Raw genomic sequence first — 136,478 nt, forward strand, 5'->3', positions numbered from 1 at the left:
GTCTGACAACCAGTTCTCATCCATGTCAGCACACTACCCCCAATCCCATGTGCTTTAACTTTGCACATTAATCTTTTGTGTGGGACCTTGTCGAAAGCCTCCTGAAAGTCCAAATATACCACATCAACTGGTACTCCTTTGTCCACTTTATTGGAAACATCCTCAAAAAATTCCAGAAGATTTGTCAAGCATGATCTCCCTTTCACAAATACATGCTGACTTGGACCTATCATGTCACCATTTTCCAAATGCGCTGCTATGACATCCTTAATAATTGATTCCATCATTTTACCCACTACTGAGGTCAGGCTGACCGGTCTATAATTCCCTGCTTTCTCTCTCCCTCCTTTTTTAAAAAGTGGGGTTACATTGGCTACCCTCCACTCCATAGGAACTGATCCAGAGTCAATGGAATGTTGGAAAATGACTGTCAATGCATCCGCTATTTCCAAGGCCACCTCCTTAAGTACTCTGGGATGCAGTCCATCAGGCTCTGGGGATTTATCGGCCTTCAATCCCATCAATTTCCCCAACACAATTTCCCGACTAATAAAGATTTCCCTCAGTTCCTCCTCCTTACTAGACCCTCTGACCACTTTTATATCCGGAAGGTTGTTTGTGTCCTCCTTAGTGAATACTGAACCAAAGTACTTGTTCAATTGGTCTGCCATTTCTTTGTTCCCCGTTATGACTTCCCCTGATTCTGACTGCAGGGGACCTACGTTTGTCTTTACTAACCTTTTTCTCTTTACATACCTATAGAAACTTTTGCAATCCGCCTTAATGTTCCCTGCAAGCTTCTTCTCGTACTCCATTTTCCCTGCCCTAATCAAACCCTTTGTCCTCCTCTGCTGAGTTCTAAATTTCTCCCAGTCCCCAGGTTCGCTGCTATTTCTGGCCAATTTGTATGCCATTTCCTTGGCTTTAATACTATCCCTGATTTCCCTAGATAGCCACGGTTGAGCCACCTTCCCTTTTTTATTTTTACGCCAGACAGGAATGTACAATTGTTGTAATTCATCCATGCGGTCTCTAAATGTCTGCCATTGCCCATCCACAGTCAACCCCTTCAGTATCATTAGCCAATCTATCTTAGCCAATTCATGCCTCATACCTTCAAAGTTACCCTTCTTTAAGTTCTGGACCATGGTCTCTGAATTAACTGTTTCATTCTCCATCCCAATGCAGAATTCCACCATATTATGGTCACTCTTCCCCAAGGGGCCTTGCACAATGAGATTGCTAATTAATCCTCTCTCATTACACAACACCCAGTCTAAGATGGCCTCCCCCCTAGTTGGTTCCTCGACATATTGGTCTAGAAAACTATCCCTTATGCACTCCAGGAAATCCTCCTCCACCGTATTGCTTCCAGTTTGGCTAGCCCAATCTATGTGCATATTAAAGTCACCCATCATCCTACGAAAACTTTTGACTGTAGAGACACCGACCCTTAGCAAGGCCATTGCGATAGCACAGGCGTTTATGTCCACCAGCGATAACACCAAACAAATCTCTCAGCACACAAGTGCTAGCAATGTTCATAAATTAACTGAATTAATTTCTGTTTGCGAGCAGAAATGTACAGGGCAGAAACCACGAGTCTGCAACTGCCAGCAGGCCTCAGGTGACCTAGATAGAAACATAGAAACATAGAAAATAGGTGCAGGAGCAGGCCATTCAGCCCTTCTAGCCTGCACCGCCATTCAATGAGTTCATGGCTGAACATGAAACTTCAGTACCCCCTTCCTGCTTTCTCGCCATAACCCTTGATCCCCCGAGTAGTAAGGACTTCATCTAACTCCCTTTTGAATATATTTAGTGAATTGGCCTCAACTACTTTCTGTGGTAGAGAATTCCACAGGTTCACCACTCTCTGGGTGAAGAAGTTTCTCCTCATCTCGGTCCTAAATGGCTTACCCCTTATCCTCAGACTGTGACCCCTGGTTCTGGACTTCCCCAACATTGGGAACATTCTTTCTGCATCTAACCTGTCTAAACCCGTCAGAATTTTAAACGTTTCTATGAGGTCCCCTCTCATTCTTCTGAACTCCAGTGAATACAAGCCCAATTGATCCAATCTTTCTTGATAGGTCAGTCCCGCCATCCCGGGAATCAGTCTGGTGAACCTTCGCTGCACTCCCTCAATAGCAAGAATGTCCTTCCTCAAGTTAGGAGACCAAAACTGTACACAATACTCCAGGTGTGGCCTCACCAAGGCCCTGTACAACTGTAGCAACACCTCCCTGCCCCTGTATTCAAATCCCCTCGCTATGAAGGCCAACATGCCATTTGCTTTCTTAACCGCCTGCTGTACCTGCATGCCAACCTTCAATGACTGATGTACCATGACACCCAGGTCTCGTTGCACCTTCACTTTTCCTAATCTGTCACCATTCAGATAATAGTCTGTCTCTCTGTTTTTACCACCAAAGTGGATAACCTCACATTTATCCACATTATACTTCATCTGCCATGCATTTGCCCACTCACCTAACCTATCCAAGTCACTCTGCAGCCTAATAGCATCCTCCTCGCAGCTCACACTGCCACCCAACTTAGTATCATCCGCAAATTTGGAGATACTGCATTTAATCCCCTCGTCTAAATCATTAATGTACAATGTAAACAGCTGGGGCCCCAGCACAGAACCTTGCGGCACTCCACTAGTCACTGCCTGCCATTCTGAAAAGTACCCGTTTACTCCTACTCTTTGCTTCCTGTCTGACAACCAGTTCTCAATCCACGTCAGCACACTACCCCCAATCCCATGTGCTTTAACTTTGCACATTAATCTCTTGTGTGGGACCTTGTCGAAAGCCTTCTGAAAGTCCAAATATACCACATCAACTGGTTCTCCTTTGTCCACTTTACTGGAAACATCCTCAAAAAATTCCAGAAGATTTGTCAAGCATGATTTCCCTTTCACAAATCCATGCTGACTTGGACCTATCATGTCACCATTTTCCAGATGCACTGCTATGACATCCTTAATAATTGATTCCATCATTTTACCCACTACTGAGGTCAGGCTGACCGGTCTATAATTCCCTGTTTTCTCTCTCCCTCCTTTTTTAAAAAGTGGGGTTACATTGGCTACCCTCCACTCCATAGGAACTGATCCAGAGTCAATGGAATGTTGGAAAATGACTGTCAATGCATCCGCTATTTCCAAGGCCACCTCCTTAAGTACTCTAGGATGCAGGCCATCAGGCCCTGGGGATTTATCTGCCTTCAATCCCATCAATTTCCCCAACACAATTTCCCGACTAATAAAGATTTCCCTCAGTTCCTCTTCCTTACTAGACCCTCTGACCCCTTTTATATCCGGAAGGTTGTTTGTATCCTCCTTAGTGAATACCGAACCAAAGTACTTGTTCAATTGATCCGCCATTTCTTTGTTCCCCGTTATGACTTCCCCTGATTCTGACTGCAGGGGACCTACGTTTGTCTTCACCAACCTTTTTCTCTTTACATACCTATAGAAACTTTTGCAATCCGCCTTAATGTTCCCTGCAAGCTTCTTCTCGTACTCCATTTTCCCTGTCCTAATCAAACCCTTTGTCCTCCTCTGCTGAGTTCTAAATTTCTCCCAGTCCCCAGGTTCGCTGCTATTTCTGGCCAATTTGTATGCCACTTCCTTGGCTTTAATACTATCCCTTATTTCCCTAGATAGCCACGGTTGAGCCACCTTCCCCTTTTTATTTTTACGCCAGACAGGAATGTACAATTGTTGTACTTCATCCATGCGGTCTCTAAATGTCTGCCATTGCCCATCCACAGTCAACCCCCTAAGTATCATTCGCCAATCTATCCTAGCCAATTCTCGCCTCATACCTTCAAAGTTACCCTTCTTTAAGTTCTGGACCATGGTCTCTGAATTTACTGTTTCATTCTCCATCCTAATGCAGAATTCCACCATATTATGGTCACTCTTCCCCAAGGGGCCTCGCACAATGAGATTGCTAATTAATCCTCTCTCATTACACAACACCCAGTCTAAGATGGCCTCCCCCCTAGTTGGTTCCTCAACATATTGGTCTAGAAAACCATCCCTTATGCACTCCAGGAAATCCTCCTCCACCGTATTGCTTCCAGTTTGGCTAGCCCAATCTATGTGCATATTAAAGTCACCCATTATAACTGCTACACCTTTATTGCATGCACCCCTAATTTCCTGTTTGATGCCCTCCCCAACATCCCTATTACTGTTTGGAGGTCTGTACACAACTCCTACTAACGTTTTTTGCCCTTTGGTGTTCTGCAGCTCTACCCATATAGATTCCACATCATCCAAGCTAATGTCTTTCCTAACTATTGCATTAATCTCCTCTTTAACCAGCAATGCTACCCCACCTCCTTTTCCTTTTATTCTATCCTTCCTGAATGTTGAATACCCCTGAATGTTGAGTTCCCAGCCCTGATCATCCTGGAGCCACGTCTCCGTAATCCCAATCACATCATATTTGTTAACATCTATTTGCACAATTAATTCATCCACCTTATTGCGGATACTCCTTGCATTAAGACACAAAGCCTTCAGGTTTGTTTTATTAACACCCTTTGTCCTTTTAGAATTTTGCTGTACAGTGGCCCTTTTTGTTCTTTGCCTTGGGTTTCTCTGCCCTACACTTTTCCTCATCTCCTTTCTGTCTTTTGCTTTTGCCTCCTTTTTGTTTCCCTCTGTCTCCCTGCATTGGTTCCCATCCCCCTGCCATATTAGTTTAAATCCTCCCCAACAGCACTAGCAAACACTCCCCCGAGGACATTGGTTCCAGTCCTGCCCAGGTGCAGACCGTCCGGTTTGTACTGGTCCCACCTCCCCCAGAACCGGTCCCAATGCCCCAGGAATTTGAATCCCTCCCTGCTGCACCACTGCTCAAGCCACGTATTCATCTGCGCTATCCTGCGATTCCTACTCTGACTATCACGTGGCACTGGTAGCAATCCCGAGATTACTACTTTTGAGGTCCTACTTTTTAATTTAGCTCCTAGCTCCTTAAATTCGTTTCGTAGGACCTCATCCCTTTTTTTGCCTATGTCGTTGGTACCAATGTGCACCACGACAACTGGCTGTTCTCCCTCCCATTTCAGAATGACTCAGAGTCCGCAACAAAGGATGAATGCAAGGCAGTTCACACCTTATTGGCATTGTGGAGGCTTCCATTCAGCCTATTCATGCTGCTTCAAAGGGTATGTTTGCAAGAGCTGTGGAACGATGGGGCACCTCCAACGAGCTTGCAGACGAGCTGCAAGCTCTGCAAAACCTGCTAACCACGACCTGGTAGAGGAAGATCCGTCCATGGTGGATCAAAGCAATTTCAAGCCTCAGAGAGAGGAGGCAGCTGGTGAAGTACACGGGTTGCACACATTTTCGACGAAATGTCCACCTATAATGCTAAACGTAAAATTGAATGGCTTACCCGTAGCCATGGAACTGGACACTGGCGCTAGCCAATCCATCATGAGTAAAAAGATGTTTGAGAGACTGTGGTGCAACAAGGCATTCAGACCAGCCCCGAGCCCCATCCACACGAAACTGAGAACATACACCAAAGAGCTTATCACTGTCCTGGGCAGCGCCATGGTCAAGGTCACCTACGAGGGCACGGTTCACTCTGGATTGTCCCGGGCGATGGCCCCACACTGCTTGGAAGGAGCTGGCTGGGCAAAATCCGCTAGAACTGGGATGACATCCGAGTGCTATCACATGTCGATGAGGCCTCATGTACCCAGGTTCTTAACAAATTTCCTTTCCTTTTTGAGCCAGGCATTGGAAACTTTTCCGGGGCGAAGGTGCAGATCCACTTGGTCCCAGAGGCACGACCCATTCATCACAAGGCGTGAGCGATACCTCACATGATGAGGGGGAGAGTGGAAATCGAGCTGGACAGGCTGCAACACGAGGGCATCATCTCCTCAGTGGAATTCAGCGAGTGAGCCAGCCCGATTGTTCCAGTACTCAAAAGTGATGGCATGGTCAGGATTTGCGGCGATTATAAAGTAACTATTAATCGTTTCTCGCTACAGGACCAATACCTGCTACCTAAGGCAGATGACCTATTTGCGACGCTGGCAGGAGGCAAGACATTCACCAAGCTCGACCTGACTTCTGTCTACATGACGCAGGAGCTGGAGGAGTCTGCGAAGGGCCTCACCTGCATCAACACGCACAAGGGACTGTTCATCTACAACAGATGCCCATTTGGAATTCGGTCGGCTGCAGCGATCTTCCAGAGAAACATGGAGAGCCTACTCAAGTCAGTACCGCCCACGGTGGCTTTTCAGGACGACATATTGGTCATGGGTCGGGACACCGTTGAGCACCTACAAAACCTGGAGGACGTCCTCCAGCGACTGGATCGTGTAGGGCTGCGGCTGAAGAGGTCGAAATGCGTCTTCATGGCGACAGAAGTATGGTTTTTGGGGAGAAAGATTGCGGCAGATGGCATTCGGCCCACAGACGCCAAGACAGAGGCTATCAGAAACGCGCCCAGGCCACAGAACGTCACGGAGCTGCCGTCGTTCCTGGGACTCCTCAACTATTTTGGTAACATCCTACCAGGGTTAAGCACCCTCTTAGAGCCCCTACATGTGTTATTGCGTAAAGGTGAGAACTGGGTTGGGAGAAAAAAACGAGTCATTGCTTTTGAGAAAGCTAGAAACATTTTATGCTGCAACAAGCTGTTTATAGTGTATAACCCATGTAAAAGACTCGTGCTAGCATGTGATGCGTTGTCGTACAGAGTCGGGTGTGTATTACAGCAAGCTAACGTTGCAGGGAAGTTGCAACCTGTCGTCTATGCTTCCAGGAGCTTGTCTAAGGCTGAGAGGGCCTACAGCATGATTGAGAAAGATGCATTAGCGTGTGTGTTCGGGGTAAAGAAAATGCATCAGTACCTGTTTGACCTCAAATTTGAGCTGGAAACCGATCACAAGACCCTCATATCCCTGTTCGCTGGAAAACAAGAGGATAAATACTAATGCCTCAGCCCGCGTACAAAGGTGGGCACTCGCGCTTTCAGCATATAACTATACCATCCGCCACAGGACAGGCACCGAGAACTGTGCGGATGCTCTCAGTCGGCTACCATTGCCCACCACGGGGGTGGAAATGGCGCAGCCTGCAAACTTGTTGATGGTGGCGCAGCCTGAAGACTTGTTGATGGTCATGGAAGTGTTTGAAAGTGATGAATTACCTGTCACGCCCCGCCAGATTAGGACTTGGACCAGCCAAGATCCTCTGCTGTCCCTAGTTAAAAAAAAACTGTGTACTGCATGGGAGCTGAGCAAATCAAGCCGTTCCAGCAGCGAAAGGATGAGCTGTCCATTCAGGCAGATTGCCTGTTGTGGGGTAACCATGTAGTGGTACCCAAAAAGGGCAGGGAGACGTTCATCTCGGATCTCCACAGCACACACCCGGGTATAGTAATGATGAAAGCGATAGCTAGATCCCACGTGTGGTGGCCCTGTATCGACTCTGACTTAGAGTCCTGTGTACGGCAATGCAGCGTGTGTGTCCAGTTGAGCAACTTGCCCAGAGAGGCACCACTAAGTTTGTGGTCCTGGCCCTCCAGACCATGGTCGAGGATCCATGTCGACTACGCAGGCCCGTTTCTCGGTAAAATGTTTCTGGTGGTGGTGGATGCTTTTTCAAAATGGATTGAATGTGAAATAATGTCGAGAAGCACCGCTACTGCCACCATTGAAAGTCTGAGGGCCATGTTTGTCACCCACGGCCTGCCTGACATACTGGTCAGTGACAACGGGCCATGTTTCACCAGTGCCGAATTTAAAGAATTCGTGACCCGCAATGGGATCAAAGATGTTACCTCGGCCCCGTTTAAACCAGCCTCCAATGGGCAGGCAGAGCGGGCAGTACAAACCATCAAACAGAGCCTCAAACGAGTCACAGAAGGCTCACTCCAAACCCGCCTGTCCCGAGTACTGCTCAGCTAGCGCACGAGACCCCACTCACTCACAGGGGTGCCCTCAGCTGAGCTACTCATGAAAAGGACACTTAAAACCAGACTCTCGCTGGTTCACCCCAACCTGCATGATCAGGTAGAGAGCAGGCGGCAGCAACAAAATGTAAACAATGGTCGCGCCACTGTGTCACGGGAAATTGATCTGAATGACCCTGTGTATGTACTAAACTATGGACATGGTCCCAAGTGGATCGCAGGCACGGTGATAGCTAAATAAGGGAATAGGGTGTTTGTAGTCAAACTAGACAATGGACAAATTTGCAGAAAGCACCTGAACCAAACGAGGCTGCGGTTCACAGACTGCTCTGAACAACCCACAGCAGACACCACCTTTTTCGAACCCACAACACACACCCAAAGGATCAACGACACCACGCCGGACCAGGAAATCGAACCCATCACGCCCAACAGCCCAGCAAGGCCAGGCTCACCCAGCAGCCCTGCAGAGCCAACAACACGCCAGCCCAGCGAGGGCACAGCTAACACACCAGAACAGACATCTGTACTGAGGCGGTCCACCAGGGAAAGAAAAGCTCCCGACTGCCTCACCTTGTAAATAGTTTTCACTTTGACTTTGCAGGGGGAGTGATGTTGTGTATCTGTAAAGCATGCATTCCCATGTTCCGCCACTAGGGAGCGCATCCCCTGAAGTCCCAAGGGATCCCAGCATCCCTTGGGAGCATTGTATATAAGCCAGCCCTTAAGGCCTGTTCCTCACTCTGGAGTGTCTTAATAAAGACTGAGGTCACTGTTACTTCAACCTCCCTGTGTGCAGCCTCATCTGTGTTAGGAACACAACAGTTTCCATCTGTGTTGGGGAGCTAGGCTGGGACTGGGAGGGTGGAGGAGGGTTGCGGAAAATCCCTGCTGCAGGACTCTGGCGTTCATAGCAGCTAAATGGGGCTGTACTCCTCCACACCAGCTAAAAAATGTCTGGCCTTTGCTTGACCTTGTGAAAAATGCCAGTAAAGCAATGTGAATTGATCACTCTGTGATACATAGTAACAATTCCAGGGTGGGGACGACCTTCAGTGCAACTAGCCCAACTATCTACAGAATTCCTTGATGAATTTCTAATAACTCTAAATCTACTTTCTTGAAACCCATAGGTTACCATCAATGAGGAGGGCATTGTTTTTATATTATGCATTAATAAATAAAGTTGACTCAGTGTGTAACTGAACCAAACAGGCCAGAAAGTCCAAAGTTTGATTCACAGTCCATACTGAGTTAACTGCAGGGAACATCACTAACTAACCCTTGTACATGGCCTTCTTCGACCTCACAAAAGCATTCAACACTGTCAACCGTGAGGGATTATGAAGCATCCTCCTCAGATTCAGCTGCCCCCAAAAGTTTGTCACCATTCTCCGCGTGCTCCGTGATGACATGCAAGCCATGATCCTGATCAACGGATCCACCACAGACCCATTCCACATTCGGACCCGGATCAAGCAAGGTTGTGTCATCACAGCAACGCTCTTCTCGATATTCCTTGCTGCAGTGCTCCATCTCGCCCTCAGCAAGCTCCCTGCTGGAGTAGAGCTAAATTACAGGACAAACAGGAATCTGTTCAACCTCCGCCGCCTGCAGGCCAGATCCAAGGTCGTCCCATCCTCCGTCATCGAAATACAGTACGCAGACGACGCCTGTGTTTGCGCACAATCAGAGGCAGAACTTGTGATGTATGTATGCCTGGGTTTACCTGCCACCAGGGGGAGTGACTGTCAGAGGTCATTGGGCCATAGACACACATGTGCAGCCCTTGTATATAAAGAAAGCCTCGATGTTTAATTCTCACTATAAGAGATGATTGAGTTCACGGTACTAAGCCTTTTGAGTTATTGCATATGCAACATTTAACCGTGTTGGAAGACATGCTGCGCGACGTCTTTGTAATAGGCATAAACCACAAGGTGATCCTGCGGAAGCTACTGGCTGCGGAGACACTGGATCCGAGCAGGGCCATCACGATCGCCCAGGCTTGCCTGGCCACAGTCGATATTACAAAGCAGATATCCTTGCAAAGTCGTAATCCATGGCAAGTACTGTGCATCAGATTGTGTCGTCGGTTGGCAGAGCTGCACCTGGCAGGGCCTACCCGACTGTGTTTGTGAAACCTGGAGCTGCTCAAAGTCTGCCATTGGGCACAAATCCTATTTTACCCTGTTGGCGTTGTGGGGGCAATCATCGGCCTCATCAGTGCCGTTCCAGACAGTATATTTGTAGAGGCTGTGTGAAAATGGGGTACCTTCAGCGGATGTGTCCGCAGCTCAGCAAGTGTGCTGCGACACACCACGTGGATGATGATGACCGATCAGAAGCAGATCCAGCAATGCAACCCGAGATACCTGAGGAGTAAGTGTATAATGTACATTCGTTCCTGACAAAGTGCCAACTGATAATGATTGAAGTAAAATTGAACGGCGTGCCAGTATCTATGGAATTAGACACAGGTGCGAGTCAGTCAATTATGAGCCAGAGGACTTTAGAAAAGCTGTGGGACACCAAGGCCGTGAAACCCAAGCTGAGTCCAGGAAATGCAAAATTGCGTACCTACACCAAAGAGCTCATACCAGTGATTGGCAGTGCAACAGTCAAGGTGTCGTACGATGTGGCGGTTCATGATCTATCGCTGTGGATCGTTCCAGGCAATGGTCCAATGCTGTTTGGCAGAAGTTGGCTCGAAAAAATAAAGTGGAACTGGAACGATATTAAAGCTTTGTCATCGGTGGATGACACTTCGTGTGCTCAAGTGCTGACCAAATTTCCCTCACTGTTTGAACGAGGCATCGACAACTTCCGGGGAGCCAAGGTGCAGATCCACCTGGACTCGAATGCATGACCCGTCCATCACAAAGCTCGGGCGGTCCCGGAAATGATGAGGGAGAAGATCAAAATTGAACTGGACAGACTCCAACGTGAAAGGGTCATTTCACCAATCGAATTTAGCGAATGGGCATGTCCCATTGTTCCTGTGCAGAAGAGTGATGGCACTGTCAGGATTTGTGGAGACTACAAGGTTACGATCAACCGAGTTTCGAAACAGGATCAGTACCCGTTACCAAAGGCTGATGACTTGTTTGCAACGCTAGCCGGGGGAAAGTCGTTCACCAAATTGGATTTGATGTCAGCCCATATGACACATACTACTCTTACTATCCACTATGTCCAGGCCCCTCAATATTTTGTACACCTCAATGAGGTCTCCTCTCAACCTCCTCTGAACAAACTCAGGAGCTTGTCGAATCGTTGAAGAAACTTATGCATCAATACGCAGAAAGGGCTGTTCATTTACAACAGGTGTCCTTTTGGAATTTTTTTATTTTTTTATTTATTCGTTGCCAATCTTTCCAATTCTTTGTCAGATCATCTTGTCAGATTACAAATGCCAGAGGTCACCTTGGGCCCATTCAAGGATCACTCTGCGCCAATGCTCTTAGCCAAAAGGCCTAGAGCCACTGCACCGTTCCTGGAAGTACTGCAATACCAGGTTCGTGCCATGGAGGTGGATGTGTGCCCCCCACCCACCTCCTATTTCCAAAAAGCATAGGAGAACCACCTTCCTGATCCAGTGGGAACCACTTTCTGGTCATGGTTACTCCCCTGTCAGGTCAGTCACGCATGATCTTAGCCAAAAGGCCGATTAGCTCGGCTGCAGCCATATTTCAGAGAAACATGGAGAGTTTACTGAAGTCCGTCCCTAGAACCATGGTGTTCCAAGACGACATTCTGGTCACAAGTTGTGACACTGCCGAACATCTGCACAACCTGTAAGAGGTTTTACGTCGTCTGGACAAAGTGGGGCTCAGGCTGAAACGTTCAAAGTGTGTATTTATGGCACTGGAAGTCGAATTCCTGGGAAAGAAAATTGCTGCTGACGGCATCAGGCCTACGGACTCAAACAGAGGCTATCAACAATGCACCCAGACCCCAGAATGTGACGGAGCTGCGTTTGTTCCTTGGTCGTAGAACCTCTTACAGGATGGAGAAGGAAACAGTTCATTCCGAGACCATGGTCCAAAACTTAAAGAAGGGTAACTTTGAAGGTATGAGGTGTGAATTGGCTAGGATAGATTGGCGAATGATACTTAAGGGGTTGACTGTGGATGGGCAATGGCAGACATTTAGAGACCGCATGGATGAACTACAACAATTGTACATTCCTGTCTGGCGTAAAAATAAAAAAGGGAAGGTGGCTCAACCGTGGCTATCAAGGGAAATCAGGGATAGTATTAAAGCCAAGGAAGTGGCATACAAATTGGCCAGAAATAGCAGTGAACCCGGGGACTGGGAGAAATTTAGAAGTCAGCAGAGGAGGACAAAGGGTTTGATTAGGGCAGGGAAAATGGAGTACGAGAGGAAGCTTGCAGGGAACATTTAAAATGGATTGCAAAAGCTTCTATAGATATGTAAAGAGAAAAAGGTTAGTAAAGACAAAAATAGGTCCCCTGCAGTCAGAATCAGGGGAAGTCATAACGGGGAACAAAGAAATGGCAGACCAATTGAACAAGTACTTTGGTTCAGTATTCACTAAGGAGGACACAAACAACCTTCCGGATATAAAAGGGGTCAGAGGGTCTAGTAAGAAGGAGGAACTTATTAGTCCTTATTAGTCGGGAAATTGTGTTGGGGAAATTGATGGGACTGAAGGCCGATAAATCCCCAGGGCCTGATGGTTTGCATCCCAGAGTACTTAAGGAGGTGGCCTTGGAAATAGCGGATGCATTGACAGTCATTTTCCAACATTCCATAGACTGTGGATCAGTTCCTATGGAGTGGAGGGTAGCCAATGTAACCCCACTTTTTAAAAAAGGAGGGAGAGAAAACAGGGAATTATAGATCGGTCAGCCTGACATCGGTAGTGGGCAAAATGTTGGAATCAATTATTAAGGGTGTCATAGCAGCGCATTTGGAAAGAGGTGATATGATAGGTCCAAGTCAGCATGGATTTGTGAAAGGGAAATCATGCTTGACAAATCTTCTAGAATTTTTTGAGGATGTTTCCAGTAGAGTGGACAAGGGAGAACTAGTTGATGTGGTACATTTGGACTTTCAGAAGGCTTTTGACAAGGTCCCACACAAGAGATTAATGTGCAAAGTTAAAGCACATGGGATTGGGGGTAGTGTGCTGACATGGATTGAGAACTGGTTGTCAGACAGGAAGCAAAGAGTAGGAGTAAATGGGTACTTTTCAGAATGGCAGGCAGTGACTAGTGGGGTACCGCAAGGTTCTGGGCTGGGGCCCCAGCTGTTTACATTGTACATTAATGATTTAGACAAGGGGATTAAATGTAGTATCTCCAAATTTGCGGATGACACTAAGTTGGGTGGCAGTGTGAGCTGCGAGAAGGATGCTATGAGGCTGCAGAGTGACTTGGATAGGTTAGGTGAGTGGGCAAATGCATGGCAGATGAAGCATAATGTGGATAAATGTGAGGTAAAAACAGAGAGACAGACTATTATCTGAATGGTGACAGATTAGGAAAAGGGGAGGTGCAACGCGACCTGGGTGTCATGGTACATCAGTCATTGAAGGTTGGCATGCAGGTACAGCAGGCGGTTAAGAAGGCAAATGGCATGTTGGCCTTTATAGCGAGGGGATTTGAGTACAGGGGCAGGGATGTGTTACTACAGTTGTACAGGGCCTTGGTGAGGCCACACCTGGAGTATTGTGTACAGTTTTGGTCTCCTAACTTGAGGAAGGACATTCTTGCTATTGCGGGAGTGCAGCGAAGGTTCACCAGACTGATTCCCGGGATGGCGGGACTGAAATATCAAGAAAGACTGGATCAACTGGGCTTGTATTCACTGGAGTTCAGAAGAATGAGAGGGGATCTCATAGAAACGTTTAAAATTCTGATGGGTTTAGACAGGTTAGATGCAGGAAGAATGTTCCCAATGTTGGGAAAGTCCAGAACCAGGGGTCACACTCTAAGGATAAGGGGTAAGCCATTTAGGACCGAGATGAGGAGAAACCTCTTCACCCAGAGAATGGTGAACCTGTGGAATTCTCTACCACAGAAAGTTGTTGAGGCCAATTCACTAAATATATTCAAAAAGGAGTTAGATATAGTCCTTACTACTAGGGGGATCAAGGGGTATGGCGAGAAAGCAGGAACAGGGTACTGAAATTGCATGTTCAGCCATGAACTCATTGAATGGCGGTGCAGGCTCGAAGGGCCGAATGGCCTACTCCTGCATCTATTTTCTATGTTTCTATGTTTCTATGTCTTCTCAACTACTTTGTTAATTTCTTCCCTAAATTGAGCACATTATTAGAGCCACTGCACATGCTGCTCAGAAAAGGCGACAACTGGGTTTGGGGTGTATCTCAAGACAGGGCCTTCGAGAAGGCTAGAAATCTGCTTTGTTCCAACAAATTGCTGGTACATTATGACCTGTGTAAGCGTTTGGTATTGGCTTGTGACGCTTCATCACATGGGGTTGGTTGCGTGCCCCAACAATCCAATGAATCGGGCAAACTACAATCCGTTGCGTTCGCGTCGACAAGCATGTCTAAAGCGGAAAGAGCATACAGCATGGTAGAGAAAGAAGCTTTAGCCTATGAATATGGGGTTAAAAGATGCACCAGTATCTGTTTAGGATTCGTTTCGAGCTCGAAACCGATCACAAGCCACTCAAATCTTTGTTTTCAGAGCATAGAGGTATCAATACCAACGTGTCCCGCATCCAGAGGTGGGCGCTGACATTATCTGCCTATAATTATGTCTCCACTATAAACCTGGCACCAAGAATTGTGCCGATGCATTGAGCCGTTTATCGTTGCCCACAGAAACACCACAGCCCGCAGACCTACTGTTGGTCATGGGTGCCTCTGAGAGTGAAGGGTCGCCTGTCACTGCTCAACAAGTTCGGACCTGGACCAGCCAGGATCATAGAAACATAGAAAATAGGTGCAGGAGTAGGCCATTCGGCCCTTCGAGACTGCACCACCATTCAACAAGATCATGGCTGATCATTCACCTCAGTACCCCTTTCCTGTTTTCTCTCCATACCCCTTGATCCCTTTAACCGTAAGGGCCATATCTAACTCCCTCTTGGATATATCGAACGAACTAGCATCAACAACTCTCTGCTGTAGAGAATTCCACAGGTTAACAACTCTCTGAGTGAAGAAGTCTCTCCTCATCTCAGTCCTAATGGTCTCACGTTTGTTGGCCCGGCATTAACTCTGATTTGGAGTCATGTGTGCATCAGTGCAACACTTGCATGCAGTTAAGCAATGCACCCAGTAGAATCTCCGCTGTGGTCGTGGCCATCCAAACCATGGTCTAGGATCCACATCGACTAAGTGGGTCCTTTCCTGGGCAAAATGTTTTTGGTGGTGGATGCGTATTCCAAATGGATAGAATGTGTAATCATGTCATCCAGCACATCCACAGCCACCATTGAGAGCCTTCGTGCCATGTTCGCCATCGTTGTGAGCGATAATGGATTGTACTTCACGAGTTTGGAGTTTCAAGAGTTTATGAGACTCAATGGTATCAAGCACATAAGGTCAGCACCATTCAAACCCGCGTCCAATGGTGAAGCGGAGCGGGCCGTCCAAATCATCAAGCAGAACCTGAAAAGCGTAACTCACGGTTCTTTGCAGACTCGCTTGTCACGCATACTGCTTAGTTACAGGACGAGACTCCAAACGATCCCCCCTGCTGAACTGTTGAAGAGCGGTCTCAAGACCAGGCTCCCGCTTGTTCACCCTGATCATAACGATCATGTCGAAAACAGACATCAACATCAGCAGTGGTATCATGATCGCACTGCCGTGTCATGTGACATCTCTATTAATGATCCAGTGTATGTGCTAAATTATGGTCAAGGCCCCAAGTGGGTCACTGGCACTGTTACAGCCAAGGAGATTAACAGGGTGCTTATTGTCAGGCTCACTAATGGGCAAATATGCAGAAGGCACATTGATCCGACGAAATTGCGGCACACAGACGAACCGGAACAGTTTGAAGAAGACACCATCAATGACCAACTGATTCATATTCAGCCATCAGAGGACCTTGCTGTTGTCAATGAATCTGGACCTTCAATCCCCGACATGGACATTGCCACTCGCATTAGATCGGCTACCTAGCCTCAAGTCATGAATGACTCGGAGAGCTCAACCAGATCTGGAATTGAACTGAGACGATCAACTAGGGAGTGGAAAGCCCCAGACCGTCTCAATTTGTAAATAAGACTGATACCAAGACCTTGGGGGGTGGGAGGGGGGGGAAATGATGTAATGTATGTATACCTGGCTTTACTTGCCACCAGGGGGAGTGACCGTCGGAGGTCATTGGGCCACAGACACACACGTGCAGCCTTTGTATATAAAGAAAGCCTCCATGTTTAATCCTCATTTTGAGAGCTAATAAAGTAGTCAGGTCACACCTGATTGAGTTCATGGTACTAAGCCTTTTGAGTTATTGCATACGCAACAGAACTCCAAGCCATTGTCAACACCTTCACCGAGGCGTACGAGAGCATGAGCCTTACACTAAACATCCGTAAGACAAAGGTCGTCTACAAACCTGGCCCCGCCACACAGCACTGGCCCTTGATTATCAAAATCCACAACAAGGCCTTGGACAACGTGGACCATTTTCCACACCTTGGGAGCCTACTGTCAACAAGGGCAGGCATCGATGACCAGGTCCAACACTGCCTTCAGTGTGCCAGTACAGCCTTCGGTCACCTGAGGAAGAGAATGTTTGAAGACCAGGTCCTCAAGCACCAAGCTCATGGTCTACAGAGCAGTGGTGATATCCGCCCTCCTATATGCCTCAGAGACATGGACTATGTACAGCAAGCAACTCAAAACGTTGGAGAAGTACCACCAATGCTGCCTCCGCAAGATCCTGCAAATCCATTGGCAGGATAGGTGCACCAGCGTCAGTGTCCTCGCTCAGGCCAATATCCCTAGCATCGAAGCACTGACCACGCTCGATCAGCTCCTGCTGGACCGGCCACATCATCCGCATGCCTGACACGAGACTCCAAAAACAAGTGCTCTACTCGGAGCTCTGATATGGCAAGCAAGCCCCAGGTGCACAGAGGAAACACTTCAAGGACAGCCTCAAAACCTCCTTGAAAAAATGTAACATCCCCACCGACACCTGGGAATCCCTAACCCAAGACCGCCTAAAGTGAAGGAGAAGCATCCGGGAAGGTGCTGAACACCTCAAGTCTCTTCGCCGAGAGCAAGCTGAAGCCAAGCGCGACAGCGGAAGGAGCGCATGGCAACCCAGGTACCTCACCTACCTGTTTCTTGAACCACCGTTTGCCCCACCTGTGACAGAGACTGCAGGTCCCGCATTGGACCTAACGACTTATTTCTAGTGTGGAAGCAAGTCACCCTCGACTCCGAGGGACTACCTATGATGATGACTGTTATGTATTTAACCCCTTGTAACCTGTATTACACTACCGCCAGAGGACTTACCTGTTGGAGTCCCAAGGGATCCCAGCATCCCTTGGGAGCACGGTATATAAGCAGGCCACCCACGAGGTACCTGCACTGGAGTCTCATTAAAGGAGCTAAGGTCACACTTGCTCATTGTACACAGTACTCAGTTTCATCCTTTATTATGCGCATAGCAATTGGCGACGAGGTAACGAACAACCGCGCGAAAATGCAAAGAACAGTTGGTATCCTGGATAAGCTCTCTGAAGGGGACGATTGGGAGGCCTTTGTGGAGAGATTCGACCAATACTTCGTGGCCAATGAGCTGGACGGGGACGAGAACGTTACCAAACGAAGGGCGGTCCTCCTAACTGTCTGTGGGGCAACAACCTATGGCCTCATGAAGCACCTCCTAGCTTCGGCAAAAACAACAGAGAAATCCTATGAAGAATTGTGTACGCTGGTCCGGGAGCACCTAAATCCCAAGGAAAGCATTTTGATGGCGAGATATCGGTTCTACACGTGTCAACGATCGGAGGGCCAGGAAGTGGCGAGGTATGTCGCCGAACTAAGGCACCTCGCAGGATATTGTGAGTTTGAGAGATTCCTAGAACAAATGCTTGGAGACTTTTTTGTACTGGGCATTGGCCATGAGACAATCCTTCGCAAACTTGACTGTAGAAATTCCGAACCTAAGTAAAGCCATAACGATAGCCCAGGCATTTATGTCCACCAGCGACAACACCAAACAGATTTCGCAGAGTAAAGAAGTTTCGGCTAGTACTGTGCATAAAGTAACGTCGGTTTCGAGCAGAAATATACATGGCAGAACGTACACGCCGGCTGCTGCTGCCCGACCTCAGATGACCCAGAGTCCGCTGTCAATCGTTAATGCGAGGCAGTAACACCTTGTTGGCGTTGTGGAGGTAATCATCGGCCCCATCAATGCCGCTTCAAGCACTATGCATCCAACGGTTGCAGAACAATTGGACACCTCCAGCGAATGTGCAGGCGAGCTGCAAACCCTGCAAACCACCACCTTGCAGAGGAAGATCGATCCACTGTGGATCAGGCTCAATTGGAGACTCGTACCGAGGAGGCAGAAATGTACGGGATACACACATTCACTACGAAATGTCCACCAATAATGTTGAAAGTTGAACTGAACGGTATTCCAGTATCGATGGGACTGGACGCAGGTGCAAGTCAGTCCATAATGAGTAAAAAGGCCTTCGACAGGCTGTGAGGCAAAAAGGCACACAGGCCCAGGCTCAGCCCCATTCACACCAAACTAAGGACTTACACCAAGGAACCAGTCCCTGTAATTGGCAGTGCAGAAGACAGAGTCTCCTATGATGGAGCAGTACACGAACTCCCGCTGTGGATTGTGCCAGGGGATGGCCCCACGTTGTTTGGCAGAAGCTAGCTGGGAAAAATCCACTGGAACTGGGATGATATCCGAGCGCTTTCGTCCGTCGACGACGCCTCATGCGCCCAGGTTCTGAGCAAGTTCCCATCGTTGTTCCAGCCAGGTATTGGAAGCTTCTCTGGGGCGAAAGTGTAGATCCATTTGGTTCCCGGTACGCGACCCATCCACCACAAGGCTCGAGCAGTAACGTACATGATGCATGAGAAAGTGAAAATTGAGCTGGACAGGCTGCAGCGAGAAGGCATCATCGCGCTGGTGGAATTCAACAAATGGGCTTGTCCGATTGTCCTGGTACTTAAAGAGGACGGCACGGTTAGAATTTGTGGGGACTATAAAGTAATGATTAACCATTTTTCGCTACAGGACCAGTACCCGCTTCCCAAGGCAGCCGACCTGTTTGCGACCCTGGTTGGAGGGAAGACGTTCAACAAGCTGGACCTGACCTCGGCCCACATGACGCAGGAGCTGGAGGAGTCTTCGAAAGGCCTCACCTGCATCAACACGCACAAAGGTCTGTTCATCTATAACCGGTACCCGTTCGGGATTCGGTCGGCAATCTTCCAACGGAACATGGAGAGCCTGCTAAAGTCAGTTCGTCGCACTGTGGTTTTCCAGGACGACATACTGGTTACAGGACACCATTGAGCACTTGAAGAATCTGGAAGAGGTTCTTAGTTGGTTGGATCGCATGGGACTCAGGTTGAAACGCTCGAAGTGTGTTTTCCTGGTGCAGGACGTCGAGTTCTTGGGAAGAAGAATCGTGGCAGACGGCATCAGACCCACCAATGCCAAGGCGGAGGCCATCAAGAATGCGCCAAGACCACAGAACATGACGGAACTGCGGTTGTTCCTGGGACTCCTTAACTATTTTGGTAATTTCCTACCCGGGTTAAGCACCCTGCTCGAACCCCTACATGCGCTACTGCACAAGGGGGACGACTGGGTATGGGGGAATTCACAAGAGGCTGCCTTTAAGAAAGCCAGAAATCTGTTGTGTTAAACAAACTGCTTGTCCTGTATAACCCTTGTAAAAGATCAATGCGAGCTTGCGATGCGTCGTCATATTGGGTCGGGTGTGTGTTACAACAGGCTAACGAATCGGGGATTTTGCGTCCAGGAGTTTGTCCAAGGCCAAAAGGGCCTACAGCATGATTGAAAAAGAGGCTCTGGCGTGCGTTTACAGGGTAAAAAAAATGCACCAGTACTTATTTGGCCTCAAGTTTGAGCTTGAAACTGACCAAAAGCCACTCATATCGCTCTTCTCTGAGAGCAAAGAGATTAACACTAATGCCTCTGCCCGCATCCAAAGATGGGCACTCACGCTGTCGGCATACAACTATGTAATTCGCCACAGACCGGCCACAGAGAACTGCGCAGATGCTCTCAGTTGACTGCCATTGCTCACCACCGGGGTGGAAATGGCACAGCCAGCAACCAGCGGACTTGTTCGCGGTCATGGAGGCATTCGAGAACGAAAAGTTCCCCGTTACAGCCCGCCAGATCAGGACCTGGACCAGCCAGGATCCTTTACTGTCCTTGGTAAAAAACTGTGTCCTCCATGGGAGCTGGTCCAGTGTCCCAGCGGAGATGCAGGAGGTGATTAAGCTGTTCCACAGGCGCAAAGATGAAATGTCCCTGCAGGCGGACTGTCTGTTGTTGGGCAATCGCGTGGTCTTGTGCAAGAAAGGCAGAGATGTGTTCATACGTGAACTGTACAGCATCCACCCAGGCATTGTAATTGTGAAAGCCATAGCCAGATCCCATGTGTGGTGGCCTGGCATCGACTCAGATTTAGAGTCATGCGTGCGCCAGTGCACCACTTGCTCTCAGCACCGCTAAGTTTGTGGTCGTGGTCCTCCAAACCGTGGTCGAGGATCCACGTGGACTATGTGGGCCCATTTCTAGGTTGTCGTGGACGCTTACTTAAAATGATTGAATGTGCGATAATGTCTGTAAGCACGTCCACGGCCACTATTGAAAGCCTACGAGCCATGTTTGCCACGCACGGCTTGCCTAATGTCCTAGTCAGCGACAATGGGCCGTGCTTCACCAGTGCTGAATTCAAGGAATTCATGACCCGCAATGGGATCAAACATGTCACATCTGCCCCGTTCAAGCCCGCATCCAATGGCCAGGCAGAATGGGCAGTTCAGACCATCAAGCAAAGCTTGAAACATGTGTCGGAAGGCTCCCTGCAGACCCGGTTGTCCCGCATGCTGCTCAGCTACCGCACCAGACCCCACTCACTGACCAGGATTCCCCCAGCTGAGCTGCTCATGAAAAGGGCGCTAAAAACAAGGCTCTCTCTGGTCCACCCTGATCTCCATGATCACGTGGAGGGCAAGCGGTATCAACAAAGTGTGTACCATGATCGCGCAAATTTGTCACGCGATATTGAGATCAATGATCCTGTGTTTGTGCTCAATTATGGACATGGTCCCAAATGGCTCGCTGGCACAGTCATAGCGAAAGAGGGGAGTAGGGTGTTTCAGGTCAAATTGGCCAATGGACAAATGCACAGAAAACATTTGGACCAAATCAAATTGCGGTTCACCAACAGCTACGAACAACCCGAAGAAGACATCACTAACTTTGACCCTCCAACATACACACAAATGGCAACTGACATTATGGTTGACCACGAAGCCAAACTCGTCATCCTCAGCAGCCCAACAGCCCAGTGAAGAACTAATCAACTCATCCACACCCGCATTTGTACCGAGACGATCGACAAGTGAGCGAAAAGCCCCAGATCATCTCATCTTGTAAATAAGTGTACTGTTGATTTCACGGGGGAGTGATGTTATGTATTTAACCCCTTGTAACCTGTACCACCAGAGGGCCTGCCTGTTGGAGTCTCAAGGGATCCCAGCATCCCTTGGGAGCACGGTATATAAGCAGGCCACCCACGAGTTACCTGCACTCTGGAGTCTTATTAAAGTAGCTAAGGTCACACTTGCTTATTGTACACAGTACTCAGTTTCATCCTTTATTATGAGCATAGCAATGACTGAGTTAACTGATTTCAGGCAGGATGTTGATAGGGACTCAGCATACATGGGTTCAGAAAGTAAAATTCTGCCTGGGGTCCTGCTCCTAGTTATTATCCAGTGGCCTCTATGAGAATTGAATTGATTTCACAGGAAAGGAAAGGCTCTGTTTTGATGGTCCCCATATTGGCCAGGCTGCCAACTCTTATATTGTCTAGGTCCACACAGGGTAATGGATGAGGTACCAGAGGGTGACTGTGAAACTGCACTCAGCAGAACTCGGACCCTTCAGGAGAGATGGGAAGAAAATTGTAAGGTTTAAAAAAAACGTTGAATTTTCCCCCTAAAAAAGGTAAGTTTGGAGCATGGGAGCAGTTGAATTGTTAAAAATGGGATTCCCGACCTAATCTTGCCTCCAACCTGCCCACTTCCGGTTTTAACAGAGGCGGGATGAGGTGCGGGCGACCAACCCGCTCCCAGGTGGTACGTCAATTTAAATATTATATATAAATGTTGTTGATAAAATCTTTATCAACCTCGATTTTGAATTTAATTGCAAGTGGACGAGTTTCACACAATTTGTGAACCCCGGCAGTTAAATCGAGGGTAACTGCTGAATTCAAGGTAAGTGGCTTTATACCTACCACCTGGATGCAGGCTTCCTGCCTAACCTACACTCCGCGATCAGAGACCTCACCATGAGGCCTCCGCTAGCATCCCCAGGCCTCCGATCCCCACCATGAGGAGTCGTCCCTACTCCCCCCCACCCCACCGATAATGCTGAGGCCGGCCACAATACTCCAGTGGCCGGCCCCAATCCTCTCCCCCCACCCGCCTGTCGATCCACACCCCACCCCCCCCCCCTCCCCGACCCCCTCCCTGTCGACCCCTCTCCCGCGATCCCTGATATCTGATGCCAAACCCCCCCCCCCCCCCGCATTCTCCATTGCCGAATGCCGAAACCCATCCCCCGCCCCGCGATCCCTCCCCCGGACCGAACCCTCGCATCTGCAGGCCTACCTGCCTGCAGACAGACAGCCTCTCAATCTGGCTGGCTGCAGACAGGAATCCGAGGCCTCACATGCAAATCAGGCCCTGTCGTTAAAGCTGGCCTCCCGGGTTTCCTACCTGCCTCCGAGGCCTCCCGCCTCCCTTGAGAAAATTCCGACTATAATGTTCATACTACCCCAATAACAATAATGCAATTTAACACCATGACAGCAGGGATAAAATCCTTCCCCTAAAAAAAGAGTTAAGTAACATTTAATTTCAGAAAAGTTCTTGCATAAGTACTTTTCATAAATTTGCAACAGTTGTGCCCCAATTAGTTATCTTCAAGTAGCCATAATCCCATCATTTAGTGTCTTCATGAAACAAATGAAAAGCCATTGATTGATCAGAATAGCAGTTTATATTACAAAAATAGTAATCTTGGCGCAATTTCAAGTCAATAATCTAATCTCAGATTCAGATAACAATTATAAATCATTTGAGCTTTGCACTTGCAGTTTATTAGCTAGCTGAATTGTCAGACTGCTTGTCCGACAGTCAGTACTTGGATGAGCAGAAGTTTCCTCCAGCTAAATATTGGGAGGAGTGAAACCATTGTCTTCGGTCCCCGGCACAAACTCCGTTCCCTCGGCACTGACTCCATCCTTCTCCCTAATATCTGTCTGCGGCTGAACCAGACTGTTTGCAACCTTGGCGTCATATTTGACCTCGAAATTAGCTTCCAACCACATATCCGTGCCATTACTAAGATTGCCTCCGTAACATCACTCAACTCCACCCCTGCCTCAGCTCTTTTGCTGCTGAAACCTTCATCCATGCCTTTGTTATGTCTAGATTTGACTATTACAATCTAAATTAATGATTTGGATGAAGGGACCGAGTGTAATGTAGCCAAGTTTGGTACAAAGATGGGTGGAAAACAAGTTGTGAGGAGGACACAAAAAATCTGCAAAGGGATATAGACAGGCTAAGGGAGTGGTCAAAAATTTGGCAGATGGACTATAATGTGGGAAAGTGTGAGGTTATCCACTTTGGCAGAAAAAATTAAAAAGCGAATTATTTTTTAAATGGAGAAAAATTACAAACTGCTGCAGTACAGAGGGTATGTAGTATGCAGGTAAAACAAGTAATCAGGAAGGCAAATGTCGGCCTTTATTGCAAGGGGGTGGAGTATAAAAGCAGAGAAGTCCTGCTACAACTTTACAGGGTATTGGTGAGGCCACACCTAGAGTACTGTGTACAGTTTTGGTCTCCTTATTTAAGGAGGGATATACTTGCATTGGAGGCAGTTCAGACTTGGTTGATTCCTGAGATGAAGGGTTTGATTTATGAAGAAAGGTTGAGTAAGTTGAGTCTATACTCATTGGAGTTTAGATGAATGAGAGGTGATCTTATTGAAACATATAAGATAATGAGGGGGCTCGACAAGGTAGATGCAGAGAGGATGTTTCCACTCATGGGGGAAATCTAGAACTTGGGGGCATCATCTCAGAATAAGAGGCAGCTCATTTAAAACTGAGATGAGGAGAAATTTCTTCTCTCAGAAGGTTGTAAATCTGTGGATTTTCTGCCCCAGAGAGCTGTGGAGGCTGAGTAATTGAATATAGGACGGTAGAACACAAGAGGCCAGCCAGGAGTGCATTGGAATAAGTACATAAGAATATAAGAAATAGGAACAGGAGTAGGTCATTTGGCCCCTCGAGCCTGCTCCGCCAATCAATAAGATCATGGCTAAACTGATCATTGGCTCAGCTCCAATTCCCTGCCCGTTCCCCATAACTCTTTACTCCCTTATCGCTCAAAAATCTATCTCTGCCTTAAATATATTCAATGACCCAGCCTCCACAGCTCTCTGGGGCAGAGAATCCACAGATTTACAACCCTCTGAGAGAAGAAATTCCTCCTCATCTCAGTAAACTTGAGGTCAAATAAAACTCTCCTGCCCGTGTGCTAACTCGCACCAAGTCCCCTTCACCCATCACCGCTGTTCTCACTGACCTACATTGACTCCCTCTTAAGCAACGCCTCGATTTAAAAATTCTCATCCTAGTTTTCAAATCCCTCTATGGCCTCACCTCTCCCTATCTCTGTAATCTCCTCCAGCCGCACAACTCTCTGAGATAGCTGTGTTCCTCTAATTCTGGCTTCTTGAGCATCCCTGATTTTAATCGCTCAACCATTGGTGGCCATGCCTTCAGCTGCCCTAAGCTCTGGAATTCCCTCCCTAAACCTCTCCGCTTTCTACCTCTCTTTTCTCCTTTAAGACGCTCCTTAAAGCCTACCTCTTTGACCAAGCTTTTGGTCATCTGCCCTATTATCTCCTTATGTGGTTCAGTGTCCAATTTTGTTTAATAATAGTCCTGTGAAGCACCTTGGGATGTTTTATTAAATTGAAGGCGCTATATAAATATAAGTTGTTGTTTTTGAATCCCTTGATTGGATTACTGTACTATCTTGTAATCCTTCCCAAGTATTCATTATTTAATAGATGGAACACTCATCAAATACCTAGTACCTGACACTTTCATTTTTTATTAACTAATTTAATTTAATCAGTAACCAAGTAAAATGTTCAAAGACAATTATTTAAAAAAAATAATAGAAACCCAGTATCATTGCTTGGGGAATGTAGTCTCTCAACAGCCTGACACACAATGGAACTACTTTTCTGATAGGGAGGAAGAAAATCACGTAAGAGTATAACAACAAGTCATTTGCTTCAACTACTCCCATCCCCACTCAGATCATTTACAATCTATTTTATCATGGACTCCTGCTGCTCACCTCACATTTAAATTTGTAAGAGAATATTCTGCTTAAATATTTATGACTCTCAAAGGTAACCAAAACTGTAGAATATTCATGCATCCCAACATCAATACTTGCCTGCTGTCTCCCACAGATAAAAATGTCTAAGTATATAAACCTGCAAATTCTGCAGGAATTCTCCTGATCTTAATAAAAATCATGGAACCGAAAATGGTGAAGGCCTCCGTCCGCCCAAGTGCCGCACAAAGGACCGCCGATGGCCGCCGAGGCACCTGACGGGTTTTCATCTGAAAGGTCTTTCAAAGGTCGGCGGGCGGAAAAAGAGGGACTTACGCTGCCAATCTGGGCGCCAGCTGATGGGAGCTCCCAATCTCAGCGGCAAAGGCACTTGCTATCCAAGTGCCGCCGAGGATGGAGTCGAGCCCACGGAGGGTCGAAGACTTGAAAAGGAAAAGCATTAAAAAAAAACATCGGAAGACCTTCAGGGGACCCCATCCAGGTAAGTCCCTGTAAATAAAAAAATTATAAAATGTTTACTCCCCTTTTTTTCAGATCTTCATACTCACCGTCGGGGACAGACCAGCCTCCAGTCAGCGGTCCACCCCTGTTATGGCGCTGACTCCCGCCCGCATCAATACGGCATCTCGGTGGACGGGAGTCCACTTACGCCACTTGACGTCCGCTGATGTCAGCAGGCAGTTCCCAGCAGTTCTCCTCTCCCACCTGCTCCAACCCAAATCGAAAGTGGCACTGGGCGCAACTCGAGGAGGAATGTTGGCGACAGTGGGCGATAAGGCCATCAATTTCTGGCCCCATATCTTCTACTTAAAAAAAAATATTTTATTACCCTCAGCACTAAGTTAGTGATTAATACTGCTGACAACCCTAAAGGAGACAGATAAACAAATGCTAAAACAGATGCAATTCAGAGTCGACCACATCTTACTCCAGCACCGATCAAACACATTGGCCCAAAATTTGCTCTCAAAATAAAAGCAAGGCTAGTTATTTATTCGCAAATGCCACAGCAACTTCAGTCAAGGGCAGATGCGCGATTAAACACAGCAATCCAAATGTTGCTGTCTTAGATGCTTTGCTCCCCATTTAGCTTCGTGAAAATGGCATCTCGCTGTCTGGCTCTTCATTCAAATGCATTGAGTGGTGTGAAGTTCCTGTACTTACATGGTAGATACGAAATAAACTCGCCACAGAAAAGTCAAGTCATTTCATGTATAAGTATCCTTTTCCCGATGTGATAAATGTTAATTACTGCCAGTTCAGTATCTCTGATACTGAAAATTAACTAGTACTAGTGTGGCGTCTCATTCCTTCAGGTTTTAATTGTTGGAGAATTTTTTTAAGTTAAAATAATGTTTTTTTTACTTTTCCTTTCGTTTTTTTCTCTCTCTTAATCCAATCCTTACTTCCCTTTCTTCTTCTTTCTCTACCTGATTTGACATTGAATTCACCAATTCTGATTTATTTTCCTTGTCAGTCCTTGTTCTGTTAATTTTGCAATACTTCAATCTGATTGATTAAGGACATACACAGTTGCTTGTCCTGTTCACTCAGGTCTCAGATGCCCTTTCGAGGGCACTGCGCTGTTTCCATCTCACACTTTCAGCAACTTGCAAGGCAAAATATCTTTGACATTAAATGGGCATGGACAAGTCTAATTAATAACGGGTGCTGTTCGTTGCCCTGCCACAGCAAATTTTGGGTCATTATTAAACTTATGCACTGGGTGAAGTGTATGAAATATTCCATCCAGCATTTTTAACTGACCATCTTTTATTTTATTGCAGTTGGAGACTTTGTTTCCCAATCCTCCTCATCTAAAGCCCACTGAACTTCCCCTATCCTATTTATTGTAAGTACCGTCCCCACCACTTACACCGTCCATGCTCCACACTTATCACGGACAGCCGCCTATATCTGGCAAATGGCGCTAACCATTTTTCATCACCACAGCAGTCAATTACAAACGCGCCATTTAAATTGTGTTAAGCATGCCGGCTATTTCCTGCAATTCAGTACTCACCAATTTAACAGCTTTGCTGATTTCAGGCAAAGTTAGGTCTTCAAGCAGTTTCAATCAGTTTATCACACTGTTGACAACTACAGGAGGCAGTCAGAAACTAAAACTTGATGCAGCTTCAATCGATGATTGCAAGTACCTGTATTTTCAATCCACATGCCAAAAACTGTATAATAAAGTTTTGAAATCAATTTGTGCTTATCTGTTTGCTTCTGTAGGAGTTTCAATTCATCACAAAATAGGTTCTTGGGCTGAATACCATTATTATCGAGAAAGCATTTTATTAAAAAATTGTTAACATTCAACTCTTAGTCAACCTCCTTCCTTCTCTGGTTTACAACAACACGACTCGAGTAAGCACAAGACATTTGATGGCGGAGTATGCGGAACAGACTTTATTGATATCTAGTTAAATGTTCAGCCTAACTAAATGCAGAGGCCGGCTTTCGGTTTCTAGTTCTATCTTTCGAGGCCTCTTAAGAAGTGTTGAAAATCATGCTCTTTTATACATCATATTTTGCCTACATTAAAGGTACATGTCACAGATAAGACCTTGTGACATATCCGTTCCTGAATCTCTTGAAAACAGTCTATTTATGTAAACTGTTATAGTTGTTTAGTCCAAAGCTACTTCTCTCAACCAAGACTTCCTGACCAACTGTTCTCAACATTTTGAAGAATAGGCTTTATTAACCGTTATCCTTCTATACTATAGTTAATGGATCCCTCTACCGATGTTTATTACGCTCGCCACTAAAGTTGCACCTTAATCACTCATGGCTGACAGTCCCTTACAGCCCCTTATTTCCTTGCACATGCTCTTGTATGTAACACTTAGACACTAAAAGTAGAAGATAAGCCATGCTTTCCTCTCATGACACTTCAAATCCATCCTGTTTATCTTGGAAAGTCTGTTGCTTCAGGATACAAAGAAGTTCGACTGTTAACACTTAACTCTCCAAGATGTCCAATATACAATTCTCCAGAACATAAGGACATTCCACAAAAGTGATTAAAACGCTCTCTAGAATTATTCATGTAAGAACTTCCAATAAAATGACTCTCGTAGGAAATGAATGAATCAGAGGAGATATAGTTCAGGTCATAAAGTAAAATTTAAATTAGTTGATGTTGAAGATCAAAATATAGTTTTGAATTAAGTCATTAGATAAATAAGTGTTCTGAAGGTTCCCTTCACAGACCAGGCACTGAGAACTGTGCTGATGCCCTCAGTCGGCTACCATTGCCTACCACCGGGGTGGAAATGGCGCAACCCGCAGACTTGCTTCTGGTAATGGATGCTTTTGAGAGCGAAGGGTCACCCATCATGGCTCACCAGATCAGGACCTGGACTAGCCAGGACCATGTGCTATCTCTAGTAAAAAGCTGCATCCTCAATGGGAACTGGTTGGCGGTTCCCGGGGAAATGCAAGACGAAATTAAGCTGTTCCACCGACGCAAGGATGAAATGTCCATCCATTCGGATTGTCTCCTATGGGGGAATCGTGTAGTTTTGCAAAAAAATGGCAGGGGAACGTTTATACGCGATCTTCACAGTACCAAGCATAGTCATGATGAAGGCTATTGCCAGGTCGCACATTTGGTGGCCCGGTATTGACTCGGAATTGGAGTCATGCGTACAACAATGTAACACTTGCTCACGGTTGAGCAATGCACCAAGGGAGGCACCACTGAGTCTGTGGTCATGCTCCTCCAAACCGTGGTCCAGGGTTCACGTAGATTTCGCTGGCCCCTTTCTAGGAAAGATGTACCTAGTAGCAGTGGACGCTTACTCTAAATGGATTGAATGTATAATAATGTCATCATGTACATCCACTGCCACCATTGAAAGCTTCCAGGCCATATTCATCACCCATGGTTTACCCGACACCTTTGTTAGTGACAATGGACCATGTTTCACCAGCTCGGAATTCAACGAGTTCATGACCCGCAATGGCATCAAGCATGTCAGGTCTGCCCCGTTTAAGCCTGCATCCAATGGTCAAGTGGAATGGGCAGTCCAAACTATCAAGCAGAGCTTGAAACGCGTGCCGGATAGTTCCCTGAAGACCCAGTTATCTCGGATTTTGCTCAGCTACTGTACATGACCCCACTCGCTTACTGGGGTTCCTCCTACAGAATTGCTAATGAAGAGAGCACTCAACCAGACACTCCTTAGTCCACCCGGATCTCAATGATCATGTAGAAACCCGGCGTCACCGGCATAACGTGTACCACAATCGCGTAGCTGTATCGCGTGACATTGAGGTTAATGACCCTGTGTTTGTTCTCAATTACGGTCATGGTCCCAAATGGGTTGCTGGCACTGTTTAGCCAAGGAGGGGGGTAGAGTGTTGTTAAACTTTTGAATGGACAAACGTGCAGAAAGCACTTGGATCAGACCAAACTGCGATTCACTGACAACCAAGAACAGTTTGAAGAGGACATTACCATCATTGATCCACCCACACACACCCAACCAGCAATCGACCTCGCGGTCAACCACGGGGATGAACCCACCATGCCCGACAGTCCGATCAGACCAGCCGTGCCGCAGTGCAGCAATGATCCAACTGACTCACCCATGCTCGGACTTCAACTCAGGCGATCAACCCGGGAACGCAGAGCCCCGGATCACCTCAACCTGTAAATAACTTGTATCTAAGACTTTGGGGGGGATGTGATGTTATGGATGTAAACTTTACCATGTGTAAGACTTGCCACCAGGGGACACACATGTGGGAGACCAAAGGGTCACCTGCACACCCTGGGCAAGCATGTATAAAAGGCAGTCTACCATGCTGCTTCCTCACTTTGGAGTTACATTAAAGAGACCAAGGTCATAACAGTTTGAACTTACAGCAGTCTTTTGGAGTTATTCTGAATACAACACAGACGATGTGGCCCATCCACAAACAGCAATGTGATAATGACCAGATGATCTGTTGTTTTGTTATGTTGATTGAGGGATAAATATTGGCCAGGACACTGGGGATAACTCCCTTGCTCTTCTTCGAAATTGTGCCATGGGATCTTTTACATCTACTTGAGAGAGCAGATGGGACCTCGGTTTAATGTTTCATCTGAAACACGGCACCTCCAACATTGCAGTGCTCCCTCAGCACTGCACAGGAGTGTCAGCTTAGATTTTAGTCCTTAACAGTTTCAGTTTCACTGGTCTCCTGCTGTAACTCGGACAGCCCCTTACAAGGAAAAAGTCATCGGGTCAGAGGCAGAAATTTTGCAAAGGTTCAGATTAGATGGCTATAGGGTAAACAATGAGACACAGAATGAAAGAGAGGGGGGAAAGAGAGAAGTACAGGGAGAGCAAGAGCAAAAGAATCAGAAAAGGTGACCAAGGGTATTTAAGATTGGAGATGAATTGGGAAGCAAAAGAAAGAGAAGTAGCATAGACTAGAACAATGAGAATGAGAGAAATCGGTATGGAGGGAATGTTGGATAAGTCATTTACCCTTTAAACAGATTAGAAAAGCTAGAGACAGTTCTATGTCTGATAATTCACTTCATTTATTATTGACAAAATATTCACTCTAAATACCCACACAGAGCAGCGCATATTAGCCTTATGTCTAAAACTTTCATACGTGGATTTAATGAGGAACTCTGAAGCTGGCTTCTCCAAGCCTGTCATACCACCAAAGGTAGCAAAGGTCTCTTTCTAACTAAGGTCTTGAAGGCAGCAAAGGTCTCTTTTTAACTAAGTAATCATACTGTATTACTTCTTTATGCCATTTATGGAAGGGGGATGGGAACCTATGCAGGGAGGCAGAGGGAAATAAAAGGGAGACAAAAGATAGAAAGGAGAATAGTAAAAGTGGAGGGCAGAGAAACCCAAGGCAAAAAACAAAAAGGGCCACATTACAGCAAAATCCTAAAGGGGCAAAGTATGTTAAAAAGACAAGTCTGAAGGCTCTGTGCCTCAATGCGAGGAGTATTCGGAATAAGGTGGACGAATTAACTGCGCAGATAGCAGTTAATGGATATGATGTAGTTGGCATCATGGAGACATGGCTCCAGGGTGACCAAGGCTGGGAACTCAACATCCAGGGGTATTCAACATTTAGGAAGGATAGACAGAAAGGAAAAGGAGGCGGGGTGGCATTGCTGGTTAAAGAGGAAATTAATGCAATAATAAGGAAGGACATTGGTTTGGGTGATGTGGAATCGGTATGGGTGGAGCTACGGAATACCAAAGGGCAGAAAACCCTGGTGGGAGTTGTGTACAGGCCACCAAACAGTAGTAGTGAGGTTGGGGACAGCATCAAACAAGAAATAAGGAATGTGTGCAATAAAGGTACAGCAGTTATCATGGGCGACTTTAATTTACATATAGATTGGGCTAACCAAACTGGTAGCAATGCGGTAGAGGAGGATTTCCTGGAGTGTATTAGGGATGGTTTTCTTGACCAATATGTCAAGGAACCAACTAGAGAGCTGGCCATCCTAGACTGGGTGATGTGTAATGAGAAAGGACATATTAGCAATCTTGTTGTGCGAGGCCCTTGGGAAGCGTGACCATAATATGGTAGAATTCTTTATTAAGATGGAGAGTGACACAGTTAAATCAGAAACTTAAGGAAAGCTAACTTTGACGGCATGAGGCGTGAATTGGCTAGAATAGACTGGCGAGTGATACTTAAAGGGTTGATGGTGGATAGACAATGGCAAACATTCATAGATCACATGGATGAACTTCAACAATTGTACATTCCTGTCTGGAGTAAAAATAAAACAAGGAAGGTGGCTCAACCGTGGCTAACAAGGGAAATTAAGGATAATGTTAGATCCAAGGAAGAGGCACATAAGTTGGCCAGAAAAAGCAGCAAACCAGAGGACGAGGAGAAATTTAGAATTCAGCAGAGGAGGACAAAGGGTTTAATTAGGAGGGGTAAAATAGAGTACGAGAAGAAGCTTGCCGGGAACATAAAAACTGACTGCAAAAGCTTCTATAGATACGTGAAGAGAAAAAGAGTAGTGAAGACAAACGTAGGTCCCTTGCAGTCGGACTCGGGTGAATTTATAACGGGGAACAAAGAAATGGCAGACCAATTGAACAAATACTTTGGTTCTGTCTTCATGAAGGAAGACACAAATAACCTTCTGGATGTACTAGGGGACCGAGGGTCAAGTGAGAAGGAGGAATTGAAGGATATCCTAATTAGGCGGGAAATTGTGTTGTGGAAATTGATGGGATTGAAGGCTGATAAATCCCCGGGGCCTGATAGTGTGCATCCCAGAGTACTTAAGGAAGTTGCCCTAGAAATAGTGGATGCATTGGTGATCATTTTTCAACACTCTATCGATTCTGGATCAGTTCCTATGGACTGGAGGGTAGCTAATGTAACACCACTTTTTAAAAAAGGAGCGAGAGAGAAAACGGGTAATTATAGACTGGTTAGCCTGACATCAGTAGTGGGGAAAATCAATGATTAAGGATGAAATAGCAGTGCATTTGGAAAGCTGTGACAGGATCGGTCCAAGTCAGCATGGATTTATGAAAGGGAAATCATGCTTGACAAATCTTCTGGAATATTTTGAGGATGTAACAAGTAGAGTGGACAAGGGAGAACCAGTGGATGTGGTGTATTTGGACTTTCAAAATGCCTTTGACAAGGTCCCACATAAGAGATTGGTGTGCAAAATCAAAGCACATGGTATTGGGGGTAATGTACTGGCGCGGATAGAGAATTGGTTGGCAGACAGGAAGCAGAGAGTCGGGATAAATGGGTCCTTTTCGGAATGGGAGGCAGTGACTAGTGGATTGCCGCAGGGCTCAGTGCTGGGACCCCAGCTCTTTACAATATACATCAATGATTTGGATGAAGGAATTGAGTGTAATATCTGCAAGTTTGCAGATGACACTAAACTGGGTGGCGGTGTGAGCTGTGAGGAGGATGCTAAGAGGCTGCAGGGTGACTTGGACAGGTTAGGTGAGTGGGCAAATGCATGGCAGATGCAGTATAATGTGGATAAATGTGAGGTTATCCACTGTGGTGGCAAAAACACGATGGCAGAATATTATCTGAATGGCGGCAGATTAGGAAAAGGGGAGGTGCAACGTGACCTGGGTGTCATGGTTCATCAGTCATTGAAAGTTGGCATACAGGCACAGCAGGCGGTGAAGAAGGCAAATGGCATGTTGGACTTCATAGCTAGGGGATTTGAGTATAGGAGCAGGGAGGTCTTACTGCAATTGTACAGGGCCTTGGCGAGGCCTCACCTGGAATATTGTGTTCACTTTCGGTCTCCTAATCTGAGGAAGGACATTCTTGCTATTGAGGGAGTGCAGCGAAGGTTCAGCAGACTGATTCCAGGGATGGCTGGACTGACGTATGAGGAGAGATTAGATCATCTGGGCCTTTATACACTGGAGTTTAGAAGGATGAGAGGAGATCTCATAGAAACGTATAAGATTCTGACGGGACGGGACAGGTTAGATGCGGGAAGAATGTTCCCAATGTTGGGGGAGTCCAGAACCAGGGGACACAGTCTTAGGATAAGGGGTAGGCCATTTTGGACTGAGATGAGGAGAAACTTCTTCGCTCAGAGAGTTGTTAACCTGTGGAATTCCCTGCTGCAGAGAGTTGTTGATGCCAGTTCATTGGATGTATTCAAGAGAGAGTTAGATATGGCCCTTGCGGCTAAAGGGATTAAGGGTTATGGAGAGAAAGCGGGAAAGGGGTACTGAGGTGAAGGATCAGCCATGATCTTATTGAATGGTGGTGCAGGCTCGAAGGGCCGAATGGCCTACTCCTGCACCTATTTTCTATGTTTCTATGTTTACTTTTTGGCCTGCTTCCTGTCGGATGCAACACTGTCTGATGTTTTATGACCACCCAGTTGTTCGAACCAATTGCCAAACAGAGATGAGAGGAACCATGCCATTCCACACCATACTGTTAGAAACATAGAAAATAGGTGCAGGAGTAGGCCATTTGGCCCTTCGAGCCTGCACCACAATTCGATAAGGCCATGACTGATCATTCCCTCTTTCTCTCCATACCCCTTAATCCCCTTAGCCGTAAAGGCCATATCTAACTCCCTCTTGAATATATCCAATGAACTGGCATCAACAACTCTCTGCGGCAGGGAATTCCACAGGTTAACAACTCTCTGAGTGAAGAGGTTTCTCCTCATCTCAATCCTAAATGGCCTACCCCTTGACTGTGTCACCTGGTTCTGGACTTCCCCAACATCGGGAACAATCTACCCGCATCTAACCTGTCCCCTCCCGTCAGAATCTTGTATACTTCTATGAGATACCCTCTCATCCTTCTAATCAATGCTTTTGCCAAGCCATAGCTCAGTAGTAAACAACCTTTGATGCATGCTCTCATAGCAGCATATTGTCTTTTATATTGCAGCAATCTCCTTCTCTTACACTATCCTCTGCTGTGATTAAAAAGCCTGTGTTTTAAAAGCGTATGGGCTAGACTTTCCACTTCACATCGCCCATCTAAGGCCCAGCTATCACCCAAAACGGACCACTATCGCCCATTTTGAGCAAAAGGTGGAAACTAGGCCCAAAACATCGCCGGAAAAATAGGCCCCCAAATTTCCACTTTGATCGCCGAGATGATCGCCCACACAAGGCCCATCCCAAGTTTCGGCACCGAGCATGCACTTCGCTGGGCCGATGCATGGCCCAAAAGATTGCTCAAAAATAGTTGCTTTTTCAGGACCTTAGAAAGGGAAATGGGCACTACGGATTCCATTTTTAGCTTCTGAAGAAGGGTGGAGAATTAGTTCTGAGTTATTTAGAGAGTAAAATTGAAGCAAATTTTACTCAGAAATTTGGGACAGGGAATATAAATAGGTATTATCAACTTATTTATGCTAAATAGATCAATATCATCCACCTAGCTTATATATTTATATGTGTTTATCTTTACAGTATAATGTCCTCAGTCCTGAAATTCATCCTACTCCAATGTTATCAACTTAATTGAGGGGCAAAGATAGGCGTTTCGAGAACATGATTTAAAACAATTCTGCTTACATTCTTGCTCCGTCCTTGTTAGAAATAAAAGTAATGTAAAAACATATCGATATTGTTACAGGGAATAAGAGACAAAGATGGAAATGAAGAGACAAAGGAGAGATGAAGCAAAATACTGTGGATGCTGGAATCTGAAATAAAAACAGAAAATGCTGGAAATACTCAACGGGTCAGGCAGCATCTGTGGAGAGAGAAAGAGAGTTAACGTTTCAGGTCAATGATCTTTCATCAGAAGTGGAAAAAGTTAGAGATGTAACAGATTTTTAACCAAGTGTAGGGACAGGGAAAGGGGGGAGGGAAGGAAAGAACAAAAGGGAAGGTCTGTGATGGGATGGAAAGAAGAAGAGATTAAGGGACTGTGGAAGAATGAATCTATAAATCTATGGCTTATGGTAAAGGGAAGGGTTAAATTCTGTTTTTGCTATATTTGAAGAAATAATAGGACTAGAACAACACCCACACTTTTTAGCCTTGAAACTTAGAAATGTAATTAAATGACTATCCGGTATTAAAAGGGAGTCTCCTGATATTCTGCTTATCAGACTGTGAACAGGGAGAAACTATGCAAGGACAGATAGAGTGTGTGCCTCCCGAGATGACCTTTGTACTCACGGAACTAATGAATAAGATTCCTTTTCTATTTCTGTATTCTATTTCTGTGTAAAGATAGGGATAATTTGCTTGTACAGGAGAGTTTTCTGCCTTGGTACGGTCCAAGCAGGCTCTCCGAGATATCTCGCTTTTTAAAATAAAATTCTCTCGAAGCACGACTCTGAAAGCCTCCGCCTGAATTAATTTAACTTAGAAATTTCCTCGACAGATTCTGGCGTAGTCGGCAGGATCTCTAAAAACGAGATCCAAAAGAACTAAAATTAACTTCTAAGAGAAAAAGAGGAATTTTAAGGACCTTCCTAGCTGAAAGGAGGAAGGTGCCCAGGCCGTTCTAACTAATAGAAGGGGGACGAGCCGCCGAGATCCCCTGGAGGGTGAGGCATAATTTAAGGTAGCTACCGCAAAGAAGCTAAAATAACAAAAAGGCAAAAGGAGACCCCGAGCTGAGCGGAAAAGAGAACACCGGTGAGCGCTTTGTAAATTATTGTATATTTTGTAGGATTGTCCTAACTCTCATTTCAGAAAAGATCGCGAGACGTTGCACCTGGAAGAATGGGAAACGGCTCTAGTCGAGCAGGGCGTTCGCGCCCAGCTCCTAGAAAAGGAAAGGAAGAAGACCTCTCAACTGAAAGAATGAAAGTACATCCTAAGACTGAGAAAAGAATCCGTAAGGTAGCAAAGTAACGAGAGAAGGTAGGAGATGCTATTGTGCCGCCCGGCTCGCCGGCGGACACTGTAATTAAAGAAACAGGAGACGACAGATACGCGGTAACGTTTAGTAGCGATTTGTACGGTTGGTCTGATGGGGATTGGCCATATGGAGGAAGTTTTAAATTGTCCTTAATTGAGGAATGGAGACAGACCACCAAAGATGGGGCGGGGGACCCCATTTGGGATAAAGATTATATGGAGAATTGTTTTAAAAAATGGACAGAGGTGGCAAAGAGGCACCAGCCCCCTAAAAATAAAAAGAAAGAGGAGGAGGGTAAGGAGAAGCCCCCTCCCTCTTACAGCCCCCCGAGTGCCCCGGTTATGACCGCTTCCCCTATCGGCTCATATCCCCGTCTTCCAACCACCAAGCCGGATGATTGGCAGGAGATTATAGAAATAGTGGCCGTTCAGCTGGATCAGGCCTCTAGGCGAGTCCATCCACAAAACCCACTAGAAGATGAAAATGGAGACGGGGGGGCGGGGGGAGGAGTCGAGGATGATGGCACAATCCCTGGCCCAGGAATGAATACCAGGGCAACTGTAAGACAGGCTGATTCCATCACTACCCCCACGGTGCAAGCCCCCCGTGTAATGATCGGAACAACGGCTGTCCTAAAGCCCTGGACACTGGGGGAAGCTCGGGATATGATATCAGCCGCCCCTAATCCTGTTAAGAAGCCAGTAGCCTTTCACAACTGGCTTGAGCAAACCTGTATCATTTATAACCCCCTCCCCGGAGATATGAAATTATTACTGCAGGCAGCATGTGGGTCCTCTTGGCAGGGGGTAAAAGATATGTTCCCTATACCCGCCGGCGAAAACGGAGATTGGCTGAAAGATATTGAGGAAGAAGGAAATGAGTCCCGGGAACATTGGTTGCAGCACAGGGGCAAGGATGCCATACTAAAGGGAGCTAAAAAGCATGGAGATATAGGGGAAGTCACGCGCTGTCTGCAGAAAGCAGAAGAATCAATAATAGATTTTGCAGGCAGATGGAAAAATAGTTGGGACGAGCACGCAGGAATACCAATGGATCAAAATGAACCTTTGGCAGTGCAAACCTTGTTAAATTGTATGTTGCCGCAACACGCGAGAACCTATAAAATTAAGGTTTTGGACTGGCAAGGAAAAAGTTGGAAGGAAACAATTACAGTCTTGGCCAACATGGATAGGGAGGGACTATTCACCTATAAGGAAAATAAGGCTAAAACAGCAGGTCAGTACTATCAGCAAAAGGGAAGAGGACAAGCACAGAATACTAGAGGAGGGTTTGGGGGACGAGGACGAGGAAGAAGGAGAGAACAATGGCCCCAACGAGACCGCTCCCAAGATGAGTGTAGAAATTGCGGAAGGAAAGGGCATTGGGCTCGCGATTGCAGATGCCCCCCGAAACAGGGTGGAGGGTTAGAAGGGGATCTCCACCTTCATTGGCCCCTCAGTTTTTGTTCTCTAAACCCAACCCGCACCAATCCGCATAGGGATGCCCCGGAGACTTAGTGGTACAGGCGGCAGCCCTCCGCTTATCAGCAGACATAGAAGAAAACCCTTTGGCAGTAGTAAAAGTAGGAGGCACTTATGTGAAATTCCTGGTGGATACCGGAGCTACTATGTCTTCCGTAACATCCTCTGTGGGATTACCTGTAAGCAACACCACCATCTTAAGTATGGGTGTGGCCGGTATCCCCATGAAAGAATTTTTATCTGAACCTACCAAATTGATAATTGAAGGACAACCAGTTAATGATGAGACTTTGATAGTCTCTAAAACAACACCTCTCCCTTTATTGGGAAGACAGACTTTGTGCAAACTAGGAGCCACAATTTATTGCACAAAGGAAGGAATGTTCATGGAGCTCCCTCCAAATAAAATTCATCAGTTCTTTAATGGGATTAAAGAAGAGAAAAGGGAGGATAACAAAGAAAAGGCTGCCCTCTATTGTTGGCAATTGAATGGCAACTTCTACTCCCCTTTGATACATGAAGTTATACAAAATTTAAAAGTTAAAATCGACCCTAATACTGAAGAATTGATGTATATAATTTTGACAAGCTTTGAGGCAGTTCAGCTTCATTGTACAGCCTGGTACACTCGACAAAAAGCTGAAACTTACCAGTGTCTGGTACAATCCTTTTTAAAAAAAAGAAGAAATAGTAGAAGCTACGCCCCGCATTTATTTTGGACCAGAAGGATTGGGGGTAGCCATCGATTTGACACCCTTACAGCAGCAGCGGTATAGAGAAGCGAACTCGACACCCCATCTGACATTGGCTACAAAACCGCCAGTGAAACCTAAAGATATGGGTCCGATGATTGTAGGAATAGAAAAAGAAAAACAGCAACAAGGCTATCAACCTTGGGCAGTAATAAAACTGCAAAATGTTCAGATAGACTTTATCACCCACAACAGGGGGATTCTCCAGTGGAAAGGTAAAAATCATGCCTCCACTTTTGAAAAACAGCAACCCCCGGAACAACCAAGCCCTAAGCTGCCAATGGCATTGAATCAAGTATCTTCTGAACTTTGGGCAAAGCATAAGAATCATGTTGGGCAAGTACATTCTGCAGTACCCCATTGGGTACAATTGATAAAGAACGCCGTGTTACCAAGCATTAGGCAGTACAGACTGCCTCCAGAGGCAGAAAATGGAACATTTCTGCATTGTTGGAACAAGGAGTTTTAGAAAAGACCCAGAGCCCGTGTAACACTCCGATACTGCCCATACCAAAGGTTAATAGGCCGAATGAATGGAGATTTGTGCAAGATCTGAGAGCTATTAATAAGATAGTAGTCCCTATCACCCCTGTGGTACCGGACACCAACATTATACTATCTGCTATACCACCAACAGCAACTGTCTTTATTGTGATAGACCTGTGTTCAGCTTTTTTCTCCATCCCGTTAAATCAAGAAAGTCAGTATCTGTTTGCTTTCACCCACAAGAAGCAGCAGTACACATGGACCAGATTGCCCCAAGGATACACCAAAAGCCCCGCAGTATATGCAGCAGCAGTAAAAAGAGACCTCGAAGACTGTTCATTATCAGACCAGTCTGTGTTGTTGCAGTATGCGGACGATTTGCTTGTGGCTTCTAGCCACGGATACAGGTGCATGCAAGATTCCCTGAAACTGTTACAGCACCTATGTGAAAGAGGGCACCGAGTGTCGTTACCAAAGTTACAATTTTGTCAGACTCAAGTCCAGTACCTGGGTTTTCACATATCTCAAGGGCAGAGGCAGCTAGGACCAGAAAGAATTCAGACAATTCAAAGTGCCACCATACCAAAGACAAAGAAGGATATCTTGTCATTTTTGGGGATGGTTGGGTACTGTAGACAATGGATCCCTGATTATCGAGAATGGGATACGATCCTAAGATCAGCTGCCCTAAATGATGCCCCACCCAAGGTGGAGTGGACCCCAGAGAGAGAGGAGGCATTTAAACAGTTAAAGAAAGCCATTACTAATGCTCTGGCGTTGGGACTTCCGAATTATGGTAAACCTTTTCAGATGTATGTGAATGAGAAAGAAGGATTTGCAACCGCAGTACTAACCCAAGAACATGGTGGGGGAAATAGACCCGTTGCTTATTATTCGGTTTTGCTGCCTCCAGTAGTAAGGGGAATGCCAGCATGTCTACGTGCTGTAGCTGCTACTGCAGTCATGGTGGAGAAGTCGGTACCTATTGTTTTGGATTATCCATGTGCTGTCATTACAGCCCATGCTGTGTTATTACTTTTGAATTCAGCTGCCACACAACACTTTACAGCGTCTAGAAGAACAGGTTATGAAGTATTACTGCTGTCACACCCTAACTATACCTTTCGACATGCACCGGTAGTGAACCCAGCCACCTTTCTTCCTACTAAAGAAGTAGAGGATCCAGACCAGCATGATTGTCTGTTAATGGTGGAAATAGCCACCTTACCAAGACCAGATTGCTCACAGAGCCCATGGACAATCCTGATCTTATTCTCTATACGGATGGATCATCGTACAAACCGTCGGATGACTTGCTGTTGGCAGGCTATGCTATTGTAAATCCCCACGAAACTGTTGAAGCATTCGCCCTGCCTCCCGGAACCTCGGCTCAGGCTGCTGAATTGTTTGCCCTCACTAGAGCTTGTATAATAGCTAAAGATCAAACTGCTAATATCTATACTGATTCCAGATATGCATTCGGTGTAGTCCATGATTTTGGGCAACTGTGGAAAAACAGAGGCTTTATCACCTCTGGTGGAAAGCATATTAAGCACTCTCAACTGGTGCTTAATCTATTAGATGCCATTCAGTTGCCAAGTAAGGTAGCCGTTATCAAATGTGCAGCTCACACAACCGGTGAGGATGAAATATCAGTAGAAAATAGGAGGGCTGACGAAGCAGCCAAACAGGCCGCTTCGGCACAGGCAGACTGCCTTCAAGCAGTCTCAGTTTCCCCTCCACAGGTACTTGACATCCAACAACTTAAAACAGCCCAACAACAAGTTACTATGCAAGAAAGAAGAACTTGGGAAAACCAGGGTTGTTTTCTCAAAAACGACATCTGGTGTCACCCTGATGGGCGAACTGTTTGCCCTAGATCTCTATTTTTGCCCCTGTCTCGCCTAGCACACGGTCAGGCTCACATGGGCAAAGGAGGGATGATACATGCTATTAATGCACAGTGGAATGCACCAGGAATAACAGTAGTAATTGAGAAAGTTGCTAGAACATGCCAAATTTGTCAACAAAATAACAGAGGTAAAACACCTGCTGAATATGATCATCTACCCCAGCCAAGTATGCCCTTTGAAAATTTGCAAATTGATTTTGTCCACATGCCTCCAGTATCAGGTCTTAAGTACCTATTAGTCATAATAGACATGTTCACAAGGTGGGTAGAAGCGTACGCCACTAGGAGAGACGATGCCCGAATAGTAGTAAAAATTCTATTTAAAGAAATAGTACCAAGATATGGGATACCTATGGGAATCAACAGTGACAGGTGAACACACTTCACCGGAAAAATAGTGCAAAATCTTGCAGAAGCGTTAGGTTTCCAGTGGAAGTTACATATACCCTATCAGCCACAGTCCTCGGGAATGGTAGAAAGAGTAAATGGGATAATAAAATCTACCCTTACCAAGGTATGTCAGGAGACTGGACTAAAGTGGCCAGATGCCTTACCATTGGTATTGTATACAATGAGAAACCAGAAAAACCGAAACACTGGTTTGACACCACATGAAGCCTTATTGGGAAGACCAATGCCTACTGGCGTAAAACCACCACTGGCAGCTGAAAAAATAGCATTAATTTGGAATGATGAAAAATCACTAAAGTATGCTCAGGCCATGTGTGAAATAGCAAGGAGTCTGCATGAACAAATAAAGCAGACACAGGTGCCCCCGTCAGAAGGAAATATGCACCCTTTCAGGCCTGGAGACCAAGTGTTGGTAAAAACATTAAACAAAGAATCCTTTTCTCCTAGGTGGAAAGGACCATATCAGATAATTCTCACAACACGAACCGCGCTGAAGTTGGAAAAGCATCCAAATTGGGTGCATGCAACCCGTTGTAAATATTATTTTCCCGACGAAATACAGCCAAAAGAAAAGGCATTGAACCAGGACGTACTACGATTGCCTGACTAAGAAAAAGGCCATCTTCTCGCTGAAGAACTGTACCTGCTCTTGTATTAAATTAAATATTTGGACTTGAAAGTACGGCCCAAAAGTTCAGGAACGGATGTCAGAGCTCATTTGTGTGCCAGTTTGGGCCTTTATTATTTGGGTCACTGTCACTATCGTGTGGACGTGTTGTTATTGTAACGACTTAATTCAAGAGTGGTATAGAAACAAACAAGAAAGGGAAGATGGGAAGGAACTCTTGGAAAAATTATAAATGGACGTTAGGTATACTGATCATTTTAGCGACAGGGAACTCCCGGCCGGAGGAAGAAGTCCTAAAAGAAGGAAGAGTATGGAAGGGAAATATGGTATGGGAAAGAAGTAATAGTGCAAGGCAGCAAGGCAATTTTATATGCCCAGTAGGCCAAAGTTGTAAAGTAGGGAATTTTACGGCACGATGTGAGGCATGTGGAATGAAGGAAGAAAGAGGGGAATTCCAGTTTATATTGGGGAAAGGGTATCAGTTGTTCATAGAATACCAGGCCGATGTGTGGATGAAGTGTACCCGGAGCACAGGGAAAAACAAGGGATGGGGGTACATAGGAGGGCCGGACGAGAGAAAAGACTTCCTCCGTTATTCATATACAAGTATGGTAGAAGGGCAGCGGATGTTGTGTATGAATAACACCCCGGTGAATGGAGGAGACCCATTCGTGGTAAAATGGTCAGTAAAAGAATCCGGCCACCCAGAAGACCGGGACCCGGGACATCTAAAAAGGATACTGACCACTTGCATCCCAGTGGTAAGATCCCCAGGTGTATTAAATCTAACAATACGAATTAAATATCCCCCAAAGAAAGAAGATGGTTGCCACACAACCAGTGTTAAGGTATCTTTTGAAAAAGAAAGACCCCAAAGAAAGAAACGGGATGTATTAGAGACTGTGTTAGGTGGAGTGGGAGCAGGAATAGGAGCATTGAACTCCATGGATATCGAGACCCTACAAAATAAAATGCAGGCCGTCGGAGGACTGGTAGGGGAAGATATAAAAATCAGAAATGCCTGGGATGAAGGATTACAGCAATTACAAATATCAGGTTACGTCATAAACGAAATGACGTGGGAACAGAATGAAAGGATAGAGAAGGAAATAGAGAACCTAATGAAGGAGCAACAGGGAGTAAACAAGTACACCCATTGCCTGTTTAAAGAAATGATCAGACAGCTATTAAGAGCCGAGTTAGAAAGGAAAATATTATCCTTCCATGCTAACACATGGGAAAGGTTGCTGGAAATTAACAAAAGGGATAAGCTTCTTAATTTAACCATTAACCCTCAAAAAAGATATACCAGTTGTAATTCAAAAGGATGTAACGTTACTGTGGAGATAGTAAGTAAGACACGAAAATAAATTTGGTGTCAGTTCCAAGTAATGCCCCAGCTGTTTGGACAGAACTTCTGGTACCCAGAATTTAAAGGAGATTGGGTCGATGAGAAGAATATGACACATCTCCAGAGGGGATGTGCTAGGTGGCCATTCGGAATGGTATGTCCCTATCAGACCGCCATATACGAACCATGCTCACTGCAGCACTCGATTGGAGTATGTAAATGGGAATTAAAGCCAACAAATGACACTGATATTACGGAAATAGGACAGAATGAGGTCTGTGTGACAGGAAATAAACCTGTCTATCTGAATGGAATTTTGTATAAACCCCCCATTAATAAATGCATGAGAAGAGTCTACACCCTGTATGACCCTGAAGTAAAAAGAACTTATACCTTTGGGCAATGGCAAAATGTAGAAAAATATCTGTCTATGCACAAGATTGAACCCTTACCCCCCGTAATTAATCTGACCAGACTGCACAATTTGATACGGAATGACAAGAAAATTGAGGAAGCTCTGTCAAAGCAAGGCAGAGACATCCACCAATTTAGAGTCGAAATGAGTTACAAGAAGGGGCAACTAGTGAGAATCGCAGACGAAGTCACCTCTTTGACAGTACACCACTGGTGGGATGTGTTTACCGGATGGTCCCCAAAAGCTACAGCAGTACTGAAGCTTGCTATACACCCCATAGTAATCGTAGGTGTGGTTATGCTTGTATTATTAATAATCCTTTGCGGAATGTGGATAAAATTAAAAAATGTAATTAGTCAAGTAATAGGCCTGATCTCCGAAATAGAAAGGAAAAGTGTGTGCATGAAAGGAAGGTTAAGTCGCTTAGAGGAAAAGGTTGATGAAGACGAATATCTCAAAATGCGACCCTATCCTGAAGGGTATGAACCCCCTTTTGCGCAAGAAGAGAATATAGGAAATTGTGTTGATCTGAAAATAAAAAAAAAGATCAACAAGGAGGGAATTGTGGAAGAAAGAATCTATGAATCTATGGCTCATGGTAAAGGGAAGGGTTAAATTCTGTTTTTGCTATATTTGAAGAAATAATAGGACTCGAACAACACCCACACTTTTTAGCCTTGAAACTTAGAAATGTAATTAAATGACTATCCGGTATTAAAAGGGAGTCTCCTGATATTCTGCTTATCAGACTGTGAACATGGAGAAACTATGCAAGGACAGATAGAGTGTGTGCCTCCCGAGACGACCTTTGTACTCACGGAACTAATGAATAAGATTCCTTTTCTATTTCTGTATTCTATTTCTGTATAAAGATAGGGACAATTTGCTTGTACAGGAGAGTTTTCTGCCTTGGTACGGTCCAAGCAGGCTCTCCGAGATATCTCGCTTTTTAAAATAAAATTCTCTCGAAGCACGATTCTGAAAGCCTCCGCCTGAGTTAATTTAACTTAGAAATTTCCTCGACAGGGACAAAAGGGATGATGGTGCAAGGCAAAAGGAGATGGTAATGGGACAAGTTAAGAAACAAATTCTAGATAGGGTGTAAATGGAAATGGCAGAAAGAGAAAAAAACAGAAAAAAAGAAAAAAAATAGGGGCAGAGGTTAGGGTTTGAAATTGTTGAACTCGATGTTGAGTCCAGAAGGCTGTAAAGTGCTTAAACGAAAGATGAGGTGTTGTTCCTCGAGCTTGCGTTGAGCTTCATTGGAACAGTGTAAGAGGCTGAGTACTGCATACAGTTTTGGTCTCCGTATTTAAGAAAGGATATACTTGCATTGGAGGCTGTTCAGAGAAGGTTCACTAGGTTGATTCCGGAGATGAGGGAGTTGACTTATGAGGATAGGTTGAGTAGGTTGGGCCTATACACATTGGAGTTCAGAAAAATGAGAGGTGATCTTATTGAAACAAGATAATGAGGGGGCTCGACAAGGTGGATGCAGAGAGGATATTTCCACTCGTAGGGGAAACTAAATCTAGGGGACATAGTCTTAGAATAAGGGGCCGCCCATTTAAAACTGAGATGAGGAGAAATTTCTTCTCTGAGGTTGTAAATCTATGGAATTCTCTGCCCCAGAGAGCTGTGGAGGCTGCGTCATTGAATCTATTTAAGGCGGAGATAGACAGATTTTTGAGCGATAAGGGAGTAAAGGGTTATAGGGTGGGAAGTGGAGCTGATCCATGATCAGATCAGCCATGATCTTATTGAATGGCGGAGCAGGCTCGAGGGGCCAACTGGCCTACTCCTGCTCCTGTTTCTTATGTTCTTAAAGTGAATTAAATTTTCAAGTTCAGGTCAAGAGCAGGAAACGGCACCGATACAGTCATCAATGTACTGGAAAAAGAGTTGAGGGAGGAGGACCTTAGTAGGATTGGATGTTCCACATATCCTGTGAAAAGGCAGGTATAGCTAGGACCCATGCGGATTCCCATAGCAACACCTTTAATTTGGAGGAAGTGAATGGAGTCAAAGGAGAAGTTGTTCAATGTGAGAACAAGTTCAGGCAGGTGGAGGAGGGTGGTGGTGGATGGGAACTGGTTGTACCTCTGTTCAAAGAAGAAACGGAGCGCCCTCAGACCGTCCTGGTGAGGGATGGAAGTGTAGCGGGATTAGACATGCATAGTGAAAAGGAGATGGTTGGGGCCAGGAAACTGGAAACTGTTAAAGTGGTGGAGGGCATCGGAAGAGTCGTGGATGTAGGTGAGAAGAGACTAGATAAGAGGAGAAAAAATACAGTCGAGATTGGAAGAAATCAGTATCATGGGGCAAGGACAGACTGAAATGATGTGTCTACCAGGGCAGACAAAGGGGAGAGATGGATTTGATCAGTCTTCTGAAGCCTGGAGTCGTCAGTTTTCAGGTCCTGAATGTGTCTGTTTTATCAGTGAGAATGACAAGAATGGAACACTGTGAAGGATCTAGAGGGCAGTAAAGGTGGAGGAGAGAAAGATGTTGAGCAGTGCAATGAAGATGGTCATGTCATGTCAGGTGGTTGAGACTTTGCAGCTTTGAGATCTCATGTGATACATGATTGAGAGGTAGTTGTAGGTAAGGGTAGGAAAGTGTGAAATTGTGTGAGGATGGAACAGCAGAGAAAATGGAGAAGGGAGCAGGAGAATTACGGGTGAAGTTACTGAGGGTGAGCAGTTGGCTTGGTGCCAAGACTAAATATACTATGAATGGGATTTTGGTGTGGAAGTAGCTGGAGGACTATAAAAGAGAAATGGGAGAAGTGATAGATGGTGAGGTACTCAAATGAGGGGAAAGTGTCAAGGAAGTAAGGAGGCAGGATCTGGAATGAGTGCCACGCTACCATCAGGGGTACATGGTGGAATGTGTAGTTGGGCAGGATGTGGTGGCCTCAGTGAATCGGAAGGAGTCATTGTTAGTGAACCAATTTCCATTATGCCCTGGATGTTGCTGTGTACAGGATTGGATGGTGGATAGAGAGAATATTTTTTGTGAGGGAACAAGTATTTTGAAAATGATACAGATTCCATAGGTAGCAGGACAGCTGCAGAAAGGGCCAGAATGGTAGGCAAGAGAAATTTAGAGTAGTTTATGCCCTGAGAAATAAGGAGATTTGCCTGGCTGTGTCTGGTCAGCCACCAGCAGGGTGGAGGATCGAGTAAAGATTTGTGTTAGTCAAGGAGACACAAAATCCTGGGGTGATGCCATGATAGGAGATTGTGGGAAAGTAGAAATGGGTAAGGTAGGAGGAAATTTATCTGCAGGTTGAAGTAGAGGGACGTGGTTCAGAAAGGAGGGCGGAGAAGTATGAACAACAACAACAACTTGCATTTATATAGCGCCTTTAATGAATTAATATATCCAGAGGCTCTTCAAGGAAGCATAATAAGACATAAATTGACACCAAGTTAATGAAGGAGACATTAGGACAGGTGACCAAATGTTTGATAGGTTTTAAGCAGAGTCATAAAGGAGGAGAGGTGGCGAGGCAAAAGAGTTTTAGGGAGGGAATTCCAGTGCCTAAGGCCTTGACGGATGATGGCACAGCTGCCATTGATGGGGCAAAGGAAGTGGGGGAACAGACCAGGAAGGGGGTGACAGGAAATGGGAAGAACTGAAAGGTTGCTGACAAAGCAGGGAGCTTGGATCTGGAACGGCAACCAATAACATATGGGATGAACATTTACAACACCCCAAGGTAACCTAGAATTTACTATCAATGTCCTTTAAATGAAAACATAGGAACATTCTTTCTTGCACAATCTGACTGGCCTCATCTCCTTTGATGGCTTGATTCCACTCACTGAGATAGTGGTATGGCAATGGCACCAGGCAGTCAGATGGGCAGACAGGATTCAGGTGGGATCCACAGCCACAAGCAGGAGTGGCAAGTACGGCGCATCCATTCTCGTGCAGCAGTGGCAATAATGCAATCATGAAGGTAACAATTATGATACCTTTTAAATTATATAATGTTTTTCTCAATAAATTTCATTAACTAGTTATTATTATTCAGCTGAATTTATTCTCAACATCACCACCCTTCCAGGGTATCCCGTGTTGCAATGTTGGCATTGCTGAAATAAGGCTAACTCAATGTGTGTGGTGGTGTCCTCATGCAGAACACATTTTAAGCAGTATTTTCCTGTGCAGAATCGAATTCCCGGGATATCTGATAGCCCTGTACTGTAAGGAAAAAACAGGTCACTAAACTGCTGCAAAATAATTTATTGTCGCATTGTAATGCTGCCAGCAAAACTGGGATAGGACCAGGGTGTCCAGTCTTCTTAACACGAGTATGTAAGAAGAGCTGTAAATGTGTGAGCCTCGTTCATTAGACTTGACAGGGCTGGATTAAGATTGTAGGTTGCATATTTGCCAAGGTCAGACCATTACCAGCATCGACCAGATGGAAAAAAAAGCCGTGAAGCAGAATGCAAATACATTGAAATGAAGAGAGCAGTTGTAACGTGTTTCTGTTTTTATAGCCAGGCGCACAGAAACAAGTGTATCTTTATTTTGTTATAGATAGATATCATTAAAAAAGAACTGTGAGTGGATTTTCTCAAATATCTGCTCTGGTGGGGGAAGGGAATTAGACAGAGCAGAACATCGAATGGGGATCTGACGGCTGCACCAACCTTCCCTCTCTCTCTGTGGACTGGATATAAGGTTTGGATTTTCTTTACAAAATATTTTAATATCTCGGTAATTCTATTTATTTGTGACTTGTTTGGATAACAAAAAGTGCATAAATGCTCTCCTTTTGTTTTCTGTCGGGGCCTTTCCTTATATTTGTGTTTAAAAAAATTAAAATGTAAGTTGTTGTTCTGTAAAATAAAAGACTACAGCCCCCAGAAAGCATTGGTGGAGCGACGCGTGCGCACTGCACCCCCTCCTGACAGCTGACGTATTTCTCCACAGGTTGCACACTTGAAAGGTGAAAGGTCGCAGTTGGTCGCTCAAAGAAACCCCCATGATTCCTATATGCCCAGTTGTTTCTTTCACGTACGGTAAGTGGAATTGGCGATTTAAAATAAAAAAAACATTTTTTGTAAAAAAGAGTAAAAGAAATGGCGGCGCTTTTGGCTTGTGGAGAATGCTAAAGACGTTATTAGAGAGATTTGTTTCTGTGTGCTGAAGCTGAACGATGTGATGTGTGGGCTCTGATGATGTTTTACTGGTCTCTCCCTTCTCCCTCTTGTTTGTTTGGGCGCTTCGCGTGGTGCCCAGTGCCCGGCCGGCTAGGCGAAGATGCCAAAATGGCTACCAGTAACTACTTTGGATTTACCCATGGTGGTGCTGCGCAGTACAGGTACGTTATTACCGCACACATTCCGCGGCCTTCCACACTTTCATTCAAATCGGCAACTCCCCTCCCCCACCACTCCGCAATTCGCTGATCTTGTTCTTTATTTATTTTCTCAATTTAAATGAAGGGGGCAAAAAAAACACATTTTTCCCACACATATATTAATTTTAGAAAAGAAACGTGCGCGCGGCCTTTTTCCCCCCGGTCCTGCTCTTCCACCGCTGTGTATAAATTTAAAATTCCCTTTCGAATTGTAGTCACAAAATGGCGACACGGTGTGCGGTTTGTAATAATGCTGGTGGGTATTTTGTCAACTGGTTTTTATTGTGATTGAAATTAAACTTTTATTAAAAAAAGATTATGTGCTGCTTCCTTCAAGTTCCCTCATTTATTCTGTTTTGACCTCCCGTTTTTAAAAATCGCGGAGGTTTGTGTTTGTAACTGTAACAGTAACGCGCGGTCCTTGCAGAGGATCTTCATGGATCATCAAACAGGTGTTTCTGGGATCTGAGTCTGAGCCCTTGGTGTAACAAAGAGAGCAAAAGCTCAGGACCAGTTAACTCCTTTCTCACACTTATTTACGTAGCCACATTTTTTAACAATGTTGCCATTGGTATTTAAACAAAAGTTAGCACATATTAATAAGCACGTCCGATGTGCGATTAGTAGTAGTGTTTATTGATGTAATGGGTCAAACTAATATTTAATTCCTGTTTGGATCTTCTCCCTGTTCGAGTTTTACAAGTATTTCCATTAAACATGCCTTTATCAGTAAAGGGACAGGTTAAAGTATTCATGCCGAAGGTTGCAATCTGATACGGTGATGTCACCTTATGGTACTAAATTATTAATATGTCAAGTTTCCAGTAGTTTAAATAAATAAAATGAATTGCAATTCACACTTGTAATCTCCCCAGAAAACTCAATGAATGTTCTGGTGCTCTGCATACAAGATTTTTTTTTAAGGTGGAGAGAAATAAATACTGTATATAATGTCTTGTTTTATACCAAGCTCTACTGTCTCAATTCAAAGCCAAATCACCTATCGTGTCAAATTCAATAAAGCGCTCTCATCTGTATCTCAACTGTCCAACCTTTGGCCATCCATTCTCCCATCTGTAGGATTTCTCCATTGGATGTTGTGGCATTGCCTGCTGATGTAAGAATGTGATTTAAATTTGTTGCGTATGCTTGTGTCCTGAAATATATTTGGACAGCAGCTGGGAAGTTGAACATTGAATTGGTCTTGAAATAAACCTATCCATGGAAGTTACATGTCAATGGAATTGGAGCATTATATTTCACATCTCATTCCATCCCTCTCGCCTTTCATTTAAAATTCTTGTTCTCTACCACCGTAAAAATTTTATTACTGAGATATCTTCACTGCTTTCCTCCCTCACCCTTTCTACCGAGTGACTTCACATCCTCGGTGATTTCAACCTCCATCTCTAATCATCATGCTCTCCTCGTGAGTTCACTCGCTTCCTATCCTCCCTCAATCTCGCGCTCCCCAACCCATATTCACCACCATCCCTCGACCATGCCGTCTCTCGTGGCCTCACTACTCCTATCGGGTCAATCACAAATAAGGCCATCTTTGACCACTTCCTCGTAACGCTCTCCACCCACATCACCATTCTCGCCCCTCCCTACAAACAACCCAACTTCGTTCTGTGTCCATCCCCAGAAAAATTCTCTCCCAAGTCTCTTCCAACTGCACTTACAAAATCTCAACAGTCCAGCCTTTGGCCCTCTGGTGTTTAAAAAGGGAGAAAGGTATAGACTGAGTATTTACAGGCTAATCAGCCAAACCTCTGTGATGGGAAAATTATTGAAAAAAAATTCTGAGGGACATGATAAATGTTTGTTTAGAAAGACACGGATTAATCAAGGACAATCGGCATGGATTTGTTAAGGGAAGGTCATGCCTGACTAACTTGGGGGGCAATGCTGAACGGCGAGGACAGGCTGGTGGAGGACCTTTGCCTTACGTACGTTAAGCGTAAGGCCTATGCTTTCATATGCTTCGGTGAATACATCGACTATATCCTGGGGTTCAGCCTCAGAATGTGCGCAGACGCAGGCATCGTCTGCGTACTGCAGCTTAACGACAGAGATTAGGGTGATCTTGGACCTGGCCTGGAGGCGGCATAGGTTAAATAGCTTCCCACTGGTTCTGCAGTTTAGTTCCACTCCAGCAGGGAGCTTGTTGACTGTGAGGTGGAGCATGGCAGCGAGGAAGATTGAGAAGAGAGTTGGAGCGATGACGCAGCCCTGTTTGACCCCGGTCCGGATGTGGATTAGGTCTGTAATGGAACCGCTGGTAAGGATCACGGCCTACATGTCGTTGTGGAGCAGGCAAAGGATGTTGACCAACTTTTGGGGGCATCCAAAACTGAGGAGGACGTTCCAGAAGCTCTCACGGTTGACGGTGTCAAAGGCCTTTTGTAAGATCGAAAAAGGCCATGTATAAGTGCTGGCGCTGCTCCCTGCAGTTTTCCTGCAGCTGTCACACTGCAAAGATCATGTCCGTTGTGCCCCGTAGTGGACGAAATTCGCACTGTGATTCCGGGAGGAGCTCCTTGGCCACAGGGAGAAGACGGTTGAGGAGAACTCTAGCGACAACCTTCCCAGGCTGATTAGCAGGGAGATTCCCCTGTAGTTGCTGCAGTCTGACTTGTCCCCCTTTTTAAAGATGGTCACGATCACTGCATCTCAGATCTCCCGGCATGCCCTCCCTCCAAATAAGAGAGATGACGTCATGTATCTACGCCAACAGCGCCTCTTCGCCATACTTTAGCGCCTCAGCACGAATTCCATCTGCACCCGTAGCCTTGTTTTTGAGCTGTTTTATGGCTTTGCCTAACTCATGCAGCGTTGGGGTTTCACTCGGGTGGTGGCAGGTCGCGTGCTGCGGGATGGTGTTGGGAACACTCGAGTCAAAGGCAGAGTCTCGATTTGAGGAGATCTTCAAAGTGCTCCTTCCATCGGGCCCTGACGGCCTTGGTGTCCTTGATGAGTGTTTCCCCGTTCTTGGCCAGGAGTGGGGTGGGGCCTTCGGAATTTGGACAATGAAGAATCCTCGCATATCATGGCTGTCGGCCAGATGTTGTATCTCCTGTGCCTTCTCCATCCACCATCTGTTCTTTAGGTCCCGGGTTTTTTGTTGGACCTCAGCCTTGAGCCATCTGTAACGTTGCTTTGCAGCTCCCAAGTTGGGTTGTTGCTTGAGGCTCTGAACTGCTCTGCGCTTACGATCTATTATTAGTTCTTGGATCATCTGATCATTTTGATCAAACCAGTCCTGGTGTTTTCTGGTTGAGTAACCAAGTGTCCCTTTACAGGCACTGGTTATGGAAACTTGGAGGGCAGACCAAGTGCTGTGGGCATTCAGCATCTCTGGGTCATCAAGGCACGCCAGATTAGCTGAGGCGCTGGCTGTATGGGGCTCTCTTAGCTGGGTCTTTAAGTGCCCCAGCATTAACTTTTTTGCGGCACTGCTTCTACTGTCCCCTCTGCTTTGGGGCTATGTTTATATTATGATGGATCGGCTTAGGCGATGGTCCGTCCAGCAGTCGTCAGCTCCTGTCATGGCGCAGGTGATGTGTACATCCTTGCGATCCCTGGCGCGGGCGATGACGTAGTCGAGCAGGTGCCAGTGTTTGGACGAGGGTGTTGTCACGCTGCCTTGTATTTGTCCCTCTGGTGGAACAGGGTGTTGATGAGTTTGTGTTCCAGACATTTTGTCAGGAGTAGGGTACCGCTGGAGTTGGCTTTCCCTACCCCCTCTCTGCCAATCACGCCTCCCCAGAGGGCTGTGTCTTTGCCGAACCTGGCATTAAAGTCAATTAGGAGGAACAATTTGTCGCCCGTGGGGACGTGGGACAAGGATGTCTCGAGGTTGGAATAAAAACCCTCTTTAGCCTCATCTGTTGCATCGAGTGTTGGGGCGTATGCACTGATGACTGTGGTGCATTGGTTCCGGGATTGGGTGCATTGGTTCCGGGATTGGTTAAGGCGAAGAGTCATGAGGCATTCGTTAACCCTGCAGGGGGAGTCTTTGAAGCGGTCGACCAGTTAAATTTTGACGACGAAACCGACTCCATGAAGGTGGCGTTCTTCCTCTGGTTTTCCTTTCCAGAAAAAGGTGTAACCTCCACCATGTTCCTTGAACTGGCCTTCCCCTGCCCGCCGGGTCTCGCTTAGGGCGGTGATGTCAATGTCAAAACGTTTAAGTTCCTGGGCAACTATGGTGGTGCGGCGTTCCGCCCTGTTGCTGTTGGAATTGTCCATGAGGGTCCTGACGTTCCAGGTCCCAAACTTCATATTAGCAAAGTGGAAGGTGCCTGTGCGGGAGTTCTTTTAACGTGGGGTGGCCGCTGCACACCGGCAACCACACGGGCTTAGCTGAGCACGGTCTTGGTACAGTGGCAAGGGGGTCCAAGACGACTGGAGATCAGGCACTGCTGTATAAGCCTAATTGCCTATGGCAAGATGTTGGCTGCAAGCTCGGCGCCAAGTAGCGCCATTGATGATAGATGGCCCGAGGCTTGGTTGGGGGCAGGCGTTGGGAAGGTCAGCTGCCCGCTCGGGTTCCGAGGGATGTTTTGGAAAGTTTCTTCCAAGGTTAAAAATTTCCCCAGAGGTTTCCAAGTTGTTTTAAAAGTTTAAGAGTTTAAAAGTATTTCAAAATTATTTTTAAAAAGTTACACAGGTTGATTGAAGGTTTAATAAATAGATTTATTAAACATTTAAAAAATGAGGCAGACAAAAAGCAGGAAACTATAGACCAGTTAGCCTAACATCTGTGGTTGGGAAAATGTTGGAGTCCATTATTAAAGAAGCAGGAGCAGGACATTTGGAAAAACAAAATTTGGTCAGGCAGAGTCAGCATGGATTTATAAAGGGGAAGTCAGGTTTGACAAATTTGCTGGAGTTCTTTGAGGATGTAACAGGGTGGATAAAGGGGAACCAGTGGATATGGTGTATTTGGACTTCCAGAAGGCATTTGACAAGGTGCCACATAAAAGGTTACTGCACAAGATAAAAGTTCACGTCGTTGGGGGTAATGTATTAGCATGGATAGAGGATTGGCTAACTGACAGAAAACAGAGTCGGGATAAATGGTTCATTCTCTGGTTGGCAACCAGTAACTAGTGGGGTGCCGCAGGGATCACTGCTGGGACCCCAACTATTTACAATCTATATAAACTACTTGGAAGAAGGGACCGAGTGTAACGTAGCCAAGTTTGCTGACTATACAAATATGGGAGGAAAAGCATTGTGTGAGGAGGACATAAAGAGGCTGCAGGAGGACATAGACAGGCTAAGTGAGTGGGCAAAAATTTGACACATGGAGTATAATGTTGGAAAGTGTGAGGTCATGCACTTTGGCAGAAAAAAAATCAAAGAGCAAGTTATTATTTAAATGGAGAAAGATTGCAAAGTGCCGCAGTATAGCGGGACCTGGGGGTACTTGTGCATGAAACACAAAAGGATAGTATGCAGATACAGCAAGTGATCAGGAAGCTCAATGGTATCTTGGCCTTTATTGCAAATGGGCTGGAGTATAAAAACTGGGACGTATTGCTACCTAATGAGAGGTGATCTTATCGAAAAGATTAAGATTGAGGGGGCTTGATGAGGTGGATGTAGAGAGGATGTTTCCATTGATGGGGAAGACTAGAACGAGAGGCATGATCTTAGAATAAGGAGACTGCCCATTTAAAACAGCTGAGGAGAAATGTCTTTTCTCAGAAGATTGGGATCTGTGGAATTCGCTGCCTCAGAGATCTGTGGAAGCTGGGACATTGAATAAATTTAAAACAGAAATAAACAGTTTCTTGAGCGATAAGGGGTTATGGGGAGCGGGCGGGGAAGTGGAGCTGAGTCCATGATCAGATCAGCATGATCTTACTAAATGGCAGAGCAGGCTCGAGGGGCTGTATGGCCTACTCCTGTTCTTATTTCTTATGTTCTTCTTATTAAGAGTTGATTAAAAGTTCTCCAAGTTGATTAAAAATTTAAAAGTTTTCCCGAATTGTTTAAGAGGTTTAAAAGTTGATTTAAAAGTTTAAAAATTAAATCAATTTGAGCGCTTCAGCGCCGGCCCCGGAGTCCCTTCGGCTAGTTTGATGCCGGCCCCGGAGCCTCTTCAACCGGTTCAGCGCCGGTCCCGGAGTCCCTTAAAGTAAAGGATTTAAAGGAAGGAGGTTCAGAGAGGATTTGAGGAGAAATTTCTTCACTGAGGGTGGTGGGGATCTGGAACTCTTGGATATGCACGCGAAGTGCCGTAACACACAAGAACTGGAAAGTGGTATTAGCCTAGAAAGCCCTTCGTCAGCTGGCATGGACATGGGTATGATTTGGTGGCCATTACAGAAACGTGGTTGCAGGGTGGCCAAGACTGGGAATTAAACACACGGGTATCTGACGATTCAGAAAGATAGACAAGAAGGGAAAGGAGGTGGGGTAGCTCTGTTAATAAAGGATGATATCAGGGCAGTTGTGAGAGACGATATTGGCTCTAATGAACAAAATGTTGAATCATTGTGGGTGGAGATTAGAGCTAGTAAGGGGAAAAAGTCACTGGTGGGCGTAGTTTATAGGCCCCCAAATAATAACTTCACGGTAGGGCAGGCAATAATCAAGGGAATAATGGAGGCATGTGAAAAAGGAACGGCAGTAATCATGGGGGATTTTAACCTACATATCGATTGGTCAAATCAAATCGCATGGGGTAGCCTGGAGGAGGAATTCATAGAATACATATGGGATTGTTTCTTAGAACGGTATGTTATAGAACCTACAAGGGAGCAAGCTATCTTAGATCTGGTCCTGTGTAATGAGACAGGAATAATAAACGATCTAGGAATGAGTGATCACAGTATGGTTGAATTTGTAATACAGATTGAGAGTGAGGAAGTAGTGTCTCAAACGAGCGTACTATGCTTAAACAAAGGGGACTACAGTGGGATGAGGGCAGAGTTGGCTAAAGTAGACTGGAAACACAGACTAAACGGTGGCACAATTGAGGAACAGTGGAGGACTTTTAAGGAGCTCTTTCATAGTGCTCAACAAAAATATATTCCAATGAAAAAGAAGCGCGGTAAGAGAAGGGATAACCAGCCGTGGATAACCAAGGAAATTAAGGAGAGTATCAAATTAAAAACCAATGCGTATAAGGTGGCCAAGGTTAGTGGGAAACTAGAAGATTGGGAACATTTTAAACGACAGCAAAGAATGACTAAGAAAGCAATAAAGAAAGGAAAGATAGATTACAAAGGTAAACTTGCGCAAAACATAAAAACAGATAGTAAAAGCTTTTACCGATATATAAAACGGAAAAGAGTGACTAAAGTAAATGTTGGTCCCTTAGAAGATGAGAAGGGGGATTTAATAATGGGAAATGTGGAAATGGCTGAGACCTTAAAACAATTATTTTGCTTCGGTCTTCACAGTGGAAGACACACAAAACATGCCAAAAATTGCTGGTCACGGGAATGTGGGAAGAGAGGACCTTGAGATAATCACGATCACTAGTGGGGTAGTGCTGGACAGGCTAATGGGACTCAACGTAGACCAGTCCCCTGGTCCTGATGACATGCATCCCAGGGTATTAAAAGAGATGGCAGAAGTTATAGCAGATGCATTCGTTATAATCTACCAAAATTCTCTGGACTCTGGGGAGGTACCAGCGGATTGGAAAGCAGCTAATGTAACGCCTCTGTTTAAAAAAGGGGGCAGACAAAAGGCAGGTAACTATAGGCCGGTTAGTTTAACATCTGTAGTGGGGAAAATGCTTGAAACTATCATTCAGGAAGAAATAGCGGGACATCTAGATAGGAATAGTGCAATCAAGCAGACGCAGCATGGATTCATGAAGAGGAAATCATGTTTAACTAATTTACTGGAATTCTTTGAGGATATAACGAGCATAGTGGATAGAGGTGTACCAATGGATGTGGTGTATTTAGATTTTCAAAAGGCATTCGATAAGGTGCCACACAAAAGGTTACTGCAGAAGATAAAGGTACGTGGGGTCAGTGGAAATGTATTAGCATGGATAGAGAATTGGCTGGCTAACAGAAAGCGGAAAGTCGGGATAAATGGGTCCTTTTTCAGGTTGGAAATCGGTGGTTAGTGGTGTGCCACAGGGATCGGTGCTGGGACCACAACTGTTTACAATATACATAGATGACCTGGAAGAGGGGACATTGTGTAGTGTAACAAAATTTGCAGATGACACAAAGATTAGTGGGAAAGCGGGTTGTGTAGAGGACACAGAGAGGCTGCAAAGAGATTTGGATAGGTTAAGCGAATGGGCTAAGGTTTGGCAGATGGAATACAATGTCGGAAAGTGTGAGGTCATTCACCTTGGGGGAAAAAAAACAGAAAAAGGGAATACTATTTGAATGGGGAGAAATTACAACATGCTGCGGTGCAGAGGGACCTGGGGGTCCTTGTGCATGAATCCCAAAAAGTTAGTTTGCAGGTGCAGCAGGTAATCCGGAAGGCGAATGGAATGTTGGCCTTCATTGCGAGAGGGATGGAGTACAAAAGCAGGGAGGTCCTTCTGCAACTGTATAGGGTATTGGTGAGGCCGCACCTGGAGTACTGCGTGCAGTTTTGGTCACCTTACTTAAGGAAGGATATACTGGCTTTGGAGGGGGTACAGAGACGATTCATTAGGCTGATTCCGGAGATGATAGATTGAGAAGACTGGGGGGTCTTTGCTCGTTGGAGTTCAGAAGGATGAGGGGTGATCTTTTTGAAACATTTAAAATAATGAAAGGGATAGACAAGATAGAGGCAGAGAGGTTGTTTCCACTGGTCAGGGAGACTAGAACTAGGGGACACAGCCTCAAAATACGGGGGAGCCAATTTAAAACCGAGTTGAGAAGGAATTTCTTCTCCCAGAGGGTTAAGAATCTGAAATTCTCTGCCCAAGGAAGCAGTTGAGGCTAGCTCATTGAATGTATTCAAGTCACAGATAGATAGATTTTTAACCAATAAGGGAATTAAGGGTTATGGGGAGCGGGCGGGTAAGTGGAGCTGAGTCCACGGCCAGATCAGCCATGATCTTGTTGAATGGCGGAGCAGGCTAGATGGCCTACTCCTGTTCCTAATTCTTATGTTGTTATGATGGGCCGAATAGATTCCTTCTGTGCTGTAAATTTCTATGATTCATTCACCATGCCATTTCTGCTCAACCACACCCTCATCATCATTTTAGATGCTCTAGTCCCTATTAAAACAATTGCCCTCACCCTGGCCATTCCCCTTGGTGCGGCTCTCACCTTCACTCTTAAGTCCATAGGACGCAGACTTGAATGGATATGGCAGACAACTGGTTTAGCCATTCACCGCCAGATCTGGCGGGGCCATATAAAGCACTATTGGGACCTGCTCTCGTCTACCAAAATTACTTTATTCCAGAATCATTCTAAAATGCAATGATAAACCCCGACTTCTATTCTCTACTGCTAACCATCTTCTTAAAGTCCTCTCCTCTGTCTTGGCCACCCTCACCTCCGACAACAAGTGTGAGGAGCTCATGGACTTCTTTGTCTCGAAGATTGAGACCATCCGTTTAGCTGCCTCTCTGACACTTTTTTTCCTTCCCCAGCCCACCGGGCCAAACTTCCTCTAAGGTTCTCCCCTGCCCTCGCCTTGAACTCTCTTTCTCCATTCTCTCCTCCATGACCTGACCGTGATTATTTTGTCCATGAGACCCAATTCTTGCTCCCTCGACCCTATTCCTGCCAATCTGCTGACCATCCAACTTCCTTTCCTGTTAGCTGATATTGTTATCGGATCTCTTTCGGGTGCTGTCCCCCTCTCCCTCAAATCTGCCGTCATCACCCCTCTCATTTAAAAAAAGCAATCCTTGACCCGTCCGTCCTTGCCATATCCAGCCTTCCTTTCCTCTCCAAAGTCCTTGAATATGTTGTCGTTTCCCAAATCCGTGCCTATCTTTCCCATAATTTCATGTTTGAATCCCTCCAATCTGGATTCTGTCGCAGCCACAGTACTAAATTGGCTTTCATTAAAGTTACAAATGACATCCTTTGTGACTGTGACAAAGGTAAACTATTTCCCCCCCCCCCCCCCCCCCCCCCACACATTTGCTTCTTGACTTGTCTGCAGCCTTTGCCATGGTTGACCACTCCATCTTCCTCCAATGCCTCTCCAGCGTCGTCCAGCTGGGCGGGACTGCACTTGCCTGGTTCCATTCTTATCTATCTAATTGGGATGTTTTACTACATTAAAGAAAGGCGCTATATAAATCCAAGTTGTTGTAATCGTAGCCAGAAAATCACCTGCAATGGTTTCTCTTTCCACTCCCGTATTGTTACCTTTGGTGTCCGAAGAATCTATCCTTGGCCTCCTCCTATTTCTCATCTACATACTGTCTGTTGGCGACATTATCCGAAAACACAGCATCCCTTTCCACATGTACGCTGACAATTCCCAGCTCTACCTCTCCACCACCTCTCTCGAACCCTCCACGGTCCTTGAAGTTGACATCCATTTCTGGATGAGCAGAAATGTTCTCTCATTAAATATTTGGAAGACCGAAACAATTGTTTTCGGTCCCCGTCACAAACTCCTTTCCCTAGCCACCGACTCCATCCCTCTCCCTAACATCTGTTTGAGGATGAACCACCCTGTTCGCAATCTTGGTGTCATATTTGACCCTGAAATGAACTTCCGATCACACATCCCTGGCATAACTAAGAAGACCTATTTCCACCTCTGTAACATCGCCCATATCCACCCTTGCCTCAGCTCGTATGTTGCTGGACCCCTAATCCATGCCTTTGTTGCCTCCAGACTTGACTACTCCAATGCACTCCTGGGTGGCCTCCCACATTCTACCGTACGTAAACTTGAGGTCATTCAAAACTCGGCTGCCTTTGCTCCAACTCTCCATTTCCCACCCACTCATCACCCCTGTGCTCGCTGATCTATATTGGCTCCCAATTAAGCAATGCCTCGATTTCAAAATTCGCATCCTTGTTTTCAAATTCCTCCATGGCCTCACCCCTCCCTAGCTCTGTAATCTCCTGCAGCCCCACAACCCACCATGATATTTGTGCTCTAATTTTATCCTCTTGAGCATCCCTGATTATAATCGCTCAACCATTGGTCGCTGTACCTTCTGTTGCCTAGGCCCTAAGCTCTGGAATTCCTTCCCTAAACCTCTACCTTTCCTCCTTTTTTTAAGACACTCCTTAACACCTACATCTTTGACCAAGCTTTTGGTCATCATACCCAATTTCTGCTTGTGTGGCTCGGTGTCAAATGTTTTGTTTTGTAATACTCTTGTGAAGCGCCTTGCGACGTTTTACTACGTTAAAGGCGCTATATAAATACAAGATGTTGTAAATTTGATCTTTATTGCCTCCTGTTGGAAGTTTCGCGCATTGCTATTTCAATTCCAGTTTATGCTTTTTAGAAATGGTTGAAGAACTCCAGCCACATGCACATCCACATAATATAATAATGCCTACTATATCTCACAGTACTTAAGGAAGTGGCCATAGAAATAGTGGACGCGTTGGTGATAAATTTCCAACAGTCTATCGACTCTAGCTACCCTCCAGTCCATAGGAACTGATCTAATGTAAAACCACTTTTTAAAAAAGGAGGGAAAGAGAAAACGGGTAATTATAGACCGGTTAGCCTGACATCAGTAGTCGGGGAAAATGTTGGAATCAATTATTAAAAATGAAATCGCAGCGCATTTGGAAAGCAGTGACAGGATCGGTCCAAGTCCGCATGGATTTATGGAAGGGAAATCATGCTTGACAAATCTTCTGGAATTTTTTGAGGATGTAACTAGTAGAGTGGACAAGGGAGAACTCGTGGATGTGGTGTATTTGGACTTTCAAAAGGCTTTTGACAAGGTCCCACACAAGAGATTGGTGTGCAAAATCAAAGCTCATGGTATTGGGGGTAATGTACTGACGTGGATAGAGAACTGGTTGGCAGACAGGAAGCAGAGAGTCGGGATAAACTGGTCCTTTTCAGAATGGCAGGCAGTGACTAGTGGGGTGCCGCAGGGCTCAGTGCTGGGACCCCAGCTCTTGACAATATACATTATGATTTAGATGAAGGAATTGAGTGTAATATCTCCAAGTTTGCAGATGACACTAAACTGGGTGGCGGTGTGAGCTGTGAGGAGGATGCTAAGAGGCTGCAGGGTGACTTGGACAGTTTCGGTGAGTGAGCAAATGCATGGCAGATGCAGGAAATGTGGATAAATGTGAGGTTATCCACTTTGGTGGCAAAAACACGAAGGCAGAATATTATCTGAATGGCGGAAGATTAGGAAAAGGGGAGGTGCAACGAGACCTGGGTGTCATGATTCATCAGTCATTGAACGTTGGCATGCAGGTACAGCAGGTGGTGAAGAAGGCAAATGATATGTTGGCCTTCATAGCTACGGGATTTGAGTATAGGAGCAGGGAAATCTTACTTCAGTTGTAGAGGGCCTTGGTGAGTCCTCACCTGGAATATTGTGTTCAGTTTTGGTCTCCTAATCTGAGGAAGGACGTTCTTGCTATTGAGGGAGTGCAGCGAAGGTTCACCAGACTGATTCCCGGGATGGCTGGATTGACATAAGATGAGAGACTGGATCAACTGGGCCTTTATACACTGGAGTTTAGAAGGATGAGGGAGGATCTCATAGAAACACATAAGATTCTGACAAGACTGGACAGGTTAGATGCAGGAAGAATGTTCCCGATGTTGGGGAAATCCAGAACCAGGGGACACAGTCTAAGGATAAGGGGTAGGCCATTTTGGACTGAGATGAGGAGAAACTTCTTCACTCGAAGAGTTGTTAACCTGTGGAATTCCCTATCGCGGCAAGTTGTTGATGCCAGTTCATTGGATATGTTCAAGAGGGAGTTAGATATGTCCCTTACGGCTAAAGGGATCAAAGGGTGTGGAGAGAAAGCAGGAAAGGGGTACTGAGGGAATGATCAGTCATGATCTTATTGAATGGTGGTGCAGGCTCGAAGGGCTGAATGGCCTACTCCACCTATTTTCTATGCTTCTCTGTCACTCAAATAATCATCCTGGTTTATACAACTCAAAAGCAAAATTGTAGCACTTTTATATAAAGGATTATGGGGAGCGGGCAGGGAAGTGGAGCTCAGTCCGTGATCAGATCAGCAACGATCTTATTAAATGGCGGAGCGGGCTTAAGGGGCCAAATGGTCTACTCCTGCCCCTATTTCTTATGTACCCTGTACCAGTGGTTACTGTAGCCAAGGTAAACAGTACCAAACTAGTCAATTTTTATTTTTTTTTGTTGAAAGTATTGATCCCAAATACCTATATTGTATTTTCCCTCTGGAAAAGTGTTGTAATCTTATTATGCAGATTTAAAAAATGGATGTCCAACAGTTTTGTAAAGTAGCTGATATTTTGTCTGGAGAATGGGGGCAAGGCTTTTGTCCAGTAGGGTAGAGTCAGATTAGAGGAGAGAAGGGTGCAGGCCAGGTCCCAGATTGTGATCTGGTGAGCATGATCTGTCAGTGACTGCTGCCATGTGCGAGATCAAAAATAACTTGCATTGACAGGAACAGTCTTAGCAGGCATCAATGAGAAGATGTTACCAGAGATCATTGGTCCTAGCAATTTCATTTCATTGGTCAATGAGGTTTGACAGTTAAATCCCTCGACAATCACTTGGATGGCTACAAATGGGTGGATTGACATTATTTGTAAATTTGAATGTTTTCTCAAGACCTCTTGATTTGAATGAAGTGACCAAATAGGGTGGTGCAGTATCCTTACTACTGGACTGCTTATGACAGTTGAAGGTTGTGATCACTTTTTTTGTTGCTCCAGCAGTTCATAAGGTAGTCCTGCATTTTAATCCCAACAAAATTCATTGTCTGATATCTTGTTTTCCAAGATATCCATGGTGACTTAACATTACAACAAATTAATTTTAAGGTCATACAGTCCTGTAGTAACTTCTGAGAATGAGGAGAAAGTTTTTTGATTAAAAAAATATGCCATTGCGCATCTCTTCCAGAAAAGAGATTAGCTAAAGGTAGATATTGTAACTGGGCCGCACAAGTACTTTCAGCAGTCTATCTTTCGCTTGGAAGGGCAATACCGATTAAATGATGCCTATTTTTCTTGGGATTGATGAGAATAGCTCCTTGACCGGGCCAGAGAATGGAATGTTGCAAGTGCCATGATAGGTCAGATGGAGCTCCTGACGGTTTATAAAATTAGTGCATCGATAATCAAAAGCCGATCTGATCGCTGTTGAATTGAGTTTGTTGAATAAGACTTATGCATGTAACCTGTTTGTTTTAAAAAAAAAACACATTGAATAGTATTTAATAAATTTAAACATTGTATAATTTGTACACATTCTCTGCCCATGATTTTACACATCCTAAGAATATTATCACACATTACACTCTGAAGCCTAAAATAGACTCAACTATTCCAATGTTGTCATGACCTGCTTCCCACCTTGCACCCTCTGTGAACTTGAGCTCATCCAAAGCTCTGCTGCCCATATCCTAACTCGCACCAAGTCCTGCTCGTTCATCACCTGTGCGCTTGCTGACCGACTTGGCTCCTGGTCTGGCAGTGCCTCGATTTTTAAATTCTCAGTCTTATTTTTTAAATCTCTCCATGGCTTCAACCCTCCCTGTAACCTTCTCTAGCTTTATAACCCTCAAATTTCTGAATTCTTCCAGTTCTGGCCACTTGTGCATCATTGATTTTCATTGCTCCACAATGGTGGCCTGTGGAGAGTGTATGATGGATAAATAGATTAAAATTAAACTTAAAATGTAGGGAGGCATGAAACTTGGGCGAACTAAAGATAATCATGAGTATAGAAAATGTAGTGGAGAGGTGAAATGGAGATTAGAAGGGCCATAAGAATCTGTAAAAAGGCTAGTGGATCATACAGAAGAAAATATCTCTGGCTTTTTAATAAAGAATAATCAGAGAGGTAGGACCGCTCAAAGATGAAGGAGGGACTCGAATTGTGGTGGAGTCCTCCAGGACTCTGGCAGAAGTGGTGCTACTGAGCCACTCTTGGTGATGGACATTGAAGTCCCTCAGCCAGTGTACATTCTGTGCCCTTGCTACCCTCAGTGCTTCTTCCAAGTGGTGTCCAACATGGAGGAATACTGATTCATCAGCTGAGGGAAGGCGGTAGGTGGTAATCAGCAGGTTTCCTTGACCATGCTTGATCTGAAGCCATGAAACTTCATGTGGCCCAGAGTCAATGTCGAGGACTCCCAGGGCCAGTCCCTCCCGACTGTATACCACTGTGCCGCCACCTTGGGTGGGTCTGTCCTGCTGGTTGGACAGGACATTTTTGCTATTTAAAACCTGTTTCATAGTTGAAATCTTTCTTGGTTGACAGTTGAAATGAATAGCATTTCCAACAGTTGTATTAAGGAAACAAAATATTTATAACCGTGCATCAAGTTACATCGCGTGTACAGCACGTAAGCGGGCCATTTGGCGCAACTGGTCTATGCCGGTGTTTGTGCTCCACATGAGCCGCCTCCTCTCTCCCTACTTCATCTAACCCTATTAGCATATCTTCTATTCCTTTCTCCTTCAAAGTTTATCTAGCTTCCCCTTAAATACATCTATGCTTTTTGCCTCAACTGCTCCCTGTTCCACCTTCTTACCACTCTTTGGGTACAGAAGTTTATCCTGAATTGCCTATTGGATTTGTTAGTGACTATCTTATATTTATGTCCACTAGTTTTAAACACTCACACGTGGAAACATTTCTCTATCTACCCTATCAACCTTTCATTATCTTAAGATCTCTGGTCACCCCTCGGCCTTCTCTTCTACAGAAGAGCTCCAGCGTATTCAGCCTTTCCTGATGAATATATCCTCTCGGTTCTGGTGTCAACCATGTGAATCTTTTTTGCACCTTCTCCAATGGCTCTATCTTTTTTTTATAACATGGAGACAGGAACTGTGCACAGTACTCAATGTGGTCGAACCAAAGTTCTATACAAATTTAGCATAACTTCACTGCTTTTTAATTCTTTCCCTCTGGAAATGAACCCCAGTGCTTGGTTTGCTTTTTTATTACCTTATTAACCTGTGTTACTACTTTTAGTGATTTGTGTGTCTGTACCCCTAGATCCCTTTACTCCTCTACCCCATTCAGACTCTTATTATCCAAGCAGTATGTGGCCTCCTTATTCTCCTACCAAAATGCACCACTTCACAATTAACTATATTGAAATTCATTTGCGAATTGCACGACCATTCTGCAAGTTTACTAATGTCTTCCTGTATTTTGTCGCATTCTTCCTTTTTATATTAACTACACCTCACATTGGTGTCATCCACAAGTTTTTAAACTGTACTTGTGATTCCTGAATCCAAATCTTATTCATGTAAATTGTGAACAGTGACCCCTGTGGAACACAACTTCCCACCTTTTGCCAGTCTGAGTAGCAACCCTTAACCCCTACTCCCTGTTTTGTAGCCAGTTTGGAATCCTTGCTGTCCTATGACTCCATAGGCTCTGACCTTAGTCAAGAGTCTACCTTATCGAAGGCCTTTTGAAAATCCAAATATATTCCATCTAATACATGACCATTGCCCTTTTTTCTCTGTTGCATGCGGACTCGAATTTTTAACTATTAATTCTTAAATGAAGGCCTTAATCATTTTAATACATTCGGCCTTTAGGTATTGGTTTTAAGTCAATTCATAAAGCGGTGTAGACAAATTAATTTTTTTTGTCATGAGCTCAAATTATTCGTTTCAGTAATTTTATTCAAGGTAGTTTCTAAGTACAGGTAATTCCTAATTCTAGTGTTTTCTTTTCTCAACTTCTGCCAAGTGTAAAAATGTTTATATTTTCTCTATACAATCCTTTATACAGAACACATGCTGTTACTTGGAAGGTGGTAGTTTTACCTTTCACTAGCTGATTTGTAACCACTATAATATGTAGTAAAACTTGCACTGTATGTACATGAAGGTTTTCTTGTTAACTCAATAGATTTCAAACTTAAAATGCCAACCTCACTTAAAATACTAGATTCCTTATGAAATTAGACATGCCCAGACTGCCCGTTATGCTCTTGCATCTGGATGGAATAAGGTCACTTGCAAGTAATTTTTGTTTTTATAACTAGCGATTTTTGGCTTTTTGAAAAAAAAATCAATTTTATCTCTCGAATCTTTCCATGGCATGCACTGTCTGGTTGAAGGACTGACAGGGACCCTGGCTTCAGGTTTTTGCCAATGTTGGTCTGTAATAAGGTGTTACATGCACAAAAGTGGCTTCCGGTATTCTTTTCCCTGCCTTCCCTCCCCTTCCTCTCCCCATCTCTTTAAATGGAATAATGGATACGAACCTGCATCTTAGCATTTTGCCACCTCATTGGAACACTAAATTCTCTGCATAGCTGTTTTCTGGATTATTTTCAAACTGGCATGGTAAGACCCATTTGTGAGTTTGAATATAAGTGATGCATTAAATTGAGCAGCATTCATCAAACCTTTTGCAAATCAGTGAATTACATATGTGTTTTATGCACTCAAATTGAAAATATAACTTGGTTTCCTCCTTCCACTGTTCAATTTAAAATGTTGCATTATAAGAACTTTATATAAATTCCTGCTTCGGGTTTACGCCAGAAGTTAACTTTAGCCAAATTCAAAATTCATGTTTCAAAAATGCATAGAAGCATTCAACAAAATATACTGTAGCTTTAAGAAACACTTTTTCGTTTACCATTGAATACATGCTTTCTTATTTTTGGACTGCGTAATTTCGTGCAACGTTTTTATAAGCTGATTACTGCTCATGTTGCTTTTAAATAAGGTGTTGAAGGAGTGTTCTTGACCAGCCTGTTTTCCACTCATTGTTAAATCATGTGAAAATCTTGGGCACTCTTTATTCTAACTTGTTTTCTCTGAAAACTTGTCATTTTGGTTCTGTCTCTACAGGGAGATGGGCTGCTGATTTTTCAGGATGCAAGTGTCATGTGGGAAACATGAACACAATTTATATTGACATTTGGGCTGATTCTACTGCGTATCTAGCTGCTGCTACATTTGGACTGGTTCTGCTTTGTATCCTGCTGTTGCTGCACTTGGGCTGGTTCTTTTGTGTATTCAGGTGCTACTAAACTTGAAAAGGGTCTCACTTGACACACTGGCTTGGATATTGACCTTTTATTCCAGGTCACAGCAAAGCAACTCAAGTATGCCACTGTCCTGCGTTGTATACAATCAGAACCAGTTTCCATGTAGAGACACTCCTGCATCAAAAATCCAATAAATCCGTGCATGTATGAGTGGCTGTGTCACTGTTTAATGCAAGTGCAGTGGTCAATGATAGATAGAAACAACTTGACTTTCATGACATCACACGGTGCGCACGTTGACATCACAATGTAACCCCACTTTTTAAAAAAGGAAGGAGAGAGAAAACGGAATTGTAGTCTGACATCGGTAGTGGGCAAAATGATGGAATCAATTATTAAGGATGTCATAACAGCGCATTTGGAAAGTGGTGACATAATAGGTACAAGTCAGCATGGATTTGTGAAAGGGAAAGCATGTTTGACAAATCTTCTGGAATTTTTTGAGGATGTTTCCAATAGACTGGACAAGGGAGAACCAGTTGATGTGGTGTATTTGGACTTTCAGAAAGCTTTCGACAAGGTCCCACACAAGAGATTAATGTGCAAAGTTAAAGCACATGGGATTGGGGGTAGTGTGCTGACGTGGATTGAGAACTGGTTGGCAGAAAGGAAGCAAAGAGTAGAAGTAAATGGGTTCTTTTCAGAATGGCAGGCAGTGACTAGTGGGGTACCGCAAGGTTCTGTGCTGGGGCCCCAACTGTTTACATTGTACATTAATGATTTAGATGAGGAGATTAAGTGTAGTATCTCCAAATTTGCGGATGACACTAAGTTGGGTGGCACTGTGAGCTGCGAGGAGGATGCTATGAGGTTGCAGAGTGACTTGGATAGGTTAGGTGAGTGGGCAAATGCATGGCAGATGAAGTATAATGTGGATAAATGTGAGGTTATCCACTTTGGTGGTAAAAACAGAGAGCCCGACTATTATCTGAATGGTGACAGATTAGGAAAAGGGGAGGTGCAGCGAGACCTGGGTGTCATGGTACATCAGTCATTGAAGGTTGGCATGCAGGTACAGCAGGCGGTTAAGAAAGCAAATGGCATGTTGGCCTTCAGAGCGAGGGAATTTGAGTACAGGGACAGGGAGGTGTTGCTACAGTTGTACAGGGCCTTGGTGAGGCCACACCTGGAGTATTGTGTACAGTTTTGGTCTCCTAACTTGAGGAAGGACATTCTTGCTATTGAGGGAGTGCAGCGAATTCACCAGACTGATTCCCGGGATGGCGGGACTGACCTATCAAGAAAGACTGGATCAACTGGGCTTATATTCACTGGAGTTCAGAAGAATGAGAGGGGATCTCATAGAAACGTTTAAAATTCTGACGGGTTTAGACAGGTTAGATGCAGAAGAATGTTCCCAATGTTGAGGAAGTCCAGACCAGGGGTCACAGTCTAAGGATAAGGGGTAAGCCATTTAGGACCGAGATGAGGAGAAACATCTTCACCCAGAGAGTGGTGAACCTGTGGAATTCTCTACCACAGAAAGTTGTTGAGGTCAATTCACTAAATATATTCAAAAAGGAGTTAGATGTAGTCCTTACTATTATGGGGATCAAGGGGTATGGCGAGAAAGCAGGAATTGGGTACTGAAGTTGAGTGTTCAGCCATGAACTCATTGAATGGCGGTGCAGGCTCGAAGGGCCGAATGGCCTACTCCTGCACCTATTTTCTATGTTTCTATGACTTAAGGGTGTCTCAAAGTGCTTTAAAGCCAATTAAGTACTTTTGAGGTGTAGTCGCTGTTGTAATTTAGGAAGCATGACAGCCAGTTTGCGTACAGCAAGGTCGAGCAAACAGCAAAGTGATATCTGATAACCTGTTTGTGATGTTGGCTGAGGGATAAATATTAGCCAGGACACTGGTGAGAATTCCTGTAATCCGCTTCGAAATAGTGCCATGAGATTTTTACCACCTGAGAGGGCAAACAGCACCTCGGTTTAATGTCTCATCTGAAAGATAGCACTTTCTGACAGTTCAGCACTCCCTCCGTACTGCACTGGAATGTCAGTCTAGATTTTGTGCTTAAGTTTATAGAGTAGGACTTGAACCCATAACCTTCTGACTCCGAGGTGGGAGTGCTACCACGGCTAACATCTGTGTCTCGACATCTGTAATGCTGAATCTGACTTGGCATGTTTAGTGGCCAATTTTGGGAACTCCAAGAACCTGTTGAGAGATGGGTTGATTGAGCAAAATTAGGATGCCAGTGCTGCCATATTTCCAAAGGTCGGCACTTTTATTTTAAACAGTTACACCAGCTGTAAAGAGCCCATATTTTAAGAGTTGGCAACACTAATAATATAAAAGCTTCTTATGGAGTTCCTTAGAGATTTAGCTACTATCTGGATACCTGAAATCGGAGCGATTCCTTGCAGAGGGGCAGCTGAGTTGGTGGAAGATCATGGATAGGGAAATTAGTAATAATGGTACATCAAGAGGTAACAGATTTTTAAATTAACATTACTTGTATTGGGGGATGGAGCGAGGTACTTAATTAACCTCTCCTCCACCACTTCTTTAATTCTCGTTAGAAGCTTGTTAATGGCAGAATTGTAAAAACGTTTCTTTAATCAGGTTTTATAGTGTAACCTACTAGGCAGGTACGTGTCGGCAAACTAGATCACTAGCCCTGCATGATGTTGCTGGAGCGAGGGGAACAAGTTTGCTACATTAAATTGTAACTGTGGTAACAGCAACACTCCAACTAGCCAATTCAATTTATTTTGGCTAGTAGCACTGTATCACATACAAAATAGAAAGTGACGCTGTAATGGATTCTTCCTGTTCATTGTTGAATATTCTAAAGGATATTTCAGTATTTAACAACAATTCCTTTTGATTGCTAATCTTCCTCTACAGCATTTAAAGTATGTTTCGTTTAAATGTTAGCTATAGATTCCTTTTGATTTTTAAATCTTCTATCTGCAAAAATGTTGTTGAATATTAAGTAGCATCATGTGGGCATTGGAACACTCCATTTCAATCAGTGTCTAGCATTATTCATTTTGATTATTGACAATTCACTATGCACTGTAGCAAACATTTTCTGAGCATTATCTTCCTTTACTTTCTTCCTACTCGCACCAGGCTTTTTTTTTTAAACGAACCTGAGATTCACAATCTGTTGTTTGTTCATCTAAACTCCGTTTCTTCATATTTTTAACATGGGTGCTCCTGGATTCCTACCAAGAATTATGTTTGTTCTTGTGGATCCATGCAAATTGAATCTGGGTAGTCCATGTTTTTTGCCAGTGTAGACTTGGGAGTTTTTCATTTCCCCCTCAAATATTTGAGGATCATGAACATTCAGATGAAGAATTTTGCACTCTTGTAGTTTTGGCCATCAGAGACCTGCTTTCTTCTCTCTCTACCCAAAGCAGAGTCTCCATTTCTATTATTGTCTGCATCACATCGTAGATCTCCATTAATGAAAAGTAAAATATAGTCCCATGAATGTAGAAAGTAAGCTGCTGCTGGATAGATTTCTAGGTCCGTAGATAATTGACGTGTTTAAGATGATGAAAGGACTTAATAGGAGAGGAACTCCAGTACAAGGGGGCATGACCTTAAAATTAGAGCTAGGCTGTTCAGGGGTAATGTCAGAAAGCACGACACAAAACCCACACATCCACCCCCACACACATTTTGGTAAAGGCAGTCACGATGTTGGGTTGGAAAGGAATGTTAGAGATGGAACAATATTTGGAGAGGGTGGATGGGTTGAAGGAGAATTTTTTGAGGCAGGTGATTGCAGTTTTAAAGGGGAGGGACATGGTGCTTGAGGAAAGAAACCCATTGGTGATGCCAGATAGCTTGGGGGCAAGAAAGGGCACTTGAGAGGATTGAGGGAACAAGAAATGGCTCTCGTAGGCAAAATGAGCTTTGAGAAGGCAGGGAAGCGATGCATGAGAAACATGGGGTTCCTAGATTTAGAGTGGGTGGCAGACTTGGGTGAGGGGCTAGTTGGCATGAGGGAGGACTGAGGGAGACCCTGATTGTTTTGTGAAGATGTGACCTAATGGAGAAAGAGATCCAATTTGTGGGTTTACATCAGTAATAAAAAAATAATAAAATGTGTTTTGATATGCATCAGTCATGTGTCTTGTCTATTTTTATGCAAATAGCTGCCCTTCAAAACAAATATTGGAAACTAAAGGAAGTTGATCACTGCTGATACCATATTGATTGGAATATCTAGCCTCTGACTAACCTGACTGTCTGTCTTTCTTTTATAAAGACAATCACGTATTGCTGGATGCTTCTGACCTGCAGCATGAAACTTAAAAGCTTTTTCCAATCTCTACAGTTCACTTTCCGAACAACTAAGTGATGAAGGAATTAAGACTTGCCACTAATTAGACTTATCATCTCAAAAGGATCAAAGCAAAGCAAACCATGTCGCAATATTGCACCTTATATTACTTACACACCTGTCATAAACACTATCTAGCCATTAGCAATGCAACAGTACATCAGCTATAAGATAATGGTGAGTTTATCATTCATCGATATTGAATAGAACAGTGGTTTGATTAAGGAATATTCCCGTAGACTTTGCTTTAAGTGACTGTTGATGCCGGTTAGTTTTAAAACTAAATGCAAGTAGGTTTTCTGTAGTGTCATTAAAAAAAAATTATCATGAAATAAGTAGGCCATTTAAGTTAGCCAGTTGGTGATTGAAACCGATATCGTATCTACTGTTTTGGGATATTCATATAGGCTGCTTTTGAATCTTCAGAGATGGATCTAGCCGGGTAGCTCCCTGGAAGTACAAGAAAAGAATATCTAAGGTTTAACTGCAAAATAATACTGTAGCATAGCAATTGCATTAGTTACTTTCAAAGTTGCTAGTTTAGTATCTACTGTAAGTATCTAATTACAGTTACATATTTATCATCTGTTGAAAGAAGTTAAGTCCAAACTAGATCTGATATTGTAATAGATCCCGTGGCTATAACAATTTTCCGCAAGGTTTTCACTTTATCCTAGACTTGCTCTCCACTCTCAAAAAAATATCTAGATATCGGGGCCAGTGAAGACATTAATAATCTAAAATACAGAAGCTGCATTGCATTGAGCAAGTGGGGCCAAAAAAACCCAGCCAAAAATGTAACTTTCTTAAAGTATTCAAGATTCAAAATTGTTCTAGATAATTGAGCAATGATGTTTGACATAATGGCAAAACTCTAGCATCTGAATGAAATTGGGAGCTCACGAACTGTTAGGGACTCCTTTAAACATGGGTCTTTTCTGCTTCAAAAAAATAACTTATAATGATGCAAGGACATTTGTCTAGTTGTTCACATCGGTATGGGGTGGATATTGATGTATTCTGGTTGAATTTCTTTGGCACCGTGCTTTGATCTGTCTTTTCAAAGATGGGAAAATCCCAAAGCTGGCGAAGCTTGTGGTGTGTAGCTCATGTCCAAACAATTCCTCTTCGTGGATCAGGTTACCTAGGTATGCAATAGGTGACCTGATCCACATTTCTGCTTTCTGGTCCACATTTGATATCCAGGACCAAGTTGTGAGGTAGGCATGTGGCAAAAATAGGATATAATTTCAGGGCAGGCTCCAATATACAGAGACTTGTGTATATTGAGGCCTCATCAGTGAGTGCCCTGGAGGGAAGCCAGGCATCAGTAGGCACATCTTTGTCAAAGTCCCTTGTATGAGATCTGAGTTAAGCAGTTAGCAAAGTGCAAGTCTGGTATGTGGCATTAGATTTTAATGTCAAGAACATAGAGGTGGCTGATGTTTGAGTGTTGCCTTGTGCACTAAGCTGAAAGCAGTTTCTTGTGCAGCTGATTAGGAAACTGAGACTTGGGACAACAGCTGCTGGAAGATGTCAACTGGAGGTCTAGTATGAAAACATTGGCTCGTATACATTCAGGGTTCGGTGATTAGGTTGAGGAGAAACAAGCAAATACTGCTGAGGTTCTGCACTAAAATGTTGGATTAGGTCTAGTGCAGGTCCATGTTGTGGTCAGGGGGATGGTGGCAGTGTGTTCTCCCATTTTGTGCTGAATTGTGCTGCTCGTCGTAATGCTGTGAAGAGCTCCTGATGCGTTCTTTATGCCATGTCGGTGTTCAAACTCTTGCTTGTCAATTGTCTGACGAAATAATGTCCATCTTCCTGGGATGGTGAGGGGCATGTATGTGGCAAGGAAGTAAGCAGGGTTACTTTGGCCTAGCAATAGAAGTTTAGAACAGGGTGAACACTCTGGTTGACTTGATAATCTGAAATCTGAGCCATGTAGGTCTGCAGTTTAGGCTCTGCTCATGCTAGACTAGCCAGCTTGGCTTACTAATGTAAGCTGGTGCGTAGATCCACTGAAATTCTTCCCACTCTGCTCCAGGTAATCATACAAGCTAATTTTCTAACACTAGGATGGTCCTAACTGAACAAGCAGTGGATGCTTATCAACGATCTTTGGTGGGTTGCCTGGCTTTAGCTGGCTAAATTCTGCTGGTATTTCTGCTCCTGCAATAGGATCCCTCAACTTTGGCTCTGCCAATCTATGCCACAGCTCTTTGGATTTGAATAAGTGGGATGTGGCCCTAGAAGGAGTGTGTGCAGCCCATATCAGACAAAACAAATTATACGTGCATGGATTTCTCAGCTCGGTTTATAAACTACAATATGATGCTGGATTTTTTGTGCATCAGACACTCATCACCTCGCCCCTCCCAATGTTAAAATGGAAAAACTGAAACAAACATGCAAGTGTAACTATTTACCCATAAAAGTACTTTTTTCTTCTCCCTGCCACTCTTGATGGCAGTGGTTTATGGAGACTACAGTATTGGGAGCATTGGTGTCCCCCAGTACTTTGCACAATCACCCATCCTCCATCTGTTGGCTCCGATAATGATTGTCAGAAGGCTCTTCAACTATGGGGTAGTAACCGATTGATCTGTCTCCCTCCATCATCTTTCTCCATACGTTTTCCCGTACATGGATCATTGAATATTGATCAGGGTATGAACCCCTACAACCCCCTAAAGAAAGCCCAATTTCAATTCTGATCTGGAACAAGTGTTGCAGGTTGTCAAGTTTAAAAGTGCAATGGAGTAAAGAAACTTACAGAATGCAACTACTAGAGCAAAGTACTTCTACTAAATAGAATAAATTTAAAACTAAAGTTTTATGAAACCTATTAAAATAATTTTCTGCACTTAAAACATCACAATCCCTATCAATTCTTGCAATTCTAAAAATAACTATTATGACGTTATGAACTTGTGGCATCACTGCTATTTGAAAGTTTTTGAATTTTCTAAATATTAAAAATTTTTTTGTATTTTTGACTAGCCAACAGCCGGCCACTGGCATTGCATACTCCCATCCAACCACAGCTGGCAGCTACACAGTCCATCAGGCCCCAGTAGCTGCTCATGCTGTGACAGCAGCCTATGCTCCAGCAGCTGCTGCTACAGCAGCCAGACCTGTTCCTGCTGCTGCTGCAGCAGCAGCAGCAGCTGCCGCCACAGCAGCCTATGGAGGGTACCAAACAGCACATACTGCAGCAGACTATGGATACACACAGCGGCAACAAGAAGCCCCTCCACCACCTCCACCAGTCACTTCGCAAAATTATCAGGTACGACTTAAATATCGAATAGTAGTAATTGTTGTTAATGTCATGTTGATCATTGTTCAGAACAGTAATTCTGTTTCTGCCAGAGATACCTTCCTCTTTCTCCTCTTTATTCTACCCCCGCCCAGGAAACAAACACAGCAATACCAAGTTGGAGAAGCAGTGATGAGCGGTAGTCACTACGTGTTTTGTATAATTTTTCATGTAATGAAATACCTTGTGGGTTTGTGTAAATTCAAACTCTTTGTGTTGATGTGTTGCATTTTGAGTCTGCCAAATTATGTACCAAATGTTCCACCACAAGGATACAAAAACATCATCATTATCAAGGGTGGGACAGAGAAGGTTAAGGGGGAATCTAATAGAGGTTTAAAAATTTAAAGATTTTCAAGGGGTAAATAAATTACCATTAGTTGAAGAAATGTTAACAAGAGGATATAAATTTATCAGAAGAATGAATGAGGAGCTGAAAAGAAAATTTTGCACAGAGTATTAGAACAAGAAATGGTTTAGCATAAGTGGCTTTGAGACCAAGACTTTAGCATTTTAAGAGAATTGGCTAAATATTTCAAAAGGGAAAATATAAAAGGATATGAGGAAAGAGCAGCAGAAGTAGATAGTGACAGATGTAGAGCTGGCACTGACATGGTTACTCCATGCAATAATTTTTAATGATTTTAAAGCTCCTAGTATTTTAATTTTTGTTTAATCTCTTCATTCATGGAATTATATTTGCTTTCTGGGTTATAACTGTTTGATGTACCAGGTTCAAAACTACCATCTAGTATCCATTCAGTTCTTATTATGAACAGTAGTGATCAGTATACCATGCAGATGATTTGTCAAGTCATTTTGTAACTAAGATTTGAGCGGAGTTTTAATGAATGTCAGTTGTGTATGCCTTTTGTTAAGCTTGATGTCTTTTTTGAACCGATAAATTGATACTGTGTATTGTGTTCTGTATTGTGTTCAAAATTGACCAGTAATATGGATCTTGATCTAGGGCACATCACCCACATTAAAAGTAATAGACCTAAATTTATTTTAAAGACATTTATAAAAGAAATCCGAACAATGACTTGGCAACCTATCCAGCAGTTTCAATTGAATCTTTTCAATTTAGGACACCTACACATATGTGCGTTCCACAGCGCCAGCTATAGCCTATGACAGCAAACAGTACTATCAACAGCCTGCTGCTGCAGCTCAGCCGCAACCCACTGTCGCAGAAGCCTACTATCAAGCTGGTGAGTCTAACACTGTTAAGAAAATAGTAATCAAAGTAAATTATGGTGTGATCTGTAACCCACAAATATCAATACATTGAGTGTTGGGCCTGTCTATGTATTCTATGTATTGGTATTGCATCTAAATGACTAAGTATGTTCTCAAGAGTGAGAACAGAAATGTTGATTAGACTACTGAACTACTTTTATAAAAGAAAAGCACACAGTTGATGAGCTGTTTGATAAAGCAAATATTTATCTGTCTGGATTAGAATGGTATTCTTGTTACCACGGTACGCCTTTTAAGTGCTCTTTCCTTGTAGTTTTGAACATGCCAATGTGTTTCCCATTCTATGTGGATTGAGTAAGACATTGTAGAAAGGGGAGTTTCATAATTGAATATGATTCCTGTATGGGCCTTTTTTTTTTTCTTTCTCCCACTTACTCCCACCCACCCCTAAAATGAGAGTTGCCATTTAACATAAGGAAGTTGTTGAGTGAACCACACTTGCTGATTCCTAAGGCTCATTTTGCTGTTCTGTTTGGGTGACTCACTCATCTGATACTTTCAGCTAGGAGAGCAGACTTCAGGACTGCCCCAATTGCTAATCCATGATAAGACTAAAGAGGTAAAAATATGAATTAAAGATAGATTATTATTGCAGAATTTTTAAGCCGTGTATCCTCTGAAGTGTATTGAGTGACTGGTTACTGTGGTTGAGATGGAGCAATAGAATTAGGATCTGTGTATTTAAGACATCATACTTACAAGTTTTGAGGGAATAATGACACGTCCCCTCCTGTTAGCATTCTTTTAAATCTATTCTCAAAATTACTAAATGATTTTGTTCCAGCTGCCAAGGCAGGATATAGTCAAGCTGCGACGCAATACACACCAGCTCAACAGACTCGACAAGTGACGGCGATAAAGCCAGCTACACCAAACCCAACGACTACCTTTACTGTTTACCCAGTGTCCACAACTGTGCAACCAGCTGCTGCAGCAGCTGCCACCGTGGTTCCGTCCTATACTCAAAGTGGTACTTACAGCTCAACTGCTGTGACTTATACTGGTAAGGAGTCAAGTATTTCAGATTCTTGTATGGATCTTGGATTCTTAATACAAATCTTCTTGAAAGATTTTTACTCCACTTTTTTCCTGTTGTGGTTACATCTTTTCCCCCATGTTTCTATGTTTGTGCTTTTTATTTGGGCAACATACACACACAAAGTATCTTCTGAAGAGTTTCTTTTCTCTCTGCCACCTGCAGGTGACCTGCTCCCAGGCCTCTGCTGATGGAAATCTGAGCCAGCTGGCAGGGGGCATACAGGAATGGTATGGAGATGAGATTTGGAATTTTTAAATTTACACTAATGCCCCGTACAAAATTGGGATAACTCCTGACCTCCGCACATTGGCTTCTCACAGCACCTTGGCTGAAATTGGGACCACAGTGCTGTGGCAGATTCAACCTGTATCATCTTCCATTGTATCATCTTTATGTTTTTGACTGCTAGGTCTGCATCTCCTAGAAATGTGGGTCCAATTTGCTTTCATTTATCTAAAAGTCAGTATTCCATAGTTTTATGAAGTTTGAGATTGAAATAACAGGCTTCAATTTTGCAGCAATTCAATTAAATATACAGGTTGTGATATGGTTTGAACCTTGTGTTTGATGAATTTGTTCTGAATTCAGGAGACATAGTCTCACTTGTCCACTTAAATGCTTGCTGCTGACTGATGCAAGACTACTTGGCTTGCATGTGTCAGTCTGTAAAGTATAGTTGATCGCAGCTCTAGCCTTTAGGGTTAGGGAAATTTGTAAATTGCATTGCATCTTGTATCTGCCACATAAATAAACAAATGTTATACTTTAAGTTGGAAATCAATGTGGATTAAAATGATTTAAAACTTTTGGGTTTATATATATCTCAATCAATTAAAATGTTGAGAAATTAATTTTGATGCATGCTGATGTGAAAGTAGAATTAGAGTTGAACTGTTTCCCATAGCTTGATCTAAATGTAGTTTCAGACCCACGGATTTGTAAATGGTGACTCTAATACTCCGTGCTTCCAGCCCCAGACTCGAACTAAAGTATCCTCCATTGCAGTTAGGAATATATAACACCAATTAACAGCGTGAAAAATAATCAGTAGGTCTTCAGTTACTTCTAGCAACTTCAGCTACCAAAAACTCATGTAGCAATTGGATTCACTGGTGCCAATGATTTCAGGTACGGTGCTCGTGGCTGTACTTTTTTTGAATTATTGGGTAGCCGTTATTTCCCTTTGTGTCCCTCAATACAATTATTTAATTTAGATTTTTTCTAACTAAAGGGGAAGACAGATAGGCCCCTCTCGATGCCTCTTTGAATACATTTGAGAATTGAGGATATTGATTATTTCTGCCCCAACATTTCTGGTGGCTCAGTATGGTGCTGTTTTGTCTTGAAGATGAGCAATTTAATGCAAGCCTTAAATACTCTTACAGGCCTGTATAAAGTGGGTAAAGCAAGATGATTGGGGGAGATGGTTCAATGCTTTCATAGCGGACAAATCGAACATTTTAAAAAGCATAATGTTGAGTATGAGGGATAAAGAGTTAGCTTTATTATGCAGCGTACACGAGACAATCATTACCCCAAACGGATTAACAAAATGAGAGATTACTTCCACAAATCCTGCATGGAGGTGAAGGGCTTTGCTGAGTCTGTGTAGAAACATGTTAAAAGGATGGTCAGATGAAAGAGAAATGTGGAAAAAGCATGGCTATAGCTCCAACTACCAAACAACTTTATATTAAAAAAAAAGACAGGAAGAAGATATGAGAACCCCCGAGAGGATACTTGTGTGGCTGCATTGGAAGTGTGCGTGTGCTTGCATGTGTGAAAACAGGAAGGAGTGGTGTTGAAATGCACAGCATGGAAACCGAACTTCCTACCATCTGCTTGCTCAGATTGATATAAAAGATTCCATGGTGCTATTCGAACAAGAGCAGGGGTTCTCCTGGTATCCTGGCCATCCCTCAACCATCACCACCAAAAACCAGATTAACTGGTCATTTATCTCATTTGCTATTTAGCTGCTGCATTTTGTCTACATAACAGTAACTGTTTGTTTTTAGTTGGTTGTAAAGTGCTTTGGGAAGTCCTGAGGCTGTGATAAAACACACATGCCAGTCCTTTCATTGAATAGTAAAGAAAAAGCAAATCTGAAACACGACTTCAAGCTAAACTGTGACCATAGGACAAAGTTGAAACTACTAAACGACAAATTTAAGACTGATCTCAGGAGGTTCTGCATATAGTGATCAATGTATGGAATAGTCTTCTCCGTAGTGGAAGCCAAAACCTTGCAACTATTTAAACAGTTGGATTCTGTGATTTTTTTTGTTTTTGTTTTTGTTGTTGTATGGATGAGCTAGGATTAGTTGCATACTTTTCCATATCTATTTATCTTGTGGGGAAAAAAACATTATACCTGGGTCGGAGAGGAATTTTCCAGATTTGTTTTCTCCCTTGGCCATGGGATTTTTATTTTGCCTTTCCCAGGAGATCACATGGCTGTTGGTAGGTGTTGTAAATCGTAATTCGTAGATCATCATAGATCATCATGGCTTTTTAATGGGGCAGACTTGACTGGGCAGCTGGTCTTTTCCTGTCTGTCTTTCATATGTTTATAATAATCCTCCCAAAATAGAAAAGCACCTGGAGTAAAAGTTTGAACTTCTGAGGGAATGGCAACTTGTTTATGTTGTATTTATTTATGAAAATGGACAGTAGTTTTTTTCCATTATTTTATTTCCTAGGAGCTACGTATGCTGGATATGAAGCTGCAGTGTATTCTGCCGCATCTTCCTACTACCAACAGCAGCAACAGCAACAGCAGCAACAACAGAAACAAGCAGCAGCTTGGGCTGGGAATACTTTCACCAAGAAAGTGCCATTCCAGAATAAACAGAAACCAAAGCAGCCACCAAAACAACCTCAGATCCATTACTGTGATGTTTGCAAGATCAGTTGTGCTGGGCCACAGGTAAGGATTTGTTGTCTTGTAAACCTACCAACTTTTGATTAGTTTACAGTTCACTGTTGCAGTTTACTTTCTAATTTTATAGCATTGGACATAACTCGATTTTGAAAATTACATTTCCAATGTGAATTAATTCCCCCACGCACCACCAAGCAATATTGTGTTACATTGCTTATGGTGCCCAAGAATGTTTAGTAATCATACTGTATATGAAATGCAACAAGTGAGTTAGAAGCACAAAATTCAGCTTAAAGAATATGATATAGTAGCCATTACAGAGATCTGGGGCCTGAAATTCAGTACTGCTGGAAAGCCGGTGCTCCCTCCCCTCCCTCCACCTTTTTGTGGCCATTAGCGCCAAAAAAAATTCAATTGAATATTGAACCCCATATTCAATTCCAAAAGTGAACAAATGGGTTCCAGCGCTAATGAACCCTTCCAAAGTGCTTTTTTCAGCGGTGTGGCTGTCTTAATTTGAGCGTTATCACCACTGAGAAATTCAGCATACAGATAAGGGTTTCTAACAAGCCAGCTGCTCCCTGGCCTTTTTAAAGACTTGGGTTTGCAGCACGGCCCTGAGGGGGGAAGCATTTTGGAAGGAGTTTGGAAGAATGGCTGGTGTAAAAGATGCAAGGAGAGCCAACAGGTTCACTGATATGGAGCTGGAGACACTGATGGACGGTGTGGAGGACAGAAGAAAGATACTGTTTCCTGACTTGGGGAGACCTGGCAGACCGCCAGTACATAATACATGGAGGGAGATCGCAGGGGAGGTATCCGGCACCTCCATATATGTGAGGACGCACCCTCCCGGGGTGCTGGCCAGCTGCACCCAGCCCTTTCAGGGTGGCGATGGGTTAACGCCTCCTAGCTCTGGGGCGACTGGGATCATCTCCTTGGGTGGTACTGCTGGCTTGATCTCCAGCTGCTGTCCCCTCATGATGGCCAGGTTGTGCAGCATGCAGCAGACCACAACGATGATGATGGAGACCCGTTGAGAGTACTGCAAGGTGCCACCAAAACAGTCCTGGCACCGGAACCTCTGCTTAAGGATGCCTATGCACTGCTCGATGATACACCTGGTGGCACAATGAGCGTCATTGTATGTATGCTCTGGCGCTGGCCTGGGGTTCCGCAGTGGAGTGAGCAGCCAAGTGGACAGGGGATATCCCTTGTCCCCAAGCAGCCAACCGCAATCCTGATTCGGGCTGGGGCGCAGAATGAATGAATCATGGCTGCTGCCCCCCTTGCCCACTGCCTCTCTACACGGTGCTGACGGTGACATCTTCTCCTGCGTGCCGCCCTGCTTCTGAGTAGGTGTACCAGGTGTCGCCCAACCCCCCCCCCCGCCCCCAACACACCTCCCATCCTTGGTGAACCCTGCCAATCATGTCTCTGCAGCCCATAGGCCTCCACTAAAGATTCAGACCTGAATGTTGTACAAAGATTTGTGCAAATCTCTGAGCAGCACTCAGCAGATTGAATGGAGCCAAAACAATTAATAAAACTATATGAAAAGATAAATACAATGGATGATGTAATCTGAAATAAAAACACGAAAATTAATAAAACTATTTCCTTACCAAAGGGCCCCGATCGGGGTGTTGTGCAAGCGGCAATTTCGCTAGTCGTGTGACTAGTAGTTGCCTGCGACGGTTCCTGAGTTAAATACCAAATTACACACTAGACAAATGACAGTATCGTTAATGTTCGTTTAATACAGGAAAAGTACAAGACTCACTACTTCTACTCTATAATTGCTCAATACAGGAAAAGTATAAGACTCACAACTTATACTCTATTTAACTCTGCTTAACTCTGCAGAAAGGCGTTCCAAAGGGTGTTCCGCTCCGCTCGAAATACTAACTCTGTTTAACCCAACTCTGTTTAACCCAACTCTGTTTAACCCAACTCTGTTTAACTCTGCAGAAAAGGCGTTCCAAAAGGTGTTCCTCTCCGCTAGAAATACTCTGTGTTTAACTCAACACTGCTAACTCAACTCTGTTTAACTCTGCATACTCTCATAGTTACCCAATACATCCCGGGTGATCAATCCGGTCCTAACACTGTTCCTTCAAGGGTCGCTCCCTGGTCCCTGCTTCTGTCGAGTGTTGTTCCTAGGTTCTCGCAGCCTAGGTTCTCGCTGTTTAGGTGGCTTTCCCCTCATGGTTTATACTATTCTATAATCTGTCCCATCTCCTTTGACTACACGTTTGTCTGTGCCCTGGTGATTGGGTTATTCTAGTTACAATCTGACCTATTTCCTTGATTACATTTTGTCTATACCCTGCTGATTAGTATATTCTAGTTACTGGCGATGTTAAGGAAGCATGACTAATCAAATTTCAATTGGTAATTCATTTTATGTTCAAGGCACCGTAACCTTACTCTCGGAGGGGTCTTTCCACTTTATGTTGCAATAGCCTGCATATTTCCACAGCGGCAACACTCCAGCGGTGTCGCGTTCAAGCACCGCATCGAATACCTCGCGGGGGCACTGCTGGGAAAAGTCTTGCCTTTATTTGCAGCTGAAAATCCCTGTCCTTGTCACTTTTCAGTGGCCTGCTCATTGCTGGAAAATTATTTTTACAACAGCTTCACCCGGCCGTTTCTGGCAGAAATGAGCACTGCTCAAATCCCCCTTCTCCCCCCTCCTCCAAGCTGAATATGGCCCGGGGAGGGAAAATCATCCGATTTTCGATCGGCTGTCCAAACCCCTTCGGGGATGGTGAATTTTGGCTCCCTGGTTTACAAGCGGAGGATGATTGGCAGCTAAATATTCCAGGTTATAGGATTTTTAGAAAAGATGAATAAATTGGGAAAGATTAATTGGGTGTAGCAGTATTAATACACAATTACAGCAGTAGAAAGAATGGGTTTTAGGCAGTGCAAGACTCTGGTAGAAATTGTCTATAGACTTCCTGATGGCAGTGATGTATATAAATATAGCGATCAGGGAAGCATGTAGCAAAAGCAATGTTATAATGAGATATTTTTCATAGAGTGGGAGAAGCAGAATAGCTGAAGCAGTAAAGGCAATGGTTCTCTAGAACAATATGTTTAGCAATGAGTAAAGAATCCAAATTAGTTAACAATCTGATGGTAAGGGAACATCTTGTGAATAGTGACCATAATATGATTTAGATTTAATTTTAGGTTTGAAAGAGAGAAGGGAGAGTCACAAACTAAGGTTTTAAATTTAAGTAAGGAATACTTTGAAGGAATGTGAAATGAATTGACCACAACAAACTGTTGATGGGTTAACCTACAGACAAGCGGTGGGAAAGTATTCAAAGATGTATTTGGTACAATACAAAGCTAGTTCATACTCTTTAACTATACAAGTAGAGCGTTTGCGTTTTAAGCAACCATGGTCAACAAATGAGGTAAAAGAGTGTCAAGCTAAAAGGAGAACAGAGTCAGGATAAATGGATCATTTACCGGTTGGCAAACGGTAACTAGTGGAGTGCCACAGGGATCGGTGCTGGGGCCTCAACTATTTACAATCTATATTAATGGCTTGGATGAAGGGTCCATGTAGCCAAGTTTGCCGATGATACAAAGATGGGTGGGAAAGAAAATTGTGAGGACACAAATAATCTGCAAAGGGATATAGACAGGTTAAGTGAGTGGGTAAACAGTTGGCAGATGGAGTAGAATATGGGAAAGTGTGAGCTTATCTACTTTGGCAGGAAAAATTAAAAAAAATATTATTTAAATGGGGAGAGATTACAAAATGCTGCAGTACAGAGGGACCCGAGGGTCCTTGTGCATGAAACACAACGTTAGTCTGCAGGTACAGCAAGTAATCAGGAATGCAAGTGGAATGTTGGCCTTTATTGCAAGGGGGATGGAGTATAAAAGCAGAGAAGTCCTGCTGCAACTGTACAGGGTATTGGTGCGACTACACCGAGAGTACTGCATACAGCTTTGGTTTCCTTATTTAAGGAGGGATATACTTGCATTGAAAGCAGTTCAGAGAAGGTTCACTAGGTTGATTCCTGAGATGAAGGGGCTGACTTTTATAAAGAAAGGTTGGGCCTATACTCATTGAAGTTTAGAAGAATGAGAGGTGATCTTATAGAAACAGATAAGATACTGAGGGGGCTTAGATGCAGAGAGGATGTTTCCACTCGTGAGGGAATCTAGAACTAGGGGGCATAGTTTAAGAATAAGGAGTCGCCCATTTAGAACGGAGATGCGGAGGAATTTCTTCTGAGGGTTGTAAATCTGTAGCATTCTCTTCCCCAGAGAGCTGTGGAGGCTGGGTCATTGAATATATTTAAGGTAGTGATAGACAGATTTTTGAATGAAAGTGGAGTGAAGGGTTATGGGGAGCGGGCAGTGATTTGGGAGCTGAGCCCAAGATCAGATCAGCCATGATCTTATTAAATTGTGGAGCAGGCTCGATGGGCCAAATGGCCTACTCCTGCTCGCTCCTATTTCTTATGTTCTTATGAAAGGCTTGCACAAATGCAAGAAAAACTGGAAATCTAGTGGACAGGGAGCAAAAAAAAATGAAGAAACTAATAAGATGCCAAAAGAAATATGACCATCTTGCAAGGAATATTAAAGCTAACAACAAAACTTTATATAAATGTATTAATAGAAATAGTGTGGTGAAGGGGAATATGAATCAATTAAAGACGACTGCAGGTGAAACTGTAATGGAAAGTAAAGAAATGGCAGACTTGTTAAATTAATATTCTGTATCCATTCTCAGTGGAGGAAGAGGACAAAATACCAGCAGTAGAAGGGAACCTAAAAATAAGTCAAGGCGAGGAACTTTGTGGATTTAATACAAGTTTTTTTTTAAAAAAGGTAATGGAAAACATAGAGACTTAAAATAGGCAAGCTCTCTAGATTTGGGAATTGTGCCTTTTGGATTGGTAACTTGCGATTGTCCCTCCCAATATATAAGGGAGGGAGGAAGAAACCGGGTAACTATTTACTCGTTTAACATCAATTGTAGGGACGTTAGTGAAATCTATCATCGTGGACAGAGTTGCTGAGCACTTGGACAATTATGAGCTGAGGGTCAACATGGATTTGTGAAGGATGGTCGTGTCTGACTGATTTTAGTTGACTTTTTCAAGGAGGTTACTAACACGGTGGATAGGGGAGTGTCTATGGATGTTGTCTATATGGACTTCCAGAAGGCATTTGATAAGGTTCCACACAAATTATTAGCAAAAATGAAAGGGACTGGATTTGGAGGTAACCTTGTGACATGGGTTGATAATCGTTTGGGAAGTAGGGAACAGGCAATAGGGATAAAGGGAACAATCTCTAATGGAATGTGACAAGTCATGTTTCCCTGGGATCTGTACTGGTGCCTCAGCTTTTCACCACATATATCAATGACTTGGATGAAGGATAGAGTGTTGTATATCTAAGTTTGCAGATGACAAAGTTAGGAGGCACAATAAGTTGTGTAGATGGGAACAGGAAGTTACAAAGGGACATAAACAAATTGAGTGGGGGTATAACTGTGGATGGTGGGAGTTAAATGTGGGGAACTGAGATCATGCACTTTGGATCCGAGAAAGACAAATTGGAATGCAGGTATTTTATTAATGGTGAGAAACTTGGAGCTGTGGAGGAGACATGTGATTTGGTACGCAAATAAAATCTGGTGTACAATACGAAAGTGAGGAAGTTGTACTTTTGTTCTACAGAGCCTTGGTCAGAGCCCATCAGTTTTGGGCACGGCCTCAGGAAAGATATATTGGCTATGAAGGGGGTTACAGCACAGATTTTCCAGAATGGTACTGAGGTTTAATGGGTTAAATCTAGGAGGACAAACTTGGTAAATAATCCTTTGGGTTTCAGAAGTGATCTAATTTTGAGGTTTTAACATGATCAAGGGATTTGAAGGGACCGATAAAGAGAAACTATTTCCCTCAGATGGGTGCATGCAGAACAAAGTGGACATAATCTTAAAATCAGCAAACTTTCAGACAAAGGCGAATACATGTTGAACCTCTCTTATCTGGGACTCCCTTATCCGACACCACCCCTCGTCCGTGACCATTTCCGGCCGCCAGGTGGCACATGTTCAGAACGTGACCGTCAAAATCCTACTCGCCAATATAATCTTTCTCCTCAATTGGCTGCCTCCTTCTCATCGCCCTGTTGGAACTCCTGCAGCCACAGTCCTCGGGCCGGCCGCTCCCACCCCCCACAGCGCTCCCTGTGAGGGGATAGGCCGACTCGTATCGGCCCGCCGACACTTCTGGGCCACCCGCTCTTCGAGGCCAGCCAGGATTTTTCGGGGCCCGATGGCTCTTCAGGGCCTGCCCGCACTTCGAGGCCCCCTGCACGCTTGATTGGTTGACTGACTGACTGACTGACAGTCAGTCAGCGCACATCCATTCTTACCCCAGCAACAGCACTTAAAAGTGCAGTCCACCCAAACACGTGACCTCCCCATATCCGTCAAAATCCCTCATTCGGGACAGGCCAGGTCCAGAGGGTACCGGATAAGGGAGGTTCAACCTGTAGAAGTCTGGAACTCTTACCCTCTCCATCGCCCCCCCACCAATAAAAAAGCTGTGTGGATGCTGAGTCAATTGAAGATTTCAAGACTGAGATATGGGTATCCAGGGATATGGAGCAGATGATGGCAAATGGAGTTGAGCTCCATGGAGAGTGTATAGCATCGGTTCACCAGGATGAACAACTGTAATCATGAGAAGAGACTTCAGACACTGGAACTTCCTCTGGTTGGGGGAGTATTTGACAAGAGATCTTCAATTGAAAATTGTCAATGAGAAGTTTGTAGAAATTTCTTTATGCAGAGATTTGTTACAGCATGAAATGCTTTGCAACGGGGAATGGTCGGGGTCGAGACCATTTCATATTTTAAGGTAAAATTGGATCAGTGTTTGAGGCAGAGGAAGATGCAGGGGGAAGGTTGTGGGATAGTGCCATTAATTTTGGATCAGTGAAGAGCCGGCACAGCTTCATTTGGCCAAACATTCACCATCTGTGCTGTAATTTGCTATGGTCCTATGCTGAGCGCAGATCGCATTCTTGATGCTGAGTTTAATAAAACCCTAGATTTACATTCGCAGTATTGAATTAGAGAAGTTATCCATGGTTGAAAATTTAGGGAAAAAAAATCTGTTTCTGCTTCACCAGACTTACAGGGAACATTTGGAAGGACAGAAACACAAGAAGAAGGAAGCTGCTTTGAAAACTACTAACCAAAGCAGCAATACTGGAACAGCTCGTGGCGTTCAAAATCAGCTGCGTTGTGAGCTCTGTGATGTTTCTTGCACTGGAGCCGATGCTTATGCAGCACATATTCGTGGAGCAAAGCATCAGAAGGTAAATGTATTGTTTGCAGTTTTATAACCAAGCACTTGTTTTAATATTTTCAAATCTGCAAAGTGTGTGAATACTTATTTAATATAACTTATTGGTTGAGCCTGGGTAGTTGCCCAGATTTGGAGAAAACTTACCTGGCATGTAAGGTGAATCACCTTAAATGTATTTAATAGGCTAGTGATAGTGAATGGGACAATCATAATAGTCAGGATTTTGAAACTCTATTTACATTGGCATCTGTCCTGAAAGCTTTTTTTTGTTCCAATTTTCTCCCTGTCCTGAATTTGTTAATTCATCCTGCAGTTATGCTCCATGTATGGTAGTTGTCCCTCTTGTATGGCAGTGTTGGGATTTGGGAACCTACTGGATTTGCTGGGATCGTAACCATGCCTACACCCCTCCTTACCTAATGATCAGGGTCACTGCTTTGACTGAATGTCAAATTGTGGACTTATGGGACTCTTGAAGGGTGAGATTTGTGGGTTTTGCCTTTATCATCTGAAAACGTAGAGTTGGGTTTCGTCAACACCTAGCTCTACCTCACCACCACCTCTCGACCCATCCGCTGTCTCTAAATTGTCACACACCTTGTCTGACATCCAGTCCTGGATGAGCATAAATTTCCGACAACGAACTATTGGGAAGACCACAGCCATTGACTACGGTCCCTGCTACAAACTCCATTCCCTATCCACTGACTACATCCCTCTACCTGGCAACTGTCTGAGGCTCAATCAGACTGTTGGCAACCTTGGAGTCGTATTAGACCCCAAGATAAGCTTCTGACCACATCCACGCCATCATTAAGACTGCCTCTTTCCACTTCTGTAACATTTCCAACTCCGCCCCTGCCTCAGCTCATCTGCTGCTGAATCATCCATGTCTTTGTTACCTCTAGGCTTGACTATTCCAGCGCACTTGTGACCACTCATCTCCCACCCTCCATAAACTTGAGGTCATCCACAACTCTGCTGCCCATGTCCTAACTCGCACCAAGTCCTATTCACCCATCACCTGTGCTTGCTGACCTACATTGGTTATCAGTTAAACGACGTCTCTAATTTAAAAATTCTCTCGTCTGCAAATACCTCCATGGCCTCTCCCCTCCCTATCTCTGTAACCCTACAACCCTCTGAGATAGCTGCATTTCTCCAATTCTGGCCTCTTGCACATCGTTAATTTTAATGCTCCACTATTAGCGGCTGTGCCTTCTGTTGCCAAAACCCTAAGCTCTGGAATTCCCTCCCTAAACCTCTGTGTCTCTATCTCTCTTTCTTCCTTTAAGACACTCCTTAAAATCCTATCTTTCTGATCGTCTGCCCTAATATCTCCTTATGTGGCTTGGTGTCAAATTTGTTGTTGTAACTGGAGCCATTGTGTTATGAAGACTGAGCAAATGTAATTCCTAAAAACTGTTTGGCTAATGAACGTGTGTGTGCGCAGCAAGGGTATTTGGGTAATGGTACTGCGGCTGACTTAATGGCCCGGAATTTGTGGTTGGAGGCATACTTCCGGAGTACACCTCCGACCTGATTTTTAAAAAAAATCCATATTTAACTTCAGGCTTCGAAGTCTTCGGGTCCTGGGTCTGCAGGCGTACGCATGCGTAAAGGCCCGCGGATCCTAGGGACGCAGGCGGTTCGGAAATGTCCCTGGGATCACGTGGGCCAAGTCCTCCAATCAGAAAGGAGAATTCTTAATATGCTTATGGGGATTCTATTTAAGAACAGAATCCCCAAATAATTAATTTATACAAGTAGAATGAAAATAAATGTTCCCATTTTCAAATTTAATTAAAAGTCCCTTCAATAAAGCATATATAATTAAAATTATAATTTTTTGTAAAATAATTTTAAACATTTTAATCCGGGCCAAATTTTACAAAAACGAATTTTAAATGTGCATGATTTTTTAATTTAAGATTTATATTAACCCATATGCTGGTGAAAGCAAGCAGTTTTGTGGGCATTTACTGGGCTGTAGTTGGGCAAACAGTCCAAATCTGCGCTTGCGCAAGTGATTTTTGGATCGGTATGGTAGATCTGTCAAGGCAAACTTTGACAGATCACAAGTTCCGGGTTTTCCCCGCAGGCACAGCACATGTGGAAACCCGGAATTTGCGGGACCTTTCTGATGGCTTACAGCAGCGTAGTGCAAAATCCGGGCCCATGTAGTTCCCTGGCCTGTGGTACAAAGCAAGTTGTCGTAGCCTTACTATCACCGTACCTGAGATCAGCTCACTCTCGTAGGCTGTTGAACTTGGGATTGTCTGGTATAATTTTTAATGGAACTTTGTCAATCACCTCTTCGTGGCAGTTGGACGAGATCAATCCAGTATGTTTTACAGAATATCTGCATCTGTTCGCTAGATCTGATGTTTTCTAGCTATCATTATATCGACAATAATAATAAGCACTTTTTGTATATTTGGTGTAACTCTTTTTGATTCGCTGCATTTAGCCATTATGTCACACCTGCAAAATCCTTGTAAGAGATTTTTTTTTTTAAATTATTGGATTCCAAATATACTCTTTGATTAAAGAGTGATAATTACAAGGGATTAAAAAGTTACAAACTTTAAAAGCATTAAGAAATGGGTTGGGATTGAATAAAGGTAACAAATAAAACTGGGGGTGGGGGGGGGGAAATAAAAGTCAGATTGCATTTTAGTGAATTCTTCAAACTGAAGCCAATGAATTAGAACAAACAAGATGGTGACATTGAGTCATCAGATTTATGTGTATTATTGGCTTCGAGTTTTTAAATATTTGATTTTAATAACTTCTGTTTGATTTAAGCAAATGGTATCTTGTTTCATAATTAAGATGAATTCTTTAAAACACAATTGTTTCACCAAATCTGTCAATTTACAAAGTTATTTTATTGCTGCTGTTGAACAGCAAATTGACTTTTCTTATAATATAATCTAGGTAGTCAAGTTACATACCAAGCTTGGCAAGCCCATTCCATCGACAGAACCTAGCATGGTCAGCCAGACAACAACGACAACTGCAGCTGGGACCTTGGTCAAGCCAGCTACTCCAAATCCACCCACAGGATCCAGCAGTGGCATGGCTGCTGCGACTGCTACTGTCTCTACTGCTGTAAAGCCTAATCCTGTTGCTGCTGTATCTGTCAATAATGTTGCTAACAAGCTGCTTGTTGCAAAAAAAGCACCAACCCCGAAGATAACTTTTATAGGCAAGTACTCGAACTTATTAAATTACTTCTATGTTTGTTTATAAATTTCTGCTGCAACTACAGCTCCAATTTGCTAACTTGTTGAGTACCTGAAGAGTAGTATTTGACTGTCCAGTTGTTGCATTTGAAGTTGAAGAGAATGGAAGGAAAGACCAGAACGAATAATCATCATTAATGATTGATTTTTACATTTTGGCAATGCTTAAAGTCATGAGTGCTGGCGAAGTCGATTATACTAAATGTCATTGCTCTTGAGTTTACTTGAAAAAAAGTCACAGTGATCAAACACCTGTGGTAATAGCTGTTAAATTTTATTTCAAGAGGACATTAAAAACATCCCAATAATTGATAATCAAGGAGGGGAGGGGGGGGGGAGAAAGAGAAGATAAAGTACTAAACAGACTAAAGGTGGACAAGTCCCCTGGACCTGATGGCATGCATCTTAGGGTCTTAAAAGAAGTGGCTGCAGAGATCATGGATGCATTGGTTATAATCTTCTAAAATTCCCTGAATTCTGGAGAGGTCCCAGCGGACTGGAAAACCGCAAATGTAACATCCCTATTTACGAAAGGAGGGACACAGAAAACAGGAAACTATAGACCAGTTAACTTAACATCTGTCATGGGGGAAAATGCTGGAGTCCATCATTAAGGAAGTAGTAGCAGGACATTTAGAAATTCATAATGCAGTCAAGCAGAGTCGGCATGGTTTTATGAAAGGGAAATCATGTTTGACAAATGTGCTGTAGTTCTTTGAGGATGTAACGAGCAGAGTGGATAAAGGAGAACCAGTTGATGTCGTATATTTGGATTTCCAGAAAGCATTCGATAAGATGCCACACAAAAGGTTACTGCACAAGATAAGAGCTCACTGGGTTGGGGTAATATATTAACATGGATAGAGGATTGGCTAACTAACAGAAAACAGAGAGTTGGGATAAATGGGTCATTTTCAGGTTGGCAAACTATAACTAGTGGGGTGCCACAGGGATCAGTGCTGGGGCCTCAACTATTTACAATATATGTTAATGACTTGGATGATGTGTAGCCATATTTGCTGATGATACAAAGATAGGTGGGAAAGCAAGTTGTGAGGAGGACGCAAATAATCTACAAAGGGATATAGATAGGTTCAGTGAGTGGGCAAAAATTTGGCACATGGACTATAATGTGGGAAAATGTGAGGTTATCCACTTTAGTAGGAGAAATAAAAAAGCAAATTATTACTTTACAAAATGCTGTAGTACAGAGGGATCTGGGGTTCTTGTACATGAACACAAAGTTAGCATGCAGGTACAGCAAAAAATTAGGAAGCCAAATGGAATGCTGGCCTTTATTGCATGAGAAATGGAGTACTAAAGTAAGGAAGTCCTGCTCCAACTGTACAGGGCATTGGTAAGACCACACCTAGAGTACTGCATATAGTTTTAGTCTCCTTATTTAAGGAAGGATATACTTGCATTGGAGACCGTTCAGAGAAGATTCATGAGGTTGATTCCTGAGATGAAGGGGTTGTCATATGAAGAAAGGTTGGGCCTATACTCCTTGGAGTTTAGAAGAATGAGAGGCGATCTTAGAATCATAGAAACTTACAGCACGGAAGGAGGCCATTCGGCCATCGTGTCCACGCCGGCCGACAAAGAGCCATCCAGCCTAATCCCACTTTCCAGCTCTTGGTCCATAGCCTTGTAGGTTACGGCACATCAAGTGCATATCCAAGTACTTTTTAAAAGTGGTGAGGGTTTCTGCCTCTACCAGCCTTTCAGGCAGTGAGTTCCAGACCCCCACCACCCTCTGGGTGAAAGCATTTCCCCACAAATCCCCTCTAAACCTCCTACCAATGACTTTAAATCTATAAAGCATTGCAGGTAGCTAAGTATTCACCAACAATAATGGTACTGCAAACGCTTTCTCTACTTCTCAAGCAAAACAGAAACATGACACCCAGCCAATTTAAAAAAAAAAATAATAATATATAGTGGCCCCGATTTTAATTCTAGGTGGATTCCTGCTCATCGCAGTCGGGTCTCAATTATGGCATCAGGCCGCAACATGCATATGTAAAGAAGGACCATGTTGGCTCTGGACTGCCTGCTCAGGAGAGCAGATTAAATTGCAGATTCTGTGATGATGTCGAAGAGCCAGGGCGGTTTTAACCACAAACCCGCCAGGTTTCTGCTGAGCGAGTAGGGTTAAAATTGCCCCCATTATCCCTGCAAATTCCTCCCCCTTTGTATACTGGGATATATTGTTAGTATGTGACTTATGTGACCAAGAATAAGGGGTCACCCATTTAGAACAGAAATGAGAAGGAATTTCTTTGCTCAGAGTCGTGAATCTTTGGAATTCTCTATCCCTGTGGAGGCTGGGTCTTTGAATATATTTAAGGTGGAGATAGACAGATTTTTGTATGATAAGGGAGTCGAGGGTTATGGGGAGCGGGCGAGGAAGTGGAGTTGAGGCCAGAATCAGATCAGCCATGATATTGAATGGCGGAGCAGGCTCGAGGGGCCAAATGGCCTACTCCTGCTCCTATTTCTTATGTTCTTAAGTGTCATGCATTTAAATGAATTCCATTTGTAATGTAAAATTACTGCATTTAGCTACTGTTCATGTATAAATTGTTCGATTATGGCGATTGAAGTATTGAATTATTCTCTAGGTGGTAACAAGTTGCAGACCACAGGAACTATAATTGAGGAAGTCAAAACACCTGAAGTAAAAGTGCCAACACCACCTGTTCAAGAGACCAAATCAGAAGCAGTGGTGGAGCCAATGACAGCACTTGCTGCATTGCAGAGTGATGTTCAGCCTGTTGGTCATGATTATGTGGAAGAGGTAATTTTATGGATGTTAATGATGTTGGTTCCCATTTGGACACTTTGGCATTTACTACCGCTACGAGGGTGTGAGGTGGTTGTAAAATTTAGGGTGAAAATTGCAGGATTAATTTTATGCAGAATAATGAAACTATTCCATGTACTGCAATATGAAAATGAATTATCATTTAAAATGTGTATTGAAAGCAATTTTCTTTTTATACTTTATGCATCTATATGGGGTAAATTGTTGCGATCTGAACAAGCACATTTCTGATTCTATTTGATACCATGAAGAAGATCTTTTCCAGATTTACCCATTATCTTCAGTATTTCTGCAATGACTTTAGTTATTTAATGTATATGCATTTTAATTTAAATGTTTTGTATTTTTCATTATTTGTAAATATTGGGAAGACCGATTCATTCGGTCCCCACCACAAACTGCATTCCTTAGCCACCGACTCCATCCCTCTACCTAGCATCTGAGGCTGAACCAGACTGTTCGCAACCTTAGTGTCATATCTGACCCTGAAATGAGTTTCGACCACATATCTGTGCCATAACTAAGACCGCCTATTTTCACCTCGTAACATGACCCAACTCCGCCCCTGCCTCAGCTCATCTGCTGCTGAAACCCTCATCCATGCCGTTGTTACCTCTAGACGTGACTCTTCCAACGCACTCTTGGCTGGCCTTCCACGTTCTACCCTATGTAAGCTTGAAGTCATCCACAACTGCTGCAGGTGTACTAACTTGCACCAAGTTCCGTTCACCCATCACCCCTGTGCTTGCTGACATACATTGGCTTCCGGTTAAACAATGCCTCAATTTAAAAAAAATAAAATCACTCCATGGCCTCGCCCCCCTCTTATCTTTTGTAATCTCCTCCAGACCCCCCTCCCCTCCACCTGAGATATCTGCGCTCCTCTAATTCTGGCCTCTTGAGCATCCCTGATTTTAATCGCTCAACTATTAGTGGCCGTTCCTTCAGCTGCAGAGGCCCTAAGTACAGGAATTCCCTCTTTAATTCTCTCTGCCTCTCCATCTCTCTTCCTCCTTTCAAGACGCTGCTTAAAATCTACCTCTGACCAAGCTTTTGGTCATCTGCCCTAATATCTCCTTATGTGGATCAGTGCCAAATTGTCTTAAGACTCCTGTGAATCGCCTTGGAATGTTTTTACTAAGTTTAAGATTTTTTTAAATAAATACAAGTTGTTGATAATGATGCCACTTTTCAATGGCATCGAACCAAAACCTAAAATCAAATCCTTGTTCAGGTGGATGTCAATGAGCCCTTGGCACTTAGTTCTTCTAGTTTTCTGCCCAGCATTCATTTGTCCCACAACCAAGATTAACTAGTTATCTTTTTCATTCACTGTTTTTGGGACCTAACCGTACATATCTATGTCTGTCTCTCTCTCTCTCTCTCTCTCTCTCTCGTGTGCTCTCACTTACTCTCTTTCTGGGTGAGGTACCAGAAGATACTTGGCATCTGTGGAACTATTTCGCAGAAAAGATTCGGGTTAGGAGGAGGAGGAGACAAAATTGGTGAGGGGTTAAGAAATTTGCCTTTTTTTTAAAGAATACCCTGAGATTATATGGCCCAGTTTTCCCTCCCCCCTTTTATTTTCTTCTTTAAATAAAACTGTCTTCAGAAACCACCCAACCTAAATTATGTTACAAATTCTGGAGCATAAATTGCAACTTGTATTTATTTGGATTTTGAACTTTGAAGGGGTTTGTGCACAGGTGAACCATAAATTTATTTTTCTTGTATCCAGACTGAACGGCGATCCCTGTGATTTATACGAGGACTGAAAACCACTGCCAGGCTGAAGCCTGTGGTCTTAGCCTTTGGCTTTTTAAATGTAATGTTTAGAATAACATGAGAACTCCTTGCTCTTCAATTAGTGCTACCTGAACAGGCAAACAGTTTAGTGTTTCATCCAAAAGAAGGCACTTCCCTTAGTACTGCACTGAAGTGACAACCTTGAATATGTGCTTAAGTTCTGTGGTAGGACTTGAACACAGAACCGTCTGATTCTCTCTGCACTTAACGGGTGTCCTGCCATCATGTTCAATGGATTAAAAACATCCCGAGAGGTATATTATGATTTGCTTCTCCAAGGTGGCGTGATGGGGAGTGCAATCCCCTTTGAAAATGTTGCACACATGGATTAAAGATGAATTGTTAGTCCAGGATGGTAATTGCTAACTGTTAGATTGTTGGAAAACCCTGTGTACAGATGTTTGTTGATATAAAACCAATCCCTATGTCCTCCCTCCCCAAAAAGATATTTGAGCTAATTTAGGAATAATGGGATATATGCATTGTTAAAGCTTCATTAAGTTCATAAAGTATGAGAAAATGTATACTGTTTCAGTATGTATACCTCCTTTTAATATTGGCTTCACCATATTTAATATGTTCATAAAATGGCTGGTAATCTGTTTTCTTAGTGGGTTGTTCCCTGCTGAGCAGTCTAATGTATAATAACAAAGCTGCTGGGACATTTCATGCAGGGACATTGAGCTTCCTATAGCCACAGAACACCTTATGGCAAAATATCTTCAAATGCTTATTTTTTTCATGAATTAATATTTGATGTAAATTTCCCTTCTCTTGCAAGGTTCGAAACGATGAAGGGAAAGTGATTCGTTTCCACTGTAAGTTGTGTGAGTGTAGTTTCAATGACCCTAATGCAAAGGAAATGCATTTGAAAGGAAGAAGACACAGACTGCAGTATAAGGTGAGCGTTGAGCCAATAAAAATGATTAGTTATCAACTATATTTCACAAATGGTGTTAAATATTTCTCTTCCTTCTAAATAAAGAAAAAAGTAAATCCTGAATTACAAGTTGAAGTAAAGCCAAGCATTAGAGCAAGAAAAATCCAAGAAGAGAAAATGAGAAAACAAATGCAGAAGGAAGAATACTGGAGACGGAGAGAGGAGGAGGAGCGCTGGCGTATGGAAATGAGGTAATCAAATGATTATTTGAGTTTATTTGAATAGAGATTTGATTCATCTCCCATTATGAATTTCTACATTTATAATCCAGAATTAAGGCACATGGCATGCCCAAATCTTGGTAACTATTTTGTAATCTCTCAACCCTATTAAAATTCCAGGATGGCACATATGCATTTCATTGCGATGTATGTGCGCACTAGGTCCGTGCAGCAGAGCAAGTCTCCAGTCGTCCTGGTTAACCCTTGCCACTGGATAAAGTCCTAGCTCTGTCAAGCCCGTGTGGTGGCTGAGTGCAGTGGTCACCACACGTTAAAAGAAAATCCACGCACAGGCATGTTCCACCCCTGGAGTTTAGGACTGGAATATTAGGTCCTTCATTGAAATATCTGCGAACTCATCCGTTTTGGCGTGGAAGCAAGTCATCCTCGTTCGAGGGACTGCCTATGATGATGATATACTAAAACCGTGGAACTATTTGTACTGCACTTGTTTTGAGTGAGAGAGACTGGGTGGGGGTGGGGAAAGAGAGAGACTGGGTGCGGTGGGGGGGGGGGGGCGGGGTGATTGGAGGGGAGAGAGGGAACTTGGAAGACTGATCACGTTCTTCCAACCCCCCTTCAAGGGAAATCGTTAGAGTGGATGATATCCAGAAGTCACGACACTGTCACTATTCACTTCATACCCAATAAACCTGTAACAATCTGTACACCATGCCCCTTCTATGGTGGGGTGGGGGTGGGGAAGGATGTTCTTGCACTGAGGTAAAGCACTTCAGCTGGGGGAAGGATGCACTTGGACTGGGGTAAAGCACTTCGGCTGGGGGAGGCATGCACTTGGACTAGGGTAAGGCACTTTCGCTGGTTCTTGCTGTCTTCTGGGGAGCTCTTCCCTCTGTCGCTTCAAGAAGTCAAAAGTGGATCGAATTACAATTTGCAAAGTCAGTGAGACCTTGGGATGGGTGGTTCCAGTTACACATTCCTGTGAAACTTCAGGGTGTGGCTTATCCTCCAAAGGAATCAATCATAGACAAAGGGTGGAGCATGGTGGCCATTTTTGCCGTACAAATAAGCACATCCAAACTAAAATGCTGCTCATGGTTGGACTTCACGTTTTAAATTTGGGAGTTAATACTTTGGGTATATTCCTTCATGAAGCACTTAATCTCAAATTTATGATGTAGCATGTTAACTGGCTTTTGTTAAAGATATACTCAATAAAATTAGCTTGTTCTAAATAGTTGGAACATTTGAGATGATAAATGTCAACCGTAGTTTGAGTTGTAATTTTTGTGAAGGTGACTAAAATGCAAGGTTTTTGTGTTCCTCAGACGGTACGAGGAGGACATCTACTGGAGGAGGATGGAAGAGGAACACCATTACTGGGATGACCGCCGCAGAATGGCTGATGGATATCCACCAGGCCTACTTGGTGTTCGACCTGGAATGATGCAACCCCAGGGGCCACTGGTATGTTGTTTCTTGTGAAGTTTACACTCATTTGGTACATAAGCCTAGATAGAAAACCTTCATCGTGAGGAATGAAATGAGATCTCTCTGAATTGGAAGTAGCGATTCCTTAATCTGTGAATAATTTGGGACTATTTCTCCAAATTTTAACCAATTTGAAACATGCCTTTCCTGCTATTACATGCAAGTTTTGAGCTCCCGCATATACTTTCCCACTGAGGTGAAGGAAGATCATTTACTTTTTCACCTTTTGCTCATTGATTTACCTGTAGTAATTGTTTTTGGTAAATATAGTTGGTGGAGTAGATGGTTTAGATATTTCAGAGGGAGAAATTTTAATGTAGAAGTATATTTTTCAATTACTAACTGGTATAATCTGGCTACAAGCAGCCTTTCTTCCATGGTTGTAGTAGAATATATGTAATAGACTGAAGCAAACAGCATAGGAAATTTAATTTTTTGGTGCTAACTCGAGACTTCTGCTTAGCCTCCTAGGCGTCCAGACTCATCGGATGATCGCTACGTCATGACAAAACATGCTGCTATCTACCCAACTGAGGAGGAGCTGCAAGCTGTCCAGAAGATAGTCTCACATACCGAACGTGCTCTTAAACTAGTGTCCGACAGCATCACGGAGCAAGATAAACCAAAGAACAAAGAGGATGAGAAGAAAGATGCAATCAAAGATAGGTATGGTACTTCATAGTTGCAGGTTCTGATGTCTGCACATCTCTTTGGACAATGTGAGAATTTTGTGACCAGTTAAATTATGTATGCAGACTGTACTTTTATATCTAGTTTAATAGCCATTAGAGTAGGTATGATTTCCAAATAGAGGATCATGAACAGTTGGCTGCCAGATTTACTTTGAGTTACTCTATCTTAGAAACATAGAAAATAGGTGCAGGAGTAGGCCATTCGGTCCTTCAAGCCTGCACCACCATTCAATAAGATCATGGCTGATCATCACCTCAGTACCCCTTTCCTGCTTTCTCTCCATACCCCTTGATCCCTTTAGCTGTAACGGCCATATCTAACTCCCTCTTGAATATATCCAACGAACTGGCATTAACGACTCTGCGGTAGAGAATTCCACAGGTTAACAACTCTGAGTGAAGATGTTTCTCCTCATCTCGGTTCTAAATGGCCTACCCCTTATCCTTAGACTGTGACCCCTGGTTCTGGACTTCCCCCAACATCGGGAACATTCTTCCTGCATCTAACCTGTCCAATCCCGTCAGAATTTTATATGTTTCAATGAGATCCCCTCTCATCCTTCTAAACTCCAACGAATACAGACCCAGTCGATCCAGCCTCTCCTCATATGTCAGTCCAGCCATCCCAGGAATCAGTCTGGTGAGCCTTCGCTGCACTCCCTCAATAGCAAGATCATCCTTCCTCAGATTAGGAGACCAAAACTGAACACAATATTCCAGGTGAGGCCCCACCAAGGCCCTGTACAACTGCAGTAAGACCTCCCTGCTCCTGTACTCCAATTCCTTATTTATGAAGGCCAACATGCCATTTGCCTCCTTCACCGCCTGCTGTACCTGCACGCCAATTTTCAATGACTGATGTACCATGACACCCAGGTCTCATTGCACCTCCCCTTTTCCTAATCTGCCGCCATTCAGATAATATACTGCCTTCGTGTTTTTGCCACATAAGTGGATAACCTCACATTTATCCACATTATATTGCATCTGCCATGCGTTTGCCCACTCGTCTAACCTGTCCAAGTCACCCTGCAGCCTCTTGGCATCCTCCTCACAGCTCACACCGCCACTCAGCTTAGTGTCATCTGCAAACTTGGAGATATTACACTCAATTCCTTCATCTAAATCATTGATGTATATTGTAAATAACTGGGGTCCCAGCACTGAGCCCTGCGGCACTCCACTAGTCACTGCCTGCCATTCTGAAAAGGACCCATTTATCCCGACTCTCTGCTTCCTGTCTGCCAACCAGTTCTCTATCCACGTCAGTACATTACCCCCAATACCATGTGCTTTAATTTTGCACACCAATCTCTTGTGTGGGACCTTGTCAAAAGCCTTTTGAAAGTCCAAATACACCACATCCACTGGTTCTCCCCGTCCACTCTAATAGTTACATCCTCAAAAAAATCTTAAACTAAGGGTGTTAATTTTTAATGGACGAAAGGAATAATGTGTAGGGAATAGTTTAATATATTACACTAGAACTTTGTTTACCCATATTACTTTATTTTCTGATTCAGAATTATTTGACATTAAACTTTTTAAAAATTGTGATCACCTGGCTTTTCTGCATTTACTTGCCCTTATGGAAGACTACATGCTCTTTGATCTGATTACGTGACAATTGGTGTGCTCTATGGAAGCAAACTGGCTGTTACTCATAGTGGAACAGTAGGCAAAATCAATTATTATAACCATCTTTGAAAATGAATGGTTTGCAATTAATTTCTATGCTAAATGGTGCAAGGGAGAATATAGTTTTTCTTTAAATGATGCTCTTTGCAAGTCAAAAAATGTAAGTTTTCATGAATCCACTGTATATAAATCTAATAATTCTAGTTTTAATGTAAAGTAATTTTCAACAAACTGAGTCAGATAGCTTTATAGGGACAATGTTTGTGGTCCCATCAGAAAATCTGCATCCTGTATTTATTACCAGGCTTTGCTGGAAAACATGGAGATTAATTGCTGCAGAAAAACTTTGAGGGGAGAGTAACAGAGGGGGAAAAAAATTACATAACCTGTAAGAACAATACCATTTGGCATTTACTCTTGAATTCCACTGTTACCTTTGCTAAATTACTAGTGACTCAGGTGTAGTGACTTGATTTGGATTTTTTTTTCTCTTTCCCACCCATACTTGCTACAGAAGAGACGATAGCCAGAGAGCTTTGAAGGGTGTAATGCGAGTTGGTGTACTTGCAAAAGGGTTGCTGTTACGTGGGGACAAAAATGTGAACCTTGTCCTGCTCTGCGCAGAGAAACCAACTGGAGCACTGCTAAATCGCATTGCAGAGAACTTGCCAAAGCAGCTTGCGGTATGGTACTTTTACTCATATAATAGAAATCTGATTGCTCATTGCTTATTTTAAAAAATGCTTTTAGCATAATTTTGAATCCTAAACAATGAAGCACCTGGACTGGGTTAGATTAGCATATAACAAATTTTTCACTATTAAATTGGCAGCTTACTGGTCGTGATTTTGAGCACTGCAAATGAGACTGAGTGACAGCCCATATTTTTGCAGATTGCGACATGGAAAAATGCTAATTTTCAACTAAAGTTAGAAAGTGTCACTCCTACAAATGCTTGGTAGCTCTTGTTTTCTATCCTTTTATATATAAAAAGAGAGGATGGAAAAATTACAAAAGCAGGGAATATCAAACAGAAAATTCCTGGGAGTTTGCAAATCTCTCAGCATCTATAAAGAGGAAAATAATTAACCTGCTTTCTCTTTACAGGTACTGACTGATGTGTATTTCCAGCCTTTTCTATTTTTGTTTTGAGCTTTAATGCTATACTGTATGATTGTGTAGCATTTCCTACTTAATATTTTTTTAAATCTAATTACAGGTAACCACTCCTGAGAAATATGAAGTGAAATGCTGTGTACCTGACTCAGCCATAATTCTTACTTCTTATACGGAACCAAAAATGCAAGTCACCATCACACTTACATCCCCAGTCATTAGAGAGGAGAACATGAGGGATGGAGGTTGGAAGTCTAAGATTCTTTACTTGTCTGCTTCTCTCTTCTGTTTTCTTCCTGCTATCTTCAGATGCCAATGGGCCCTAGGAGTTACTCTATGACACTTTTCAATATATGAGACGTGAAAGAAAGTGGAGTTCAAAGCATGTTAGTGTGTGCAGAATGTGAAGTCGCCTGTGTGATAGCAAAGGAAAGTGTTGTAGAACTCACTATTCTGAGGTCCCTTGGTATTCGACATATAGCTCCCCTGAGTGCAAGCTGAACCCTGTATTGAGAATATTTTTGTAATGTAATCTACACGTGTGCTGGTGTTGATATTTTTACACTTTTGATATAATTCAAGGGATTCCTTATGGCAGAACAGGGCTCTTAAATTCAAATTTGTTATCTGCAAAGTTAAAACCAAGATGTAGAATAACTGGTAAATAGCCTGTGGAATGCTAATTAACTCTTAAATAATTATCTGTTGGAATGCCCTATTATTTTTGAGTTGATGACATATATGACTTTAAAGCTGATTTTTTTCTTTTTTTTTAAAAAAAGCTAAAGCTTTAACAGTAATGCACTTTTAAAAATATTTAATATGATGCAAGAAATTTGGAACAAAAGGTAAAACCCAGGCACCAAAGTCATCAAATGCCTTGTATAAGTAAGAGCACTTTAAAGCAATTTAATAGTTCTGTAACTTCTAACTTAAGGGACAGCACAAGATTCTTGAGTTTTATCGAATTTTAGAGCCCTGGTGATGTAAAATGCCAGATTTCATTTTAGGCTTTCAGAATATCCTTGGGGGAGTTACTAAACTACTACTAATGAAGGCTTTGCGAGAGGAATCTCTGATGGATGAGGGACAAGGGTGTAATGAAAAAATTCTCTTAATTGTTAGACTGCCGCCAGTTTACTGAGTCTGCGTGTTTTGCTGCTGTTGACTCTGCAATAACTTACTTGTGACCTTTGTCGGGATGTAGATTTCCTGCAAGATGGTTGTTTTTATCTATCCATAGCTCATGGATTCAGTCCAAAGCCTTCTAGCATCAACAGCAAGAATCGAATCCTCTCAGGGGCTGCTGCCACGTCATCGGAAGGATTTTTGACCAAGGTTTTTGTAAGAGCTTAGCCACACCTGCCACACAGTTGTTGGATGGACTGGGGCCACTCCAGCCTTGCTTATATATAAAATGTATCTAGAGATCGAACAATGCCACTTAGTGTTGGTATCAGATACTATTACTTTCTTTAAAATGAAGTAAATTGCTTTCATGATGCCCATTTCTGCAAAATTGCATTTAATTGTAGTTCTAATTAAAAATTCAATTTCTATAATTGTGTAGTTTCCAAACTAAAAGCATCCAAATTACTTTTAGGGTGGTTTGTTTATAAGGAAATATCTGGTATGTTATGCCAGCATTACGTATACTGCCAGATATGTGGTATCGGTCTATCTCTTAAGTGTTTCTTGCAGAATTCCATTTCCTTTCCTGCTTTCTTTGACTTAGTTTGACGCTGCTGATATAAAAGTGATAATTGTTTCTATGAAACTTTAGCAGGGCCACAAAAATTCATTTTTTTTTAAAATGTCCAGTAATCATCAATCCTTTCCTGCCAGTAAAATTTCAATTCCACTGTTTCAAACTGCAACTGAGAGTACTACTTCCCTCTCCTTGCCCAAGAGCATGATCAAAAATTAAAAAAAATAATTGGCAGTAAACTACGTGAATCGAAACATAACACGAATTTGCCCATAAAACTTATTTACAGAACACAGATAGCAGTGGGATAAAATCACTGTTCTTTCATTCTTTTGAACCAAGGATCAAATTCATCTCAGGCTAGCATAAAACTACCATAATCGTTCTCTGTGGGCTTTAAAGGTCCTTAATTACTGATCCAGATTTTCAATATATTGCTCGTTAGCAATTTTTTGCTTAAATTGTTTGCCTGCTAATTAGTGAATTTTGTGCCAGATGTGTTTTTTCTACAATAGCAGGCATATAAAGTTAATTCCAACACATAATCGCTCCATCATTCAATTCTAAATTGCAGACTTTAGAGATTAGTACTTTTCTTAGTCATTCAAGTAATGTATGTTTTAATGTGGTAAATGATGCCATATAAAATGTTTGCTATGCAAGTTACCTAGAGGGCTAACAAACTATAGTGATGACTTTATGGCTCTACTAAGTACACTACTTAAACTAAAGCTGTCAGCAAACTGAAGTCTGAGGAGGCACTATCTAATTTTCAAAACAGCTGACAAAAAAAAATCTTGATAAATCTTTTGGATCTGAGGTCATAAGTCATAAAGATAATTAGTTTGGGAACTTGAAGTCATGGTGGCTTCGTAGGCTGTTCTCTTCCAATGCCAGTGTTTTAACAACCATTTGAGGTTTAATATGGGGAAGCCTCTGCAATATATCCAGTAATGGCAGTACGTACCTCTAGGTCAGGTGCTGTATTTGTTGGGTGTTGTTTAAAACTTCCCTAATGTTTATCCTTCACTTTTCTCTGAATACAGGATGATGTAGAGTACTTTTAGGGAACTTTTTAAAAGTGTAAATTTAGGGGAATTGACGAGGCTGACTCGAACACTTTTTTCCTTTGGGGATTTTTGTTTTGAAATGTATCATGTAGTTTTTTTTTAAGTACACCATGTACTGCATGATTATTGTAATATATGGTAACTGGCATTGAACGGAAACTCCAGTATAGGTGAAATCTTAAACATTTATATACCGTGGCTTGGAAAGTAAATTCTTTCCAGCAAAGCAATAAAGATGAAATACTAGTGAACTAATTAAAATGTGCACTTTATCAATTGACCATTTCAAGTTTACAAGATTCTTCCATTCTTAATTCTCTACATGGATTTCTGGAGGCCCTTCTATTATATGTTCTGAATAGGCTGGTGAAGTGTGGCTACTAGTCCTCCCTTGTACTTTAGGGCAAGCTAATATTTGGAGCAGTGTCTTTATTTGTATGTTTACACTGGGCGTTCTTAAATGTGTGTCTTTTTAAAAACAAAACTTCATTGCTCATTGAATTACTTGAGACTCCAAAAAGCTCAAGTATAATAATGTTTAATTGGAAGTTACTGGGGACTTCAAAAAAAAGTTTTATTTACAATTCCCTAATGAAATGTCAGTTTTGGGTAGTACGTGTGGCAGTATGGCTATGTTTCTGAAATGACATGCCTACCTGGTCAAACACCCATTCCTCACTGCACTTTGCTAATTCGATCCATTTTAGATGTAACCTCGGTTATGGTGAAAGACCCACCGGACGTCTTGGACAGGCAAAAATGCCTTGACGCTCTGGCTGCTCTCCGCCACGCTAAGTGGTTCCAGGTTCGGAACATCATTTTACTTTCTTCTTGTAGCCTTATGAGAGATGATTGAGTTTATGACTTTTCCATGAAAATGAGCTATTACATAGTAAACCTAAAATTTCCAAGGCTGCCTACATTGATCGTGCCTTTGCCTAAAATGACCAGGAAAAATATTTTTGATTATACTGTTTTCAGTTTTATATTTCCTTTTCCATTGTTTAAAACTTTCAAATTGTGCATTAACTTTTTTTTCTGGTCATTGACTGTAGCATGAGGCATCCTTGTGTCGCTTTACATAACGTTTGCACTTTCAGTATTGTGTTGATGTAATTGTTCCATAAGGCTGCAGTTTAACCTGCTTTTAAAGGGGCATTTGTAATGCTTTATGCTCAGCTTTTGTAAACTTTTTTTCTTCACCTGCTCCATTTTATAATTTTATTTTGGGATTTAATGTTTTTGTCTTGGAGCGGGAGACGGAGAAGTTGCTCTAACTTACTGTGACTTTGCAGTGTGGCAAACGTGCAGTAAGAAAAGGCAGTCTACTCTGTGTTCCGTGATTTATATTTCCCTTTTAATTTTACTGCTGTGTTAATTGTGGACTTTTCAGTACAAATTCTATGTTCTTTAAATATATTACAAAGGAAGAACGTGGGGGACAAGAAGTTCTCAAGAGGCCAGGAAGATCAGCTAGGCCAGCTTCTTCCTGTTTCTGCTGTGTACTTTGACCCCCCATTTCTTCCACAGAATAGAAAAATTCTGCTGTGGACAGTAGGCTCATGAGTAAAGTGCTGGATATATTTTTCAATGAATCCACCATCTTTACAAGCTTTTGTTTCAAAGCAGCAGTGTTTTTCCCATTATCTCGTCTCTAGCTTTGAGACTTGTTGACGTCCACATGACTTAAATTTTTGTTTCTGCTGTAGGCTAGAGCCAATGGTTTGCAATCTTGTGTGATTATTATTCGCATCCTTCGTGATCTCTGCCAGCGTGTACCAACCTGGGGAGTATTGCCAAGCTGGGTGAGTGCAGCTACTATTTGCTTAGTTAGATGTGTAAAAGCTATTTAAGGATGACCAAGGTTGGCTGGCTGACTGACTGACAGTCAGGGTATAGGGGGAAAATTATAACACAGAATCATATCTTTGTGACGTAGCAATAAAAGTAGATCTTAAAATACTTGTCATAAAAAACCTGGTAGCCTAACTTCTTTGATGCCATCATTGCTTAGCCTAATATGATATGAATACTTTGCTGGAAGTTGTAACATTTTTGCAAATCTAAATGTGACCTAATGAAGCTATACGTTTCTTAGCTTACAAACACCTTAACACCTATGTAGATGTCCTTTTCGAAAAGGTAATAGGCTAATTAACTGATCTGTAGATCTCTGATTCTAAACATGCAGTGTCATAAACTTCTTCAGTCTTATTCAGACATAGCCAGAATTATTTTTGTTCAAGATGAGGATAACCAGCTGCATACTTTGTGGAAAAATCTTGCTTTCAGCTTGCAGAGAGGAAGAATCTAAAGGGTGGTTGTTCTATGTTGTTAAGTACATTCCAACATCCAACTTGGGGGCAGAGACCTGGAACAAGGTCACCTAAAGAGTCATTGAATTTTGAGAGGGGACCCTAAAGAAGTGGAAGTGGAGGATGGTGGTGTGTTTCTCTCCCTTAACTTTAGACATTGAAGAATGTTGTGAAATGGTTTTCTCAGTTGAATGTGACTTTGAATTGTGAAAGAAATGTATCCTAGTGTGCCACCCGTGATGCTGTTGAAACTTCTAACCATACTTACTGAATCTCAAATATCAATTTATCTTCTCTCCTCATTGATTTTCTTGCCTCTGCCCTTTATCAATTCCATTTAATCTGTCGCCTGTGTCCTTTCCCATACAAATCCCATATACCCATTGCTATGCCTTAGTGAATTGCCTTCAAGATTCTAATTCTTCTTTTCAGATCCCTCCAGTCTTGCCCTATCCTATTGAGAAATCTTATGCCCCCAATCTACACTCACTCCATTCCTCTGATTCCCCTTCACTGATGTCTGAGGCTGTTCTTGCAGCTATTGGTTTCCTATGTGACTATTAAAAGCATTGGGCCTTGCTATCTCTTCAGACCGTCTCTCCTTTAAAAACCCAACTCTTCAACTACATGTTTAATTTCTCTTCTTTCCCCTTCCAATCCTTTTGCTTTGCTTACTCCCCTCTTTCCCCCCCCCCCCCCCTGTAAAATGCTCAGACGTTCTTTTATGTGAGTAGCCCAATGTGAATTGATTGTTTTGTGCTATTCTCCCTTAATCCTTGTGCAATTTACATAGGCCATGGAGTTGCTGGTGGAAAAAGTAATCAGCAGTGCTTCTGGACCACTTAGTCCTGGTGATGCCATGAGGAGAGTTTTTGAATGTGTCTCTTCTGGAATACTCTTACCTGGTAAGTTCTGTGTGGTGCCCCTTATTTTTAAACCAAACTTTAGACTATCGCCCCAAATACTAGAGTTCGTTATTTGAACTATAGAAGGAAGTCAATCGGCCCATCGTGTCTGTGTCAACTATTAATCTCACTGCCCTGCCCTCTCCCGAAGTCCTCAATCTTATTCTGCATACATTTATCTTTTCCTTACAACTTGCAATGGTTTCAGCCTAAACCACTTCATGTGACATAATCTTAACAACATTCTGAATATATTTAAATCATTAACATTTAGTTCTGGCTTTTTGCGAACCTTTTGAGCAATACCCTATCCTCTGTTTGGAGATGGTGGGGGTGGGGTATCAACATACTGAAATGGACATGAATTTAATTTAAACTAGTTTCATATCTGGACCATGTGGCCAATGGAACAAAAAGCCAATGAGAAACTAATGGGACTAAAAGCCAACAAATCCCCTGGACCTGATGACCTACATGGAAAATAACAAATGTAACCCTGTTATTCAAGAAAGGAGGGAGAGAGAAAATGGAATTACAGGCCAGTTATCCTGACATCAGTTGTCTGGAATCCATTGTTAAGGAAGTGGTAACAGGGTACCTAGAAAATCATAGCATGATTAGGCAGAGTCAATATTGTTTTATGAAAGATAAATCATGTTTGACAAATGTATTAAGAGTTTTTTGAGGATGTAATTAGTAGAGTAGATAAAGGGAATCAGTGGATGTAGTATATTTGGATTTTCAAAAGGCATTTGATAAAGGTGCCACATAAAAGGTTGCTATTCAAGATATCTTCATAGGCAGTCCCTCGGAATTGAGGAAGACTTAATATTCAAGATAAGGGCACATGGCATTGTGGTAATGTATTAGCATGGATAGAGGATTGATTAATGGACAGAGAACAGGGATAAATGGGTCATTTTCAAATTGGCAGGCTGTAACTAGTGAGGTGCTGCAGTGATTAGTGCTTGGGCCTCAACTACTTACAATCTATATTAATGACTTGGTTACATTGCACTTGGTCCCTTAGTCCAAGTTTGCTGGCAATATAAAGCTAGGTGGAAAAGTAAGCTGTGTAGAGGATGCAAAAAGCCTGTCATGGGATATAGACAGATTAAGTGAGAGGGCAATAGAATTGCAGATGGAGTATAATTTGGGGAATATGAGGTTACTTTAGTAGGAAGAATAGAAAAACAAACTTTTTTTTTTTGAATGGTGAGAAACTATTAAATGTTGATGTTCAGAGAGATTTAGGTGTCCTCTTACAAGAAGCAGCTGCAACAAGCAATTAGAAAGGCAAATGGCATGTTGGCCTTTATTGCTGGAGAGTTGTATTCAAGAGTAAGGACGTTTGCTACAAAACCTGGTGTACTGTGTACAGTTTTGGTCTCTTTATCTAAGGAAGGATATACTTGCCTTGGAGGTGGTGCAACGAAGGTTCACTAGATTGATTCCTGGGTCGAGAGGGTTGTCCTCTGAGGAGAGATTGAGTAGAGTAGAGTATACTCTGCAACATCTCAATGAAACATATAAGATTCTAAGGGGGATTGACAGGATAGATGTTGAGGGATTATCTCCCTTGGCTGGAGAGTCTAGAACTAGGGGGCATAGTCTCTGGATAAGGGATTGGCCATTTCAGACTGAGATGAGGAGGAATTTCTTCACTCAGAGGGTTGTGAATCTTTGGAATTCTCTACCTCAAAGGGCTGTGGATGCTCAGTCGTTGAGTATATTCAAGACTGCGATAGAATTTGGGACTCGAATCAAGGGATATGGGGATAGGACAGGAAAGTGGAGTTGAAGTCAAAGTTCAGCCACGATCTTATTGAATTGCAGAATAGGCTCGAGGGGTCGTATGGCCAACTCCTGCTCCCAATTCTTATGTTCTTATGACCAAATGCAACAATGCACATTTTTCATGTCTTCATCTTAACTGTCAAAAAATCATTTGGCTTTTGAATGATTTCATGGAACCCAGCTTTAAATCTAGCCTACAGTAATTTGCTTTCTTCTCTCTGCCTTTGAGGATTCTGGAAACAGGAATTGCTAGACATAAAGACCCAAGGTACATCTAGTTTGTCTTTTACCATCCTGGAAGTCACATGATACAACAGTAAGAATTGTTGCCTAATTATGGCTGTCAATCTCCTCAATTGGTCTACAACTGACCCAGACGTGACGTAAGGTGAGGAATATCGCAGTGGTGGAGAGCTTTGGGAACCATAGGTCCAAAGTCACCTATTCCTCCCCAAGCTACACTTGTATGTGATTTCTCAAATTACTCATTTGCTTTGTTCCAAAATATTATTTTCTGAAAGAAATCGATCTAATTTGCATTTAAATGAATCAACGCTATCTGCTTCCACCAGCTCCCATGTGGCCATTTCATTATTTCAGCATTGGCACTAAGCTCGGGGAAATGTGACTTTTAAATGAAATGTTCGGGCAGACCTAAATCAATTCTTCAGGACAACCTGCAGTTGATGACACGAGATTGTCAGTCTTACAGCTACAAACTGCCTTGTGTGGGTTATGTTATAAATGTGCTGCAGTTTTGTTTGTTGATCTTAAAACATAAATGTTTTTAATAGGGGGTAGCACCTTTCTTTCATTTCTGCCACAACTGTGCTTGTTTAGCATTGCACTAGTTTTGATTCAGTTTGTAAATGGTGTTAAGAAAATGGCTATCCTATGACGTGATGAGGCTGCAAAGGATATTTGGGAATAGTTCTAAACAGTAGAGAAATGCCACTTCTCTTAAATGTGTCTTCTAGGTGGTCCTGGCCTATATGATCCTTGTGAAAAGAACCCTAGTGATACACTGAATTCAGTGGCTGGACAACAACGGGATGATATCACGGCTAGTGCACAGGTATGGTACCTGTAATCAGGTAGGCCAGTTATGTTGTATGTATATGTATTTTATAAGAAATTATTGTAAATGTTTATGAAAGCCTATTCTTGAAGGTACATAATCAGAGTAATTAAATTGTGTGTTCTTGTGGTGAGGCAAGTTGCTTTGGCTGTTCTACAATTATTTTTTAAAAGTCTGTTTCTAACTTGCATGGTCACATACTTTATACCTTTTTAGTGGAGACTTTACTGGAAGGAAGTTCTTTCAATATTAAACATTTTTTTTCTCATTTGTCCCACCTCCATGTGGGACTAAATGGTTGTCATCCAAATGGGGAAAACCACTTACCTTTTGACATCTCTGATAGCTGTGATAACCATGTGACCTCCTTAGCCATGTAGATTTACACATGGTTTTTAACTTCCTCTGCTGATAGTCCCTAATGTAGCCATACACCAAAAAGCAACTTTTCCAGTTTTGTTAACTACTGCTAACCAATTAATTTCAAGAGTTTTGCATATAATACTTTTTATTTAGTGAGATCATAACTACCTTCATTATTTCATAATTGATACAAAGCTTGGGGAATGTGGCTTGTTTTCAGTCAGCTGAGCGATGAATAAGTCAGTATATGTCGTCATTGCTTTGATTGAAGTCTCAGCAGTGGACTCCATGTTGGCACCAGTTGATATTACTAGTCAGATTTTAATATCTTAGCCAATTATTTAAGGTGACTAGCCTCTGATTGAGATGTCTTCCTGTATTTAACAACTTTGGCTATTCAGCATGATGCAGACAACGACGTCAAAGAAAGATTTCTAGGAACAATTGAACTGCTAGGAAATGATTTTGCAAGAAAAAATAGTATTGATTAATCCTCAGTGTACTGTTCATGACCCATGCATTCCAGTAAGTGCAACGTTCAATCACAGAATAAAGAAACTATTATAGATGGTTCATACACCATTCTAAATTTTAATGTTACTAAGTTACATTTCATGTTGACTGACTGAACTTTGAGTCAAGCAGCTGGATGTTGGGCTTTGTGGTTCCTTTTCCTGAGATATGTATATTCATCTTAACTGAGTTTAATAGACAGAGATACTAATCCTCAGAAAAAGTGACATGAGAAATCTCCAACACCTCTTTTGAAGGGTAGCTTCAACTCCATGATTTAAGTAATGGGGATCTGCAACCTCTGACCATTATTTTAGCTTATTTCCATACATTGTCTAAAAAGGTTCAGTGCTTCTACTGATGTCCAGTAGCTTGTACCAATACATCTGTCAAGATGAACACTGTTTAGTCTCTCTTTCTTGAGACCCATTTGGCTGAGGCAAACTAATAAAACAGACGTAACCAGAAGTTCAAGCTTTTGGCTGCTGTACATCTGAGGAGGATGAAAGCCAACCTGGCTGGTTCTGCACAGATGAATGTTGTACTCTCATTAAAGCTAAATTGCTGGAAAATGAGCAATATATCAGATGTGATAACTTTAGCCATGGTTTTCTCCAATTTGTCTGAACTGTAAGCAGAGTTGATAAATTAGAGATGTTGTGGTTTTCAAGGGGACCCTTTTTACTGCATCTGCCATGGATTTATCTCATCAGTGATCTGGTACCAGTGCCATGAGGACAGGTGGATTTGTCTGTGGATGGGTTCTGGCATTTTATGGATGAATGGACCATGTGACATTGGATAGGAAGACACTTCTGTAACATTATTACTTGATTTTTATGGAAGTCATTTGCATTTCATGGGAATCACTTTCCATGCACGGTCAGAATACTCCCCATCAGACGTGATTTGGCTTTAGCAGTAAAGAAGCTCGGAGGTTTTTGTGGGTTGGAAAAACTGTTCATTGTGCTTGTCCTCTCCCTCTTATTTTACAATAAGCGAGCTAGAGATTTTAGACATTGAGCTCAAGAATCTTGGCAATTTTATCCTTGGACATGTTCAACTGTAATGCCATTTTCAATTTTTAAGGCTAGCAATTGCACACCTCAGACATATACTTGCCTGTAGAAAGGGCAATCTACCAATATAAAGTTGTCTTCCAGTTTGACATCTTGCCATTAATGGTAGCTGCCTTCAGATTACATTGAGCCTTCCAACTGGATGAATAATCCATGCTTCCTTTCAAAATACTATGTAAATATTGTCCACAAAATCTGATTATTTTGGAGAAGGTGGATTCCTGGAATCAGCACAGGATCTGTCCTTTGTAGTTGCTCTATTCTAAACAGTTCTGGGCAATTGTGCTGCTCAAATGTACTGTCCTAAACAGATGCAGGATTGAAGCCTTCTATTTTAAAAAAAATGTATGCAAGTTGTGTTTCACAACCATCGGACGTCCCAAAGTACTTTATAGCCAATGAAATACTTTTGAAGTGTAGTCACTGTTATAATGTAGGAAATGCGGCATCCAATTTACGCACAGCAAGCTCCGACAAACAACAATGTGATAATGACCAGATGATCTGTTTTGGTGATGTTGATTGTAAATATTGGCCTGGACACCGGGGATAACTCCCCTGCTCTTCTTCGAAATAATGCCATGGGATCTTTTACGTCCACCTGAGAGAGCAAACGGGGCCTTGGTTTTAACATCTCATTTGAATGACTCCCTCCGTACAGGCTACCCCAAAAATAGTCCTTTTCCTTCAGCTAAACATTGGAAAAACCAAAACAGTCATCTTTGACCATCTCCCTCCGTGGCCACTGTTACGAGTTGAATCCAATTGTTCAGCCTCTGCCGCCTTTCCAATCTGTAACTGAGCTTCTGACTCCATATCCGCTCTATCACAAAAACTGCGTAGTCCACCCGCATCCCTACCTCAGCCCATCTGTTACTGAAACCCTCATCAATGACTTTGTCATCTCCAGACCCATGTTCTGGTTACCATCCTCCACCCTCTAAACTTCAGCTAATTCAAACCTATCCCACACCAGGTTCTGCTTGCCCATCACTTCTACCGTTGCTTCTGTCTTCCGACGCTTCAGTTTTGAAATTCACAACCTTGCGTTTAAATCTCTGTGGCCTTGCCTCTCCCTATCTCTGTAATCTCCGGCACTGCAACCCTCTTCCCGACCCCTTTTGTTCCATCTTTGGGGATCTCTCTCTTGCCTTTCTTTTTCTCTCTCGTTTGACCAAACTTTTAGATACCACTCGATACCTTATCCTTTGGCTTAGGTGTCCATTATTTTCTTGCTCTTTTGTAATGCTTTGGGATGTTGTCCTTTGTTAAAGGTGGAACTCAAATTAAAGTTATTCATTCCCTACCCTCACAGTCTTCAGGTTTGTGAAATTCAAATTGTCAGCTCTCCATTTCTTCTTGATTTTCCTCATCTTCCTTTTTTTTTTAAAACTTGGAAATGTCTAATATGGCTTTGGTCCTTCCATCTTGATTTCTCAAAATACAACTTCACTGTTCTCCAGGATGTCGGAGCATATCCGGTAAATGCTGGTCATGGAAAAGTGGCTGTTTTGTGGATTTCTCTGCTGCACAACTGAATCACTTCTGGATTACTGTTGACGTGGGGCAAGAGAATGGGAGAGTGGAATTTAAATATTGTAAAATAATTAATTCTCTAGCTACTGTGTTTGTTCAATCAGTGGTCTGGAAAAAGAATTGCATGAAATCTGATGGTCCAAAGCCACAATCAGAACAAAAATATCTAAAACTTTAACATCTAGAATTTTTCACTGATAATTTTGAGAAATCTATGGCTTTTTGTATTACAATAGATGGATGGTAAGCAACTTATTGAAATTGTTCATAAGACAACTGATACTTAAGAAGTTGTTCTGTATACTCGATGTCCTGCTATAATCTCTGATAATAGGTGGGCAGAGGAAACGTTACAAGGATACCCTCAGAGCCTCCCTGATAAAGTGTGACATTCCCACTGACGCCTGGGAGTCCCTGGCCAAAAACCGCCCGAAGTGGAGGAAGTGCATCTAGGAGGGCACTGAGCTCCTAGAGTATCGTCGCCAAGCGCAGGCAGCAGAAGGAGCGTGTGGCAAACCAGGCTCCCCGTCTACCCTTCCCTTCAACCACTATTTGTCCCACCTATGACAGAGACTGTGGTTCTCGTGTTGGAATGTACAGCCACCTAGGAACTTGTGCTAAGAGTGGAAGCAAGTCTTCCTCAATTCCGAGGGACTGCCCATGATGATGATAATCTCTCAATCTTCTGCACAAGAATAAGACCAGACCAGAACACTTTGTGTGTGTGCATTATCCACATTCTTCCAAGTGAGAGGGTGCATGACTTCTGCTCCGTTCTTTCAGCAGAACAGTGTCCAAGCCTGAGTTCAGTGGAGTGTGGTTGCACCCTACATTCCTGCTACTCCAAGTTGCTTTGCTGACATGCCATTTCTCTGCTCCAAAAAATGTTGAAATCATTTTGGAATTTAAACAAGTTTGTAATATGTTTCATGAATTATCATCCCTCCTAATATCTCCTCCTTGCAGTGCTGAGGGAGTACTGCACTGTTGGAGGTGCCGTCTTTTGGATGCGACGTTAAACCGAGGTCCCTTCTGCCCTCTCGGGTGGACATAAAAGTTCCCATGACATTATTTTGAAGAAGAGCAGGGGAGTTATCCCCAGTGTCTGGGCCAATATTTATCCCTCCATCAACATAACAAAAACAGTTTTTCTGGTCATTATCACATTACTGTTTGTGGGAGCTTGCTGTATGCAAATTGGCTGCTGTGTTTCCTGCATTAGAACAGTAACTACATTTCAAAAGTTCTTTATTGGCTGTAAAGTACTTTGGGATGTTTGGTGATCATGAAAGCCATATAAATGCAAGTCTTTCTTTGGCTTGCTGTTAATTTTTGTTGTCCTATGCTTCTGTAAAGCATCTTGGGACAGTTTTCTACATTAAAGGCACTTATAAATACAAGATGTTGGATTCATATCTTGTATGACGCGCGTCTTTCAGAATAAGTATATAACGTTACATATATTTTGAGTAGATGGAAGCTATAATGTGTTGTTTTTTGCTCCACTCTACAGTTTGCATTGAGATTAGTAGCATTCCGTCAGATTCACAAAGTCCTGGGAATGGATCCATTACCTCAGATGAATCCACGTTTCAATGTTCGTAACAGAAAGAGGAGAAGGGACAACAGTGATGGCACTGATGGATTGGAAGCAGAGGGAAAGAAGGATAAAAAAGATTTTGACAGTGGAGAATTTTAAATCATTATGCATAGTACCCCAGATTGTTAATACAATGTTGACTTTCTGTGGATTTAGCAGAAAGCAATGTCTGATTTATGTGTTCCAATTTTATTTTAAATATAATTGTTAAATGTAAATAAAGTACTCGCCTGCTTTACACTCGAGTGGCATGTTGTCTTAAGCCTATTTAAACAAACCAATTGTTAATGCTTCCATTTGTGACACAGACAGAACTACTAAACTATACATCATTTCTCTTTCTATTGTTTAATTGTTAGCACTAAACCAATTTTATAACTTGGAGAGATGGTAGTTTAAACAGATATTGCTTTCTTCAACTTGCATCTGGTTTAGAACAATAATAGTGGGGTGGAGGGCTATGTAGATTCTACAGGATAGATGACAGTATTTCTAAGGACTTGCAACTCAATACTGCAACTTCAGTTCAACTAAACACATGCTTTTGCAGAACCTGTGACTTGTCAGTCAAGTATAAAGATGAATGTGAATAAGAATTGGTTTCTTCTGTTTATCTAAAGTTAGTTCATTGTTAGCTGTGCATCAGCAAAAAAAAGCGCCGTTTTGTGTATGGGCTTGCCAGTAATTTTAATGCAGTGCTTTTACATTCATTCCTAGTAAATCTGCTTGCATGACTGAGCTATAGCCTTGGAGGTTTGTGTTGTAGAAATGCTTTTATAAAACTTAACAGTTTTCATGTTTTTTTTTGTTTTTTCAATGGTAAGGATGATGTGTAGTTTGTTTTATATGGTTTAAATATATAGTAATAAGCTTGTATGCCGTTGACATGTTGAACAGTTCTGTTGTAATTGAGGTTGAACTGTACCCCTGGTGTATACTTTGTCAATTCTTACCACCACAATAAAACTTAGAGGATATACTGTTTTCATGTTTTGTGTTGCTTACATTTTTCATGTTGGATTTTGCGTGATCCAGTACCACCACTACATTGAATATGTGAAATGTGAGTATCTTGTATGATGCAGTGTTTGAAGAAAAAAATGCAGAGTTAATCATGTCAAATTAAATATACATTATCTATTATATTTCCCCTACATCTCCCAATACACCATCCATAGCTTAAAAGATAAGAACACAAGAATTAGGAGCAGGAGTAGGCCATAACGGCCCCTCGAACCTACTCTGCGCTTCAATAAGGTTATGGCTGATCTTCAAACTCAACTCCACTTTCGTGCCCTATCTCCATATTCCTTAATTCCTCGAGTCCAAAAATCTAGCTATCTATGCTTGAATATATTTATCGCGACCTCTAATATACCCAACGACTGAGCAGCCACAGCACTTTGAGGCAGAGAATTCCAAAGATTCACAGCCCTCTGAGTGAAGAAATTCTTCCTAATCTCTGTCTTAAATGGCCAGCCCCTTATCCAGAGACTTTGCCCCCTAGTTCTAGACTGTCCAGCTAATCTCTCGGCATCTACCTGGTCAATCCCCCTCAAAATCTTGTTTCAATGAGATCACACCTCATTCTTCTAACTCCAGAGTATAGGCTCAGTCTCTCCTCAGGAAAATCCTCTCATCCCAGGGATCAATCTAATGAACCTTTGTTGCACTTGCCTCTAAGGCTTCCTGAAATAAGGAGACCAGAACTGTGCACAATACTCCAGGTGTGGTCTCGCCAGAGCCCTGTACAATTGTAGCAAGACTTCCTTAGTCTTGTACTCCAACCCTCTAGCACTAAAGGCCAACATGCAATTTGCCTTCCTAATTGCTTGCTGTTTGTTGTACGAGGACACTGAAATCTCTCTGAACTCCAACATTTGTTGCTCACCATTTAAAAAAATATATATTCTGCTTTTCTGTTCTTTCTATCAAAGTGAATGACCTCACATTTCCCCACATTATACTGCATCTGCCACCTTATTGCCCACTCACTTAACCTTTCTATATCCCTTTGTAGGCTCTTTGTGTCCTCCTCACATCTTACTTTTCCACCTAGCTTTGTATTGTCAACAAACTTGGATACTTTGCACTCGGTCCCTTCATCTAAGTCATTTAATATAGATTGTAAATAGCTGAGGCCCAAGCACTGATCCTGATGACACCCCACTAGTTACTGAAAATGACCCGTTTATCCCTATTCTCTGCTTTCTGTCTTGACCAATCCTTTCATGCTAATACCTTACCCCCAACCACATGTGCCCATATCTTGCTCAACAACCTTTTATGTGGCACCTTACCGAATGCCTTTTGGAAATCCAAATATACGACATCCTCTACCCTGCTAGTTACATCCTCAAAAATCTCTTAGTTTTTCCACACGATTTACCTTTCATAAAACAATGTTGACACTACCTAATCATGATTTTCTAAGTACAGTTGTGCCTCTCCAATCCGGCACCCTCGAGACCTAACCGGCGCCGGACCAGAGAATTTTCCGGACCACGGGAAGTCACGCTGACCCTCAACTTACTGGGTCCTGATGACTGCGCTCGGGTGCCTGAATGCCGCCGCCATGCTCAGGCTGCAAAACTCTGGCCTCAATCCTCCGCGCTGCTTTGCTGATAGTTTCCTGAGAAAGGAGGAGCTAGGGAGGGAGAAGCGTGAGCCGTCCCTAGAGGGCGACAAAATCAACGTAACCAAAATCCAGGTAGCTGATTGGTGGCGTGTCTTGGAGCAAGGCCGAGCCCAGCGGCGATGTCGAGGCCTAGGAGTGGCCTAGGGAAGGAGCAGCACGGGCCAACTGTGAGGTCGTGAGGACTATGCTGTGTCCTAAGAATCCAGGGAGAGAGGATCAGTGGGAAGGAGGATAGTCGGAGTGTGTGTGTGTGTGTGTGAACTAGGCCCATGCAGCAGAGCCTGGTCTCCAGTTGTCTTGGATCCCCTTACCACTGAACCAAGACCTTGCTCTGTCAAGCCTGGTTGGTAGCTGGTGTGCAATGACCACTCCACGTTAAAAGAATAGATGCACATGCATCTTCCACCCTTTATGATGAAGTTCGGGACCTGGAACGTCAAGACCATGATGGACAACCCCAACAGCAACAGACTGGAACGCCGTACTGCTATTGTTGCCCATGAACTCGGATGTTTTGATGCAGACATCGCCGCCCTAAGCGAGATTTGGTGGGCAGGGGAAGGCCAGTTCAAGGAACAAGGTGGTAGTTACACCACCTTCTGGAAAGGTAAAGCAGAAAAAGAACTTCGCCTCCATGGCGTAGGCTTTGCCATAAAAAAATGAACTAGTTGGCCACCTCGGAGACTCCCCTTGCGGATTAAACGCACGCCTCATGACCCTTCGGCTCAGCCTAGCCTGGAGCCAGTGCGTATGCCCCAACACTGGAAGCCACAGACGAGACCAAAGAGGAATTATACTCTGGCCTTGAACAATCCCTGTCCCGAGTCCCAAGTGGCGACAAGCTGATCCTCCTTGGCGATGTTAGCGCCAGAGTTGGAAAAGACACAGACCTCTGGGGACGTGTGATCGGCAGGAAAGTGGTAGGGAAAACCAACTCCAATGGTACCCTCTCCTGACGAAATGCTTAGAATATGGCCTTGTCATAACCAACACCCTGTTCCGTCAGAGATACAAGGCTTCATGGTAATACCCTCGCTTCAAGCGGTGGCAGCTGCTCGACTATGTCATCGAGCGAGGGACCGCAAGGACGTGCGCATCATCCATGGCATAACAGGAGCTGACGACTGCTGGATGGACCACCGCCTAATCTGCTCTGTCATCTCCATCAATTTTGCCCCAAAACAGCGGCAACAGAAAAAATGCTGCAGGAAAATCAACACTGGAGCACTCATGGACCCTGCTAAGAAATCCCTATTCAGCCAGCGCCTCACTGCCCTCCTGGCAACTCCCAATTACAGAAACCTAGAAATTAGGTGCAGGAGCAGGCCATTCGGCCCTTCGAGCTTGCACCGCCATTCAATAAGATCATGGCTGATCATTCAACCTCAGTACCCCTTTCCTGCTTTCTCTCCATACCCCTTGATCCCTTTGGCCACAAGGGCCATATCTAACTCGCTTTTGAATATATCTAACAAACTGGCCTCAACAACTTTCTGCGGAAGAGAATTCCACAGATTAACTACTCTCTGAGTGAAGAAGTTTCTCCTCATCTCGGTCCTAAATGGCTTACCCTTTATCGTTAGACTCTGACCCCTGGTTCTGGAACTCCCCAGCAACGGGAACATTCTTCCTGCCTCTAACCTGTCCAATCCCATCAGAATTTTATATGTTTCTATGAGATCCCCTCTCATTCTTCTTAACGTCAGTGGATACATGCCCAGTTGATCCAGTCTCTCCTCATGTCAGTCCTGCCATCCCAGGAATCAATCTGGTGAACCTTTGCTGTACTCCCTCAATAGCAAGTACATCCTTCCTCAGATTAGGGGACCAAAAGTGAACACAATATTCCAGGTGTGGCCTCACTAAGGCTCTGTACAACTGCAGTAAGACCTCCCTGCTCCTATACTCAAATCCTCTAGCTATAAAGGCCAACATGCCATTTGCCTCCTTCACCGCCTGCTGTACCTGCATGCCAAACTTCAATGACTGATGTACCATGATACCCAGGTTTCGTTGCACCTCCCCTTTTCCTAATCTGTCACCATTCAGATAATATTCTGTCTTCCTGTTTTTGCCACCAAAGTGGATAACCTCACATTTACCCACATTATACTGCATCTGCCATGCATTTGCCCACTCACCTAACCTGTCCAAGTCACCCTGCAGTTTCTTAGCATCCTTCTCACAGCTCACACCGCCACCCAGCTTAGTGTCATTTGCAAACTTGCAGATATTACATTCAATTCTTTCATCTAAATCATTAATGTATATCGTAAATAGCTGGGGTCCCAGCATTGAACCCTGCGGCACCCCACTTGTCACTGCCTGCCATTCTGAAAAGGACTCGTTTATTCCGACTCTGCTTCCTGTCTGCCAACCAGTTCTCTATGTCAATACATTACCCCCAATACCATGTGCTTTAATTTTGCACACTAATCTCTTGTGTGGGACCTTGTCAAAAGCCTTTTGAAAGTCCAAATACACCACATCCACTGGTTCTCCCTTGTCCACTCTACTAGTTACACCCTCAAAAAATTCTAGAAGATTTGTCAAGCATGTTTTCCCTTTCATAAATCCATGCTGACTTGGACCGATCCTGTCACTGCTTTCCAAATGCGCTGCTATTTCATCTTTAATAATTGATTCCAACATTTTCCCCACCACCGATGTCAGGCTAACCGGTCTATAATTCCCCGTTTTCTCTCTCCCTCCTTTTTTAAAAAGTGGTGTTACATTAGCTACCCTCCAGTCCAAAGGAACTGATCCAGCGTCAATAGAATAGAGACGGAGTGTCCACAGAGCCTGATCTGCCCTCAAGGCCTCCATAATTAGCACCGATGGAGAGACGCTCGGTCACTCGACCAGGAAACACCAAGACTGGTTCGACAAGAACGACCAGGAGCTAACAGGCTGCAAGCGCAAGGCATTCTTGATCTGGAAACAGCAACACAACTCGAGAGCAAGAAAGCTCTATAGACGTCTGAAGGCTGAGGTCCAACAAAAAACTCATGACCTAAAGAACAAAGCGCAGGAGATCCAGCAACTAGCTGACAACTACGATGTGCATGGATTCTTTAGTGCAGTCAAGACAACCTCCTTCCCAAGCGCTCAAGGCCCTACCCCACTGCGGGCCAAGTTCAGAGAGGCAGTCAGTGCCCACTGGAAGGAGCACTTCGAAGATCTCCTTAACTGAGATGCTGTCTTTGATGCAAGTGTTTTCGATTCCATCCCGCAGCATGCTACCCGCCACCACCTTAGCACTACCCCAGCCCGCTATGAGGCTAAAAAGCCATCCGACAACTGAAGAAAAACAAGGCCGCAGGATCAGATGGAATCCCCACCGAAGCACTTGAACATGGCAGAGATACACTATTGGCACGAATACATGAACTTATTTCTCTTATTTGGAAGGAGGAGAGCATGCCAGGGAATCTCAGAAACGCCGTAATTGTGACCATCTTCAAGAAAGGGAACAAGTCCGATTGCAGTAATTAAAGAGGAACTTCCCTGCTTGCCACAGGGAAAGTCAACGCAAGAGTCCTCCTCAATAACCTTTTCCCTGTTGCTGAAACGCTCCTCCCAGAGTTGCAGTGCAGATTCCGCCCACTAAGGGGCACAATGGACATGATCTTCACCGTGCGTCAAATTCAAGAGAAATGCAGGGAACAACACCAACCTCTGTACATGGCCTTCTTTGACCTCTCGAAGGCCTTCAACACTGTCAACCGTGAGGGATTATGGAGCGTCCTCCTCCGGTTCGGCTGCCCTCAAAAGTTTGTCACCATCCTCCACCTGCTTCACAATGACATGCAAGCAGTTATCCTGACCAACGGATCCACCACAGACCCAATTCATGTATGGACCGGGGCCAAGCAAGGCTGTGTCATCGCAACAACGCTCTTCTCGATCTTGCTGTAATGCTCCATCTCACCCTCAATAAGCTCCCTACTGGAGTGGAGTTAATCTACAGAACAAACAGGAAACTGTTCAACCTCTGTCGCTTCCAGTCCAGATCCAAGATCGACCCATTCTCTGTCATTGAATTACACGTCTGCGCACACTCTGAGGCCGAAATCCAAACCATCGTCAACACCTTCACAGAAGTGTACGAGAGCATGGACCTTACACTAAACATCCGTAAGACAAAGGTCCTCTACCAACCTGCCCCAGCCACACAGTACTGCCCCCTGATTATCAAGTTCCATGACGAGGCTCTGGACAACATGGACCATTTTCCATATCTCAGGAGCCGACCGTCAACAAGGGCAGACATCGATGATGAAGTCCAACACTACCTCAGTGTGCCAGTGCCGCCTTCAGTCGCCTGAAGAAGAGAGTGAATGAAGACCAGGACCTCAAATCCGGCACCAAGCTTATGGTCCACAGAGCAGTAGTGATACCCGCCGTCCTATATGCTTCAGAGACGTGGACTATCTACAGCAGGCACCTCGAAGCACTGGAGAAGTACCACCAGCACTGCCTCCGCAAGATCCTGAAAATCCATTGGCAGGATCGGCGCACCAACGTCAGTGTTCTCGCTCAAGCCAACATATCCAGCATCGAAGCATTGGCCATGCTCGATCAGCTCCAATGGATGGGCCACATCGTCTGTATGCCCGATATGAGACTCCCAAAACAAGCCCTCTACTAGGAGCTCCAACAAGGCAAGCGAGCCCCAGGTAGGCGGTGGAAATACTTCAAGGACACCCTCAAAGGCTCCTTGAAAAAGTGCAACATCCCCACCGACACCTGGGAATCTCTGGCCCAAGACCGCTCAAAGTGGAGGAGAAGCATCCGGGAAGGTGCCGAACCCCTCGAGTCTCTTCGCCGGGAACAAGCGAAGGCCAAGCGCAAACAGCGGAAGGAGCACACGACAACCCAAGCACCCCACCCACCTGTCCCTTCCAACCAACGTCCCTTCAACCACCGTCTGCCCCACCTGTGACAGAGACTGTAGGTCCCGCTTCGGACTCATCAGTCACCTGCGAACTCATTTTTAGTGTGGAAACAAGTCATCCTCGACTCCGAGGGACTGCCTGAGAAGAATGTAGGAAATGGCAGCTAATTTACACACAGCATGGTCCCACAAACAGCAATGAAATTTGCAATCAAGTCCAAATTAAGAAGGAGGGACTTTGCCATTAACATGGAGAGAAGCCAATCAAGGTATTTACAAGAAGCAAAACCTAATCCAATAATTAAATTCCAAGTAAGTATTCCAAATTGAAATAGGAGTAGGCCTCATTTATCTGTGTTGAACTACATTTGCCAATTATATACTCATTCTGCAAGTTTATTTAATGTCCTCCTGTAGTTTGTTGCAGTCTTCTTCTGTATTGACTTGCCCTCAATTTGGTGTCATCCGCAAATTTAGAAATTCTGTTTTTGATTCCAAAGTCTAAATCGGTTAATATAAATTGTGAACAACAGTGGTCCTTGTGGAACACCTTCTGCTACCTTTTACCCCGACTCTTGCTTTCTGTCTTGAAGCCAGCTAGCTATCCATTCTGTTACTTTTCCCCTGACTCTACATTCTCTGACCTAATTCTTCAATCTATAACGGGGTACCTTATCGAAGGCCTTTTGAAAATCTAGATAAATTACATCTACTGCATTATCATTGTCTACTCTCTCAGTTACCTCTTCAAAAATTCAATTCGATCAAGCTGACTATTCGTTATTATATTTTTGCTTTCTAGATGTCCTTTTTTCTCCTTTAGTAGGGATTACATTATTTTTCCTACCACTAAGACTTGCTGTCTAACAGTTTGTAGAGTTCAGACTCGTGGAACAGACAACTCAAGACAACGATCTTGTTTCCCATCATGGGGTAACATTTACTTAAAAATCAACAAGTAACAATCCAATGGCATCAATGCACAATAAACCCATGTAGATCTTTCCTGTAAGACGTGCCGTCTCACAGTTTATTTACCTTATACTTAAGCGAGTATAAGCAAAAACTCACATATAACTAACACTAGCGGTGGTCAAGCATCCAGTAATTAGTCCGTGGCATTTTGGTTGGCAACTGACCAAGTTGTTCTCTCGACTGCAGTAACGTATTGCTTTCTCACAGTCCAATTATACCTAAAAATTTGGCACTGCGTGCATGTCCCAAACTATACCAATAGTGGATTAATTGGTCTTCAGTTCCTTCTTATCAAAAGTCTGCAGTTGGTTTTTTCCATTCTTTAATTAAAAATGTGTTTTGTTTCAATTCAGTGTAACTTCTGTAAGAACGAGTTGTTTTTGCAGTATTATCAAACCATGGGCTCCAAGGACAGTTACTGCACTTTGAAGATATTACTGGTTGAATAGTCCTGCTTTCACAGACCTTCCTCGGACTTTTATTTGTGATAAACATTTTTGCAGCTGCAACAATTCAACAAAGTGGTCTCCTGTCCTTGCAAGGTATACTGATTTATAAGAATTTGGTCAATTTTTAAGTTCAGCCATATTAAAACACAGTTACAGCAAAACGAAAGCAGAATATGATGTATTCTTACAAATCCACCCTTCAGTGATTAGGCTCGAATCTTTGGGTCATAGGCACTTAAAGCTTGTAGTCATCCTCTTTCTTCGGCGTCTTCTGTAATAGCTTGAGCCACTCACGCTGCCTGCGTCTCCTATTAACATGGCAGGTTATTATCAAGAGATACAACACAATTACCCTTCTCCTTAGGCGGTCCCTCGTATCGAGGATGACTTGCTTCCACGCCAAAAAGGGATGAGTTCACAGGTGTTTCAATGAAGGACCTAATACTCCAGATCCCGCACTGCACGTTGAAGGGATGGAAGATGCCTGTGTGTGGATTTTTTTAACGTGTGGTGGCTGTTGCACACCAGCCACCACACGGGCTTGACAGAGCTAGGTCTTGGTCCAGTGGCAAGGATTAACCAAGACGACTGGAGACCAGCTTTGCTGCACAGACCTAGTGCACACACATATCGCAGTGTGGGTTGGTCCATGCTGCTCCTGGGCCATCGCCTCTTCTGGACCCCGAACTCGTGCCTCTCCTGGGTCCCGATCACATCGCTCCGCAATCTCTCGTCATTCCTTCACCCCAACCTTGCCACTCCTCTGTTGCTTGCCACCTCTCCTGCTATACCTGCCCATGCTCCAATCACCAAGCTGGATTATGATGATGTCTAATCCAGTTGCCCTCTCACTGCCGTCGCCCTCCTGCACCAGCTCGAACTGCTCCCCAGAGTGATATGCTCCTTTTCAGACCCCGACCTGTCGCAGATGTACCTCAGTAGCCAAGTATACAACTTTTGTTTGGACTGTACTATGCCCAGAATCAAGAGATGATCAGTTCCTTTGATCTCTGGAGGTTCCCCCATGCACGTCTGTGCTCTTCATCATAGACTCATCAACATCATCATAGGCAGTCCCTCGGAATCGAGGGAGACTTGCTTCCACTCATGAAGTGAGTTCTTTGGTGGCTGAACAGTCCAATACAAGAGCCACAGACTCTGTCACAGGTGGGACAGATAGTCGTTGAGGGAAGGGGTGGGTGGGACAGGTTTGCCGCACGCTCTTTCCGCTGCCTGCACTTAGTTTCTGCATGCTCTCGGCGTTGAGACTCGAAGTGTTCAGCGCCCTCCCGGATGCACTTTCTCCACTTAGGGCGGTCTTTGGCTAGGGACTCACAGGTGTCGGTGGGGATGTCGCACTTTATCAGGGAGGCTTTGAGGGTGTCCTTGTAATGTTTCCGCTGCCCACCTTTGGCTCATTTGCCGTGAAGGAGTTCCGCATAGAGCACTTGCTTTGGGAGTCACGTGTCTGGCATGCGAACTATGTGGCCTGCCCAGCGGAGCTGATCGAGTGTGGTCAGTGCCTCAATGCTGAGGATGTTAGCCTGGATGAGGACACTGATGTTGGTGCGCCTATCATCCCAGGGGATTTGTAGGATCTTGCGGAGACATCGTTGGTGATGCATCTCCAGCGACTTGAGGGGTGTACTGTACATGGTCCATGCCTCTGAGCCATACAGGAGGGTGGGTATCACTACAGTCCTGTAGACCATGAGCTTGGTGGTAGGTTTGAGGGCCTGGTCTTCGAACACTCTTTCCCTCAGGTGGCCGAAGGCTGCACTGGCGCACTGGAGGCGGTGTTGAATCTCCTCATCAATTTCTGCTTTTGTTGATAAGAGGCTCCTGAGCTATGGGAAATGGTCCACGTTGTCGAGGGCCATGCCGTGGATCTTGATGACTGGGGGGCAGTGCTGTGCGTCGAGGACAGGCTGGTGGAGGACCTTTGTCTTACGGATGTTTAGAGTAAGGCCCATGCTTTTGTATGCCTTAGTAAATACGTCGACTATATCCTGGAGTTCAGCCTCAGAATGTGTGCAGATGCAGGCGTCGTCCGCATACAGTAGCTCAACGACAGAGGTTGGGGTGGTCTTGGACCTGGCCTGGAGGCAGCGTAGGTTAAACAGCTTCCCACTGTTTTTGTAGCTTAGTTCCACTCCAGCGGGGAGCTTCTTGACTGTGAGGTGGACGTTGCACGAGGTAGGAAAAGCCATAAGACAGCTCAAGAACAACAAGGCTATGGGAGTGGATGGAATCCCAGCTGAGGCACTAAAGTATGGCAGAGAGGCACTGTTGGCGCGGATACGTGACCTCATCTCTCTCATCTGGAGGGAGGAGAGCATGCCTCTCAGAGATGCAGTGATCGTGACCAGCTTTAAAAAAGGGGACAAGTCTGACTGCGGCAACTACAGAGGAATCTACCTGCTATCAGCCACTAGGAAAGTTGTTGCTAGAGTCCTCCTCAACCGTCTTCTCCCTGTGGCCGAGGAACTCTTCCCAGAGTCACAGTGTGGATTTCGTCCCCCACGGGGCACAACAGACATGATCTTTGCAGCGCGACAGCTGCAGGAAAAATGCAGGGAGCAGCACCAGGCCTTATGCATGGCCTTTTTCGACCTTACAGAGGCCTTTGACACTGTCAACCGCGAGGGTCTATGGAACATCCTCCTCCGTTTCGGATGCCCCCAAAAGTTTGTCAACATCCTTCACCTACTCCACAACAACATGCAGGCCGTGATCCTTACCAACGGATCCATTACAGACTCAATCCACGTCCGGACCAGCATGAAACAAGGCTGCGTCATCGCTCCAACCCTCTTTTCAATCTTCCTCGCTGCCATGCTCCACCTCACAGTCATCATAGACAGTTCACCATCGGCTAACAATCTAGATGGGCCCAAAAGTCTCCTTATATTCTTAGTCACAATTACCAACTGAACAATGACCATCACATATGAGATAATCCATATCCAAAGATGAATTTCGAAATTCATAACAATGTTCCACCAGGACGAATTGTCCCCGATTTTAGCCACTTCTTTATGCAGTTCATGGTTTTTCTGGGCAAGTGACCAGCTTTTGGGAATGTTTAATGTGGGAGCGAAAGCCTGTATTTTCTGAATACATCGCTTTATGGCACAGTCTGAGATGACACATGCTGGGCTAAAAGTTGAAGCAGCTTTTCTGATGAGCATGGAGTGTATTGAAGTTTGGACCAAAGTAGAGGATGTCTCCCCAAAAACAAGATGCTGGATGGTGTGAGAGTCATTCTGCCATTCAAATGTGTCAATCTGGTCACCTGTGTATTTATAGTAATTCATGGCAAGAGTCGATTGCAGCAATAAGACTTGATTTCAGGACAATGGGTAGCTGGTCGTTTAGTTTACATTGTCTGTTTGTTAAGTATTTGCATGTACTGTTGATGGTACCAGTGATAGTATGTAGTATGTCCAACACCGCCTCCAAGTGCCAGCGCAGCCTTCGGTCGCCTGAGGAAGAGAGTGTTCGAAGATCAGGCCCTCAAATCTGGCACTAAGCTTATGGTCTACAGGGCTGTAGTGATACCTGGCCTCCTGTAAGGTTCAGAGATGTGGACCATATACAGTAGACATCTCAAATCATTGGAGAAATCCCACCAACAAAGCCTCCATAAGATCCTGCAAATCCACTGAGAAGATAGACGCCCCAACGTCAGTGTTCTCGATCAGCATCGAAGCACTGACCACACTCGACCAGCTCTGTTGGATGGGCCACATCGTCCGCATGCCCGACACAGGACTCCCAAAGCAAGCGCTCTACTCAGAACTCCGACACGGCGAGCGAGCCCCAGGTGTGTAGAGGAAACGTTTCAACGACAACCTCAAAGCCTCCAAAGGAGGGTGGAGGGCAGGGGGAGAGTGAGAGGCGGGGCGGGGGGGGGGGGTGCAGGGGGAGAGTGAGGGGCAGGGGGAGAGTGAGAGGCGGGGGGGTGGGGACAGGGGGAGAGTGAGAGGGGCAGGGGGAGAGAGAGAGGCTGGAAGGGGGGGGAGGGGGCCGGGGGAGAGTGAGAGGGGCAAGGGGAGAGTGAGAGGGTGGGGCGGGCAGGGGAAGAGTGAGGGGCAGGGGGGGGGAAGGGCAGTGGGAGAGTGAGAGGCTGGGGGGGGAGGGCAGGGGGAGAGTGAGGAGCAGGGGGTGGGGGAGAGTGAGGGCAGGGAGGGAGGGAGTGGGGGGCAGGGGCAGGGGGAGGGGGAGAGTGAGGGCAGGGAGGGAGTGGGGGGCAGGGGGAGGGGGAGAGTGAGGGCAGGGAGGGAGTGGGGGGCAGGGCGGGAGGAGGGCAGTGGGAGAGTGAGGGGCAGGTGGGGTGGGGGAGGGCAGGGGGAGAGTGAGGGGCGGGGGGGCGGGGAGAGATTGAGGGGCAGGGGGATGGGCAGGGGAAGAGTGAGGGGGAGAGTGAGGGGCGGGGGGGAGGGCAGGGGGACAATGAGGGGAGGGAGGAGAGGGAGAGTGAGGGGCGGGGGAGAGGGGGGCAGGGGGAGGGGGGGAGGACAGGGGAGAGTGAGGGGCAGGGGGGAGAGTGAGGGGCAGCGGGGGGAGGGCAGGGGAGAGTGAGGGGCAGGGGGGAGAACGAGGGGCAGGGGGAGAGTCAGGGGCAGGGGGAGCGTCAGGGGCAGGGGGAGCATCAGGGGCAGGGGGGAGAACGAGGGGCAGGGGGGAGAACGAGGTGCAGGGGGAGCGTCAGGGGCAGGGGGAGCGTCAGGGGCGGGGGGGCAGCGGGAGAGTGAGGGGCAGGGGGGAGAGTGAGGGGCAGCTGGGGGAGGGCAGGGGCAGGACGGGCATGGGGAGAGAGGGAGGCAGGGTAAGAGAGGAGGGCAGGGGGAGGGGGAGAGTGAGGGGCAGGGGTGTAGTGAGAGGCAGGGAGGGAGGAAGTGGGGAGAGTGAGGGGCAGCGGGGGAGTGAGGGGCAGGGGGGGCAGGGGGAGAGAGGGAGGCAGGGTGGGAGAGAGGGAGGTAGGGGGAGAGAGGGAGGCAGGGTTAGAGAGGGGGGCAGGGGAGAGAGTGAGGGGCAGGGGGGAGAGTGAGGGGCAGGCGGAGGGGCAGGGATGAGAGTGAGGGGCAGGGGGGAGAGTGAGGGGCAGGGGGTACGGGCAGGGGGAGAGTGAGGGGTAGGGGGGAAGGGCAGGGGGAGAGTGAGGGGCAGTGGGGAACAGGGGAGAGTGAGGGGCAGGGGGAAAGGGGGAGAGTGAGGGGCAGTGGGGGGCAGGAGGAGAGTGAGGGGCAGGGGGAAGGGCAGGGGGAGACTGAGGGGCAGGGGGGAGGGCAGGGGGAGAGGGGCCGGGGGGAGGGCAGTGGAAGAGTGAGGGGCAGGGGGAGAGTGAGGGGCGGGGGGGGGGGAGGGGCAGGGGGTGAGTGAGGGGCAGGGGGAGAGGGCAGGGGAGAGTGAGGGGAAGGGGGGAGGGCAGTTGGGAGAGTGAGGGGCAGGGGGAGAGAGGGAGGCAGGGGGAGAGAAGGGGGCAGGGGAGAGAAGGGGGCAGGGGGAGAGTGAGGGGGCAGGGGGAGAGCGAGGGGCAGGGTGGGAGGGGGGGGAGAGTGAGGGGCAGCCGGGGGAGGGCAGGGGAGAGTGAGGGGCAGAGGGGAGAGCGAGGGGTGTGGGGGAGAGTGAGCGGGAGAGTGAGGGGGAGAGTGAGGGGCAGGGGGAGCGTGAGAGGCTGGGGTTGAGTGAGGGGCGGAGGGCACAGCGGGAGAGTGAGGGGCAGTGGGGGGGGAGGGGAGGGGAGGGGCAGAGGGCAGGGTGAGAGGGGGGGCAGGCGGGGAGGACAAGGGGAGTGGGGGGGGGAGCAGGTGAGGGCAGGAGGAGAGTGAGTGGCAGGAGCAGGGGGACAGGGGGAGAGGGGGGAGAGCAGGGGGGTGGGGGGTAGGGGGGACGGGGTGGGGGAGGGCAGGGGGAGAGGGGGGGGCAGTTGAGCAGGGCAGTGGGAGAGTGAGGGGCGGGGCAGGGGGGGAGGACAGGGGGGGTGAGGACAGAGGGAGGCGGGGGAGGACAAGGGGAGGGGGGGAGGACAGGGGAGAGGTGGGGGGAGGACAGGGGGAGCGGGGAGAGGGCAGGGGGAGACTGTGGGGAGAGGTGGGGGGAGGACAGGGGGAGAGGTGGGGGGAGGACAGGGGGAGAGGGGAGAGGGGAGAGGGCAGGGGCAGGGGAAGACTGAGGGACGGGGTGGAGAGCAGGGTGAGAGTGAGGGGCAGGGGGAATGGCAGGGGGAGAGTGAGGGGCAGGGTGGAGGGAGGGCAGGGGGAGAGTAAGGGGTAGGGGTAGGGGGAGGGCAGGGGGAGAGTGGGGGGCAGGGGGAAAGAGGGGGGAGGGCAGGGGGAGAGTGGGGCAGGGGGAGAGTGTGGGGCAGGGGGAAAGAGGGCAGGGGGAGAGTAGGTGGTGGGGGTGGGGGGTGGGGGGAGGGCAGGGGGAGAGTGAGGGGTAGGGGGGAGGGCAGGGGGAGAATGAGGGGTAGGGGGAGAGTGGGGCAGGGGGGAGGGCAGGGGGAGAGTGAGGGCAGGGGGTGAATGAGGGGCAGGGGGGAGGACAGGGGGAGGGGGAGAGTGAGGGGCAGGGGGGAGAGTGAGGGGCAGGGGGGAGGGCAGCCGGGGGAGGGCAGGGGAGAGTGAGGGGCAGAGGGGAGAGCGAGGGGTGTGGGGGAGAGTGAGGGGCAGGGGGAGCGTGAGAGGCTGGGGGAGAGTGAGGGGCGGGGGGCGCAGCGGGAGAGTGAGGGGCAGTGGGGGAGGGCAGGGGCAGGGTGAGAGGGGGGGCAGGGGGGGCAGGTGGGGAGGACAAGGGGAGTGGGGGGCAGGTGAGGAGGGCAGGGGGAGAGTGAGTGGCAGGGGAGAGGGCAGTGGGAGAGGGGGTAGAGCAGGGGGTGAGGGGGTTAGGGGGTCTTGGGTGGGGGAGGGCAGGGATAGAAGGGGGGCAGTTGAGGAGGGCAGGGGGGGAGGACAGGGGGGGGTGAGGACAGAGGGAGGGGGGGAGGGGGGAGGACAGGGGGGGGTGAGGACAGAGGGAGGGGGGGAGGGGGAGAGGACAGGGGGAGAGGTGGGGGGAGGACAGGGGAGAGGGCAGCGGGAGACTGGGGCGGGGGGGAGAGCAGGGGGAGAGTGAGGGGCAGGGGGGAGGGCAGGGGGAGAGTGAGGGGCAGGGGGAGAGTGAGGGGGCGAGCGAGGGGTAGGGGGAGCGTGAGAGGCTGGGGTTGAGTGAGGGGTGGAGGGCACAGCGGGAGAGTGAGGGGCAGTGGGGGAGGGCAGGGGCAGGGGCAGAGGGCAGGGTGAGAGGGAGGGCAGGCGGGGAGGACAAGGGGAGTGGGGGGGGGAGCAGGTGAGGGCAGGGGGAGAGTGAGGGGCAAGGGGGAGAGTGAGGGGCAGGGGGAGAGTGAGGGTAGGGGGTGGGGGGAGGGCAGGGGGAGAGTGAAGGGTAGGGGGGAGGGCAGGGGGAGAATGAGGGGCATGGGGGAGAGTGAGGGGGCGAGCGAGGGGTAGGGGGAGCGTGAGAGGCTGGGGTTGAGTGAGGGGCGGAGGGCACAGCGGGAGAGTGAGGGGCAGGGCAGGGGCGGAGGGCAGGGTGAGAGGGGGGGGCAGGCGGGGAGGACAAGGGGAGTGGGGGGGGGGAGCAGGTGAGGGCAGGGGGAGAGTGAGTGGCAGGAGCAGGGGGGCAGGGGGAGAGGGGGGAGAGCAGGGGGAGAGGGGGGTGGGGTGTAGGGGGAGAGCAGGGGGAGAGGGGGGTGGGGGGTAGGGAGGACGTGGTGGGGGAGGGCAGGGGGAGAGGGGGGGGCAGTTGAGCAGGGCAGTGGGAGAGTGAGGGGCGGGGCAGGAGGGGAGGACAGGGGGGGGTGAGGACAGAGGGAGGCGGGGGAGGACAGGGGGAGGGGGGAGGACAGGGGAGAGAAGGGGGGAGGACAGGGGAGAGGTGGGGGGAGGACAGGGGGAGAGGGGGGAGGACAGGGGGAGAGGGGAGAGGGCAGGGGGAGACTGTGGGGAGAGGTGGTGGGAGGACAGGGGGAGAGGGGAGAGGGCAGGGGGAGACTGTGGGGAGAGGTGGTGGGAGGACAGGGGGAGAGGGGAGAGGACAGGGGCAGGGGGAGACTGTGGGGCGGGGTGGAGAGCAGGGTGAGAGTGAGGGGCAGGGGGAGAGTGAGGGGAAGGGTGGGGGGAGGGCAGGGGGAGAGTAAGGGGTAGGGGGAGGGCAGGGGGAGAGTGGGGCAGGGGGAGAGTGTGGGGCAGGGGGAAAGAGAGGGCAGGGGGAGAGTAGGGGGTGGGGGAGGGCAGGGGGAGAGTGAGGGGTAGGGGGGAGGGCAGGGGAGGGGGAGAGTGAGGGGTAGGGGGGAGGGCAGGGGGAGAATGAGGGTTAGGGGGGAGGGCAGGGGGAGAGTGGGGCAGGGGGGAGGGCAGGGGGAGAGTGAGGGCAGGGGGTGAATGAGGGGCAGGGGGGAGGACAGGGGGAGAGTGAGGGGCAGGGGGAGAGAGAGGGCAGGGGGTGAGTAGGGGCAGAGGGGAGAGTAGGGGCAGGGGGAGCGCAGGGGGAGAGTGAGGGGCAGGGAGAAAGTAGGGGCAGAGGGAGAGTGTGGGGTAGGGGGAGAGATAGAGGCAGGGGGAGAAAAGGGGGCAGGGGGAGAGTGAGGGGCAGGGGGGGAGGGGAGGAGAGGGGAGGGCAGGTGGAGAGAAGGGGGCAGGGGGTGAGTGAAGGGCAGGGGGAGGGCAGCCGGGGGAGGGCAGGGGAGAGTGAGGGGCAGAGGGGAGAGCGAGGGGTATGGAGGTGAGCGAGGGGGCGAGTGAGGGGCAGGGGGAACATGAGAGGCTGGGGGAGAGTGAGGGGCGGGGGGCGCAGCGGGAGAGTGAGGGGCAGTGGGGGTGGCAGGGGCAAGGCCAGGCGGGGAGGACAAGGGGAGTGGGGGTGGGCAGGTGAGGAGGGCAGAGGGAGAGTGAGTGGCAGTGGCAGGGGGAGGGCAGGGGGTAGAGCAGGGGGAGAGAGGGATCGGGGGTCAGGGGTGGAGAAGGGCAGGGGGAAGAGGAGGGCAGTTGAGGAGGGCGGGGGGGTGAGGACAGAGGGAGGGGCGGGGGAGGGGGAGAGGACAGGGGGAAAGGTGGGGGGAGGACAGGGGGAGACTGTGGGGCGGGGGGAGAGCAGAGGGAGGGGGAGAGGACAGGGGGAGAGGTGGGGAGAGGACAGGGGGAGAGGTGGGGGGAGGACAGGGGGAGAGGGCAGGGGGAGACTGTGGGGCGGGGGGGAGAGCAGGGGGAGAGTGAGGGGCAGGGGGGGAGGGCAGGGGGAGAGTGAGGGTAGGGGGTGGGGGGAGGGCAGGGGCAGAGTGAAGGGTAGGGGGGAGGGCAGTGGGGAGAGTGAGGGGCAGAGGGGGAGAGCGAGGGGCATGGAGGAGAGTGAGGGGGCGAGCGAGGAGCAGGGGGAGCGTGAGAGGCTGGGGGAGAGTGAGGGGCGGGGGGCGGGGGGCGCAGCGGGAGAGTGAGGGGCAGTGGGGGAGGGCAGGGGCGGAGGGCAGGGTGAGAGGGGAGGCAGGCGGGGAGGACAAGGGGAGTGGGGGGGCAGGTGAAGAGGGCAGGTGGAGAGTGAGGGACAGGTGAGGAGGGCAGGGGGAGAGTGAGTGGCAGGGGCAGGCGGGCAGGGGGAGAGGGGTAGGGCAGGGGGAGAGGGGGTAGAGCAGGGGGAGAGGGGGGTAGGGGGGATGGGGTGGGGGAGGGCAGGGGGAGAGGGGGGGCAGTTGAGGAGGGCAGGGAGAGAGTGAGGTGCTGGGGGCGGGGGGCAGGGTGAGAGTAAGGGGCTGGGAGGGGGGCAGGGGGAGAGAGGCGCAGGGGGAGAGTGAGGGGCTGGGGGGGCAGGGGGAGAGTGAGAGTCTCGGGGGGGAGGGCAGGGGGAGTGCAGGGGGAGAGTGAGAGGCTTGGGGTCCGGAGGGGCAGCGGGAGTGTGAGAGGCTGGGGGGGCAGGAGAGGCAGGGGGAGAGTGAGGGGCTGTGGGAGAGGCAGGGGGAGAGTGAGGGGCTTGGGGGGTGGGCAGGGGGAGAGTGAGAGGCTGGGGGTGGGGCAGGGAGATAGTGAGGGGCTGGGGGGGGCAAGGGGAGAGTGAGTGACTGGGGTGGGGGGCAGGGAGAGAGTGAGGGGCTAAGGCGTGGCAAGGGGAGAGTGAGAGGCTGGGGTGGGGGGGCAGGGAGAGAGTGAGGGGATGGGGGGTGGGCAGGGGGAGAGTGACAGACTGGGGTGGAGGGCGGGGAGAGAGTGAGGGGCTGCGGGAGGGTCGCAGGGGGAGCGTGAGAGGCTGGGGTTGGGGGGCAGGGGCAGAGTGAGAGGCTGGAGGGGCAGGTGGAGAGTGAGAGGCTGGGGGGGCAGGAGTAAAGTGAGGTGCTGGGGTGGGGGGCAGGGGGAGAGTGAGAGGCTGTGGGGGGGGCAGGGGGAGAGTGAGGGGCTGTGGGGGGGGGTGGGCAGGGGGAGAGTGAGGGGCTGGGGGTAGGGTGAGAGTGAATGGCAGGGGTGTGGGCAGAGAGAGAGTGAAAGCCTGGGGTTGCGGGGGTGGGGGCAGGGGCAGAGTGAGAGGCTGTGGGAGAGGCAGGGGGAGAGTGAGAGGCTGGGGGAGAGGCAGGGGGAGAGTGAGAGGCTGGGGGGAGCAGGGAGAGAGTGAGGGGCTGGGGGGACAGGGGGAGAGTGAGGGGCTGGGGGGGGCAGGGGGAGAGTGAGGGGCTGGGGGGGGACAGGGGGAGAGTGAGAGGCTGGGGGGGCAGGGAGAGAATGAGGGGCTGGGGGGACAGGGGGAGAGTGAGAGGCTGGGTGGGGCAGGTTGAGAGTGAGAGGCTGGAGGGTGGGGCAGGGGGAGAGTGAGAGGCTGGAGGGTGGGGCAGGGGGAGAGTGAGAGGCTGGGGGGTGGGGCAGGGGGAGAGTGAGAGGCTGGGGGTGGGGCAGGGGGAGAGTGAGAGGCTGGGGGGTGTGGGCAGGGGCATAGTGAGAGGCTGAGGGTTGAGAGGCAGGGGGAGAGTGAGGGGTTGTGGGGGGGGCAGGGGGAGAGTGAGAGGCTGAGGGGGGCAGGGGGAGAGTGAGGGGTTGGGGGTAGGGTGAGAGTGAAGGGCAGGGGGGTGGGCAGGGAGAGAGTGAAGGCCTGGGGTTGGGGGTCTGGGGGCAGGGGGAGAGTGAGAGGCTGGGGGGTGTGGGCAGGCGGGGTGTGAGAGGCTGGGGCTGGGGGGGGGCAGGGGGAGAGTGAGGGCAGGGGGGAGGGCAGGGGAGAGTGAGGGGCAGAGGAGGGCAGGGGGAGAGTGAGGGGCAGGCGGGCGGGCAGGGGGAGAGTGAGGGGGGGGGAGGGCGGGGGGAGGGCGAGGGGGAGAGTGATGGGCAGGGGGAGAGAGAGGGCAGGGGAGTGTAGGGGCGGGGGAGAGTGAGGGGCACGGGGGAGGACAGGGGGAGAGTGAGGGGCAGGGGGAGAGTGAGGGGCAGGAGGGGAGGGCAGGGGGAGAGTGAGGGGCAGGAGGGGAGGGCAGGGGGAGAGTGAGGGGCAG

At 45.2% G+C, this 136,478-nt stretch overlaps 1 protein-coding gene and 1 non-coding gene across 5 annotated transcripts; both read left to right on the plus strand.

Moving 5' to 3' along the window:
- The first annotated feature begins 48,706 nt into the window (after positions 1-48,706).
- zfr (zinc finger RNA binding protein) lies at positions 48,707-117,003 on the plus strand. 4 transcript variants are annotated; one of them, XM_070868298.1, is made up of 21 exons: positions 48,708-49,100; positions 49,353-49,441; positions 49,662-49,743; positions 75,247-75,535; positions 76,656-76,779; positions 77,613-77,831; positions 80,570-80,796; positions 87,937-88,125; positions 91,056-91,326; positions 93,988-94,163; positions 96,778-96,897; positions 96,982-97,127; positions 98,447-98,585; positions 99,073-99,275; positions 101,457-101,622; positions 102,159-102,300; positions 105,541-105,638; positions 106,543-106,638; positions 107,942-108,053; positions 110,828-110,925; positions 115,933-117,003. In XM_070868298.1, exons 2-21 carry the CDS (start codon positions 49,405-49,407, stop codon positions 116,116-116,118), a joined length of 3,120 nt encoding a protein of 1,039 aa, XP_070724399.1. In that variant the 5' UTR covers positions 48,708-49,100; positions 49,353-49,404; the 3' UTR covers positions 116,119-117,003. The 4 variants fall into 4 exon arrangements, with proteins under 4 accessions (XP_070724415.1, XP_070724399.1, XP_070724391.1 ...); XM_070868290.1 differs by having other exon boundaries at positions 48,710-49,100; positions 101,454-101,622; XM_070868306.1 differs by lacking the exon at positions 49,662-49,743 and having other exon boundaries at positions 48,710-49,100; positions 101,454-101,622.
- Positions 70,540-70,650, plus strand: LOC139252878 (small nucleolar RNA SNORA66). Its single transcript, XR_011591672.1, has one exon. It is a non-coding gene; the product is annotated as a small nucleolar RNA SNORA66 (small nucleolar RNA).
- Positions 117,004-136,478: the final 19,475 nt, after the last annotated feature.

Source organism: Pristiophorus japonicus, chromosome 2 (assembly GCF_044704955.1).
Source record: "Pristiophorus japonicus isolate sPriJap1 chromosome 2, sPriJap1.hap1, whole genome shotgun sequence".
In the NCBI taxonomy this organism is placed as follows: domain Eukaryota; kingdom Metazoa; phylum Chordata; class Chondrichthyes; family Pristiophoridae; genus Pristiophorus; species Pristiophorus japonicus.

Coding starts and splice junctions, on each gene's coding strand:
- zfr (XM_070868290.1), top strand. CDS start 49,405: ATGATTCCTATATGCCCAGTTGTTTCTTTCACGTACG. Junction 91,327..93,987: donor CCCGAAGATAACTTTTATAG/GCAAGTACTCGA, acceptor ATTATTCTCTAG/GTGGTAACAAGTTGCAGACC. Junction 108,054..110,827: donor TTCTGGAATACTCTTACCTG/GTAAGTTCTGTG, acceptor TGTGTCTTCTAG/GTGGTCCTGGCCTATATGAT.